Source organism: Rana temporaria, chromosome 3, assembly GCF_905171775.1.
Source record: "Rana temporaria chromosome 3, aRanTem1.1, whole genome shotgun sequence".
NCBI classification, from domain to species: domain Eukaryota; kingdom Metazoa; phylum Chordata; class Amphibia; order Anura; family Ranidae; genus Rana; species Rana temporaria.
In genome coordinates, this window is record NC_053491.1 from 223,623,714 (window position 1) to 223,745,609 (window position 121,896).

General features: G+C 44.0%; 2 protein-coding genes across 3 annotated transcripts; one reads left to right on the plus strand and one right to left on the minus strand.

The window, feature by feature from the left end:
* Positions 1 to 15,446: 15,446 nt before the first annotated feature.
* Positions 15,447 to 88,052, minus strand: SCYL2 (SCY1 like pseudokinase 2). Of its 2 annotated transcripts, XM_040344329.1 has the most exons (19): positions 87,892 to 88,052; positions 76,067 to 76,253; positions 75,487 to 75,644; positions 71,135 to 71,279; positions 69,696 to 69,845; positions 60,442 to 60,663; positions 56,744 to 56,860; positions 54,792 to 54,917; positions 54,517 to 54,693; positions 44,127 to 44,138; positions 43,913 to 44,035; positions 40,643 to 40,756; positions 38,232 to 38,364; positions 35,158 to 35,276; positions 32,251 to 32,351; positions 31,158 to 31,224; positions 26,558 to 26,647; positions 18,103 to 18,222; positions 15,447 to 17,756 (listed from the first exon to the last, which is right to left on the minus strand). In XM_040344329.1, the coding sequence occupies exons 2-19, from the start codon at positions 76,241 to 76,243 to the stop codon at positions 17,106 to 17,108; spliced, it is 2,802 nt and encodes a 933-aa protein (XP_040200263.1). In that variant the 5' UTR covers positions 76,244 to 76,253; positions 87,892 to 88,052; the 3' UTR covers positions 15,447 to 17,105. The 2 variants fall into 2 exon arrangements, with proteins under 2 accessions (XP_040200263.1, XP_040200264.1); XM_040344330.1 differs by lacking the exon at positions 44,127 to 44,138 and having other exon boundaries at positions 87,892 to 88,051.
* A 453-nt stretch (positions 88,053 to 88,505) lies between these two features.
* On the plus strand, positions 88,506 to 121,108 carry DEPDC4 (DEP domain containing 4). Its single transcript, XM_040344331.1, has 9 exons — positions 88,506 to 88,685; positions 93,746 to 94,136; positions 103,327 to 103,475; positions 106,907 to 107,084; positions 111,401 to 111,621; positions 113,787 to 113,929; positions 116,907 to 117,032; positions 118,530 to 118,608; positions 120,444 to 121,108. Exons 1-9 carry the CDS (start codon positions 88,610 to 88,612, stop codon positions 120,635 to 120,637), a joined length of 1,557 nt encoding a protein of 518 aa, XP_040200265.1. The 5' UTR covers positions 88,506 to 88,609; the 3' UTR covers positions 120,638 to 121,108.
* Positions 121,109 to 121,896: the final 788 nt, after the last annotated feature.

A 121,896-nucleotide genomic window follows, 5' to 3' on the forward strand; every position in this document is an offset into this window, starting at 1 on the left:
TCTGAAGTCAGACCAGTACAAGATGAGTTCAGATTAGTTGCTGTGTGTTATTGGTATCTTTATTGAAAAAGCCAAATAGTGTGCCAGACCCCTAATGACACCGTCATCTAGACCCAGAAGGGCACATGTACAGTATTTCAGCTGTGGAATTTTCTGATACACTCCATGTCCATGTGTACTGGGAACTATGCTCGATATGACCACCAAAAAAATGGCGGAATCAGTGAACAGTGGTAAGCTGACCACACAAGGCAGCAAATAGACAAGGCCGCTGCAACAGTACAGTTTAAAAGAGCAAGATCTGAGGAAGCAAAACACTTTTCTCTACAAGCTGGCATCCACAACCTAGGGGTAAGGTTCACCCATTTGACATGCACCAACATCTATAGTAGTTGAGGTTTGGATTAAAATAGCATTACCGGTATTTACAAAGTGATAACTCCTGCTGAAATGGTCAGAATCCCTAGTGTCTGAGTAACTTACATTGTATTTAAAGAAAGACTTTTGTGTACTAAAGGATAACAACAAGGCTTAACAAGTATAAAACCAAAAAAACAGAATGCCAGATTTAGGATCTAACCTTCTGAAGTTTGACCAATGCACCTAGTATGCTGCACTGCAAGTTTTTGCAAAACACTTCACTACAATTGTAACCTAAACCCAAACAGGAAACCAAAGCACCATGCGATCCTTCTCTGTGTAACTTGCAAGTCTGATAAGAAGATGGTAAGATATTGTGTGGGAATACCCAGTGCATATTTTGTTACCACTAATGAAAAAGATCATACAGCAGTCCCCATTTAAAGCTCCTGGCATCTATAATAAGAACAACCTATTCTATAAATTTTTTAAACAACTCATTACATGTAACATAAAACTGTCATACAGTAAGTACATGAATGTATTTATTTAATTACTTGTACTTATATAGCGCTGTCAATCAGGGCTGGTGCAAGGATTTTTGACACCCTAGGCGAAACCTAATTTTGCCCCCCCCCCCCCCCCCCACCATTAGACCTTCCCCTGAGGATTTTTGCGCCACCTCTCCACCTTTTCTTCCACTTGCCCGCACCTGCGCCTCTGGACCCGGCCTGAAGACAAATAGTGTCGGCACTGGTTAGCTTCCTCACGCCAGCTGTGGTCCGCAGGTATATGGACAGGCAAGGGTAATATAAAGACAGCCTAGGGTAGTATACGGACAGCCTAGGGTAGTATACAAAAAGCCTAGGGTAGTATACGGACAGGCTAGGGTAGTATATGGACAGCCTAGGGTAGTATACAAAAAGCCTAGGGTAGTATACAGACAGGCTAGTGTAGTATACGGACAGCCTAGGGTAGTATACAAACAGGCTAGGGTAGTATACAAAAAGCCTAGGGTAGTATACAGACAGGCTAGGGTAGTATACGGACAGCCTAGGGTAGTATACAGACAGGCTAGGGTAGTATACAAAAAGCCTAGGGTAGTATACAGACAGCCTAGGGTAGTATACAAAAAGCCTAGGGTAGTATACAGACAGCCTAGGGTAGTATACAAAAAGCCTAGGGTAGTATAAGGACAGGCTAACTGTGCAACTGCCTGTCCGTATGAGCAGGCAGATACATTGACAATGCCTAAAATAATAATAAATGCACATTTATTTACCTGCAAAAATATCTGCATTTATTTTATTTTTTTACTAAGGTGAACTTAAACCTCCACACCTTAAATCACCCCGATTCCTGTATTTTCAGGCCTCAATTCACCACAATTCTTCCACCTTTTCCCCTCTGTAAACCCCCCCCACCCACAAGCATATCAGTTCCTCTCTGTACCCCCCCCCCCCCACCACACACACATCTGTTCCCCTCTGTACCCCCCACATATCTGTTCCCCTGCGTACCCCCCCCCCACACACATATCTCTGTACCCCCCCTCCCCACATATCTGTTCCTCTCTGTACCCCCCCCCCCACACACATATCTGTTTGCCTCTGTACCCCCCCCCCCCTCCCAACATATCTGTTCCCCTCTGTACCTCCCCACATATCTGTTTCCCCTTGTAGCCCCCTCCCCACATATCTGTTCCCCTCTTTACCCCCCTCACATATCTGTTCCCCTCAATACACCCCACGCACATCACTTCCTCTCTGCAATCACCCCCCCCACCTCTGTTCCCCTTTGTACATAATGCAATATAAACTTGACGGTAGATGAGTGTGCTGCTTGTTCTTCCACTACCTGTGCAAATGGTGTGGTGGCCTCACCTCAAGGAGAGCGGCGCTGCTGCCTTTCATCCCACAAAACATCCCTGATGGTCCAGGAGGAGGAGTGTGGGAAAATCGCAGCCCGAACTTACATGCAGCCGGGTTTCCATCTCTTTCTCCCCGGCCGGTTCCATGTGTCCTGCAGGCACTTCAGGACGCTGCTCTTGATCCCTGGCTCTCTCCCCTCCTCTTCTTACTGTCGCTGCTAGAGCGACACTGCAGGCTGGGGATAAAGTGAAGTCCTGGCAGGGGAGTCCACGGCGCTCACAGTGAGAGACCCGTCCTGGAGAGCTCAGAAAAGAAGGCCGACGGAAAGAGGATGGAGAAGGTTATATGTTTGTGCAGGAAACACAGGCACATTTTACCGCAACCCTAGCCTGATGCCAATGCTGCTTTTTGGTGGTATTACTGGCCCTGCAGGTATTTAAAAAAAAATAATAATAATTTTGCCGCCCCCACTAACCTGGTGCCCTATGCAGCTGCCTAACTTGCCTATTGCTAGCGCAACCCCTGTCATCAATTTTACACAGCCTTTACACATATATTGTACATTCACATCAGTCTCTGCTCTCAAGAAGCTTACAATCTAAGGTCCTTAACTCATATTCATACATAGACATACTAGGGCCAATTTAGATAGGAGCCAATTAACATACCAGCAAGTCTTTGGAATGTGGGAGGAAACTGGAGCACCCGGAGGAAACCCACACAGGCACAAGGAGAACATACAAACTCTAGGCAGGTAGTGCCGTGGTTGGAATTCAAACCAACAAGCCTAGTGTTGCTAGGCAGAAGTGCTAACCACTTAGTCACTGTTTGTTGTGATGTATTCTGCTGCATTGCATGGTGTGTCTAATATTGATAGAAGGAGAAAGAAAAATGATGATCTCAGTGTGCAGTTTCTTTTTCTTGTCAAACCAGAAAAACCTGCCATAACCAGAAATGTCTATGCAGCTTTGTGGAGGGGTATTCGCAGAACTACACTGCAGGGTCCATTTATAACAAATTTCCTTTGTTAATGTCTGCTGATAATGCATAATATGTGTATAATAGTTTATTTGTTACCTTTTGCCAGGCAAATGTAACATTCCCTAACATTCTATTAGGACAGACAAAATAAACTAACATTCGACCAGCAGAGCAAATAATATGAAGGAAATGTCAGCACTATGTACACAGTCTATGAAGATCCCTTTGTATTGCGCAAAAAATAAACGTGGAGTCATCAAATACCACCAAAAAAAAGCTCTATTTGTAGGAAAAGGGACACATTTTATTTGGGTACAGTGTCACGCGAGTTGAAGTAATGCAGTGCCTTATCCCATAAAAATGGCCTGGTCATAAAGGGGGGTAAATCTTCCGAAGGTCAAGTGGTTAAATTGCAATTTAACAAAACTGCTTACATGCTCCCCAGCCACTGTATTAAATATGTGACTATTGTGTATGAAATAATACACTCGGATTCTGACTTCATTACAAAAACAGCCTCATCTTTCCCTCTTACATTGTAGCCTTGTCAAGCTGCTTACAAACCATCCATCCACTGTACTTCAGCGAATATAAAAAGTCTACGCACCCCTGTTAAAATGTCAGGTTTCTGTGATCACCTTTAATGTGACCTACAAACTGTACAATTCAGTTGAGCAACAAACTAAAATCTTTTAGATGGAGAGAAGTAAAAATAAAAATAATATAGTTGCATAAGTGTGCACACCCTTAAAGTGGTTGTAAACCCTCTGGTGGAAGTTACACCTACAGGTAAGCCTATATTAAGGCTTACCTGTAGGTGCTTGCAATATCTCCCAGAGCGACATTTGCAATTTCCCAGAGCGACGCCCTCTTCTGCACATGCGCCGTCTTGAAAGGGCACGCTGTGCCGTTTCAAGCCGGGGTCATAACGTTAAAGGCGGCTACCGCTCGCATGTGCGGGAGTGACATCACCCGACTCCGGCCAGTCACAGAGCCAGAGTTTGCGGCCCTGGAAGAAGAGGGATGAAGATGGACGCTCGCTGCAATGGAGGAAGACGGCGACATTACAGGCTTCTACTGCAGGTAAGTGTCACATAATGGGCTACTATGCGATGCATAGTAGCCCATTATGCTTTACCTTTGCAGGGAGACATAGAGGAAGTAAACCCCATCAGGGTTTACTTCCTCCTTAAAGTAATACTTTGTAGAAGCACCTTTTGATTTTATTAAAGCACTCAGTCTCTTTGGGTATGAGTCTATGAGCACGGCACATCTTGACTTGGCAATATTTGCCCACCCCTCTTTGTAAAAAAAAATCTCCTGTGCACGGCCCTCTTCAGACCACCCTTACAGATTTTCAATCAGATTCAGGTCTGGGCTCTGGCTGGGTCATTCCAAAACTCTAATCTTCTTCTGGTGAAGCCAATCCTTTGTTGATTTGGATGTATGTTTTAGGTCGTTGTCATGCTGAAAGATGAAGTTCCTCTTAATGTTCAGCTTTCTAGCAGAAGCCTGAAGGTTTTGTGCCAATATTGACTGGTATTTGGAACTGTTTATAATTCCCTCTACCTTGACGAAAGGCCCCGGTTCCAGCTGAAGAAAAACAGCCTCAAAGCATGAAGCTGTCACCACCATGCTTCACTGTGGGTATGGTGTTCTTTTGGTGACGTGCAGTGTTGTTTTTGAACTAAACTAAAAAAAGTTAAACTTTGGTTTCATCAGACCATAACACATTTTCCTACATACTTTTGGGAGACTTCAGGTGTATTTTTGCAAAACTTAGCTGGGCTTGGATGTTTTTCTTCATAAGAAAAGGCTTAAGTCTTGCCACTCTACCCCACACCCAGACATATGAAGATTACGGGAGATTGTACCACATAGCCAGTGCTTGCCAGACATTCCTGAAGCTCCTTAAGGCTGGGTTCACACATACGAGTCCAGTGCGTTCTTGTTCACAGTTTCAGGTCTGATTTCAGAGCAAATGTTGGGCTGAATTTATACCTGAAATGGACCAAAAGACGCACAGGGCTCCTATGCAAATTGAACCAGAGCCGCTGCGGAGATATGTTAACAGGCTCCACAGAGAGCAAGTCACAATCTCCTGCTGTGCGAATTGGATGCAGGGAAAACCCAAATCCAATTTGCACTAGTGTGAACCCAGCCTTAAAGGAGTTGTAATGGTTCACTAACCTTTTCCTTCGATTTTCCTTCTAAATGTTTTTTCTTTGTCTGAATTTCTTACTTCCTGTTCCTCCTCAGTAAGCTGTTCTGGCTGACTAACCCCAGCCAGATGATGGGGGCAAGCTTACTGAGGAGAAACAGGAAGTGAGAAATTCAGACAAAGAAAAAAAAACATTTAGAAGGGAAATTGAAGGAAGAGGTAAGTGAACCAACAATGCACTAGCTTAAAGGTACCTATTTAAAAAATAAAAAAACAAACCTTTACAACCCCTTTAATAGTGCTGTAGGCCTCTTGGCAGCCTCCCTGACCAGTTTTCTTCTCGTCTTTTCATTAATTTTGTTTTCAATTTCTTTTTAACTATCTTTTTCTCAGATACAAAAACTTTACATTTATACAAGATTCATTTGCAATATACAATAATCCCATTAGTTGACAATAAACCGAATCTTGATAAGTATCAGTTACTTTATTATTAAAACAATCAATTTATATCTACATATCCATTCATCCTACGCTACCATTCATACAAAAAAAACACTGATCCTCCCCCACCTTACCCTTTTCTGTCATGTTTTTTGCTTCATTTACTTTTCACCTTTGATTTTCTCCTAATTTTTCATTTATATATATCCGATCATTTCTTCCGAGAGCCGAAATTCATACCATTTTTGCCATATTTCTGGCATTTGACTATTTATGTATCCTTCTTCTCTTATCCGTCTTCCCATTAATTTTGGAGGGATGTCCAGTTCTTGTTAATGTCACTGTTGTGCCATATTCCATACACTTGATGATGGCTGCCTTCACTGTGTTCCATGATATATCTAATGCCTTGGAAATTCTTTTGTAACCTTCTCCTGACCGATACCTTTTAACAATGAGATCCCTTTGATGCTTTCAAAGCTCTCTGCAGTCTATGGCTTTTGCTGTAGGATGCAACAAATAAAATGTCAGTAAAGACCTACTAGAACAGCTGAACTTTATTTTTTTGGTTAATCAGGGGCACTTTAAATGATGGCATGTGTGTACTGACTCCTATATAACATGAGTTTGAATGCGATTGCTTAATTCTGAACACAGCTACTTCCCCAGTTATTAAAAAAAAAAAAAAATTATGCAACCACATTATTTTATTTTTAACCCCCCCCATCCCAAAAAAAAAAGATTTCAGTTTGTTTTTGAACTGTTACATATTTTTTTCAGTTAAAAAACAAGTTAAGTGCAGCGCAATGAAACTCCATATAAAAGTAACTGAAGATGACACCCAGTGATACAGCGAAAACTCTTCAAACGAAAGTGATGTAACCACCGCTGACAAAGTCCAATCAGGCGTAACGTGTACGGGGGAGGAGTTTTGTGATGTCACCCGCGTTCTTTCCATTGCCGTTCGAGGCTGTACACCACAGCTCCATGCCATGCTTTTTTATGGTTTTAATCTCATTCACTATACCAGACGGTAGTCCTTCAGTGGATTTCCCTGTGCCTATTGTCCAGTCCAGGATCTTTGCTGTTTAGTGAACTTTTTTTACCCTTGGAATAAAATACAAACAGTCTACACTGAGATCGTGTTTTCTGTTGTTTTTTTCATATCTGATCGGATTACTTATCACTCTGCTGGATACATCCGCATCTTCTCTCCTATGCTGAGACCAAGCTTTGACCAGTTGGTAATGCTAATGGCCCATCCCATCTGATTGGATTACTTACCACTCTGCTGGATCCATCTGTGTATTCTCTCCTATGGTGAGACCAAGCTGTTTTGACCAGTTGCAAAAATATAGGGAAAAACTTGGACAGCCGCACTCCAAAAAAACGTTCCTTTTAATAAAACTTGTCACAAAAAACTAGCTATGATTAAGCACTGTGTAACAGTGTGAAACGCATCAGCTTCTGTTTTAATTTTTGCTGTGGCATGTATTTTTTGTGACCAGTTTTATTAAAAGGAAAGTTTTTTGGAGTGCGGCTGTCCAAGTTTTCCTCTATATTTTTGCATCGTTATTGCATTGCCTGCACCCGTGGTTTGGATCCAGTGAGAAGGCTTTTTGGTCTCATCTGAGCGGTTACCCTTCCTTTTGTTTTGACCAGTGGTTAACGCAAATGGTCCATCCCATCTGGTAAGGAAGCATTTCTCTTGTTGGTGGAGGTTACATCACCTTTGTTTGAAGAGTTTTCGCTATATCACTGGGTGTCATCTTCAGTTACTTTTATATGGACTTTCATTGCGCTGCACTTACATATTTTTTTTCATTTGTTACATTTGCGGTCATGATTACCTTTTTTTGTGTTCAGCTTGCAATATTTTTAGTTTAACTGTATTATTTGTGCACCAATTGTTGCTTTTATTGTTTTTTAACGGAGTTGTACAGTTTATAGGTCACATTACAGATGGAAAAAGACCTGAATTTTTTTAGCTTTGTCTTATCTTTTTTACAGGGGGTGTGTAGACATTTTATATACACTGTATGTAGCCATTGTCTCTGAAATGATACACTCTAGTTTATATTGCAGCATTAAAACTACATTGATTGTGGGGTTGTGATTTTGCAGCAACTTCTTAGAGAGGGTCTGAAAAGTAGCCCAGGTCTCTCTTAAAAAATTAGGCTGTTTAAATGTGTGACCCCCGCAACCCTTTTCCTACACCAAAGCCAGCAAGTGGTTTCAATTCAAAATTCCCATTTGTTGCATAAAAATAAAAAATGTAATATTTTCATCGGGTTTTCTACAGCTATTTTGGCAACAGTATGCCAACAGTCTTGTCTAACAGTGTTTATTAATTAGAATAATTGCATGCTTTTAACAGTCTGTAATTACGCTTTTGCTGATATTCTCCATCGTGTTATTATTAAGTTACACTTACAATTTCTATTCATTGCATGCAGAAATCCTTTTTTAGCCAGCATGATTGTCAGTAAAAACAAGATGCATATCCTATCAGCGCAAATAAAATAAATGGTAAAAAAAATGTAAATGTATGTAGAGACACTAAATATCATTGAGTGATATTACAAAAATACACCCCCCACCTAGCTGCTTCTAGCACAGATGGCATGTACACTTCACATAAATAGTATATATGTATATATATATATATATATATATATATATATATATATATATATATATATATATATATATATATAAAACAAAACAGTGCTGCGCTGCCTAAATAACAAACTAAAAATGATGAATGTTAATATCAATAAATTGTATTTTCATGTCACTTTATTTATGTCATATTATGACTGTTTGCAATTGTTTGTTATTCCAACACAGGGAATAATTCCAGGGGGGAGATTTTATAGTCACAACCCCTGAATAATTGATTGTGCACCTTGTATCTTGCCTTTTTGAAGGTTTATCACTTAGACCCCTTTCACACTGGAGCAGTGTGCAGGCGCTATTGCGCTAAAATAGCACCTGCAAACCGACCCTAAACAGCTGCTGCTGTTTCTCCAGTGTGAAAGCTCGAGGGCTTTCACACTGGAGCGGTGCGCTAGCAGGACTGCTCCAAAAGTCCTGCTAGCCGCATCTTTGGAGCGGTGTGTTTACCGCTCCTCCCCATTGAAAGCAATGGGAAACCGCGGCTATACCACTGGCAATGCGCATTGCCGGCCGATAGCGGGGGTTAAAACCACACCACTAGCGGCCGAATACCGCCGCAATTCCGATGGTATAGCAGTGCTATACTGCCACCGCACCTCCCGCCCCAGTGTGAAAGGGACCTTATTCTTGTGAATATTAACATTCAGCATAGTTTGTTATTTAGGCAGCACAGCACTGTTTTGTTATAAACAACATCTCCTATTGCCAAGGTTTACAGAAACCACTTCCAAATACTCATTCTATGAAAAATTTACTGGTACATAACTAAAGCAAACGGTGCCAACGCTTTCAGTTATTGCTCTGTTGATTGCTACCATCCTACCTCTTACACAGTGTAGAAAAGGTAAAGCCAGGCTGTCAATCAAATACACCTCTGACCTTCCACTCCAATGACATGCACATGTCACTGTCTTCTGCCACTTCAGTGTCCAGGGGTTTCTGTTAGAGATATAAATTATTACTGCGTTTGGGGGGGAAAAAAAAGGAGTTAACATTTGCATATAAAAGTGCTTTGTCTACTTAGGCTGCATAATTTTGCTGTCCAAATAACCAAGCCTCTCAGATAGGAGCGTTGTCAACACATTGACAAATGGTTCCCGATACAGAGCTGGACTGGCTGTCAACAGATTACAATGGGACAGGACTACTGACAGATACACAGAGATAGACCAGGTGCCACACACACGGACAACCTAGCACTGCAGGCTACTCCAGGGCAAAAACTTTGGCAACCGTTTTTTCCAAAAGAATTTACTGGATGAACAGTGTTTTCTTGATGTCAGCCAAGAATGACTTCTCCTTCTCAAAGTTTAGAATGACTGACAGGTTCCATTCACATTTGTATGACTCCAAAGTTGCAACAGCTTTGGATTGGTGCAACTTGGTTGTGACTCTGGCCAGTTAATGGACAACTATTGCCCAAGAGTAGCATTGTATATCAATCAGGTACGACTTTCATGCAACTTCTGAGGGTTTACACTGAAGTCTATGGCCCTCAAGTTGCATGAAAATCAGACCAAAGTAGTGCATGGACTACTTTGAAGTTGCTGCAACTTTAACTGCTTGCCGACCAGCGCACGACTATATACATCAACAGCATGGCACGGACAGGCAGAAGGACATATATATACGTCCCCTTTAAGAAGCCGGCATTGTGGACGCGCGTGCTTGGAGCTCCGTGACTCCAACCGTGGGTCCCGCGGATTCGATGTCCGCGGGCATACCCGCGATCGTGTTACGGTGAGGAAGAAGGGGGAAATGCTTATGTAAACAAGCATTTCCCCAGTCTTCCTAGTGACAGGACAGTGTACACAGCTTCCTGTAATTGAAAGTGGTGATCACCGTCGTGTCACACATAGCCCATCCCCCTCACAGTTAGAACACATCCCTAGGCACAGTTAGAACACATCCCTAGGCACACCTAACCCCATTCAGCGCCACCTAGTGGTTAACCCCCTTCACTGCCAGTGTCATCTTCACAGTAATCAGTGCATTTTTATAGCACTGATCGCTATAAAAATTACAATGATCCCAAAAATGTGTCAAAAGTGTCTGATGTGTCTGCCATAAAGTCGCAGTCACGACAAAAATCGCAGAATCACTTTCAAGGCACTCTGTCTAACGCATAAGTGTATTCTGGGAAATGCCCCCCAATATCTATGCGAAAAAATAAAAGCTCACAACACCAATCGCATTCTGCGATCCACCAATCAAAATCTACTCCAGATATCCAAAACCAGATACAAGTCCAAAGGAGAACAGAAAATTTGCGGTCCAAGGACCCAGACTATGGAACACTCTACCAACCAGTATCCGTTTGGAGGTAAACCACCTGGCCTTCAGGAGAAAGATTAAGACCCATCTCTTCTGAGGGCCCGGGGAATGGATACAAAGCGCCCAGAGGCGATTCAGTTCGCATGTGTTGCGCTATATAAGTTTCTCACTCATTAATAGTAAAAAAAAATAATAATAAAAATGCCATAATTCTATCTCCTATTTTGTAGACGCTATAACTTTTGGGCGAACCAATCGATATACGCTTATTAACAAAAATATGTAGAATACGTATCGGCCTAAATAGAGGAAAAAAAAATGTTTTTTATATATTTTTGGTGGATATTTATTATAGCAAAAAGTAAAAAAATTGTCACTCTATTTTTTTTTGCAGCACATAAAATAAAGACCGCAGAGGTGATCAAATACCACCAAAATAAAGCTCTATTTGTGGGGGAAAAAAGGACGTCAATTTTGTTTGGGAGCCACGTTGCACGACCGCGCAATTGTCAGTTAACGCGATGCAGTGCCGAATCACAAAAAGTGGCCTGGTCTTTGACCAGCAAAATGGTCCGGGGCTTAAGTGGTTAAGTCGCGCACAAATGAATGGTTGTCATAGACAAACATGGGGAACAACTTGTCATGCAACTTTGATGTCTAAAGTTGCACAAGTCGCACAAGTGTGAATGGAGCCTAAATTGCCAGTTTTTCTTTTAATTATAAAGTGAAACTAAGTTGAACTCGAAAAGCTTAGACTAGAACATTCTTGTAATTAAGGTGTATTAATCAGCTTCTGTGATGTCACTGTCCTCTTTGGGTAATAAACATTAGTAACAGGGGCAGGTTTTACAGAAGCGCTCAAAAAATGATCATCCACACTTTTACCAATAGAAAATGCACAAACATTCTTTAAAGAGTTCTGTAACCAGGCTTCAATTTATTAATGGTCTCCTTATAAACATTTTGTTCAAAATGGAATTACCAACAACACAAAGAGATTGATAACGTCACGCACAAACTTCAAAGAGCGTGTTCAGAATTCAGACGATTTACAATGTTATATATAAATTAAAGTATATTGTTGACTCCTTAAATATTATGTAGCAAATCCATATACACCATAAGGCCCCGTGGTCTTCAACATTAACTAGATAAACATAGTCTAATTAAATAAAACAGGTGAAGAGTCACTATTAATCAAACCTATTTGATTATATACACAGTCCCAAAACACAGTAAAGGTAAACAGGAAATTAAATTGGAGAAGAAGAAAAAAAAAGCAAACACTTCCTATTTAGGACCTAAAAGCTGCAGGTAGCCATATTGCCTGGAATGTAGCATTAAAGAGAAAATCTGCAGTGTTCTGATCAAATGAATGACTGGGAAATAAAGGTAAGAATTGGAGTCATTAAAGAAGCTTTTGCCCTTAGCAACCAGATCTCATGTATCATTTTACTAGTGTAAGTAGGAAAATTAAAACAAATGCTTGTCATCCCTTTTAGCACTCCTGGAGTCACTATGAACAGCTGATATTTTTAACAATGATCATGTGAAATATATAATAGCATATTAAAATATGAACGGTTTTGACTAGAAGATCCACTTGCAACACAATTGCCTAAAAAAGAAAAAAAAAAAAATGCAGTGCAAATGTGATTTTCTTTGGAACGTTCACTTCCCCCTATTAAAAAAAAATCCATTATATTCTAAAAAGGTCATTTTTTTTTAGGCATTTTAGTTCTCAAACAATACACACTGACCAGTTCCAATAACCAGCAAGAAATATAGTTAGCGTAATTAGGACAGTGGTATATTGTACTGTTAGTTTAGTACCGTATTTATCGGCGTATATCGCGCACTATTTTCCCCTTAAAATAAGGGGAAAATCGTGGGTGCGCGATATACGCCGATAGCCGCTTCCCGCGCTCAGTTTGAAATCCTGCGCCGACATAAACCGAGTGCAGTACACTCGGCCAGACTCGGCTTCGCTCGTGCTCACGCATAAACGTCACAGAGCGTGAGCTAAGCCGAGCCTTGCCGAATGTACTGCACTCGGTATATGTCAGCGGAGGCGTTCGAACTGAGCGCGGGAAGCAGGGACTCGACGTGAGGCGCACGCTGGAGAAGCCGGGAGGACACCATCGAGGCTGCAGACGGACGCCGGACCGGACGATGGACGCTGGGAAGACACCAAAACTGTAAGTAATAAAATCATATAACTTTTTTTTTTACAGGAATTTCGGTGGCAACATTAGGGGTGTGCGGTATACGCGGGAGCGCGTTATACCGCGATAAATACGGTAATTCATGTAATTCTTTGTGTCATTTAATTATAGCATTTTAAATATTCATGAATTCTGTCATTACTGCAGCAAAATGGCGGTTTAAACAAAAACAAATATATAAAAATATGCTGCTATACCAGGAAAAAAAACTAAACAAAAATACAAACCTTCACAGTGGTCATTAAATTTAAACAATTCAGTTATTCTAGTAATATTGGCAATAAACCTAGGGGCTCATGCACACTGCAGCTCAGTTTACAGGCATACGCTCTTACAAGGCAGAAAAAACCCCACAAACTCGCGTTTTTGCAAGGAGCTTTTGCGCAGAAGACCAAGTGCCCAAAAACTTGCGAAAAAGCACGAAATAGCACGAAAAAGCTCAAAAACGCATAAAATAGGAAAAATTAGCTGAGAGAAGAGATGGTGGAACAAAAAAAAAAAAAAAAACAAACACTTATGCTCAAAAAAGCTCAGAGAAGCTCAATAAAAAATGTGCAAAAGAGCCCAAAAAAGTATAAGCTTCTTTAAGTAAAAGCAGTTTTTTTTTTTGGGCTGCAGTGTGCGTGAGCTCTTAAGATACAGGATTGTAAATGGATAAATATTTGAGGCAGAGACCTTTTATATGATAACCGCATAGTGCAACGGTGTTCAGTCTGTGGTTCTCATAACAGCGGAAGCCAATCATGTCAAGGTTAAAAGTACTATAAATATTTAAAGGAACCTGAAAGGATGCAGATGTGGGCAGTGCTGCTGCTGAGGTGGGTCAGAGGTAATCTGAAGTCTGACAGTTGCCTGTCAGCTGCCTACTTTACAAGTAACAGTTGTTTCTGGCAGCCCAGCTAATGTGCTAGGGTCAGATAAGCCAAGTGCAAATTATATGTAAAAGGTTCAGCTTAAATTGCATTATTATTATGTAAATAAATGATTTTGATGACAAGCAACATTTTTAAATACATTTTGACTTGATATACAAGCGATGTCTTGATATATAAGTAACGTCATGTCACAACTGAGTATAAAAGAGAAGAGAGGAGCCTCTAAGTGTAGCAATACAGTTACATTTAATGAAGGTACAACATTTAGAAACTCACATGGTTGACGATTAAAACAGGCACATCTAAGTATGCAAGAATCTGGGGTAAAGATGTCCACATAGACCATCGTCCTCACCGCCATTGACGTCGTCCCTTCCACACTGCGCTACATGAGCGCTTCAAGCCTCGCTTTCAGAACGCTCTACTGCAGAACAGTTTTCCCGGTCATGATTGCAGACAGCTGTACCCCGGATGCCTGCATACTTAGATGTGCCTCTTTTAATCATCAACCATGTGAGTTGCTAAATGTTGTACCTTCATTAAATGTAACCATATTGGATAGAGGCACCTCTCTTAGGCCTCGTACAAACACGACCGAACATGTCCGCTGAAACAGGTCCGCGGACATGTCCGACCGTGTGTAGGGCCTAGCGGACAGTTTTCCGGCCGAGCGGACAGGTTTCCAGCGGACAAAAGTTTCTTAGCATGCTAAGAAACTTGTCCGTCGGACATGTCCGATGGTTAGTATGACTCATCGGACATGTCCGCTGGTTATGACGTATAACCAGCGGCCCAAAATCCGACGCATGCGTGGAAGCATTGAACTTTCGTGTCAGAGAACGTTGGTGTCTTCTACGTCACCACGTTCTCTGTCCGCGGGGATTTTGGTCTGATGGTGTGTACACACATCAGACCAAAACCTCCCAGCAGACATGTCCGATGAAAACGGTCCGCGGACCGTTTTCATCGGACATGTTCGCCCGTGTGTACAAGGCCTTATACTCTGGAGCTCCTGCTGGATTTTGCATCTAATCCGCTTGTGGAGGCTTCCATTTGTGGATGAACATTTTATGGTTACACAACCTGGTCACATTGCTATAATCTTTTTATATGGACTATAAACTGAAGGACTTGTGAACAAATGGTTGTGGAACAAATCATTTGAGTTTCCATTATTTCTAATGGGGAAATTCGTTTCGATATACAAGTGCTTTGGATTACAAGCATATTTCTGGAACGAATTATGCTCACAATCCAAGGTTTTACTATATATATATATATATATATATATATATATATATATATATATACACACACATACATATACATATACATACATATACACACACATACACACACATCTCAGATCTAAATAACTTAGGGTGTCACTACACAGACATCTTTTGGTGAGTGCTATAATTGATTCAAGCACTGCCTAGGACTATTGGACTGTATAGAGGCCAACACATGAGCAATTGTAACTATTGTCAATGGCTGGAAAAAATCAACAAATTACAGAATGTGTGTCTGGGGCTGCTGGGTAAGAGCTTTTAACAATAGTCATATAGAACTCTGAATTATGTTTGTTTTTTTTTTAAATAGAACATCCACTCTTTTCCAACGTGTTTGAAAATTTCTCTCACTGAGTAAGATAATTTCCAATAATCCAATGAAAAACAGACAATAGCATCTATGTGCAAATGACACCCCAAAGTCAGCTGAATCTGTCAAGAAACATCAATAGATTACAGCCGGTGTGGTGGTATTGACAAGACAGGCAGATGCCCCACCTCAAGCTAACCTCTGTACAAGTTCTCCAAAATCAGCCAGTCAGAAGTACTTCATGAAAAGTACTTCATCAAGCAAAACCTCCGATAAGAAATGGGTTTGCAACTGCTGGTACTATGACTTTTCTAAGAACAACCAGGAACCTGAACCATAAAACACAAACAAAGATCTGCTGGCCAAAAGATTAGAAGTGTCTGTCAATTCCAGATAGTTACACGAGAGCATATTCACAGATTTCATCTTTTTTTTTTCCGCAGGATATGTGCAAAGAAGCTTGTGCATGTTAAACATAGGTCAAATGTTTTGTAGATTGGACTGGTTGCTAATAAATATAAAAAAAAATTACCATCTGTGGGTAATTTTGGAGAAATGATGGGTAAAAAAATAAAAATGATGCGCCCACGACATAGTTAGGACCCGTTACAGTGCTTGGGTAGGCTAGAATATGTGACAATAAGAGATGACAGCAATACAGTACAGCACATTTTACAATAAAGTAACAATCATTCTTTTCTGGCATAGGTCCTCTTGTCCTAAGCAAATTAAGAACCTGTTAGAAAAATGTGCGAAACACCAAAAAATTATTTATACATTGTTTTAAAATTATAAATAAAAATACCAGTTGTAACTGAAATGAGGAAAAATATATGTTGCTCGAATTAAAATGATAAAACATGCAGCATATCTGCAGAGGGCCTGCTGAGAACAGATTTCATTAACTTCATTAAAAGAACAAAAACATACATTTGCAGATCTGTTGACATGCTCTAAAAAAGGTAAGGAATGTTTTTTTCTAATCTTAAATTTGGTGCAAAACAAAGGAAAAAGGGTGATTTTGATATTTAAGGCTGAATAAAAGTGCTTCTCAATACCACTAAGGTATTATGTTTCCTTTACAGTAGTACAAGTCAAGGGGGAGAAAAAAAACAAAACATCTTTGCTTCTGGAAAATCGTATTTTAAAACGTATTACCCTGAGGAAGGTGTAATAAAATGTGAACAAAAAAAATCTGATTTTGGTTAAGTGGAATTATTTACAATAACTGTGAGCCCACTATTCCAAACTAAAATAAGGACATGATAAAAACATATCTTTGTAGTTGGAACCGCAATCTGCAACGTCTTGTCAGAAGAAGCCTGAGAATGCCGATAAGGTTCGTGGGTCTTAGAAGTATAGCCATGTAGAATTTTAAGATATGATTAGACAGTACACTTTTGGTGATATTCCGTTTTTTTTTTTTTTCTGTAGACGCTTTTACAAAAAGAAAATCAATTGCCTATAGAAATCAGCTAATATAACCACAGGGTCATCACATAATGTAGGGAAGAAAAGAACAATAAAACAAACATTTTAGAAACCTTGTAATGTCACAATGGTGGGGTAGAACCAAGAGATCTCAAGCAGGCCAAAGACAATTAATTATAAAACAATCCTTGAAAAAATGTATTTAGCCAAAAAGGTCTTTTAAATCATTGCTAGCCGAACTGCTATTTTTCATTGTGGTTGCTGGCTGCGTAAAGCCTTGAGGATTAAAAAATGGATTCGATTGGACGCCAAAGCCAGTTTGTCCAGTCATGCTTGTCTGTGTCACTGTGCCACTCATATTTTGAGAACTTTGTGGGGGTGCAAATTGATTGAGCCAGGGATTCGGTTGCGACATCTGGTTGAGACTCACTTTGGGTTTTTGTGGGCCAAACAAATTGTCCAATGGTAACATGACAGCAGAAGGCTTGCTCATTGAGTTCTGCTGCAGCACACCGGGAGGGCTGCTTATTGTACTGAAGTTCTGCATGCTATTTGGGGTTGACATCGGAGCCATTTTGTTCATTCCCATGGGAACTGTGCCAGTGAAGAAGTTCTGATTAGGAGTTACAGACCCCATGTTCCCAAATCCAGAAGGCTGGAACCCTGTGTTTGAGTTAGGACCATTTTGGACATTTCGGTTTAAGCTCATGTTATCAACAGGTGCTGGGTATGCAATACTTCCTGGCATGTTACTGAGAGAAGGAAAGCCACTCGTGGCTGGTTTAGCATTGACGCTTGACCGACTGTTGATAGAGGTCATGTTCTCCATCAGTGTCTTTGTAAGGTCCTTGGTCTAAAAAAAAAAATCAAGCGCAAATTCAGCTCTAAAGCTTTAGATAAAAACAATCTACACAAACATACATATGCTAGACCTATAAACAATCGGTGAATAATTTTATTCTCCTAAATATATTCATGAAATTTGTCCAATCTGCAGAAAATCATATTCATGAATTATAGTTGTCTGAAGACAAACTGTGAAGTGAGCACTCCGCAATGTGTCCTATAAACAAAGCAGGTTTCCTTTCTATGCCCTACTTGGATTTCAGACTAGTCAGTGCTCAGTAAGAATATCGCCCTGCTAAGCCCAGCTTTAGACTTTCCATTTCCATCCAGCAAGACTGCACATCCTTCCTTACCTGTTTTACTGGAGCAGCTGCTGTCATTGCAGTGGGTTTCAGAGGATGCTGGCTTTTCATCTTCTGGACTTGCTCCTGCTCTTTTGCAAGCTTTTGCTTCTCTTCAAGTGTAAGTGATACCTTATAAAAAAAAAAAAAAAAAAAAACATGTGTCACTCAAAGTAGCAATTAAACCTCTTCCTATGAAGTGAAAATCCAAATAGACAAACATAATATTCTGGTTATAAAGAAAACCCGGGCAAAGGGTGACAATGATCAACCAAGCTTTAATGTACATATATCACAATTTCGACAGCTGTCTATAGTATCCCTATTATACTATAAGGAGTTAAAATTGAGTGCAGATGATTTTCCACATGCAGAAGACATTTTATTTGTCATTATATATTTTGGTGTGTAGGCATGTTCCATCCAGATCAGCGGGGAAGTGAAGCAAGAAAACAGGTGGGAACAATAGGGAAAAACGCAGCAAAAACTATATGAAAAGGGCAAAGGAAAGTTAAAGGATAAGTTTGCCTTTAAAAAAAATAAAATAATAAATGCACATCTTTTTGCAGGTAAAAACAAATTTGCATTTATTCTTATTTTACCTTGGAGCCTGCAAAGCATTGCATCTGTGATCAGCAGTTTGCAGGTGCCATGTAGGACTCCAGCAGGGTTGTCAGTGTATCGGTTTGCTCATACCTGCTCTTTCTTTGCTAAAAATATATATAATGTTTGGGTGTTCCAAGTAATTTTCTAGCAAAAAAATACAGATTTTAACTTGTAAACCACAAGTGTCAAAAAAAGGGATTTTTAATAACAGCTTACCTGTAAAATCCTTTTCTTGTAGTACATCACGGGACACAGAGCAGCATAGCCATTACATATGGGTTATATAGTGCACCTTCAGGTGATGGACACTGGCACTCTCCGACAGGAAGTTCCCTCCCTATATAACCCCCACCCATAGTGGGAGTACCTCAGTTTTGTAGCAAGCAATATGCATCCCAAAATTCCCCAAAAGAGGGGTGGGAGCTCTGTGTCCCGTGATGTACTACAAGAAAAGGATTTTACAGGTAAGCTGTTATTAAAAATCCCTTTTTCTTTATCGTACATCACGGGACACAGAGCAGCATAGCCATTACATATGGGATGTCCCCAAGCAATGCAAATGAGGGGAGGGAAAACAACCATGCACAGAAAAAAACAGCGGGTGCCATAGGACAAGAGGATCTTATACTGCGGCCTGCAGAACCGCCTGCCCGAAGGCTGAATCAGCGTTCCTCCTAACGTCCATTTGATAAAATTTAGCGAACGTATGAACCGACGACCAGGTCGCTGCCTTGCAGACTTGGGCCATGGAGACCTGGTGATACGCTGCCCAAGAGGCGCTCACGGCTCTTGTGGAATGAGCCTTGATCGACAAGGGCGGGCTCTTACCTTTCAGGCCGTAGGCCTGTACAATCACTTGTCTAATCCACCTGGAAATGGTGGCTTTAGACGCTGCCTGACCTTTTTTAGGTCCCTCCGGCAGAATAAATAAAACTTCAGTCTTGCGAATCTGGGCTGTGGCCTTTAGATAAATCTTAACAGCCCTAACCACATCTAAGGAATGTAGGAGTCTCTCCTTAGAAGAAGGTTCAGGAAAAAAGGACGGAAGAATTAAGTCCTGATTCAAATGAAAGCTAGATACCACCTTTGGTAGGAAGGACGGATGTGGTCGAAGAACAACCCTGTCCTTATGTACAATCAAGTACGGTGTCTTGCATGACAAGGCTGCCAGTTCTGATACCCTTCTGGCGGAAGCCATAGCGACCAAAAAAACTAGTTTCCTAGTCAACAAGACCAGCGGGATTTCAGACAGCAGTTCAAAGGGCTGGCTTTGCAAAGCCGAGAGAACCAAGTTTAGATCCCAAGGATATAGGGGAGTTTTAATCGGAGGGTTAATCCGAATGACCCCCTGCAAAAAAGACTTCATTAAGGAGTGAGAGGCCAGAGGTCTCTGAAAGAAAATGGATAGGGCCGAGACCTGTCCTTTGACTGTGCTAATAGCCAGTCCCTTTTCTACTCCTAATTGTAGGAATTCCAGGATTCTCCCAATGACATACTTGCGGGGATGCCATCTCTTAGCCTCACACCATGTAATGTAAGCCTTCCACACCCTATAGTATATAAGCCTAGAGACTGGCTTTCTTGCATTAATCAGGGTGGGAATGACCCGGCCAGAGAGGCCCCTGTTTCTAAGAATTAGGGATTCAGCCGCCAGGCCGTCAAATTTAGGGCCTGTAAGGCAGGATGGAAGAACGGTCCTTGTGAGAGGAGGTCCGGCCTTAACGGGAGGACCCAAGGTTCTTCCACTGCCATCCTTATTATTAAGGAGTACCAAGGCCTCCGGGGCCACGCGGGGGCTACTAGAATCGTTGGTTTGTGCTCCACCTGAATTCTGAGAAGAAGACGGGGTAGCATCCGTAACGGAGGGAAGGCGTAGATCAGTGCAAACTGATGCCAAGGACATACTAGGGCGTCCGTCCCGTAGGCCAATGGATCCCTTGTCCGTGACACGAACCTGGTCAATTTCGTATTGAATCTGGAGGCCATTATGTCCACCTCCGGGACTCCCCATCTTTGGCAGATGGCCTGAAATACCTCGGGATGGAGGGACCATTCTCCCGGAGACATCTGATGGCGGCTGAGGAAATCCGCCTGCCAATTGTCCACCCCGGGGATAAACACTGCTGAGATGCAGGGAACATGGGACTCTGCCCAAGCAAAGATCCGGTCCACCTCCTTCTGGGCTGCTTGACTTCTGGTGCCGCCCTGGTGGTTTATGTAGGCCACAGCCGTGGCGTTGTCGGACTGTATCCTCACAGGGGAGTCCTGTAATACATCTGTCCATGCAACTAGAGCTAACCGGATTGCTCGTATCTCCAGAACATTTATCGACAGGATCGATTCTGCTCTTGACCACTTCCCTTGCTGGGTCAATCCGTCCAGGACTGCGCCCCACCCCAAAAGACTCGCGTCTGTAGTCACAATCCTCCATGAAACTGGACAGAACGACCTTCCCTTCAAAAGGTTCTGTGGGACCAGCCACCAGCACAGACTCTGACGGGCTGCCTGGGACAGGGATATGGGAAGATCAAAGGCCTGGATTCTCTTGTCCCAAGCTGCGAGAATTGCTTTCTGCAATTTTCGGGAGTGGATCTGGGCGTAGGGCACTGCCTCGAAGGTGGCCACTAGCTTGCCCAAGAGGCGCATACACAGGCGAACTGTTGGCCTTGCGCGGCTTAGAACCACCTGGATCAATTCCTTTATAGAATCCACCTTGGACTGGGGAAGAAAGACCTTCTGCTGCATAGTATCTAGAATTAACCCAAGATACTCCAACCTTCTTGTGGGCTGCAAGGCCGACTTGTCCTGATTTAGAACCCAACCCAGGGATTCTAGATAATTTACCACTAAGCAAACTGCCTGTTTTAGGCTGGCTACTGAAAGATCGACGACTAATAGATCGTCTAGATAAGCCATAACCAGGATCCCCTGGGATCTTAGGTTGGCCAACACCGGGGCCAAGATTTTGGTGAAGACCCGGGGAGCCGTGGCTAGCCCGAAGGGCAAGGCCGTGAACTGAAAATGCCGATGGCCTAAGGCAAACCGGAGGTACCTGAAATGGCCGGGGTAGATTGGCACGTGCAGGTATGCATCCTTGATGTCGATGGATGCGAGAAATTCTTTTCCCTGTAGGGCGGCCATCACTGAACGAATGGACTCCATACGGAAGGAGCAAACCCTTAAATAACGGTTCAGGGTTTTTAGATCCAATATTGGTCTTACATCGCCGTTGGGCTTTGGGACTATAAATAGATTTGAATAAAATCCTTGTCCGCGCTCCTGAGATGGTACTTCCATAATCACTTGTTGATCTAAGAGGCGATCTAGGGCTGCTAGAAGCGAGACCCTTTTCTTTGGATCGCTTGGGAGCCTGGACTCCTGGAAGTGAGGAGGGGGAAACCCCAAAAACTCCAGCTTGTATCCCTGAGCCACTGAGGACAGAACCCATTCGTCGGAGATTCTGGCCTCCCAAAGCTCCGAGAAAAAGCGGAGTCTTCCCCCCACCCGAGAGAGTGGGGGCGTCCCTTCACAGATTCGCTTTAGGGGCAGCTTTAACTGGTTTGCGAAACCACGGTTTCTTGATACCTGAAGCTTGCCCTTGCGGTCTGTTTGCGGGTGAACGGCCAGCAGGCCGTCGATACTGCCGGGAGGGTGAGGGACCTGGACCTGGAGAGTTTGGGCGCTTAAAGGTTGGCCCTCGAAACCTCTTTTTAACAGGCAGGAGAGTGCTCTTGCCACTGGAAATCTTCTGGATATACTTGTCCAGATCATCTCCAAACAACCTCTCCCCCTGGAACGAAAACCCAGTTAAGAGTTTCTTACAGGGAGTCTCTGCCGACCAATTTTTTAGCCATAAAAGTCTTCTCATGTGAACCAGGAATAAGGATAACCGAGAAGCTTGCTGGATGGAATCCTTAATGGCATCTACGGCAAAGCATAATGCCCTAGGCAGATCAGCCAAGTCCTGTGCCTGTTGCGCCGGAAGGTCTCTTAGAACCTGTTTGGCCTGGTCCTTCAATGCCTGGCATACTCCAATGGCGGCTACCGCTGGTTGCACTACAGCCCCTGCGGTGGCAAAGGAAGATTTTAGCAGAGTTTCAAGCCTTTTATCGACAGGATCCTTAAACATGTGAATGTTGTCTACCGGACACGTCAAGGACTTATTGACACATGAAATGGCTGCGTCCACAGTAGGGACAGTCCATTTTTTTGAAAACCCTTCTTCTAAAGGATATAAAACTGAAAACCTCTTAGGAGGAAGAAAGATCCTATCTGGTTTGGCCCAATCCTGAAAGATTAGGTCCCTCAGCAAGGGATGGACCGGAAAAACCGCACTGGTTTGGGGAGCTTTTAAGGAACCAAGGGAGGATACGGTAGCCTGAGGTTCAGGCAAGGGTAATTTAAATGCCGTCCGCACCATGTCCGCTAAGGACTGTATCCATAGTCTCTCTGCCTGAGAGGCTGAGAACGGTTCCTCTATTGTGGATTCTTCCGAACCCTGTTCCAGGGGGTCATCCCCCTGCTCCGCCAAGAAATCAATTTCTTCTTGGGAAAGGACCTCCTCATCTGGAGAGTCGACCCTAGGGGAAGGGGACCTAGTCCGTTTCTTCCCGGGAAATGATGCGGCTAATAAAGCAGTCATCCTTTGCTCAAATCCGCCTAAGGTGGCGGCTAACATCTCCTCCGTAACAAAGGAGGGAGTTGGTTGGGTAGGGCCAGCCGTAGCACCTAGCAACCCCAAAGGCTCAACTGGGCTAACGACCTCTGGTCTGTCCGGGGAGGAAGGCACTGCAGAGGTCTGGCCAAGATCCTCCGAACCTGATGGGGAACCCTTCTGCTTTTTTGTAGCCTTAGCATTTTTGGAGCTTCCCGCGCCCTTAGGAGCCATCTATACAAACCCAAGGTACTCCGCTAAACACCACTGACTGTTTTAATCAGCAGAGACACAAAAACACCTCTTTGAAAGTGTCAAAAAAATTAATAGGTTAGGGTGCTGTTAGATTATTAAACTTCCCATAACCTAATAAAGATGGACAATACAACGCCCCAAGGGCTTGCAACTCACACAAAATGAGCTAAGTAAAGCCACCTTTATGCTGATCTGGGATAGAGCCGTGGGTAGCAAGGCTCAGACTGCTGCAAGTACACCGGCCTTTTAAACAAGAAACGAGCCGCAGGCTCTTTAAGAAAAACGTGTACTTCACCAGATCCACCACCGGGTGTCACTCTCCCTTTGCAAGGTACTGCTCTCACGCAGTTAACCTGCCGCTGCTCCGTGTCCCACGGCGACCCAGATCGACTGCCAGCCTAATATAGGCTCTCAGAGCAGGAAGAGGGACCGCCCCGAAAAAACTCCGCCTCCTCACGCAGCGTCGCCGCGTCTATTTACACCGTGCGCACGCGCGCGCCCGTTCCGGACGCTGCTGGAGGAGCAGAGACACACGTGGGCTGCAGGGGAGTGAGACGCCCGAACAGGCTTACGGGGGAGCTATGTAGCTGCGCGGATGGTAAGACCTCCATGCTACACAAGTGACCCCCCCTAGCGCAATAGCAGCTCTTATTGTAAACCTTATGGTATGCAGCCGTCTACCAGAACCAGCCAGGGGAAACATTAATGGGTACATAGAAACCATCCTGTCATTCAGACTTTGTGGAATGAGGCGCCCATGCACAGAGGCATAAAGCGGGCTAAACCCAGAGTCCCCTGTGGGGGCCTGCTGACAAACCAAGTTCCGCAGGCCCCCTCTTACCTTCTCCACGCCGCAGGGTATTGCCAACTGCAAGAGGCCCAATCTTCCCCCTAAAACGTGGGTAACGTCATAGACCTTCAGGTACCGGGGTCCAGATTAGGAACACCACACTCCTGGACCTATATAGCACTGCTGGCAACAGGAATTACTTGGTTGCAGGAAACCAGTCCTGGAACCCAGAGTCCAGCTCTCGCAAAGGAGAAGCGTTATAGGCAAAACCCCCTCCAGGACCTGGGGGCCCGGGTACCGTCCACTTTGTCTATGAAGCACCTTGGACGGATCCGGTCAGCTTGCCCTGGTCCAGAGGACAACTATAGGCAGAGCTCTTCAATGCACCAACACCTAAGACACTGGCGAAAAAACTGAGGTACTCCCACTATGGGTGGGGGTTATATAGGGAGGGAACTACCTGTCGGAGAGTGCCAGTGTCCATCACCTGAAGGTGCACTATATAACCCATATGTAATGGCTATGCTGCTCTGTGTCCCGTGATGTACGATAAAGAAAATAGGCTTGGTGCTTAAAGAGGAAGTAAACCCTCTTTTTTTCTGCAAAAAAAAACCTGCAAGAGAAAGGCATAATGAGCTAGCATGCATAGCATTCAGAATGACTTATCCGAGACCGAAGCCCTCGAAGAGCTCCTCGTTCCCATCTGCCGCCATGTAGCCTAATGGTCTCTTCCGTGTATTGCAGCTCCGGTTCTGTGACTGGCCGGAGCTGCGATGAGGTCACTCCCGCGCAAGCGCGGGACCGGCATGATCCTAGTCATAAAACCGGGAGGCTCAGTGCGCATGCGCCGTAGACATCGGTGCAGAGTTTTCTGCAAATATCTCCTTAACCATGTAGGTTAAAGAGATATTTCTTGCACCTACCTTAATCTAGGTTTACCTGTAGGTGCAAGTTGTCAGAGTGGGTTTACAACCAGTGGTTGAACTGAACAGGAATTTCATTTTCTCATGATTGGATAATTGAAGCAGATATTTACACAGTTTAGTGCTCATGTTGAGGGGCGTTTTTTTCATATGCTGTGTTTTCTATTTGAATGTGAAAAAAAACGTGAAATAAAAAAAAAGGCTGCATTTGACTTGCTTTGCCTGAAGATCAAATGCACCAAAATAGAACATGCTGCGTCCAAAGAAACGCAGCACAAAGTAGAACATAGTCACTCCCATTCACATTCATTTTGCACATGGAAACAGACAAACAAAAAGCTAATTCTTCAGAACAAATAAATTAGGAATCTGCAACAAAGTTTGTTAAAACCCCTGCATGGATGATCTCCCAGAGGGGAATGTTTTTTTTCTAAACAAAAGTGGAGTTATTCTTTAAAAACTCATTTAGTAAGAGCCGGTTCACACTGGGGCGACTTGGGATCCGACTTGAAGTCGCCTCAAGTCGTCCCAAGTCGCACTGTCGAGAAAAACAATGCAAGTGAATGGGAGCGGTTTTAATACACACGACTCGAGTTGCTCCGTTTTCAAAAGAAGTTCTTGTACTACTTTAATCTGACTTGTAGGCGATTTGTACCCATTGATTTCAATGGAAGTCGCCTCCAAGTCTGATCCAAGTCTGATCACTGTCTTAACTGAAGCGACTTTCCAGGAAGATAACATACATTTCTCAGGAAAACCTCTCCCTCCCCCTCCCTCGAGCTGATTGTTGTTTGATTGGCCACTGGAAAGTCTACTGTCCTGGAGACGACTTCAAGTCGTGTTGTAAATTGCCCCAGATCGCCCGGTGGTTCATGCTCAGGTTGTGTCGGAGTCGCCTCTGAAAGTCGCGCTGGAAGTCGTGTCGCCCTAGTGTGAACCGACTCTAAATCAGCCCATATAAGTCAGGCTTCCAACATCCAAGCCCGATTGTGCAGATTTGAACCAAGGCCTCAATCTTCAGAAACATATCTGTTTACCGAGTTATAATATATAAAATATTTTTGTGCTTCTCATTTATGAAGAATCTACTGAAAATGGTGAATTGTGATAGCTTATCAAATTACCAGGCTATTTCTACATAGACAACACATGACTAGTTATCTTCAGCAAAAGAAAACAGTTGGTGTTCCCCTACCTTTTTATTGTTTTTATTTTGGTATATATTCATAGAGTACCTACCTTGTTGGGCTGCTTTGGGACATGGCCGTTTTCTTGTCTTTCATTTGCACCACTAAGGAAATCTTGCCCCATGTCAAATGTTTTATCAGCCTGTAGAAAAATAAATAGATCAGCACCTACGTAGGAACTTTTGAAATATGCCCAACTATATCATTATTTTGTTTCTATATCTTATATGATATGCTGGTAAAAGGAATTAAACAGAACTATCCCAGAGAAATGCTCTTTTAATATTCTAGCTTTAGAGAACTATTTACAAGTTATATTTTGTTGGTATAAAATTAATTCCTAAATAAGTCCCAAATTATTGACCACCTTGGTTCTGTGGCTGTGCCCCAAAGTTGGCAGACTCTGGATTAGGGTTTGTTTTCTTGTACATACAGCCGTAACTTATACAAAGACCTTATTGAGGCCCTTTAAACAAACCGATTAGTAGAGGGTGAGGTTAAGCGCCAGAGAGAGAGGGACCTTCCCCTCTTCTTTCCTCTTATCTTCCAAGTTTTCCCCTATACCCAAACACTTAGATCCAATGGGTCTTTCAATGGTTTTTCTATCGGCCCCTCTGTTCACTCCACTATTTTTTCCTTCCGCCCCCTACCCTATAGCTAATGCAGATACAAGTACACTACTATACTGAAGTTACCAAAGAAGTAATCAAAACATCTGGTCTATTTTAAATCTGATATCAAAATTAAGATCAATATATGCCAGAGCTTTCTATTATTTTAACATTACTGAATAATCTATTCAACACTGTTAATTTTGTACATTCAGTAAAAGAAAGTCAAGAGCTATCTAAGCACCTTGTATTAGATACAAGGACCTTTTATTGATACTGTACTTACCTATTATATATATGGAATATATATATATATATATATATATATATATATATATATATATATATATATATATATATATATATACATATATATATATATATACATACACACACACACACATACACATACACACACACATTACTATGCATTTGCAAAACTTTAATAAAAAAAACACTTTGAACAAAAAATATACAGATTTATCATTTCAAAAAGTTCTATACAATTTTTGTTCTGAAAAACGAGGACGGAGCATATTTTTTTTAAATGCTTAGATGCATCTTACACAATTCCTGCCACATAACTTACTTTTAATGCATGTGTGAAGATTTGTATAGCAATCTTAATAGGCAGGTTGTCTTAAAGTAAAAGTCCAGTCAAAAGCTAACTAAGCTTAAACCTACTCCCACCCCTATTCTAAAGCCCTATGATAACTACCCTGTAAAGGAAAGATGTGTATACTTAAAGGGTAAGTTCACCTTTTCAGAAAATTTGTAAGGTGAACTTACACTGGACTCCCTTTTCATCCCCCCCGGTCCCCAAGTTCCGCGATCACCCGCTGTGAGACATCAGGTAGCCACTTCACCGGTCCAGGGATTTGAAATCCCTGCGGCTTAATCTGCTAAACATACCTCATAAATAAGGCATTCTAATTGGTCAAATCAGGACCCGCCTAGCGCATAGTGTGAGCGCTGGAGAAGAGGAGAGAAAGCTGTAAGGATTTCCAATCTCTGGACCTGTAAAGTGGTGACCTGATGTGTCACAGCGGGCGATTGCGGGACTCCAGGTCAGTGGGACTGAGGGGGATGGAGAGGGGGTCCAGTGTACGTTCAGGGAGGGACAGAGGACATTGGATGCCTCAAAGTAAGTCTATGGGTGACATCACTACTCAGGCTCTGCAGCTGCTCTCTCCTCTCCAGCCAGCTGCTGGGGGGGGGGGGGGGGTTACTGGACCGGACAGCACTTGAATTAGGCAAGTATACACATTTTTTTCTTTACAGAGTAGTAAGCATAGGGCTTAGAATGAGGGCGAGAGTAGGTTTAAGCTTAGTTGGCTTTTGATCGGACTTCTACATTAACAAATGGCTTGGCGAAGAACCATAATTCATAAGGAGCACATCTTGCCAACTAAATGAATGCCATTGAGTTGCATACATACCCTGACTGCTCTCTGCCTCTGCCTCTGCCACTTCTGTTTTCACCTGCACAATGTTAATCAGGCATTCAAGCTCTATATCAGTGGTCTCCAAACTGTGGCCCTTTGGTTGCTTTTATCTGGCCCTTGGGACATTATTTCCTTCACTGACACAAATAATGGGGCACAATTCCTCCCAATGACACAAACGATAAGGTCCAACGACACCAATGATGGAACACAATTCCTCTCAATGGTACCAATGATGGGGCACAATTCCTCTCAATGACACCAATAATGGGGCACAATTCCCTCTCAATGACACCAATGATGGGGCACGATTCCTCTCAATAAAACCAATGATGGGGCACAATTCCTCTCAATGACGGGGCACGATTCCTCTCAATGACGGGGCACGATTCCTACCAACGACACAAACAATGGGGTACAATTCCTACCAATGACACTAACAATGGGGCACAATTCCTACCAATGACACCAACAATGGGCATAATTCCTACCAATGACACCAACAATGGGCATAATTCCTACCAATGACACCACCAATGGGGCACAATTCTTACCAATGATGGGACACAATTCCTACCAATGACACCAAAGATAGGGCATTGTTTATTCAAACTAATGCTGCCCCCACTAAAGTTTGAAAGCAAGTAAAAAATCCCTTTGTTTAGAAAGTTTGGAGACCCCTGCCCTATATTATTTATCACTGTGGAATGGACCAATCACATTTAACCGTTTTCTACTTTCACAGAGTAACTATAAAAACAAGGGGCCAGATCCACAAATATCCTGTGTAACTTAAATCTTCCGATTTAAGTTACACCGCCGCAAAATTTCTACCCAAGTGCCCGATCCACAAAGCACTTACCTTCAAATTTGCGGCGGTGTAACGTAAATGTGTCCGGCACAAGGCGTGCCGAATCTAATGGGGCGAGTCCCATTTAAATTAGGCGCGCTCCCGCGCCGGACGTACTGCGCATGCTCCGTCGGGTAACTTACCCGACGTGCATTGCGCTAACAGACGTCGCTCCGACGTCATTTGCTTAGACGTTAACGTAAATGGCGTCCAGCGCCATTCACGGACGTCTTCCGCAAACGACGTAGAGTTTAAAATTTCGACGCGGGAACGATGGCCATACTTAATAGGGCTTAGTCAAATAGGACTTAGCCCTATTTTTACACGGCGTAACTCAACGTAAACGACGTAGATTTAGCGCGACGGGCCCGTCAGAACGTTCGAGGATCGCCGTAAGTGTTCATTTGCATATTCTAGGCCGGCCGCAATGGCCTCGCCACCTAGCGGCCGGCCTAGAATTGCATCCTTAACCACTTAAGCCCCGGACCATATTGCTGCCTAAAGACCCAAGGGGTTTTTACAGTTCGGGACTGCGTCGCTTTAACAGACAATTGCGCGGTCGTGCGACGTGGCTCCCAAACAAAATTGGCGTCCTTTTTTTCCCACAAATAGAGCTTTCTTTTGGTGGTATTTGATCACCTCTGCGGTTTTTATTTTTTGCGCTATAAACAAAAATAGAGCGACAATTTTGAAAAAAATGCAATATTTTTTACTTTTTGCTGTAATAAATATCCCCCAAAAACATATATAAAAATCCTCAGTTTAGGCCGATACGTATTCTTCTACCTATTTTTGGTAAAAAAAAATCGCAATAATCGTTTATCGGTTGGTTTGCGCAAAATTTATAGCGTTTACAAAATAGGGGATAGTTTTTTTGCATTTTTATTTATTTTATTTTTTTTACTACTAATGGCGGCGATCAGCGATTTTTTTCGTGACTGCGACATTATGGCGGACACTTCGGACAATTTTGACACATTTTTGGGACAATTGTCATTTTCACAGCAAAAAATGCATTTAAATTGCATTCTTTATTGTGAAAATGACAGTTGCAGTTTGGGAGTTAACCACAGGGGGCGCTGTAGGAGTTAGGGTTTACTTTGTGTGTGTTTACTAGTGTAGGGGGGTGTGGCTGTAGGAATGACGTCATCGATCGTGTCTTCCCTATAAAAGGAATGACGCGATCGATGCGCCGACACAGTGAAGCACGCGGAAGCCGCGTGTACACGCGGCTCTCCCCGTTCTTCAGCTCCGGGGAGCGATCGCGACGGCGCAGCTAAAAACAAATAGCCGCGCCGTCGTCCCGGATCGCTCCCCGAGCGGACCCGACCTCCGCATGTACCGGGGGGGGGGTCCCGATCGGACCCCCCACCCACGTCTAGCAGAGGACGTACAGGTACGTACATGTGCCTGTCCGTGCCATTCTGCTGACGTATATGTACATGAGGAGGTCGGGAAGTGGTTAAGATCCGACAGTGTAATTCAATTACACATGTCGGATCTTCTGCCTATCTATGGTAAACTGATTCTGTGGATCAATTCCATAGATAGAAACAGGGATACGCCGGCGTATCCCTTTTGTGGATAACCCCCAAGATGAATAAAAATGATCTCACAAAAATATTCCAACTGTATTTTTTTTAACTAACATGGTAGCAACTACCAAAATGAACATCTAGGGAGAAGGGAGCTTTATGGCAAACACAAGTAAAATGCAATTTTCTAAAAACAAAATTTGGTTATTACCTGATTGTTGGTCTTATTAGTTTGTTGCTCTGATGTCATATTTAACTGACTTGAGATATCCATAGATCTAGAACAGAAAGAATACATTGTTTACAAGCTTCTCTAACACTGGGCAAAGCACAGATTCACTTTAAGTTTAGATTGAATTGTAAACCACGGATCATGGGAATACATTGACATGCGATACTGTACTTACTAATATTCATTTTGTATTTTTCCGTTTCTATAATCAAAATTATTGAAAAGGAAATAGTTTTTGCTTGGTATACTTAACTGCACAATTTTTGTGAGTAGAATGCAAACGCACAAAACGACACTAATGCCCATAAATAGTCTGATCACTTTTAAGGCCTTTCATTAATGACAAAATTTAAAAATAAATACAGCACTTTAGCACCAGGGCCTCACAGTGTAAATCTAGCTCCCCACTCCACCATTTATTTTATTGGACAGTTAGTCACAATGAGCCCCAATAGTGCTTTGGAAATCTCAATGATCAAAGATGACAAATTTGCTGTACAGCCCAATCATCGGGTGCATTAAGGTGACATCTGTAGGTGAACTAATGGAAAGTGTTTAAAGGAACACTAAAGGTTGGTTTTTTATTATATTAATTGATTGCTGTAAGCTAGAGCATTTAAATATCACTTACCTCGTTTTTCCTTTTGACCTCCAAAATACAGTAATCCAGGTATGAAAATGCCATTTCCTGTCTCTCCTCTTCTTGCTTTCCACCAGCATCTGAGCCGTTTTGCATGGTGGAAAGCAGAATGTGCTCACCCCCTCCCTATGACTACAGCCCTGCCTGAAGATGCTCTCTTATCCCTCACAGGCATGGAGGCTAAGCCTAATGGGAACTGTAGTTCCCATTAGGCCGTGATGTAGCAAGAATGAATGCGCACCGCAAACCAGGAAGTCAGTGAGAATAACGATTCAGGAATGATGGAGGTGAATAAAACAGCTCGATTTCAACAGGTATCAAACTAGTTATAATGCAAAACATTACCTTTTACTTTATCAGCTACTGTCAGACTTTAATTTAAGAGGAACATATTTTTGTCTTTACAACCCCTTTAAGGTAACATCTACTTACTTCTGTTGTTCTTGCATAACATGAAGCTGCTCCAGCTTGGTTTTATGCTCTGCCTCTAGCTTGCCCAACATCTCTTTAACCACAGCCATAAATGAATTGAACTGCAACGGAAGGTAAAGGCTGTAAATTATTAAAAGCATAAACAATCACTCTCATCGTGGTCTCTGTACCTTTCTACCAAGGGCTGTTTACATTGCAGAATCACCCAGTCTAACTGGGAAATACAAGACAGTAGTTTTGCCTAAAGACTCTGCTGACATGTGTCCCATAATGCACAGGACTAGCAGACCACATGTCCTATACTAGTGATGGCGAACCTTGTCACCCCAGATGTTCTGGAACTACATTTCCCATGATGGTCAACTACACTGCAGAGTGCATGAGCATCATGGGAAATGTAGTTCCAAAACATCTGGGGTGCCAAGGTTTCGCCATCACTGTCCTACACTAAGTAATAGGTTATGTGATTGGAACCAGGGCTCTTTAGTATTCTTTTATTACAAGAAAATAGTAACATTTTAGGTACATTAAACCAAGTCTGCAACGACTGACTGTTTTTCTAAAGCCAAATGCTGCCATAAAATGACAATTGGCGAACAAGTATGTTGTGCTTAAATGAAATAAACAGTAAATAAATAATATAAAACGAGTCCAAAAGTCACAAACGTGACACAATAGTGAAAGTTCGAATGTTGTGTCACCAACTTCCTTCACCTTGTGCGAACACCACCAAAAAAATTAGGATGTGTCCTTACAAAAGAGCATTGACCACCTATTACGGGGGGTGAACATAGGCTTGTATATTTGGAATCACTCCACGTCAGTAAAGAGATCCACTCAACAGAAACTTCAAGCTACCATCGGGAAAAACATCAGGTTTCTTTTACTCCAACCGTGACATCAGGTCATATACCCCAAATGAGAGACAAACGCCAAAATAGTGTAAAACCTTTTTTACCAGGATTTAATAAAGGTAATGCACTTACATGAAGAGACAATTAAAACAGCATGTACTGGACACAGTGGTTTCAGAGGTAGATTCCGCAAATGCGATGAAAAGAAAAGACGCTATCGCTCGACCGGTTTCGTTGCTAATCTGACTTCTTCCAGAGCATGCAAGTGCAGAAGCCTATGTTGACGCCCGGTAATAGGTGGTCAAAGTTCTTTTTGGTAAGGACACGTCTTTTTTTTTTTTGGTGGTGGTCGCACAAGGTGGAGGAAGGTGGCGACACAACATTCAAACTTTCACTATTGTGTCTCTTGGACTCTCTTGTTTATATTATTTACTGTTTATTTCATTTAAGAGCAACATACTTGTTCACCAATTGTCATTTTTGTGATAATATCTCGCTTGATTGTTGCAGCTGCGATTTTTGTTTATCATAAGTGCAGTTTATTTAAAAAAAACTATAAAATGACAATTCAATCTTTAACTGCCTCCCGCCCAGCTTATGGTCAAATGACAGGCAAGTGGGAGCTTTCCCATCCTGGGTGGACATCATATGACATACTCCCAAATACGTCTCCTGTGGGTTCTAACGAACACATTGCGGCTCGATCTTTCACCCACTGTAGCCACCGGATGACAGATCCTTGTGTCGGGCCGGCCCCATGTGACCAGTCGCAAGTCAGCTGTACTCAAAAAATTGGCTTTCAGTCATAGCCATTCATTGTGTACTATTGTGATGATCTCCATCATTGGCCACAGTGCTCACATGGTACAGACAGGGCCAATCGCAGCACATCTGTAACTTGTGATAGCTGTGTCTATGGCATGGCATTCAAGTTGTTACAGAGCTGAAAGTTTAAAATTGCTTGGCAACAGCTAATTTTTACCGCAAGCAACAGGTAGAACTTGTACCAAGTTTTTTTTGCTTTGTGGGGATTTCCTTGTATTTCCTGTGTGATGACCAGATTAGTAAGTGAGGGCACTCTGTCCAAAAGGGACAAAGATAGCAATAAAAGCACTTTGTTTTTCCCGCCATTAAAACAGTTTTGTCTAGATTTCCATATAAAGTACTAATGTCAATTTTCAGCTACTGTAAAACAACCTTAGAAAGGACTACAGCCTCTCCCAATATTACTTGCGTACAGGAAGCATCATTTGGTACCAAAATCAAAGCGTTGGTTACAAATAGTGTCCCCCTCCACTAAAGGTCCTATTTAAATAATGACTTTCTAATGGTCAGGTGATGGTACAAGTTTAGGTGCTTCCCACAAGTGCTGGTACTTCACTTGTGGAATGTGCCTAATCTCATTTAGCAGAAGGTGGGTTATTTTGAGGCTCCTGCAGTTTGCTGAGCATGTTTACTGCGACTCTGCAGGTGAGCCAAACAAACCATTTAAAGCCGAACTAAACTCTAACGTTTCCAACCAAGGAAGCTGCCATCTTGACCTCTGATCTTCAGCTGCCATGATGCTGCACATTTGATTTGATCATTTATCACAGCAGCCTTTTGATGGTTTGACGGTTTGGTTAAGAGCACAATCAATGTGACAGTTCCATTTCCAGGACCTGACAATATAATAACTGTTTTCTGAAACTGTTAAATCGATGGGTTTAGTTCTGCTTTAAACTTCCCTAAATGCTGGAGATCAGTTTTAAATTCTTCACCATACTATTTGATTAGGTGAGCCTGCAACTTCCTGTGCATTGATAGTTCCTTCTCAGGCCATCACTTCAGAGGCTGTGTGAAATCTTTGCAAATATGTAAAATTACGTAAATTTGACAAAATATTCACAGCGCCAATATACTGTGTATGATGATGTAGTAAACATATTGGTTATGATTTTTCTAGCTGGAAAGTTAGAGTCCTGGTCATGCAAAACATAAAAATATTACTGTTGTAGCACATAATAGTTATGATGTATTCTTTTTGATTTTCACTCTACAAAGTCAAACTCACCTGGCTGAGATTGAGGTTATTATCTATACTCAGGGGAATCAAGTGTGGCAGCACTCTTCCTGCCAATTGCTCTTTAGTAATGCCAAGCTTCTTATGAGTAAAGGTACACTTATAAATACCTGCCAGGATAAAACACATTTATATTATTTTATGTCATAAACTGCCTGTAATAAACACAAAACGGAACAAATAAAAACATCATGGGGCTAAATGCATAGCAATTAATGCTAGCCTGGTCAAATTGCATCCCCAGGGCCACACCTGGCACCTTGGCTGTCCCTATTCACCCCTCCATGCCTTCACTGTCAGCATGCCTCCATGAGCCTGTAAGGTTTTTGCTGAAGAAGTTGCACAGAGAGGCTCACTGACAGATGTTCATGTGGAGAGCTGCAAGAACTGGAAGGGGAGAGCCTTAGAAGCTGATCGGTACAGTGGGGAGGGCTTGGTTCTGGCAGAATAGCATTGTCTAGGACAGGGGTGTCCAATCTTTTGAAGAGCGAAGGCCACTTAAGCAACTTGGTAACCAGTCGCGGGCCACAATGAGCGGAGCGGGCGCATGACAGGTCATGGCTACTCTATAGGCCCTCCGATCTGCCCAGATGGAAGGGAACAAATTCCTTTCTGTTTTTCAGATTGGAGATAGATGGGCGCAAACAGATATCTGTTGCTCTATAGAGGGGAATTGAGGGTCCCATTTGGTCAGGCTGATTGTGTGAAAAGGGCCCAAGACTGCTTTCACATTCACACTGCGGGTACAGCGTAGTACACCTGTGTCTATCCTACGGGTTAGCTGAACTTTGCCATAGACTCCCCCTGTGGTAAAGGCCGGCGCTGTAGAGGACGCATCAGCTTATGGGGCTCTGCAGCCGCTTTCTTCCTCTACTACCAGCTTCATTCACAACACTGATGCTGCAGTTATTGCGGGCCGGCAACCTACGATCTGGGCTTGCCAAGCCGCCATTCCAGAGGAGGAGGTCGCGGGCCACATCACAGGGCTCCGTGGGCCACATCTGGCCACACCGGGTCTAGGAGATGTCCTGACACTCTTCCACCAATCTGCTACCTGGCCAAGTTCTTCCTGTGTTAGCACCTGCCGCTGCAAACCCCAGGATCCATGCACCTGTTCATCACACCAGCATCTTAGCCACCCGTTTTTACCACCCCTGACCGCCCATCTGAAAGAAACCTATTTACCGACCTATTTTATACCTATTATTCCTGGCACTGTGTATTTGTTTTCTATATGATTACATTCTTAAGGTCCTTACCAGGTCCAGGATTAATATTGAGCAGAATTACCACCATCCACAATAGTCCAAGTTTCTCATAAGGCCCCCTGGGAAAACTAACCACCCACCCCTCAAGTAAAGAAACAAATAAAGATACAAACATATCACAGAAAGTCCACTATACAAAATTATCTTAGTTATATTATCTCAGGTAATAATGCCAGTGGATGCACGGGTGTTCAGATATCCATGGCTGCAAATGTTACGTTGCAAAAAAAGTATCATATCTACTTTACCATTATTTCATCATCATTATAATGTAAAGCTGATATCTTTCAAATGAAGTTTAAATAGATTGTGACATTATCTGTCTGCCTATCCGCCCCAGCCAAGCCGAAGGAATATTTATATTAATTCATAATATACAAAGCTATCTGTGAAAAGTTGAGCATAGCTCAGCATGACTCGATTTTGTTCCGTGTGTGGGATGAAAAGTTCCCAATCCACTGCACTGTATACTGTATGCAATGGAGGATACATGCAGTGCTGAGAGCCGCTGCATCACTTAGTGAAGGGAATAGTTTGTTTAGACCAGCTTGGTCCAAACAAACCATTTAAACTTCACTAAAAGCTGGAGATTAGCTTTACATTAGAATTTTCTTTTGCACTGAATATTTTAATCATTAAATGCCAAGAACATATTAGGTTTTCTACATGGCTCGCAGATTTTAAGTTTAGCCTTTCATTAAAAGAAATAAGATGAGGTTATGAAAATAAATGACATTTCTCCAAAAAGGACAAAAACAGCAATGAAACCCAACAGAAAAAAATATATAGGCTAGCGTTTGGCTTTAAGGGCTGATTTACAAGAAGTGGAAAACCGATTAATTGTAACCTTTCGAAAATAATTTTATTTCCTGCGATATAGAATTTCTTACGTTTTTATTCCATAAAGAACTACCCATTGGTAGCTTACCAGTGTTAGAGTATCAAAACAGTTCCAACACCGACACATTTGCTCTGAGGAAAAACATATGCCGCTACACTAAAAATCATATATTCTGCACAAAAACAAAACATAATTATGTTTCTAAACTATGGGCCAGATTCAGAAAGAGTTAAGCCAGCGTATCAGTAGATACGCCAGAGTAACTCTGAATCTAAGCGGTCGTATGTTTAAGTGTATTCTCAAAATGAGATACACTTAAATCTAACTGCACCGTCGTATCTTAGCTTTCTACTTAGGACGGCCGCTAGGGGCGTATACGCCGATTTACGCCTAGAATGCGTAAATCAGCAAGATACGCCTATTCACGAACGTACGCTTGCCCGTCGCACTAAAGATACGCCATTTACGTAAGGCGTTTTCAGGCGTAAAGTTAGTCCAACAAAAAGCTGGCCTAGCCAATGTTAAGTATGGACGTCGGTCCCACGTCAAATTTTGAAATTTTTACGTTGTTTGCGCAAGTCGTCCGTGAATGGGGCTGGGCGTAATTTACGTTCACGTCGAAACCAATAAGTCTTTGCGGCGCAATTTGGAGCATGCGCACTGGAATATGTCCACGCCAATCACGTCGGGTCACTAATCATTTGCATAAAACACGCCCACCCACAATTTGAATTAGCCGCGCTTAGGCCGGCACATTTACGCTACGCCGCCGTAACTTAAGACGCAAGTGCTTTGTGAATACAGCACTTGCCTCTATAACTTACGGCGGCGTAGCGTAAATACGATACGCTACGCCGGCTAAAAAATAGGCCGCCCTACCTGAATCCGGCTATATGTGTGTACAATACAATCTAATTACAACAAAACATAAAAATAAAAAAAAAGATGATAATTACCCAAAACTCCCATAAGAACTGCAGGCTCTCTTGATGGAATTTGTTGTAAAAAGGGCAGAATTTCATCTAGTACATACCACTTATCCAGATATTCTAAAATCTTCCCTAAGCACACCAGTGAATTTACCCGAACCTGAGGAAACAGAAAAATATTTAATCATAAAAATTAGGCTTTAAAGTGGTTTTAACCACTAGAATACCGGCCGCATGTAAAATGACGGCTTCACAGTGGCTCTGGAAACTCAACAGGACGTCAATTGACGTCCTGGATTCCTCTGGCCACTGGGGGGCGCGCGAGCGCGCCCGGCGTGTCCCAGAGATGCCGATGCGCGTGTCTGGCGGTCGCGATGTCCGCCAGGCACCCACGATCAACAGTGACAGAGCAGGGACGTGGAGCTCTGTGTGTAAACACAGAGCTCCACGTCCTGTCAGGGGACAGAGGAGACCGATCTGTGTCTCTTGTACATAGGGACACAGATCGGTTACCTCCCCCAGTCACCCCCCTCCCCCAACAGTTAGAACACACCCAGGCTACACATTTAACCCCTTCCTCACCCCCTAGTGTTAACCCCTTCAATGCCAGTCACATTTATACAGTAATTAGTGCATATTTATAGCACTGATCGCAGTATAAATGTGAATGGCGCCAAAAATGTGTCAAACGTGTCCGATGTGTCCACCATAATGTCGCAGTCCCAATAAAAAAAAATCGCAGATCGCCGCCATTACTAGTAAAAAAAATAAAAATAATAATTCTGTCCCATATTTTGTAAGCGCTTATTGCGATTTTTTTTTTATTATTTTTTTTTTTTTTTTTACCAAAAATATGTAGAAGAATACGTATCGACCTAAACTGAGAAAAACAATTTTGTAAAAAAAAATGTGGCTATTTATTATAGCAACAAGTAAAAAATATTGAATTTTTTTTCAAAATTGTTGCTTTTTTTGTTTTATAGCGCAAAAAATAAAAACCGCAGAGGTGCACAAACACCACCAAAAGAAAGCTCTATTTGTGGGGAAAAAAGGACGCCAATTTTGTTTGGGAGCCACGTCGCACGACCGCGCAATTGTCAGTTAAAGCGACGCAGTGCCGGAAGCTGAAATTTCACCTGGTCAGGAGGGGGGTATATGTGCCCGGTATGGAAGTGGTTAAAGGTTTAATTTTTTTTTTTTTTACCTTAATTCATTCTCTGCACTAAGGTAAAAAAAAAAAAAAAAAAAAAACAACATTCCATGGTCAGCTCCCTCCCAATACTTACCTGAGCCCGATCTCAATCCAGTGCTGCTCTTTCCTTACAGGACTCAGTGAGAGCAGTGGGAGCCATTGGCTCCTGCTGCTGTCAATCAAATCATGTGACGAAGGATCGAAGGGTGGACAGAGTGTGTTAGTATAATGTGGCTTCCTATGGTGGCACATAAAGAAGATGAAAGCACCGGCAGGGGACCCCAGAAGAGGAGGATCGGGGTTGCCCTGTGCAAAAATCACTGCTCATAACAGGAAAGTGTAACATATTACTGTATTTATTGTGTATAACACTCACTTTTTTACCCTGAAAATAGAGGGTAAACTGTTCCCGTGTGTTATACGCAGGGGGCTATGGAAAGTTTTTTTCCTGAACCTCCCCTCTTAAAGTTAGGGTGCGTGTTATACGACGATAAATACGGTATTTAAAATGTAATAAAAAATAAAAAAACAGGACCTTTACTACCATTTAAACCTTACTATCAGAATTTGACCTACCAAAGTATCATCCTAAAAAATTATGCTATTATTTTTTTTTTATAAGTGGAATTCAATGCTAGATCTAACTTAGTTTAAAACTGCTCCCACCCACCTTCTAACTACCCTGTAGAAGGAAGGTGCTTACACTTAACTATCCTCAGAGTACTCCTCTCTCCCCTTGCTTAGGAGGGTGTGGACAACATATAGAATGCCTGGGCGGTAATGTGACCCATAAGCTTACTAAAGGGTATTCGTCGTCATACCTGCTTCCTCTCCCCTGCAGCCATCGCTGGGAGCTGATCACGTGACTGGACCGGAGAGTCGAGAATAGGAAATAAGCATCTTTCATCTACAGGTTAGTTAGAATAGGAGTTAAGAGGGGGGGGGGGGGGGGGAGTTTTAAGCTTGGTACGATTTGGCCTGGAGTTCCAATTGTGAATTCCATCTTGCCTGTCCCAGTGTGGTGAGCGAAGATGGGTATTCTATTTGATTATGAAGGCATGCATGTGAACCTCAGAACATCAAACCTTTTAGAAACGTACATGTTAGCATTAAAATACCGACAGAATATTTTGCACCCTCCCTCTAATATTAAAGCTACAGAAATACTATCTCAAGTAAAAAAAAAAAAAAAAAAGGACTTGTGTAAACATTTCAAAGACTGCATGGATTTCTTTTTAGTACTTACAGCGAGAGAAGAGGTTTGTAGGCAAGCAGTCTTAATACGTGGTATCAAAGAATTTTTCATGGACGGATAATCTATGAGGTTTGCAAACGTAGGAATAATGTTTAGGCACAACTCCTAAAAATGAATAAGTGAATCATTTTAGTTTGACATTGAAACGACCAAATTTCAAATCCACCCAAAATTAACCATCTAGCACTGGAGAGCCGAAAAGTAATAACATAATACTGCAGCACCACTTTTGAGATTTGAATTATTTAAAGCGGGGGTTCACCCTTAGAGGGCACTTTTCCCCCTTAGATTCCTGCTCGTTATTACTAGGGGAATCGGCTATTTATTTAAAAATATGTGCAGTACTTACCCGTTTACGAGACGCATCCTCTCCGTCGCTTCCGGGTATGGGCTTCGGGAATGGGCGTTCCTTCTTGATTGACAGGTTTCCGAGAGGCTTCCGACGGTCGCATCCATCGCGTCACGATTTTCCGAAAGAAGCCGAACGTCGGTGCGCAGGCGCAGTATAGAGCCGCACCGACGTTCGGCTTCTTTCGGCTACGAGTGACGCGATGGATGCGACCGTCGGAAGCCTCTCGGAAGAATGTCAATCAAGAAGGAACGCCCGCTCCCGAAGACCATACCCGGAAGCGACGGAAGAAGATGCAGCTCGAAAACGGGTAAGTACTGCACCTATTTTAATACAAATAGCCGATTCCCCTAGACCGAACGAGCAGGAATCTAGGGGAAGAAAAAATTTTTTTTTAGAAATGGGTGAACTCCCGCTTTAATCAATTATATCAAAGTCTGCTTTGCTTTATTTCTGTATCAATAGTAACAAATGTTTCCTTTTTTTGTAAGCACAGTTGTTAACAGTGTTATTTTGATGTGAAATTTAGATTTAGTTTTAGTCATAGTCTTTCGACTAAAATGTCATTTTAGTTTTAGTCTTAATTTTAGTGGACTAAAATCTCCAGTACATTTTAATCGACTAAAATCTATTGGGTTTAGTTAAATTGTAATGCATTATTTAAGCATTTCTCTATAATTGACAAACCCATATACTCCTGGAGTAAATATATAATAACGTTATTATTTATGGTAAAGTGATTGTAAAGTCTCATTTAAAAAAAAAAAAATGTTATACTTACCTCCTTTGTGCAGTGGATTTGCACAGATCCTCCTCGGGTCCCTCTTTGCTGATCCTGGCCCCTCCCTCTTATCGAGTACCCCCACAGCAAGCAGCTTGCTATGGGGGCACCCGAGCCGAGTCACAGCTCCTTGAGTCCACTCAGACAAGGAGCCCTGACCCAGCCTGTCCCCTCTCTCCCTTAAAGGCCAACTGACTTTAATTGACAGCCACGCGAACCAATGGCACCGCTACTGTGTCTCAGCCAATCAGGATGAGAGTCGCAGACGGTTAAGACACTCGTGGACATCACTGGGGAGAGATGGGGCTCAGGTAAGTAATTAGGAGGTGCTGGGGTGGCTGCTGCACATAGACTGCCTTTACATCTTCTTTACCAATTGCTGACCGCCTTCTGAATATATACTGCAGCAAGGCAGCTCAGCTGCGCAAACTGTGCATGTGGCACTGCGGGCGCGCCTGACACAATGTCCGCCTACCACCCACGATCGCAGTGAAGAGAGGCAAAATGGGGATCTGCCTAAGCAGATAGGCGGTTCCCATTTCTGACAGGGGAGGAGAGAGAAATCATCTGTTCCTAGTGATCAGGAACAGTGATCTCTCTGTAGTCCCTGTCAGTCCATCCCCCCTGATAGAAACAGTTCTACACATAACCCATTAATCGCCCCTGGTGTTAACCCCTTTCCTGCCAGTGCCATTTATACAGCGATTAGTGTATTTTTATAGCACTGATCACTGTATTGGTGTCACTGGTCACCAAAAAGTGTCACTTGGGGTCCGATTTGTCCGCCGCAATGTTGCAGTCTTGCTAAAAAAAAAAAAATCGCTGATACACGCCATTACTAGTAAAAATATATATATATATTTTTTTTTTTTAAAGTCCCTAAATCTTTCCCATATTTTGTAGACGCTATAACATTTGCGTAAACCTATCAATATACGCTTATTGCGATTTTTATACCAAATATATGTAGCAGAATACACATTGGCCTAAACGCATGAATAACTGCTTTTTTATATATTTTTTGGGGATATGTATTATAGCAGAAAGTAAAAAATAGTTTTTTTTGTTTATAGCGCAAAAACTAAATAACGGCAGAGGTGATCAAATACCACCAAAAGAAAGCTCTATTTGAGGGAAAAAAAGGACATCAATTTTGTTTGGATACAATGTCGCACAACCGCACAATTGTCAGTTAAAGTGACGTAGTGCCATATTGCAAAAAAATGGCTTGGTCATTAAGGGGGTAAATACTTCCAGGGGGTGAAGTGGTTAAGGTTTGAACATGCACTACAGACACAGATTTAGCCATTGTGATATATAACGTCTTTAGAAATAAAACCACGTTTCATATACAAATACATTGTTTTTTGACAACAGAAGTGCAACTTTAAAATAAAAAACAAAAAACTGTAAACTCTATTGGCTGTAATGCCAATGTACATATTACCTAAATATATTACCATCATTAAATATGAAGAAGAAGAAGAAAGAAGAAAGGAAGGAAGGAAGGAAGGAAGGAAGGAAGGAAGGAAGGAAGGAAGGAAGGGAGAAGAAAGAAGAAAGAAGAAAGAAGAAAGAAGAAAGAAGAAGAAAGAAGAAGAAAGAAGAAGAAAGAAGAAGAAAGAAGAAGAAAGAAGAAGAAAGAAAGAAGAAAGAAGAAAGAAAGAAGAAAAAAAGGCTTTTTTCCTAATTTTTTTTTCTTTCAGCAGCTTGGTAGATGCCCCTTACTTTTTCTTATATGGTACTGCAGTGTTAATTTTGACATCAAATTTCCATTTAGTTTGAGACTTTTGATTAAAATGACATTTTAGTTTTATTTTAGTCATCCGAATTGTTTTAGTCATATTTTAGTCGACTAAAACTGTTATTTTCATCGACGAAATTAACACTGGCTGTTAACAGATACCAAAGGTTTTATAGAAAAATGGGGCAGCTTTTTTGCATTTTTTCTAAATATTGTCTTGCAAAGACAACTTGAGATAATTTACACATTAAAAGGTAAAAGAAAATATGAAGTGTATCTGATTGACTTATCTACGCAGAACCACACTTTTCCATCAATAAACCTTCATGCAGGAGGACTGGAATTACTGTCACGGAGCCAGCAAATGTACAGATACGGCTCACATACCTGAATCTGAATTGATGGCGCCTCCAGCGCCCGGTACACCATGGGTAACACACTGTTCTTTATTTCATCTGATGGAGTTTTGGTGAGAAGGAGATCCATTTTTTGCAGAAATATTAGAAGTATCTAAACAAATACAAAACACTTCATTAATACTGTCACTCTAGAAAGACAAAGCGAGTAAAACAAATAGCAGAACTCAATAGTATTCACTTACCATGTTGCTAGCCTGACAGCATGAAAAATGAGACAACACATTTTTGAAATGATATCAAATTTAAAAATCACAAAACAAGCTACGGTATATAGCATTTTAAAAAAAGACTGGTTAAAAAAATAAAAGGCATATTTAATGTACTTAACCCAGGATGATGGCTCTAATTTCACACTTTAATATTAAATACTAGATGCTGTATTGTATAGACAGTAACCAAGAGAGAATGACACAAACAAAATGGATCAAAATTAGAGAGAGAAAGAATTTTGATCACATTTTAATAGACTACTAGATCGAAAAGAGAGATATATTTTGTGTAAAGTAGGAAGAATGGTTGCCGATAAGGGAAATATTACATGAGCATTTCCTTTTAAAACACAGTAAGACCCATCTCTATTTAATTGTGATTGTAATTATCAGTGTGGAACAAACGCTTGACCCGGATCTAAAGTGTGGCATACACAGATTTATTTTGCGTTCAATCGAGCAGGCTGAACCAAAAAAAATAATAAACTGTCTTCTCTGGTGAGACCCGTTGTACTAGCTATGCAACGTTAGTACAGCGATCTACTTTGCTGTTGTGTTCTGACAGTTGGACTGCATACTGGTCAATGTTATATCTAACTAAGAAAACAAAATAAAAAATAAATAAAATAAAAATCACACTCAAGAGAGCGATACGTTATTAGATTGTAGATTCTCACGAGCAGGGCCCTCCCAACCCCCTTGTTATGATTTATAATGTAGCTATACTGTTTGTCTTTATACTGAAAAGCACTGTGCAAACTGTTGTAAAATCCTGTATAATAATATGGACCAAAGACCACATCAGCCAATAAAAAAAGATCTGCTCAATAGTACCATCTTTAACAGAAGACTTCCCCTGTTCCGGTAACTATTTTTGTATTTTCCCTTATTTTCAGTTCGAAGGACAATGCAATGTAAAGCCAACAATTGTGTATGCTTTCTCTTCTAAATAAAGTGTTTGTAAAAAAAAAAAACAAACACTAGGTCAAGGTTTGATCTATCGCAGTGTCAAGAATAGTTAGAGTCAATGTCAGGGTCAAAGATCAATGTCAGTGTATGATACTGCCCTGGGGGCTCTAGGTTATTGGTTTTTTCTTTCCCTTTATTTTTCACAATGTCTAGAGGTTTCCCATCTATGTACCCTTGTCTTATTCTGTTTGCAGTGCCATCACATCCTAGATGGAAGCGCCGTTATGTTTAGGCTGCGTGTGGTACACCTCCCCGTTATGCTAACTTGACCACGATTTCCTCCTCTCCCTGTCCTCGATCCCCACGCTCTACTTGGCTCGTAGGCCTTGGATGTAGTTACTATTAGCTAGATTCAGGTACGATGGTGCAAACTTGCGTCGGCGTAGCTTAGCGTGTTTAGGCTACGCCGCCGTAAGTCAGCTAGGCAAGTACATGATTCACAATGTACTTGCCTGCTATCTTACGGCGGCGTAGCCTAAAGCGCGCGGGCGTAAGGGCGCCTAATTCAAATGTGTTTGAGGGGGGCGTGTTTTATGTTAATGAGGCTTGACCTCACGTTTTTTACGTTTTTTCTTACTGCGCATGCGCCGGGAGTCTACATTTCCCAGTGTGCATTGTGGCCAAGTACGCCGCACGGGCCTATTGATTTTGACGTGGACGTAAACGACGTAAATCCCGATTCACGGACGACTTACGCAAACGACGTAAAAAATTCGAATTTCGGCGTGGGAATGGCGGCCATACTTGACATTACTATTCCAATAGGGCCTAGCTCTAACTGTACGCGGCCTATCTCTTACGCAAACGGCGTAAAAGTACTGCGTCGGCCGGGCGTACGTTCGTGAATCGGCGTATCTCCTCATTTACATATTCTACGCCGACCGCAATGGAAGCGCCACTTAGCGGCCATCCAAAATATTGCAATCTAAGATAGGACGGCGCAAGCGTATCTCTGTTTGAGCACACGCTTAAACATAAGTCAGCGTAGATTCTGAGTTAGGTCGGCTTATCTACTGATAAGTCGGCCTAACTCTTACTGAATCTACCTATATGTAATTATATCACTACTGTACTTACCCTGAAGAGTTCTGATTGTTAAGTCTGCATTGTGGTTTAATACTCTGGACACCACTTATGTACTTCCTGTTGTGTACTATGGCATGCTACTGTACCTTGGTTCTTTTTTTAATAAAAAAAAAAAAAGTTTAATAAAAAAAAAAAAAGCAAGGTCCGTACATGAAGTAGGATTTTTTTTTTTTTAAAGCTCAATGTATTTTAGGTATGAAAAAAAAACAAAAAAAAAGCAAAATGTGCACTATTGTTATGTGGTATTACTGTGATCATCAGGAGCAGAGTTCATTTAGGGTTGTTCTATGGTGATAAGTTGTGGTAGTAGCAAAAAAAAAAAAAAATAGAGCTAAATTAAAAAACAAAAACATTTTTTTGTTTTGTTTGTTACTATTTCGGGCTAGTTTTCAAATGAGAATAACAAAAAATAAAAAATGTAGGAGATATCCAATAGGGTTGTCCAGATACCGATACTAGTAACTTGTACTCGGGGAAAATGCTCCGATGCTTCACCCGATACCAGGGCAGTCAGGGTGATCAGTGCGGTGGGAGAGTTACAAGTACTGATCACCCTGTATAGATTTCAAAGTCCGGCTTTCAGATGCCTTGGTGAAATTAGCGGTGATCGGTGCTTGTAACTCTCCCACACACAATCACTGCTGACTGTCCCTGCATCCTCCTCCAGCCCCCCTGTGTTCTGCTGCTGTCCCCCTCCATGCTGCTCCGTGTCCCCCTCCGTGCTGCTCCGTGTCCCCTCTCTTCTCCCCCTGCGTGCTGCTGTCCCCCTCTCTTCCCCTCCGTGCTGCTGTTCCCCTTTCTTCTCGCCCTCTGTGCTGCGGTCTCCCTCGATCTGTCAGGATGGAGAGCAGAGATAGAAGCCGGTAAATTCGGCTCATACCTTTTCCGAATGTACAGAGTCAGTGATCACTGACTCTGTTCATTCACATAACTGAAACATCGTAAACTGTGTTTACAATGTTTCAGTTTATGAATGGAGAGGAGCTGCTGTCTTCTCTCCATTCATTTTTAGCGCAGCTGAGGCTGCTGAGAAAGGTACTGGGGAATATGTGTCCCTATTACCTTTCCCTGTCTCAAAGGGGAGATGTCAGGGGTCTGTTAAGACCCCTGATATCTCACCAAAGCCCCCCAACAGAGCCGATAATAAAAAAAAAAAAAAAAAAAAAAAAGAATTGCAATGAATAATAAAAAAAAAACACGATTGTAAAAATTAAGAAAAAATAAAATAAAAAACACACCGACACTGTCCATCCCCCTCCCCCTTAAAACATTGTAAAAAAAAAAAACTGGCACGTGTGCCACTGTCAAATGAGATTAAAAAAAAGTAACGGTATCGGCAAGTACTTGAAAAAAAGTATTGGTACTTGTACTCGGTCTTAAAAAAGTGGTATCGAAGGCGCATGCGCGCAGCTTTCAAGATGGCCACCGGCGTCTGAAGCTCCGCTCCACCACGGCCTAACGCTGCTCACCGGAGCTGACTGAACGCCCCCACAGCTCTCACACCGGGACCATCGGGTAGGGGAAGCACCCCCGAACCCGCGGATGTCTTTACCGCCAGTCCGGAGGGACTTAACAGGCCAGATGGCGGCGTCTCCCGGCCCCCTCAGCTATGCCAAGATGGCGGCTCCACGAGGCCTGCTGGAAACGGAGCAGAAGGAGGACTCCATAGCCGACCAGGACCATTCCCCCCCGCAATCCCCAGGTACTGGATTCCCCCCCTTAGCTGCAGCAGCTTCTCCTTCATCCACGGAATCACTGCTGGGCAGGATGGGATCTGCATTCCCCACTACCCCCATGCTTGACCCACATACAGGCCTGCTGCTTACTGTCAGTGAGGTGCAGGAGGAGGCCCCCATCCCCACTGACTTTCCCTCTATGCTGGCTGCTTTCTCCCAAATGCTGTCCAGGAGCCTGGCACTGAACGCAGCACAAATTACATCATCAATCCATGCAGACTTGCTGCAGTTGGGGATGAGGATGGACACTATAGAGCAAAAGGCGGACCAGGCAGTAGCACGTATCAATCAGAATTCCACTAGGTTACAAGAGGTACAGGATCAACTGGAGACGGCATTCGCTAAGATCGACGACCTCGAGAACCGATCGAGACGCTATAATTTTAGGGTGCGGGGGCTCCCGGAATCGGACAAGGAGGTACAAGCTGCAGTGAAAACCCTGATTAAAAGCCTCATCCCGGACATAGCTGAGCACCGTCTTGAGCTTGACAGAGCCTTACAATCCCCCCGATCGGATGGCCTGCCCAGGGATATCATTGTGAAACCGCACTACTATGCTGTCAAAGAGGAGGTGATGAGGAGAGCTAGGAGATCGGACAATCTCACTTTAAACGGCCACAATATCCAAATTTTTGCGGATCTGTCACCTTACACAGTGCAGAAGAGGCGCTCACTCAAACCGCTGCTGCAGGTCCTTATGGGAAAAGAAATCACTTATAGATGGTCCTTCCCGCTACGAGTGAATTTTTCCTACAGAAACAAAAATTTCGGCTTCTCATCATTCCCAGAGGGGGAACGCCTACTAACCCAACTAGGACCGATTGTCCTGGAACCGCCATCTTCACAGTCCGGCAGGGGGACACCTGGATCCACGAAGAGACCGCCGCCTGCAAGCCCGCTGCAGAAGAATTGGCTGACACAGAACCACAAGCGTTCCAAGGAGAACTCTTTCACATGAGAATCATCATCTGAAGTAATACCAGTCCTGACTGGTCTGGACCACTGAAGAACTATCCATCCCACATTGGTATGGAGGGTCCCTGTTTCCCCCCCGGTCCCAACGTTGGCCCTTATGGGAACTGTCTTCCTATGCCATGAACTGGTTGCCTTGTTGAGGCCTATCGGAACTCTGATAAGCAGTTATTTTTTTTATTTTTTTTTATTCTTAGCTTGTGTTGCTCTTTTGTCATGGCTTAGGGACTGGGACTTTGGTCTGGGACTCTGGGGGGGGATACGATTTCGGGAGCTCTGGGGCTCCCGGGGGGACTAGGTTCTTCAGTATGATCGCTAGGAATTGTTTATCTTCGCACAACTAAACCTTGCATAGGAGGCTAGGGGAAAATCAAGGTCACAGTTTGGTCGAGCGGGGGGGGGGGGGGGGATGGATCTCAGTTCTTTTAAGGCTAACGTACTAGGATAGGGGGGTGGGTTTTACATGGCCCACGGGCTCCACAGGCTGGCATCTTTTAATACTGGGCAAGTCACTGGATACTGGCCCTTTTCCTTTTCTCCCGCCTCAGGTTAGTTTTGTTTTGTTGGGGGCTCGGTTACAGTTTGTGGGCCTTGGCCTACACGGAAGGGGCGTTTAGTTTTTGGGTATCATAGGCTCCCGGTTAGCCCTAAGTGATAGAATAGGGGTGACGAGGCCGTGGTGGATTCAGTGCACCTCCATTGGATCAGGATCACCTTTGGTGAAGCCAGATCCGTTACCGGTAGCCCGGTTTTAGGGTCATACCGGTGCCCTAAACTTTTTGGGGTGAGGGCAGTTTTGCCCACTTCACCCCGGGGAGGGGGGGGTCAGGGGACCCCCGGTATACGGTCAAGAAATGTTCACTAAATTTGAGATTATATTTGCTCTGCGGCAGCTATGTATTAATGTTGTCTTCTCTTCTCCCTTCTTTCACCTCTTTTACTGCTGACTTCTCCACAATTCCCTAGGGGTGCTCCACGGTTCCGGGATGGATTCCAGTCCCTCAGCCCAGACCCAGGGCCCCGCGACGCTACGAGTGCCCGAACTACGGAGGGTATACTCTCGACAGGACACAGGTAGGCTGCTTTGGTATAGTGGGGCTCCCAAACCTCTGATCCATGGCTGACACAGGTCCCCCCCCACCAACACTCAAGATCATCTCCCATAACACTCAGGGCCTAAATTCCCCCGTTAAACGCAGGAAGCTCCTCCAGTCATACCACTCTATGCACGCAGACGTCCTTCTGCTGCAGGAGACGCATTTCCCGTCCACCTACAGACCCACGTTCCTCCACCACCGTTATCCCCAATTTTACCTGGCCTCGGCTGACACTAAAACGAAGGGGGTGGCCATATGTTTTGCCAGACACATCAACCTTTCCTTGATGGAATCAATAGTGGACCCGCTGGGCCGTTATATCCTGGTCTCAGGCCATATCGACGGGGAACTATACACCTTTGTCTCCTATTACACCCCGAATAAGGGCCAAAGACCCTTTTTTGACTCACTATTACGCAAACTACAACCACACTTGAGGGGCACTGTCTTCTTGGGGGGAGACTCGAATACGGCGTTTGACTTCTCACTGGATAAGACGGCTAACGGCACATCTAAACCTAAACGCCCCTCCAAACAGAGCTCCAACATAGCCAAGCTCCTCCACTCGGTAGGGTTAATTGATGTTTGGAGAGAAGTAAACCCACGCACAAAAGATTACACCCACTTTTCTGCCCCACACAACTCCTATGCCAGGATTGACCACATTTTCACCCACGCCACGACACTTCCGTTACTATGTAACGCCAGGATTGTAGACACCCCCCTGTCAGATCACTCAATGGTCACTCTGCTCACTAGGAGGCCAACGGGCTCTAGAAACCCGCCTCGCTGGCGCCTAAATGAGTCGCTTCTAAGCGATCTGGTCCAATGCTCCTTACTAGAGGAGGACATTAAGGAATATTTCCTTATCAATACAACGTCTGAAGTCTCCCCTGCCACGGTCTGGGCTGCGCACAAAACGGTCATCAGGGGAAAACTGATACAGGTAGCTGCTAAACTTAAAAGGGAACATAGGGCTGACAATATCAGGCTTACAGAGACCTTTCATAAGCTGAAAAAAGCACACAAACGCCAACCTACGGCTGATTCGCTTGCCCGACTGGACGAAGCGAGAGCTCTTCTTAACTTATCACTGACGACTGCGGCCGAGAAGCACCTCAGGTGGTCCGGGGCTAGGTTTTACTCCCAAACTGATAGGATAGGCTCACGCCTGGCCACCAAACTGAGCCCCAAACAGCGGGCGCTTGCTTTCCCTAAAATACGAGTCCCCACAGGGGAGCTGACACAGAACCCAACTAAAATAATGGACTCATTCCTTCAATTTTATTTGGGGCTATACAAGCCTGCTCAAACGCCCCCTTCCCCGGCAGGGAAGGACTTTTTGGACGATCTCCCATTGCCATCCCTGACGGGGGAACATAGGGACATCATGGAATCCCCTTTCACTCAAGAGGAAGTACTGTCCACAACTAAGGCCCTCAAGCTGGGTTCATCGCCGGGTCCGGACGGCTTCTCCACCGGTTACTATAGGAAATTTGGTCCATGCCTGGCCCCTCACTTGACGCGACTGTTCAACTCTCTCAGGGATGGAGCCCAACTGGGGACAGACCTAAACTCTGCCTACATCTCGGTCATTCCGAAACCAGATAAGGACCCTAGCGAGGTGTGTAATTACCGCCCCATTTCACTGATTAACAACGATATTAAAATCATGACGAAAATACTAGCGAACAGACTGTCCGGCTTCATAGCCTCATATGTACACAAAGACCAGGTGGGCTTCATCCCTGGGAGACAGGGAACAGACCAGATCAGACGGGCTATAGACATCGTCTCCCTTCTGCAATCACAGTGGGACGGAGGACCGCGGCAGGAGGGTTTCTTATTATCTATAGACCTACATAAGGCTTTTGACACTATAGACTGGGCGTACCTGAGGGAGGTTCTGAAAAGGTGGGGGTTTGGACCCAACTTCCTGAGCCTCATTGGGTCACTTTACTCCAGCCCCTCTGCCCAGGTGCGACTTATGGGCAGATACTCTGAATCCTTCCCAATTGGCAGAGGGACCAGGCAGGGGTGCCCCCTTTCCCCGCTCCTGTTTGCAGTGGCTATCGAAACGCTGGCGGTAGCACTGAGGTCGAATCCTGACATTAAGGGGGTAATCTGTGGACCAAAGGAACACAAATGTGCCCTGTATGCGGACGACCTCCTACTCTTTGTCACATCACCCCTTAATTCCACGACAAAAATACTCCAGACCCTACGGGTTTTCAGCGAGGTGTCTGGCCTGCGGGTAAATGTGGGCAAATCTCTGGCTATAAATATCTCAGTTCCCCCGGACCTACTTAAACAGCTCACTGATACCTTCGACTTTCAATGGGCTCCCTCACATATTACATACCTAGGCATCAAGCTCACACCCCATATCGAAGGTCTCTTTAAAGCGAACTACCCCCCGATGATCAGCAAGTGTAGAGGGGATATTGGGAGGTGGGCTAAATGTGGGCTGTCCTGGCTGGGCCGGGTGAACGCGGTAAAAATGACCCTTCTGCCACGTATGCTATACCTATTCCGGTCGCTCCCGATCGCGGTACCGAAACATTTCCTTAATAAATTCCAAGCAGAGATTACCCGGTTTGTGTGGGGGAAAAAGGGGTATAGGTGTCCGTCAGGCGTTCTCTATCGTTTAAAAACACAAAGGAGGTATGGGGCTTCCTAGTTTATGGGGATATTTTCAAGCGGCCCAACTAACACAAATTTCGACGGCCTTCTTCCAGGGATCGAAACCGGACTGGCTTGCAATGGAGAGGCAGGCCATCCCATCGCATACCATTGATTATGTCTTGGGGTGTGACTCCAAACGCAGACCAGCCATTTTAACGCCCACGCTATCTCACTCCGTAGCCCTATGTTCTAAACTATTCGCACGCCCCGGTCTGATTTCCCCTCTGAAACCCCTCTCGCACATATTCCATAACCCAGACTTTCCCCCAGGGATGGACATCAAGGCGTTCCGGTGGTGGACGGATAAAGGAATGTACAGGATAGGTCACTTCCTAGCTAGAGAGGGCCCACTGACACTAAAACATTGCAAAAAACAACTGGATATGCCCACCGAGGAATTTTTTAGGTTCTCCCAAATCTCCCACTATCTCCACACTATCTGGAAGGACAAGTCATCTCCCCCCAGGATAACGCCTTATGAAAACTGGTGCGCAAACTCTAGGGATCAGAGGGGTGGGATCTCGTTAATCTATATGACCCTGATGTCTAAGACTGATAAGCCCTCGTACGCCTGGGTCTGGGAGGAGGAACTGAACACGTCTTGGAGCACTGCAGTCTGGCACCGAGCAACGGAGCGAGCATATAAAGGTATTCTCAATACATGTCTCATAGAAGCTAGTCTTAAGGTGATGTTTAGGTGGTATTACGTCCCCTCTAGACTGGCTAGAATGTTCCCGGGGTCCTCTCCATTATGTTTTAGGGGATGCGAATTGGAAGGTAAGAGTCTTCCGCACCATGGGCTCCTTGCTAGAGAAAAGGATACCTCCACAGCCTAACACGGCGCTCCTGAATCAGTGCATCCCAGGCCTACCTAAACACTCCAGGATTTTATCAGTTTTCATTTTATTGGGGGCCAGGATGACCATAGCTAAAGCTTGGAAGAAACCCGCAGTTTCTTTCCAGATGTTTAGGAGGAAAGTCTCCTGGATAATGTCACAAGAACAAATAGTAGCAAAGCGGGCGGACCAGACTGACAAATTCAGATCTATATGGGAACCCTGGGCTACCTTCTGCAACGTTTCTCTCCTGCCTGGAGTACCACCTGGAGGCGGGATCACCCCATCCTGATCCTCACTAAGCTTCTCTGTCATTTTCCTCTTTACCACATTTCTCTATCTCTTTCCCTCTCTCCCCCTGTAAGCACCTCCCTTGGTGCTTGATGCTGCTGTCGGGTAGGATGTTAAATTTCAGGATAGGCCCCACTTTGTGGGGTCGCATCGAGAGCGGGCAGACCTCATCCCCCGAGGGGACAGAGTGCGGCTGATTTATGCCGGCCCGGGCACCTGACCCTGGTACTCGGGACGCAGCGTGATCCCTTATAGGGGCGTCCGGTGTGCCATGGGTTATGGGACCGGAGCGGTACTAAAGTATTAGTAGGAATCTTGAAATGGCGCTCACACTACTGGTTTTGACATTTTGATCTGCTCGCTCGAGGAGTTCATTGACTATGTTTTGTAGGATTAGGGGAGTTTCTCTCCCGACATGAATATGTTAGATGGCACTGACGCATCTTATACATGTACCAATGTTAAATGACATATTGTTCTTTTGAAAAACTTTCAATAAAAACTTTTAAACAAAAAAAAAAAAAAGTGGTATCGGGACAACCCTAATATCCAAAATTAATTTACCAGCAAATGAAAGCCCAATTCATCCTGAAAAAAACAAGGTATAATTCACCAAAATTGTGTTCAGGCGTTAGCTTCTGTCATGTAGGGGTTAAACTGCTACTGTAAATTAGATGCATAACAAACACACCTGTATAGGTTCCTGCTGCTTGAAGACAGGGCCCAGATCCGGTAGGATAAGTTTGGTAAACTCCTCCTTGGTGCACTCCTCTGCTATAAGCAGAACATTGGGCAGCACAAATGGAACCATATCTGGGTTCACAAATTCCGAAGTCAGTGCTGGCAATATACGTTGTACAACAACTCGCTGAAAATATAAGAAGAAAATGAAACCAATTCTTATTTTAGACTTGCCGTTATATGCATTGCTATAACAATGCATTTTTTTGTTCCATACATACATACCTTTGGCAGTTTTGGAAGAACTTTGGGTAACCCTTTAAAAAACTGGGACTTCTGGAGATTATCCCGTTGAAAAAGGGAATCAAAATACTGCAGTGTCACGGCACCAACATCATCAAAAAATGGAATCTGCAAAATAACAAACAAGGGTTTTACACTGAGATTACACTCATGAGGACATTGAATCAGTGTTAATTTCATTGACCAAAACATTTTAGTCGACTAACTTAATACCATTTTAGTAGACTTAAATACGACAAAAACAACTGAGATGACTAAAAATACTACTAAAACTAAAATGGCATTTTAGTCAAAAGACTAAAACTAAAATTGAAATTTGACGTCAAAAGTAACAGTAGTCTGTAGTACATGTTAATACCTCAATTCCATAAATAATAACATATTAGATTTTTCACTCCAGCAGTATATAGTGAGTTTGGAAATTGTAGAGAAATCCTTAAATGCTGCATTACAATTTAACTACACCCATTAGATTTGATGACTAAAGTGAGTTTTAGTCGACTAAAACATCCTTGAGATTTAGTCGACTAAATATGACTAAAACAATTGCAGAAGATTAAAATGGGACTACAATTAAAATGCCATTTTAGCTCTAAGACTAAAACTAAATTGAAATTTGCTGCCAACATTAACACTGAATTTAATGTATATGTATAGTCCTAAACAAAAGAACCTAACTTCAAGTCACACAAATAGCACACAGCAGATAAAGGCAAGCATAACCTTACAGCTCATTTACAGCCAAGGTGAGAATGACTGCAGAAATTCAGTTTTTTAGGTAATGTAGCCGACAACTTCCAGAACAGATAATCAGGTTCATCAAAAAAGACATTAGCTTGTAGTAGGGCTGGGGGGAAAAAACGATTTGAATCTAGAATCGAGTTGCGATGTCAAATCGATTCAGATTTTCAGCAAATTCCATTTTTTTCTATTTTTTTTTCACCAGGACCGGCGCTGACACAGGCGCAGGAGTTTTTAGGCGAGGCCACGGCTTTGGCCTAGTCCGCGAGTCCGGACGCCGCAGAGTAGGCCGAAGCCTCGGCCTTGCCTAAAAACTCCTGAGAGCAGCTCCTCAGGACCGGCGCGGTGTCCATAAAAAAACACCTTGATTTTTTTTTTTTTTTTTTTTAAGTCCCAGCTTTTTTTTTTGGAGAAAAATCGCCCCTGCTCTAGATTGCAGTTTAACAAAAAAAAAAAAAAAATAGAAATTTAAATTGAATGTGGGTACAGATATGACTGGAATGTCTTATGTATTATTTGATGCCCATCACATTTTGGCAAATAGTTCACCCTTTAAGCCTGGTACACACGATCGGATTTCCGCCGGAGAAAGCGTAAGACTTTTGTCCGAAGGGCGTTGGCCGTGAACGTGTTCTGCATACAGACGGCAAAACTTTGTCAGCCAACAAATACGAAACTATGTTTTTTTCAGCTCTTTAGCGCCACCCTTTGGGCAACTTCTGCTAATGTTGTGCTATTGTTAGCATTGCTTCCGAGCATGTGTGTTTGTACTTTAGATTTTTTTCCCCGACTGACTTGTGTACACACACACACACACACACACGATAGGATAATCCAGAAAATTAATGTCGGAACATTTTAAAGCATGCTATCCCACATTTGTTGTTGGAAAATCCGACAACAATTGTCCGATGGAGCATACAAACTGTCAGATTTTCCGACAAAAAACCTGCCATCACACAATTCCCGTCGGAAAATCCGATCGTGTGTACAGGCCTTTAGATAATGCTAGCACCAGTGTCTGCACAGTGAATAAATTTGCACGCTCAGCTAACAGATCCCTCAGATGGTCAGATCTACTGAAATAATGTCTCTACGAGGTGATATTCACAAGCATCTTCGGTACACCTGATCCTAAACAATGAGAACGTTGCCATAGACAATATTATATTAACTTAGTAAACTGGATTCACCTTTGTCATTTGATCAGCATCGGGTCTAACTGCTGGCGTTACATTTAGAACAAGTTTCAAGTGTTGCCGGGCATCTTCTGGGATATTCACCAGGACATTTGGACTTAAATTAGTCAGCTAAAAAAAAAACACACAACACAAATGAAAAGACAAAATAATGAAAAGACATCGTTTTGTTACCATGAGCTTTAGTATGTTCACTAAATCAATGTCAGAGGTACCCCTGTCAGAGTCAAAGATTTTCGAGCATTCTGAAATAATTTTCCTTTAAAGCGGTAGTTCACCCTCCTTCACCCCATTATTCCATTACTTTCGGCATCGTAGCGCGAGCTACGGTATGCCGGTCTTAAATTTTTAATCCCCGTACTCACTGTGCTATTGTTGATTGAAGAATCCGACTCCCGCGGGGAATGGGCGTGCCTATGGAGAGGGAGGATGATTGACGGCCGGCTCTGGCATGTCACGCTCCCCGAAGACAGCCGGAGTAGGTCTCGGCTATTCACAGCGCCTGCGCACAGGCTATGCGCAGGCGCCGTGAATAGCCAAGCCTATTTCGGCTATTTCCGGAGAAGCGTGACGTGCCAGGGCCGGCCGTCAATCACCTTCTCTCACCATAGGAACGCCCATTCCCCGGATTCTTCAATCAACGATAGCACAGTGAGTACGGGGATTAAAAATTTAGGACCGGCATACCGTAGCTCGCGCTACGATGCCGAAAGTAATGGAATAATAAAAAAAAACATTTTTTTTTTTTTTTTAACAGGGTGAACCCCCGCTTTAACCCTTTTGCACACATTTAAAAAAAACATTCTAGACCTGAAGACTACATAAAACCGCAAAACATTATATATTTTCTGAAAGCAGACACCCTAGAGAATAAAATAGCGGTAGTTTCCATTTTTTATTTCACACAATAAAAAATAAATAAAAAAAAGACATTACATTAATGTTAGGGCATACAAACGCAATAGATTACCCAATCTTTTGTTAAATTTTAAAAAGACGAGGTTGCACCAAGTTAATACATTATCTCACAAAAGTATCTCACCCCTTACATTTTTGTAAACATTTTATTATATCTGTTCATGTGACAACACTGAAGAAATTACACTTTGCTACAATTTGTAGTGAGTGTACAGCTTGTATAACAGGGTAAATTTGCTGTCCCCTCAAAATAACTGAACACAGCCCTTAATGTCTAAACCGCTGGCAAAAGTGAGTACACCCCTAAGTGAAAATGTCCAAATTGGGCCCAATTAGCCATTTTCCCTCCCTGGTGTCATGTGACTCTTAGTGTTACAAGGTCTCAGGTGTGAAGGGGGAGCAGGTGTGTTCAATTTGGTGTCATTGCTCTAACTCTCTTATATTGGTCACTGGAAGTTTCTGGGGTTGCTGCCGGCACTGGGGAGTTACAGTACATTAAGGGAACCATGAATGCCAACATATACTGTGACATACTGAGGCAGAGCATGATCCCCTCCCTTTGGAGACTGGGCTGCAGGACAGTATTCCAACATAACAACCCCAAACACACCTCCAAGACGATCACTGCCTTGCTAAACCTCAGGGTAAAGGTAATGGACTGGCCAAGCAGGTCTCTAGACCTAAACCCTATTGAGCATCTGTGGGGCGTCCTCAAATGGAAGGTGGAGGAGCACAAGGTCTCTAACATCCACCTTAGGGGTGTACTCACTTTTGTTGCCAGCGGTTTAGACATTAATGGCTGTGTGTTGAGTCATTTCGAGGGGACAGAAAATTTACACCGTTATACAAGCTGTACACTCACTACTTTACATTGTAGCAAAGTGTCATTTATTCAGTGTCATATGAAAAGATAATAAAATATTTTCAAAAATGTGAGGGGTGTTCTCACTTTTGTGAGATACTGTAGATACCCAAACCTTAAAATGTGTGTGTGGCCGTCAAATGGTGTCAAACTTCAGTACCCTAAATTTTCCATAGGTGACACTTTAGAACAGGGATATGCAATTAGCAGACCTCCAGCTGTTGCAAAACTACAAGTCCCATCATGCTTCTGACTCTGAGTGTTATGCTTGTGGCTGTCAGTCTTGCTATGCCTCATGGGAATTGTAGTCCTGCAACAGCTGGAGGTCCGCTAATTGCATATCCCTGCTTTAGAAGCTCCCTATAGGTCATCAGTTTAGCATTATGGAGGAGGTTTGGTGCTAGAAATCTTGCTAAACTCGTGTAAAAAGCAGTCAGGCGGCAGCGCACTTTCATCGGACAGGCAAGAGTGTGCGTTGTATGGTCCTGGCAGTGAAAGGGTTATTACTGAACCTACAACTTTAAAGCTTAACTCTGGATACAAGAATTTTCATTTCAATATAATCAATAGCTGCAAAGGGTATAAATTCACTTTATGTGCTCAAATGCCATTGCGTGGTAAAGTAGCGGTGACACCATTAGATAGCCTGTGCAGAAAGCAGAGCTGTGGGAGGGGCTGAGCAGGTTCCATCCACTGCAGGCGGCCGGCAGAAAAAAAACAGGAGACGGTACAAGACCAGTCACCCTACACCAAGAGAAAAAGCAGCTGTGACTGGACTTTATTACTGTAAGCTCCTGGACAGAGGCCATATTTTATGCTCAATTACTGCACAGATCTGGAAGAAATACACAAAGCACACAAAGATTCAAGTAAGAATACACATGCCTCTCATATTAAGACAATATCTGCTTACCCTGGAGTTCAGCTTTAACAAAAATAGTATAGGGCCCCATTCACACCTGAGCGATTTTCTGCTGGGAGCTTGTAGCTCAATAAGCCAAATCCATTCATTTTAATGGCCCCCTGTTCACATATGAACGTTCTGTCCCCTAAGACCCCTTTCACACTGAGGAGTTTTTCAGGCGGTTTAGCGCTAAAAATAGCGCCTAAATACCACCTGAAAAACTCCTGCCCTGCAGTCTCAGTGTGAAAGCCTGAGTGCTTTCACACTGAGGCGATGCGCTGGCGGGACCGCTCCAAAAGTCCTGCTAGCAGCATTTTTGGAGCGGTGAGAGGAGGTGTGTGCTTACCGCTCCTCCACCACTCCTTCCCATTGAAAACAATGGGACATCGTGGCTATACTGACAGCAATGCGCCTCTGCAGAGGCACATTGCGGGCTGTATTAACCGTTTTCCGTCCGCTAGTGGATACTGCCACAATTCCGACGGTATTTGGGGGCCTAAAGCAAAACTCCTGTCGATCAAAAAAGATCATGACTAAGCACTAATATTTGCGCGAAACGCGTCTACCTCTTTGTCCCTTGCTCCATCTGCCAACCACTTGTCATATGAAGCTTCAATAAAAAAGATTTTTGGAAGTAAAGCCACCCGGAATTCTATCTTCCTGCTCAAAAAAGTACATGAGCTTCTTTTTGGAAGATTACAAGCATTTTTAGTCCCATATATTTCAATAGAAATGCCTGACTTGAGCGTTTTCTGCTCAAATAGCAGCTCTCCATCACTAATTTCCTCCCCTAGTACTTTCTATTGGCTAAACAAAAATACTGAAGCTGTAAAACACTTATAATACACTTCTAAAACGGTTCAAAAATGCTTGCAAAAATGCTTTAAAAAAAATGCAAGTAAATTGCTACACAGGTGTGAATGGAGCCTAACTTGTTCCATTATTTCAAAATGAAAACAACAAATGAGTAAAAAGAATGTATCCAAGTGTGAGGAATGCAGGACGTACCTGGTCCAGTTGTCTACTAAAGCTTTTGTAAATGTCTTTTTTGTTGATTTCAAAGATGGCTTTGCCTTTGTTATATACCGCATGTACAATAACGCCAAGTGAGTACATGTCACTGGCAGGGTCACAGCTTACTGACAATATGTATTCTGGTGCCAAATATTCCGGATTCGGTAAACACAATGGCGGTAAGTTAGGATCCCATTCTTTACACAAGAACTTGTTCTAGTAAAAATAAAAGTAGTATAAAAACAATGCATGCTCACAGACACAGGTTTTAGACATCTTATAGTCTTATATGAAAACGTGTTTATTGATTCACAATAAAATCTATCTAGAGTCCACTTTAAAAAAGACATTTGATTTAGGTGGAATATGTAGCATTAAATCAGACACACATGATTTGTCTTAATCTTTTGAGAACTGTGTAGCCGTTAAAGCACAACTGCAGCCAAAACGTTCTTTTTTGTTTCCGATACAGTGGAGGGGGGTTAGAACACCTGTCAGGTTTGTATTGCTTTCTGTGTCCCAATTAGGGAGATAAAAAGCACAATAGGTTTGGTTGGAATACATAGCATTGTATCAGACACAGATAACTTTTATATATCTTTTGAGAACTTTGGAGCTTATTCTCCCATTAGAACCACTAAAGTGCAACTGCAGCAAAATCTTTCTATTTCGTTTTATATAGAGTGGGGGGTGATTAGAGCACCTGTCAGGTTTTTATTGTTGTCTGTTTCCCCATTAGGCAGATTCACCCTGTGTATTTGTCCTGGTGACTGTTATCATTGAAACTGAGCGTGAACTTCTGGTCACCCACCCCCCCTTTAGGTCCGACCTACTAGAAGTTCCCTTGGTACCCCATTGTACTTTGTTGTTACTGGTTACTGTAGTTCTCTATGTCCCCCCGGCCTGGACCCTCTCCCTTTTGGGGGGCCCTGGTCGGGAGGACTTATTGGAACCCTTTGGGCCCCGAGTGGCGCGGTGCACTCGGGCCTCGTTTTACTCAATGTCATTTTGATTGCATTGCATTTAATGTTGTCTTTTTCCTTTTTTTCTCCTTTTGTTCTTTTTCTTTCTTCTTCCCCTCCCTTGCTCCCGTGGCTCGGCTCGTGCTCCTGGCGGCTGTCCGGACTGTGTCTGCGGAATGGCGTCTCCCCCAGGCGGGCCCCGGCATATCCTCGCGGCGGGATCAGATAAGTACCCTCTTGCTTGCACATACCCATGACCATAGCTAAGATTATGTCCCTCAATGTCCACGGCCTAAATTCAAATAGGAAGAGACATCTTACACTGCGGGAGATCAGGCATTCTGGGGCGGACGTTGTCTTTCTCCAGGAAACGCACTTCGACAAAAGGGGACTCATTTGGGTTTGCGTCCAGACAGTACCCCCAGATTTTCCAGGCGTTCAATCCTAGAAAGCGAGCGGGAGTGGCCATACTTTTTAGGAAACGTTCCCCCTTTAAGTGCTCAGAGTCATTTATTGACCCTAGGGGGCACTACATCATCCTGAGGGGCCTCTGGCAGCAGCAACCAGTTACGCTATGCACTTTATATGCACCAAACACCCACCAGATTCACTTTCTCTCTAGAGTACTTGCGCGGTTGTTCCGGTCACCCAACGAATACTTGCTATTTGGAGACTTCAACTTGTGCCAGTCGATGGCCCTTGACCGCCTGGTCCTGAACCCGTCGGACCCACAGACCCGGGCCCACAGAGACTCTAAACTTTTTCGCCAGCTTACTAGACGTTATGCCCTGTTTGACTCCTGGCGCGCCCTTCACCCGGGGGATAAACAGTTTACATATTACTCTGCTCCGCACCGCATGCACTCCCGTATAGACTACCTCTTTGTTAACAACGCCACCTTCCGTGTTACTAGGGAGGCCCGGATATTACCGATCTCCTGGTCTGATCACGCCCCAGTGGTCCTGACTCTGGACCTGGGTGCCCCTAACCACAGGCCCTGTCACTGGCAGCTGAACAACTTTTTACTCCAGTATAGCCCCTCCAGGTTGGAACTGGAGAAGACATTGCAAAACTATTTTGTCGAAAACGATACTCCGGATGTCTCCCTGGCCACTCTTTGGGAGGCCCATAAGGCAGTCCTTCGGAGTCGTTGCTTGGTGCTCTCCTCGGCCATGAAAAGGGATGCGAAAGCAGCTAAAGTGCAGGCAGAGAGGGACTTGAGGACACTAGAGAGCCAACTGCAAACTTCTCCATCCATACCCCTTCTTAAAAAGATAGTATGCCTACGCACAACACTTCGGGACTTGGCCTTAGGCCAGGTGGAGAAGGCCCTACTCCGGCTAAAACAAAGGTACTATGACAAGGGAAATAAGGCTCACTCTCTACTGGCGCGTAAGCTATCGGAACGCTCCCACATGACCACCCCTCACCAGATAAAGGATGGCACAGGCCGCCTCCTGACCCACCCTCGGGACATAGCTCGGGCTTTTGAGGAATTTTACACAGCCTTATATAGCGACCCTGACATACCGCATGACCCCCCACCCCCTGACCTGGCTGATCGTCTGCGTGACTACTTGGAACACAGTGGAATCCCCAAGATCCAGCCTGCAGACCTCCTCTCCCTTAACGCCTCTGTGACAGAGGAGGAACTCACGGCTGCCATTAAGTCCCTGCCCGCACATAAATCCCCTGGCCCAGACGGTCTCCCCTATGAGTATTATAAGACGTTTCTCCCCATCCTCCTCCCGCGCATGTGCAAGCTTGTTTAATGCCTTCCTTCAAACGACCCCCATTCCTTCGGACATGCAACGGTCATTTCTAACTCTGATCCCCAAACCCGACAAGGACCCCTCGCTGTGCGCTAGCTACAGGCCAATCGCGTTACTTAACTCAGATCTAAAAATTTTCACCAAGCTCCTCTCACTGCATCTAAATGTGCTGCTCCCTTCATTGGTTCATAAGGACCAGGTGGGCTTTGTCCCTCTCCGCCAAGCGGGGGACAACACCAGACGGGTTATCGACCTGATAGATGTGGTGAACAGGGAGGGCCAGGAGTCGCTAGCCCTTAGTCTGGATGCAGAAAAGGCATTTGATCGCCTCAGTTGGCCTTTCCTGTTTGCCACGTTAAAACACATAGGGCTTCGCGGCCCCTTCCTGCAGGCCATACAGCACCTCTATACGAATCCTACATCTCAGGTTAAGACCCCCTTTGCCCACTCTCCCTCTTTCCCGATAGCAAATGGAACGCGCCAGGGATGCCCACTTTCGCCGCTTCTGTTCGCGCTTTGCGTGGAGCCCCTGGCGGCATCGATTTGCAGGAACCCGGACATCCGGGGTGTCTTGGTGCGGGGTAGGGAATTCAAGCTGGCGCTTTTTGCAGACAACGTTATTCTGACCCTGACCCAACTTAGAATCTCCCTGCCTAACCTCCACGCTGAACTCGATCTATATAGGTCCCTGTCGGGTTATAAGATAAATGCGGCCAAGTCGGTAGCTCTCCCCATTAACATCCCCGACGAGGAGGTTCGACATCTGAAGCAGTGCTTTCCCTACCACTGGGCTACAGCGGGGCTGAAATATCTGGGGGTGCAGATCACCCCGTCCTTTGACTCTTTATATAAGGCCAACTCCCCCCCCCCCCCTATCGCTCCATAAGAGAACTTTTGCAGAAGTGGAGGGCCCATCACATTTCCCTTTTGGGTAGGGTGGCATCTGTTAAGATGGTCATCCTTCCCAAACTCCTCTATTTATTCCAGACGTTGCCCATACCAGTCCCATACGCGGACCTACGTAAGCTCCAAGCGGATCTGGTCCGCTTCGTCTGGAATTACGGGCGACACAGAGTCCCACGAACGGTCTTAAAAGCATCCCGCACTGACGGGGGATTGGGGTTCCCTGACCTGCTTAAATATTATCAGGCAGCTCAGCTGCGCGCCGTTGCCTCTTGGTTCCCTCAGCGCTCTTATAATATATGGACACAAATCGAGAAAATCTGGATGGCTCCCGCACACCCGAATAGCTTGCTGTGGAATGCAGGCGCGGAGGTGGATCCGGGCCGACTTTTGGGGCCCATGCTTCACCTCGGGACGCTTTGGCGCAGACTGTCCCAAACGCATAGCCTGAGCTCGGAGCGGTCTCTTTTGACCTCCTTCCTGTTCAACCCCAGGATGCCTGATAGTTTGACCCATCAGATGTCGTCGCCTTGGGCGTCGCGTGATCTTTTTCATTTTGGCCATTTAGTGGACCCCATAACACGGAAACTCCTATCGTTTTCCGATTTGCAAAAGAAATTTGACCTACCCCGCCAGGTGTTCTATGGGTATCTGTAGATAAGACACTATGCACAATCATTTGCCCCTGGGCTCCAATTCTCAGCGCCAACGCCTTTCGAAAAACTGGTACTGGAGGGATCGGCTCGACGCGGGTTGATATCTGATATGTATCGGTTGTTGAACTCTCGCTCTTTCCCCACCCAGGGTAAGCATGCATACATGCTGCGATGGGAGAGGGAGCTTGGGGAGGAGATCTCGGAGACAGAGTGGCAGACGATCTGGTCCCAGGCGGCTAAAAGCTCTCTTTGTACGTTGTATAAGGAGAATGCCTATAAAATATTGTATTTTTGGTACATGACGCCGGCTATCCTCCACGCTATCTATCCATCCAGTTCAGACAGGTGTTGGCGTTGTCAGGGAGCCAGGGGAACCTTGTACCACATTTACTGGACCTACCCCAAGATAGTACCGTTTTGGACGGAGACCCAGCAGTTGTTGTCTCGCCTCCTGGGAGTGCCGGTTCCCGAAACAGTTTTTACTAGGAGTCTCAGCCCTGCGGATCTCCAAGTCCTCCAAGAAATTGTTGAGGCATGTATCGACGGCTGCGAGATGCCTAGTTGCCCTCCATTGGAAGCGCCTGTCCCCCCCTTCTCAATCTGACCTCTACGCCAGGATCAAAGATATTGAACTAATGGAAAAAATGACTGCCAGGTTGCGTGATAGCTTGGACACTCATGATGCAGTTTGGGCGGAATGGCATCGTCGGGAGGATCCGCCTTGAGCTATGAGTCGAGCCACCCCTTAACCCCCCCCCCTCTTTTTCTCTCCCTGTCTATCTGCTAGGGTTGTCCCGATACCACTTTTTTAGGACCGAGTACAAGTACCGATACTTTTTTTCAAGTACTCGCCGATACCGAAACTTTTTTTTTTTTAATGTGATGTGACAGCGGCGTTTTTTTCTTTTGTTTGTTTTTTTTTTACTTGTTTTTATTTTATTTTTATTTTTTACAGTGGCGTTTTATTTTTTATTTTTTTAGAGGGGGGGGTAGTAGATTGTCAGTGTGTTTTTGAATTTTTTATTACCATTTACATTTTTTTTTATTTATTTTTTTATTTATTGCAATTTTTATTTTATTTTTTAATCAACCCTGTTGGGGGGGCTTTGGTGAGATATCAGGGGTCTTAACAGACCTCTGACATCTCCCCTTTGAGACAGAGAAAGGAACTAGGGATACAGATTCCCCTGTCCCTTTCTCAGCAGCATCAGCTGCGCTGAAAATTAATGCAGAGAAGACAGCGTCTTCTCTTCATTCATAAACTGAAACATTGTAATCAACAGGTTACGATGATTCAGTTCTGTGAATGGACAGAGTCATCGCTGACTCTGTCCATTCGGAACAGTAAGGAGCCGGGTTTACCGGCTCCTACCGCCGCTCTCCATCCTGACAGTTCCGGGGGGGGGGGGGGCACAGGGGAGAGACGGAAACAGCGGGGGACGCACGGGGGGGAGAGAAGGAAACAACAGGACGCACGGGGGAGAGAAGGAAACCGCGGGGGGGCACGGGGGAGAGAAGGAAACATCGGGACGCACGGAGGGAGAGGTGGAAACATCGGGACGCACGGAGGAGAGAAGGAAACAGCAGGGGGGGCACGGAGGAGAGAAGGAAACAGCAGGGGGGGCACGGGGGAGAGGAGGAAACAGCGGCGGGGGACAGGAGGGAGAAGGAAACAGCGGCGGGGGCACGGAGGGAGAAGGAAACAGCGGCGGGGGCACGGAGGGAGAAGGAAACAGCGGCGGGGGCACGGAGGGAGAAGGAAACAGCGGCGGGGGGCACAGAGGGAGAAGGAAACAGCGGCGGGGGGCACAGAGGTGAGAGACTGCATAAAAAGGGAGGGGGGGCTGGAGGAGGACACAGGACAAGTATCGGGTAAAGCATCGGGAGCATTTGCCCGAGTACAAGTACTCGGGCAAATGCTTGGTATCGGTCCCGATACCGATACTAGTATCGGTATCGGGACAACCCTACTATCTGCGCTTGCAGTCTGCTTCCTCTGCTCTTTCTTCATCTCTCTTATTTTTTTCTTTCCCTTTTCTTTTTTTCTTGGCTCCCTCTTTTTTGTTTCCTCCTATGCCTCTGCTACTCAGGGGTTTGTTCTACACGTGCCTACTTTTGTCTTTTGGCAGCTTGTGTTTTTAGGTTGGCTGCTTATGAGTGGAGTTACTGAGCTCCCCGATACCCGCCTTGTATTGTACTGTTATATGCTATGCACTGTTTTCTTTTCTGTTGATGCTCTGATGACATCCTTGTACCGTTTCTTTTCTGGCACGGGGGTTACCTCGTGTCTAATAAAAAGTTGTTAATTGAAAAAAAAAAAAAGAAACTGAGCGTGAAAGTAAAAGAAAGACCTAAAGTATGGCTTTTTTTATTTTATTTAAGAATCATACTTACCTAGATGGATGCAGCATCTGTCCCACTGCGCTTCTACACCGACAGCTAAGTATTCAAACACTGGCAATCGCTCAGTTCTCACAGCTCCCACAGCAGTGTCAGTCAGCCCCTCCCCTGCGCTCACTGGAGCGCTGGACTTTGGAGATGGTGGCAACTGGCTTAGACTCTCATCGGCTTGCTGAGAGGCTGAGCCGGGTGCTGGACCAGGCATGTGGGCTGATCCTGACTCCATTGTCGCAATCTTGCCCTGGACTGGCTCTGTGACATCAACCCGCTGTCTGCTGAAAACGGGTCACAGGACTACAGAACCAACTGCACTCCTGTGATCCACAAACAAGCTTTGGTTGTACTTCTCCTTTAACAGGAATAAAGAGATCTTCCATCAGGACACTAATTCGGGTGATAACCTGGGATTTCCTCTCACGTCCTGTTTTGGTAGGAGTGAAGGAAAATTTTCCTGATGGGACAAAGATGGCAAAAAAAACAAAAAAAAAAAAAAAACTGTATTTACTACTTTAAGATCAGCGGTAAAATAGCTCTAAGCGTTTTTTTTTTTTTTTGTTTTGCAATTTAAAAAAAAAAAAAAAGCTACTTAAATACTACATGCGCTTTTTCTTTAGTCCATTGCGGTATATTAACGTTGGCACCCACTGGAGTCCTTAACAACCAGGGAATATCTTTTTTTTAACCACTTGCCTACTGGGCACTGCACCAATCCCCCCCCGCCCTTCCTGCCCGGGTCAATTTTCAGCTTTCAGCACTGTCACACTTTGAATGACAATTGCTCGGTTATGTTACATTGCATTTATTTGACATTTTTACTATTTTTTTCACACACAAAGCATTCTTTTGGTTGTATTTAATCACACCACTGGGTTCTTTTATTTTTTTCGCTAAACAAACAAAAAAATTCATAGTTTGTTAGAAAATTTTGCAAACAGGTAATTTTCCTCTAATGTCCTCTGGTGGGCACGGATAGGCTGCACTGGTCAATACTGATAGGCGGCACTGATGGACACTAATTGGCAGCACTGTTGGGACTGCACTGATAGACAGTGCCCCGATTATAAGTGTAGATGTCCCTTTAACACAAGCCAGTTATCGGCTCACTTCTCCATGGGGAAAAGAAAAACGAAAACTGGCTGGTGTTTACATCCATGATCAGCTGTCATTGAAAACTGCTTGTCATGTAGTAAAGGTCCATTGTGATTGGCCCTTTACCCCAATCTGTAAACAGTTGAGTTCGAAGGACTCAGCAATCACAGAGCGCACTGCCCACACGCCACAGGGGCCACGCGATCACAAGAGGACATCATTTGACAGCCTCCCAGCAAAGTAATCTCGCGATGTAGCTGTCTTTTGGCTGCAGCGCAGGCAGAAAGTGGTTAAGGACCCGGCACCCACTGCATCCTTAACAACTATGACTCGCCTAACCCCGCTAACAGCAGGCGAGTCATAGTTGTTAAGGGCACGGTGGGTACCAGCTCCTTGACAACCAGCTTAAATTAAACACAATCTTAAACTATAACATGGCTGGACCACTACTTATTTAACATATTCATTTATTTAATTAAGTGAATTGACTTTAACGCTGTTTTATAGGGTATTTACAAAGCATTTTTGCTTTTTGAGGTAAAAACCACATAAAGGGATAGTGAATTGACAGTTTCAGTATTGCATGTGATATTTAGGTAAAATGTGTCAAATACCACATGCAATATCCTTTAGTTATTTTGAGCACATAAACTAAGCTCATAATTGTGGCTTGGCAATAACCATTAAATTCTAAAGGAAGACCCCTGCCTTTAAAGGGGTTGTAAACCCTCATGGTTTTTCACCTTAATGCAATGCCCCCGTTTTACTTACCTGACCCTGATCTTTCTCTGACCGGGAACGATCAGACCAGCTCAAGTTGGAGTCTTGTGTCCCGATTGGATAGATTGATAGCAGCGCAGCCATTGGCTCCAGCTGCTGCCAAACAAATCCAATGACGCGGGTGCCAGGGGGCAGTGCAGAGTCCTGCATTCTGTGTGAATGTACACAGAAGCAGGACTCGGGAGCGCGCACACACTGGTGTCCACCTTAGGAGAGCGCTTCTGCAACATGGGCACTCGATGCGGGGAGGAGCCACCAAGGGACCCCAGAAGAGGCGGATCGGGGCCACGCTGTGCAAAACAAACTGCACAGTGGAGGTAAGTATGAAATTTTTGTTATTTAAAAAAATAAAACAACGAGTTTACAACCCCTTTAAGCCAGTCTGTCGTCTTAAACCAAATGCTCCCGCATAACGACAGAGAAGAAATGGCAGCAATCAGATTTTCTGAAAGCACTGTGAGAAGTACAATGCATAACATTTTATTTAAATCACTGACTGGGCTATGGAATGCCTTAAACAGAAAGCTGCCAAGACATTGATAGACATGTTTAACAAAAAAAATTAAAATAAGTCATATACCTATTGACAATAGCTTAGGTAAGTTCTCATTTGAGAAAATGGGGTCCTATTAATTGTCTTAAGAAATTTACATGTCATATACATCTTACTTGTCTGGGAAAATTACCTCTTGTTCTGTTGGATTTACAGATGGATTGCAGAAGTCAAAACCCATTATTTTCCAGGCTCCACTTTTGTTTAAAATAATATTTTCTGTACTTAGATTGCCATGGATCATCTTTACACTGCTATGTAAAAATGATAAGCCTTCAGATACCTAAAAAAAAAAAAGAAAAAAGAAGATTAATGAACATGTTTGGAGCACCACACATAGCTCTCAGTATAATGCACTTTGCAGCAGCACAGTCTTGCGCGTGTATATATATATATATATATTTTTTTTTTTTGCCATTTGTATCACATTCGGGAAGCTAATCATACACTTTTGGTCTTAAAATTAGGAGGACATTTTTCTCTAAAATAAAGGAAATCATTTCTAAGACAACTGTCAATAGAACAAGGGCATCCACTGGAAGACTTCCTCTTACCTCCTGACTTGGTGACAACTGTAAAATTTTACATTCAGTCCTGGTGCCCCCCCAGACACGCACACACCTATTCCCAGGGACACAGACAGCAATAACCACATAGGTTCTAATCCCTCACCATGCCTTTGAAAACAAAACAAGCGAGACCGAGACAGTTCTGGCTATAGTACAGTGAGAGATCATGCATCATCTCCTCTCCTCCCCATTCACTCAATCAAATTCACAAAAAAAGCCTTGAATCCTTTCCCCAGAAATTTAGGCTTTTTGTGAATGAACATGGGAAGATTCTGTTTACCTCCTCTGCCTTTATCCATTCACAGAATGTCTTGTATTCTGTTAAAGGAATATAAAGCTTATTATGAATAGACAAAACGAAGAGGAAGTGGGGAGTGGATTACAGAATCCCACTATCAATATAAATGTACATAACCTGCTTTAAAATCTTTGATGTATGCTTTCTTTAATTAAAACTAACAATATTCTTCAAATTCTTGAAATTAGGGGTCTCAAACTGGCGGCCCTCCAGCTGTGATAAAACTACAAGTCCCATGAGACATTGCAAGGCTGACAGTTACAAGCATGACTACTACAGGCAGAGGCATGATGGGACTTGTAGTTTCGCAAACAGCTGGAGGGCCGACAGTTTGAGAGCCCTGCTTTATATAAAGATAATCCGTGGATTTTACCCCATTTACCTGCAAACTGTTGTCATTCATGTGCGCTAGCCCAGAGAACACTCTCTATTAAACACTAACCAAGCTGCTTCAGATGATTGACAGTATCTGTACATGTATGTTGTAACATGTCATAACTAAGAAGCACTGCATTTCACACCAATTTCTGGTGGGAAAGCTGATATTCCTGTTTTTGCTTTGTTTCTGAAAGCAATGCAAATGCTAGAGATTACTAAGATTTTTTTTAAAAAAAATGCTTTTTTTTATTGGAGAATATGGTCAACTTTTATAAAAAAAAAAAAAAAAAAAAAAGAACTGTCATTAGAAGCATAAAATAGTCTTACCTGGAGTAACCCGTATTTTGTTTCCACATCATAGAGCTTATGATCTTTTATGTCCGCAGGGAGAGGGGATGGAAGGTTGTCCCAACTACCAAGAACATTGGCTAAGCTTGCAAAAACAGGTTCTGTGCAAAATGCTAGGCAATCCCTGGATGGAAGAATCAATAATCATAGTCAGTGCACTGCATGTGTTGTGACAGCTTTCCAAACAGAACCCCATGAATTTCTAAATGAAAGGCATATCATTCACAACAATAATAACAGACAACATAATTGGCTGTTCAGAATCTCAATATATTACATGAGATCATTGTAGCACAGAAATCATTGTTTATCACTCCTTGCATAGCAGACACTGCATTAACAAGCCTACCTTCTTCTCTTTTCTTGTTTGTATTGTAAAGCCAAATGTAAACAAAGCAATGTTTACATTCATCTGGGGCTGCGATGACAAATTTTAACCCACTTGCTGCCCACCCACAGTAGCTGTACTATGAGTGGGCGTCAGCTCCAGGTTGTACCTGTACTTTGTGGCCTTTGGTTTAGGTGCGGGGAGCGCATGCACGTGCCCCCTACCAACCCGTGCTGTATCCAATCACAGCATGGGTCGGCAGGGGGCACGTACATGCGCGTGAGTTTGGCAGCTCATTTCTGCCAATGATTTTTGCCTGAAGTCATCCGATTGGCTGTGGTCAATCGCACACACAGTCATGTTTTTTTTTACAAAGACACAGAACTCTGTGTATTGTGAAAAGCAATCTGGCTGTTGGGGAAAAAACTGATTGTTAAGAAAAAGCAGCACACACTGCTAGGCACACAGTTAACCCTTTAATCACCCCTAAAGATTAACCCCTTCCCAGTCAGTGTCATTGTATAGTATTAGCAATGATCACTGTATTAGTGTCACTATTGGGTGTTAGTGTACCTCCCGGCCAGTGCCAGATTCAGTCTCACTTTAAGTCACTAATCACTGGTATAGTGTCATAGTTTGTAGACGTTTATTTTGTTTTGTTTTTTACTAGAGACATAGCAGAATACATTTTGGCCTAAATTAATGAAATTTGATGTTATTGGATATGTTTTAAAACAGAAAATAAAAAATACTGGGGGTTATTTTTTCAAAAGTTTCGGTCTTTTTTCATTTAACCACTTCCCGACCTCCTCATGTACATATACGTCAGCAGAATGGCACGGACAGGCACATGTACGTACCTGTACGTCCTCGGCTAGACGTGGGGGGGGGCTCCGATCGGGACCCCCACGGTACATGCGGAGGTCGGGTCCGCTCGGGGAGCGATCCGGGACGACGGCGCGGCTATTTGTTTATAGCCGCTCCGTCGCGATCGCTCCCCGGAGCTGAAGAACGGGGAGAGCCGTGTGAAAACACGGCTTCCCCGTGCTTCACTGTGTCGGCGCATCGATCGCGTCATTCCCTTTATAGGGAAGACACGATCGATAACGTCATTCCTACAGCCACACCCCCCTACACTAGTAAACACACACAAAGTAAACCCTAACTCATACAGCGCCCCCCTGTGGTTAACTCCCAAACTGCAACTGTCATTTTCACAATAAACAATGCAATTTAAATGCATTTTTTGCTGTGAAAATGACAATTGTCCCAAAAATGTGTCAAAATTGTCCGAAGTGTCCGCCATAATGTCGCAGTCACGAAAAAAAAAATCGCTGATCGCCGCCATTAGTAGTAAAAAAAATAAAAATGCAAAAAAACTATCCCCTATTTTGTAAACGCTATAAATTTTGCGCAAACCAACCGATAAACGATTATTGCGATTTTTTTTACCAAAAATAGGTAGAAGAATACGTATCGGCCTAAACTGAGGAAAATTTTTTTTTTTATATATATGTTTTTGGGGGATATTTATTACAGCAAAAAGTAAAAAATATTGAATTTTTTTCAAAATTGTCGCTCTATTTTTGTTTATAGCGCAAAAAATAAAAACCGCAGAGGTGATCAAATACCACCAAAAGAAAGCTCTATTTGTGGGGAAAAAAGGACGCCAATTTTGTTTGGGAGCCACGTCGCACGACCGCGCAATTGTCTGTTAAAGCGACGCAGTCCCGAACTGTAAAAACCCCTTGGGTCTTTAGGCAGCAATATGGTCCGGGGCTTAAGTGGTTAATAAACCCAGTGGTGATCCAATATTACCAAAAGAAATATCTATTTGTGTGAAAAAAATGATATAAATGTAATTTGCGTACAGTGTTGCATGCCTGCACAACAGCACAGTGCCGAATAGCAAAAAACTGCCCTGGTCATGAAGGGGGTAAAACATTCCGGAGCTCAAGTGGTTAAAGCATAGGCATAGACAAGGCTGCAGGAAAAAATTTATATAGGCAAAGTTGATTGGAAACTATGGAAAACCAAGTTTTTTTTAATAGAAAGCCTTTTAAAACGACACTAAACAATATCCCTATTCTCCAAAAAAAAATCCATACACATCCATTACTTAATGACTCTAACATTTTTCAAATCCTTTCTTACTGCATTTTCCTACCTGCTTGTAACATGTTGAACTGCTTTCCCCCTTCCTTACCTTCCTTTGTTTGGAACGAGCAGTGCATGTTAGTTGTGGCCATCTGCACTGCATTGTGTACACTACAAATCCCATTGTCCCAAGTCCACCTGGGGACTAGGCAAAGGAGGCTTCATACAATGGGACAGTGAGAATCAATACAGCCACCCTCCTTGGAGATTTGGGGGGTAGCCGCTCCAGGTGGGAACCCAGATGAATATCCTCCATTGCAGATAACTCAGGTGCAGGCAATGCACTTAGCAAAGAAGGAACAAAAATTGTCTCTGGACAGCCGCACTCTGAAAAAGATGTAGCCTTTATTAAAAGAAGGACAGCACTACAAATCACAGCAACATAAAATAAAGCCCAGTCGGGTTTTATTTTATGTTGCTGTGATTTGTAGTGCTGTCCTTCTTTTAATAAAGGCTACAATTTTTTCAGAGTGCGGCTGTCCAGAAACAATTTTTGTTCCTGCTCTCCTTGGAGATTTGTCGGAGGCTGAAAGCAATATTGTACTTTTTGAGTTAAGAATACACACTTAAGTAGAATTTTGTTTAATGTCCCTTTAATGTTTCACAGAAAACTGAATGAAGCCGTTGGAAGCCAGTCAGCCACAAAATTAAAACAAACAGCTCTGGCCTAAAACCCTCTCATTGACAGCATCTACTTACCTGTCCATCACGCCCCCCACTGCTGGCAAGAAAAAGAAGCTCTGTGCATATTCTACGTTGTTCTAGTCAGATATTACACATAGCCGAGGACTCACTCCTTGCCCTCAAGTGACAGAACTTGGTCAACAGCCAAGCCCCAGCTCTGTCATACGGGAAGAAGGGGAGTGAGACACATTTGCCTCTCAGTGGCTGAACAGACCAGCACTGGAGTAAAGGAAATGTGGGTGAGTGTGTGCGACTGGGGGCGAACGGGGGCATTAAAACTAACGCGTTTCTTTGCCCAGCATGAAGAAAGCACAGGTTTGCTTTAGAACAAACAAAAATCAAGCCTTTTTGCTTTAATTGGAGAAAGCTGGCATTGGAAATTGGCAAACTACCTCCTCCTAACTTCACATGAACTAAATCCCCAGCTCTAGTGCTCAACAAAAAATTCAAGAATATTTGGCTGCAAATGATCTTACTCTTTACTCTTTCACACGGAGCGGATCCGTATTGATCCGCTCCGTTAGCCCGTTTGGGTCAGCGGGGATTCCTCCGTTAATCCCCGCTGAGCTGTCGGCGGACAGGGCGGTCCCCGCACACTGTGCAGAGAACGCCCTGTTTCTCCTCCGCTCTCCCCTATGGGGAATCGGATGAATACGGACCGTGTGTCCGTATTCATCCAATCCGATAGACGGAAGAAAAATAGGGTGGCTGTGCCCACCCGGTTCATTTATTCACAAAAATCTGTGAATGGGAGAACTACAAGTACATCAATGAACTACAAAGTAGTTCTCAATGAACTACCAGGTTGCTTTTGAGCGATCTAGGTAGTACATTGATACTTCCTGTCAGTGTGTAACTGCGTGCCTGTATGAGGTATGAGCAGATAGTTTACTCAGACAGTCTGCAGGAGCCCTGCATTGCACCAGCGATCTGCTGATCACGTAAAAAAAGTAAAAAGTAAAAAATAAACGCACATTTTTTTATCTGCAAAAAAACTGTGCATTCATATTATTATTTTTAATAGGCAAACGTATCTTTTTTTTGGGGGGGGGGGGGAAACTTTATTGAAAATAAATGCACATATTACATCAAGTTCAAAGACAAATGTATCCTTTAAATTAGTGAATTGAATGTAGTTCAAGTGCAGCAGAAGCGACATTACCGTGACTCTTCAAGAGCGTGCTGTACGGTGAGTAACCGCGGGTGCCGGAGACGTGTTAATTGCTGAACGCCTCTCTTTAGAGAATCTATGATCTGATCCTTTTCGTACTTCTGATACTTGTCAATCAACTTCTTGTCAAACACAAAAACAGCAACCTCCTGTTAAAGAAAAAGGAGCGACTCCATGAACACAATTATTGGGTGCACTTTCATACCCCTTCCATTCAGTCAGCAATGAATGACAAAATGGGCTTATTCATCAAAATACATGTATATTATTATTCAGCTAAATATACAGAGCCTGTAGTGTGTATTGTAACTCAGACATGCTTTATGTGACCCTATAATCACACTTATTAAAAATGAAAACCGTTGCCGCAATAAAAATGTAAAATGCCAGACAGTGAAAAAGATATAGATTTTATTTTGTTTTTCAATAACAGTAAACATATACATCTTCCCCCAAAATAAAAAAAATAAATGTGCGCATAATCGTTTCTGCATGCCTTCTACAAAGCAAACCAGACTATATTAAGCCGATATACAACCTGAACCTGAAATACTGCTTTTTAAACACATACCTGCTTGGTGGATTTCTTTGTGCCGTGGTAAATTTTCCAAGCCAGCCCATTGCCACCGCTGGCTATATGTTTCCCTACATCAAACTCTCGTGTGATAGGGTTCCCCATCACGGCACTCGTGACATCTGCTGTCACTTTCGTGACAGTACTTTTCAGCTTGTTCAGCATGGACTCCATTTTCGTTTACCTTTCATTAAAAAAAAAAAAAAGGAAAGAAAAACAGCATTTTAGTCCCCAAGCTGCATAATAAATACTTTCATCAGATATCTGCATGACTGGTGTCAAGTCTAACACGTTTTTATTTTACAATGAATAGATTATCCAGCTTAAAAAAAAAAAAAAAAAAAAGTTGAAATTTACACAGCACAGAACTTGTTATCTATTATTATTATTATAATACAGGATTTACATAGTGTTTATGCCCAACGTTTGCACAACGCTTTACAGGATAAAAGGGAGACTGTATAGTTACAACACAATTCATCACAAGAGGGATCAGAGGACCCTTCTTATTTCATTAGAGCTTACAATCCAATAGGATGGGTCACGTGAAACAAAAAAATTACTAGGACAGGATCTGATGGAGAAAGTAAAAGTTTATTAGTTAGAGGTGGGCCTCTCTGGAGAGATGGGTATTAAGGCACCACCTGAAAGGTGGACAGGGTAGGAGATAGTCAGACAGACTGGGGTAAAGAGTTCCATAGGATGGGACGGGTTCTTGTTAGTATTTTGAATTGTATTCAAATAAAGTATTACTGAAGGCTCAATTTTTTGTTTATAATAAAACATGCTATGAATATTTTTTCAACAAACATGTTATACTTACCTGTTCTGTGCGCAGCGGAGGGCTGGCAGCCTTAGGCCTGGGGGGCAAGTTCAGTCAATTGGCCTATTGAACCGCCGAATCAGCTCACCCTCCATGGCCCATCTGGTTTTTCAATGCAGCCTCACCAGTGCAGCCAACAATGCAGCCTGATCACTGGGGAAGGTTACATGGGGTGTATGGGGGGGGGCAGCTATGGGTGTCAGGGTCTCTCACTACAGTGATCTCAGCAGGTCCTTGCACACCACGGCCTCCTGGGGGGGTAATGCTCCTGGTCCTGGGGTCAAGTTGCAGCCAGCACCCAGCCCTGCGTCCCAACTCCCTGGCACACCCTGCTTCCAAGAATCCGGTCTCCGGGAGTTGGTTTCCTCTGCACTGCTCTGTTTTCCACCCACCGGGAGCTTGAGCGTGGACTACAACTTCCAGAATGGAACAGCTAGTGGTCATCCGCCATGGCCATGCCCCCGGCCCAACTTCCTAGACCAGAATAAAAAAGAAAATGGTATCGGGCAGCGGCTGCCGGCCAAAGGTCAGGGTGGCCTGGGAGGCAATTGCCACCCTGCCCCCCGGCCCAGCCCTCCACTATCTGTGCGGTTATTTTGCACAGAGCAAACCCAGTTCTTTTCTTATTGGATCCCTCGCCGATGCTTCTGGCTCTTAGCTCCTGCCGAGACCCCCCCCCATAGCAAGCATTTGTCTATAAGGCCCCTTTCACATGTGCAGACCGTATGTCCGCATTTTCATCCATCCGTTTGCGGATGAAAACGGGACATACATTGGTCCCTATGTGATTGCGGGTGTCAGCGCATGAACATCCGCTGACACCCGTAATCACCCGCCTCCGCAAAGCTCCAATTTTGCGGACGGAAGAAAATCCTATTTTTTTCTTCCTTCTGCGGATCGGATGAACACGGACACACGGTCCGTGTTCATCCGATCCCCCCATAGGGGAGAGCGGAGAAAAGACAGGGCGGTCCCTGCACAGTGTGCGGGGACCACTCTGTCAGCCGACGGCTCAGCAGGGATTTTACGGAGGATCCCTGCTGAGCTGACGGACACACGGAGGCGGATCATTACTGATCCGCCCCGTGTGAAAGGGCCCTAAGACACACAGAGCGGAACTCGGCTCCGCCCCCCTCACTGGCTGCCATTGACAGCACCATGAGCCAATAGCTCCTGCTGCTGTTTCTAAGCCAACGAGGAGGCAAAGAGTTGGGAGAGCAGATGCTGCCGGGCAAATTGCTAAATCAAGAACAGGCTCAGATAAGTATTAGGGGAGCGGGGTATGGGATGAGCTGCATACTGAGGGTTGCCTTTAGAATCACTTTAAGTGAGCAGAAGCCATTAGAAATAATGGTGAGGGGGGCGAGTCTGGCAGCAGCATTCATGATGGACTGAAGGAAAGATAGCTTATGTAAAGGTAGGCCAATGAGGCAGTTGCAATAATCGAGGCAAGAGATAACCAGGGAGTGCGTTAGCAGCTTTGTGGTGTTGTTATGGAGGTCGAGGCGGCAAGATTTGGACAGTGATTGGATGTGGGGGCCAAAAGAGTTCAGAGTCCAAAATGACACCTAGCATTACATGCAGGGCGAGGCTTACAGGTGTGACATTAGTATGACGTTGACATACGTTAATCCAGCAAGGCTGGACAAATTCCAGGATCCAGACAGACAACGTGCCTAAATTATTACAGAGCTGCATATACAGGTATATGGTCATAGGAAGTACAGAGGAGCTGCTGTATTTTACATTAATCTGTCCTCCTAGTATTTTAATTGTCATGTAAATATATTCAAAAGCACATCAGGTAATATCTCTGAAATTGCAATCCTTTTTACATGGTACCACATACAATGAAAGATGGCTGTATACATTATACTGTCAGATATTTGTGGATACCTGACAATTACACCAAATGTATGTGCAAATCTAGATTATTAAATGGTAGGGTTGTCCCGATACCACTTTTTTAGGACCGAGTACAAGTACCAATACTTCCCCCCCAAGTACTCGCTGATACCGATTACGGATCCTTTTTTTTTTATGACATGTGTCAGTATTTTTATTTTATTTTACAATTTACATTTTTTTACTATTTTTTGTTGTTTTTTTACAATGCTTTCTTAGGGGGGGAGTGGATGGTGTGAGTGTGTTTATTTGAATTTGTATTATTTTTTTAAATTAATTATTTTTATTATTTATTGCAATATTTTTTTTTCTTAGCCCTGTTGGGGGGCTTTGGTGAGATATCAGGGGTCTTAACAGACCTTTGACATCTCCCCTTTAAGACAGAGAAAGGGACTGAGGACACAGATTCCCCAGTCCCTTTCTCAGCTGCACTGAAAATGAATGGACAGAAGACAGAGGCCATTCATAAACTGAAGCATCGTAAACACAGGTTACGATGTTTCAGTTATATGAATGAACAGTCAATTTATTCGGAAAAGGTAGGAGCCGGGTTTTAGCTCCTACCGCCGCTCTCCATCCTGACAGAGGGGGCGGAGGAGGATGTGGAGGGTGACACGGAGCACAGAGGGGGACATGGAGAGTGACACCAAGCACGGAGGGGTAAAGCAGCAGCACATCCGAGTCTCTTATCCAGAACAAGCATACACATCAGAGTCCTAACATCACATGTACACTTGTTACAGGTTAGTGACTCAAAGTACCAAAGCCCCAGTCAACCCAGTATCCAACATTTCCAGCAAAGGCATCTTCTCATTTGCCCCAGGTTTACGAAATGGTATTTGCTGCTGAGGAGAGAACCTGTTACATTGCCCTGCTTTGATTTATTTTCATTCATCATGGGAAAGAAGCCACCAAAAGTGTCCGCCAATCCTACTGGTCTATTGCTGTTTTTCAGTATATGGATTTCATTGTCAAAAATAAGTTAAAAATCTGAAGCTCATCTAGCAGTAAAAAAAAAAAAAAAAAAAAAAAAAAAAACACCATCTCCCCCACACTAAACAACCTACCTAACACCTAAGTAAATAAGCTTTTAATATTTAAAGTGGAACTACGGACAAAACTTGTTTTCCCCCATTTTTTTTGCCATCCGTGTCCCATTGCAGCTATTTAACTTTGCTTCCTGTCCCATATCCAAACAGGAAGTGCGAGGAAATCCCTGCAAATTAAAGCAGTGGTTCACCCTCAATAACATCATTCTACCATTAAATCAAGCATAGTAGCGCGAGCTACAGTATGCCTTTATTTATTTTTTTGGCCCCATACTCACTGTTTAATCCCGGAGATAAGTTTCAGGCTCCCTGCGGGGAATGGGCGTTCCTAGTCAGAGGGGACAATGATTGACGGCCAGCTATTGTGCGTCACGCCTCCCGAGTAGGACTCGGCTCTTCACGGCGCCTGCGAACAGACATCGGAGCTGACTGCGCAGGCGCAGTGAAGAGCCACGTCCTATTTCGGCTATTTCCATGAGGCGTGACGCGCCATAGCCGGCCGTCAATCATGTTCCTCCCTGACTAGGAACGCCTACTAGACTAAAACTTATCTCCGGGATTAAACAGTGAGTACGGCGCAAAAAAATAAAATAAAGGCATACTGTAGCTCATGCTACTATGCTAGATGGCAAATTTTTTTTAGGGTAAACCCCCGCTTTAAGGCCCCCGTACTCACGACCAAACATGTCTGCTGAAACTGGTCCGCGGACCAGTTTCAGCAGACATGTTTGGCCGTGTGTAGGCCCGAGCGGACCATTTTCGGGTGGATCGGACAGCTGTACAGACCTACCGTACATGTCCGGCCGCCCGCCATCCCTCGCATGCGTCGAATGACTTCGACGCATGCGTGGAAGCATTTTAAAGGCAGGCCGCCATTGTCGCGGCGACACCGCGTCATCGACGCGGACACGCCCCGCGTATTGTTTACGCGCGGACCTCTGTTCGATGGTGTGTACAGCCATCGAACAGAAGTCCCCGGGCAGACATGTCTGATGAAAACGGTCCGCGGACCGGTTTCATCGGACATGTCTGCTCGTGAGTACAAGGCCTAAGGGAATTCCTCACCAAAACTAGTGTCCCCATTGGAAGATTTCCCCTGAGTGGAGCTTCTGAACGCTTTTTTTTGGGTTCCAGAAAAAGCTTTGAAACTCAACTACCTAGAAACGACCCTGTGTACATGTACTGATAAGATAACCGAGGAGAGTTCAGGAGCAGTTGAAAAAAATGCCCAACTTCTCCTAAACGTCCGTTTACAAACAGCAGTGTACATGAGGCCTAATGCTAGGAATGCATTAAGGTAAAAAAAAATATATATATATGCTTTATAACCACTTTCACTGTGATATAGAAAACAACATAGCCGATAAGAGATACCTGATAAGTGACATTCCTGCTCATTGCCTTCTTGTATTGATTGTGTGCTCATGTGCTGATCTTACCTGAGAAAGAAAGCCTGCAGGAACTGCAGCCTTTCACAACAGTAAATAGTGTGTCTTGTGATCACTTCTCTAGCTTATCTACAAATAAATCTATACAGATAAGTATAAGGAAACTCTTAGGGGATGTCTCCTTATCAAATAAAGTGAAATTGAAAGAATTTTTTATGTCATCCCATCATACACTAGATTGGGACGCCTGCCTTTACATGCACATGAGCTTTAATGGCACCCCAGTCTTAGTCCGTAGGGTTCGCTATTGTGTTGGCCCACTCTTTTCAGCTATAACAGATTCAACTCCTCTGGGAAGGCTGTCCACAAAGTTTAGGAGCGTGTCTATGGGAATGTTTGACTTTTCTTCCACAATTCATCTCAAAGGTATTCTATCGTGTTGAGGTCAGGACTCTGTGCAGGCCCCATACAGCATGGGTCCCCAAGCTGTGGCCTGTTGATGACCGGGCTGCGATCCGAGGGGTGACTGCGATCCGAGGGGATGCATGCGCCGTAGACATCGGTGCATGTATTTTTTGAAAATATCTCCTAAACTGTGTAGGTTTAGAAGATATTTCTTGCACCTACAGGTAAGCCTTAATCTAGGCTTACCAAAAAGTGGTCTGTAAGGGTTTACAACCCCTTTAAGCTGGATATATTACATTTTTTTTCCGTTCAAAAAGTGGGTAAAAAAATAAAATTAAAAAAAACTGACAGATTCCTGCATCAACACACCAATGTGTGACGCAGGGATCTCTCCCACTGCAGCCTCTAGCTGCAAGCACTGATAGAATGCTAATTTTCCAGCATGACGGTTTGAAAGAAGCCAATCGTTAGACTGGCTTATGTTGAACAGACAGTGGTACACACATACATAAAGTCGGCTGGTTCCTGCTGAATTGGACAACATTCGGCATGTGTGTACCCAACTTTACTTTGTGAAGATCCCCGCATACACTTCCTTGAATTCTGTGACACGTAATCACTATACCCTGTGAGTAGGCACTGCTGTGTCACATTTCACAGAGTCCACCTTCTAAACTACAGAGGTGCTGAGGTGGAGTTTCAGGACGCAGAGTCAATGCAGGAAATGCAAATTACAATCAGCAAGGTACCATGGGATATGTAGTCCTTAAAAATTTAGGGTAAAATGCAGAGAAGGTGCAAAGCATGCAGGGGATCCAAGAAGTTGTGGAAAAAGATGAACTGCAGACAAGCAGGACTCACAACATGAAAGGAGATTTTCCAAGTACGCTTATACTGGATTGCCAAAAAGAACCACTGCTTGTATTATTACAATGCTGGTGTTATGAAAGTATATACGACCGTAGAATTCCTTTAATGCCACCTCAATGCAGCCCTCTAAATGGGCTTCAATGCCCAGAAGGCAATGTGGCTTCTGCATCATGTCAGCTCTCACAGTGGTCACATGTTGAGCCTGGCCCAATGGCTCCTGATCAGAAGAGATGGCCGAGAGCAGTCAGCAAGTGCACTCTAAGCGCACAGCCTCAGGCCGCTGTGGCCAGATACATACTGTGCGGCTGAGTGTTAAAGCCCACCTTCTTTTACACTGCATGTATGTTTTATCAGTCAGCAAGAAATTACAGAGAACACACAACTGCATAGACATGTATGAAAGTTCAGTTAGCTGGATTCGTTTCAGAAGAGGAGGGCAGTTCATTATGTCACTTACAGACAGGAAAGTAAGACTATCTCAGTCTGCGAACAACGTGTTTCAAGGGTGACACTGCATTACAGGCAGGCAGTAATTGGCAGGGGACGTGGCAGCTAATCTGACCATGGAGGATGCAGGCAGGCCTGTCGGAACAGGACAGGCAAAACAAGCAACTGCTTCGGGCCCCGAGCTGGCCTGGGGCCCCAGCAGAGCGCCGCCGCCGCTTCCTATAAATGCTGCAGGCTGTAGCGTGGCCAAGCTCCTTTCCTAATTCCTCCTGCAGTCCGGCCGGGGACCGTAACTGCATGGTACAGGAGATTCAGTTTCCTGTTCACGGCCGGACTGACAGGAAGTGCACACACTCAGTGCTCACTTCCTTTCAGTCCGGCCCGGAACAGCAAACTTCTGCAGCGCGGCATGCGGTAAGGGGGGGTAAAAAGAACATGGGGGGGAGCCGGGGAGGCAGTCAGGAGAAGTACTAGCTGATGTTCGGCAGCAGCAGCTGTATGCGGTAGGGAGGGGGGCAGCAGCTGTATGTGGTAGGGAGGGGGGGTTAAAAGAACATGGGGGGGGAGGCAGTCAGAAGAAATACTACACTTGTCAACGTACCCCCGCCCCCCCGCTTCTCAACTTGAAATGAAACTCAGCAACACCCCCTCCTCCGCTTCTTGCTTGGGGCCCCCAAATTCCTTCAAACGGCCCTGGATGCAGGCACGTGGTGTACCGTACCTCTGAAATACAAGCCCTGAAATGTAAAACTGACCACGCAAGCATATATCTGCTTCTGTGCTTTGCACGGTCTGTATATAACAAGGGAAAAGGGGACTGGCAGGATCAACAACGTATCGCTCTTCTACAGCAATTTGCAGCGAAGTCTTAAAGGTGAATGTAGAGCGACTGTCACACTATACAAACTGAGCGAATGAGCAATCAATTGCTGTAAGATTAGCGAGGTAGTGATTCCATAGAAAATGATTATGTTTTCCTTAGCGGGAAGTCACGGTAAAATAAAGAGGATTGCTGCTAATAAATTGTCTGTCTGACAACGCCCTAAATCTATCAAAAGTTGATTATATTGAAGCACTTTCCTAAAGCGCCAAAGACTAATTATAACCTGTGTATTAAAGCCCAACTCTGAGCAAGATTACATCCACAGGTTCCAAGAAGGCAAACATTGTAGTTCAATGGGAGGACCTCACTGTCATGCAGGCATAGTTCTATGTCCTACAAGATATTAATATTATATGGCAGAGAAAGTCTAGCCCCCACCGTGCTTTCTGACCACTCCGGCTGCAGATCTCAGAGTCTCCAACTCTATGGTCGTATCTCCACCGGCAAGAATGGCAGGTTCCCATGTGATTGAAGGCTTGTGCTGGCCATACATGTTGAGCTTTTTTCATTCAGCGAATACAAAAATAACAGATTCCTCCATCCACACAAATGAGGTGGATGGAGGAATCCCCCCCCACTTGGACATTGTATTCTGACAGGGGCACCTGTCACCGTCAGAATATACTGATCACTGGATGCAACTGATTGACTGCAGATATTAATCGAACAAAAAATGTTCCAACGTGTCCCTTTGACACAAGTCGTTTACACAATTAACTTCTGTTGAGTAGGGGAGCCCACACAATTATCCAAATTCAGCCAGTCCCTGCTGGATCACCCAAATTTTGAACAATGTATGGCAAGTTTAACTTTCTTCATGAGGTGTAATAACCACTGCTATCCTTATAGCAGTTCACTCATAGCAGGCTGAAGGGACCCCAGCACCCAGCATTGGATGCTAGCTCACACCTGGAAGCAGAGATTGGCTCAGGCATGTTCTCATCCTAGTCCCAACTAAGGATGAGCTCCGGTGTGTTCGCACAGTCCACGTGCAGAGCCCGCCAGGAATTCTGCACTGTGCTGCGCTAACCACAGGCAGAGAGACATTGTCCCGATGCTCAGCTGCAGAGATCGGGAAAAGTCTCCCTGCCTGTGATTTGCGCAGCACCGTGCCGACTTCCTGGCGGGCTCTGCACGTGGACTGTGCAAACACGCCGAAGCTCATCCCTAGTCCCAACCCACCTGAGAAATCCCACCAGGAAGCCGCCACTGCACACCGCCATTCATGAGCAGCCTAGTCAGTGCGTGTGTATGTGCAGCTGCAGGCCAGGAAATGCCTCACTGCCTGTAATTGGCGTTGTGCAGTGATGACTTCCTGGTTGGATTGCCAAGGTGGGTTGGGACTAGGATCTGAACACACCGAGCCCATCTTTACATGGAAGTGTCAGCATGCCGTGGCACACAAAGACACAAATATTTAACTTGATACCTGCAAGACAGGTAGGTAGGCATTCAGCTTCCTTTATTGCAGTGGGGTAACTGACTGGATTTTTTTTTTTTTTTTGTGTTTGTGATGTTGTGCTAAACACAACCATTGGTCCCTCCACACATGCCAGGGTGCTGGGTGTAATCCTTGACTCTGACCTCTCCTTCAGCCCCCACATCCAATCACTGGCTAAATCTTTCCGCCTTAACCTCTGCAACATCTCTAGAATTCAACCCTTCCTGACTAATGATACCACAAAGCAAAATTATTCACTCCTTGATTATTTCCGGCTTTGACTACTGCAACTCTCTCCTTGGTAGCAGGCTCCTGATGATGCGCCATGGCATACACATTCCATCGGGGGGGCTGGCTGTCTTTCTGATTCTTGTTGCTGGCCCCTAATGTTACTCCATGGCAGATGCAGGTCAGCAGAGGGATGATGGTCTCTTCCTGTTCCTGATGAAGCACCATGGCATATGCATGTCATCAGGGGGATGGCTGTCTCTAGCTGGTTCTTGCAGTTGGCCCCGATGATATGCCATGGCGTATGCACGTCATTAGGGGGGGTGGCTGTCTCTGTGTGGGTCTCGCAGCTTGTTCATGATGATGCACTGTGCTATATGTATGTCAGAACCAGAAAGAGACATTCAGCCCCCTCATGACCTGCATACAGCACAGTATGCCATCAGAGAAGGCTGCATGAACCATAGACACAGTAACCTCCATGATGCCATGGCATATCATCAGGGGCCAACTGCAAGAACCAGATAGAGACAACCACCACCCTCACCCTGATGATGCACTTGGTGCACCATGGTGTACCATGGTGTATCAGCAGGGGCCAACTACAAGAGCCAGATAGACAGCCAGACCCTTGATGATATGCATACACCATAGCGCATCATCAGAGCCCAACTGAAAGAACCAGGATGAGACAGTCAGCCCTCTGATCATATGCATGTACCATGGTGCACGATTAGTAGATCAGCTGCAAGAACCACATCGAGACAGCCATGCCCCTGATGACAAGCATACACCATGGTGCATCACCAGGGCCCAACTGAAAGATCCAAAAAGACAGCCAGCCCCCTTGTGATATGCATATGCCAATGGCGCATCACCAGGGGCCAACTGAAAGAACCAGAGACAGCCAAGCCCCTGATGACATGCATAGACCATGGTGTATCATCAGGGCCCAACTCCAAGAACCAGAGAGAGACAGCCAGGCCCCTGATGACATGCATAAACCATGGTGTATCATCAGGGCCCAACTGCAAGAACCAGAGAGAGACAAGCCAGGCCCCTGATGACATGCATAGACCATGGTGTATCATCAGGGCCCAACTGCAAGAACCAGAGAGAGACAGCCAGGCCCCTGATGAGATGCATAGACCATGGTGTATCATCAGGGCCCAACTGCAAGAACCAGAGAGAGACAGCCAGGCCCCTGATGACATGCATAGACCATGGTGTATCATCAGGGCCCAACTGCAAGAACCAGAGAGAGAAAGACAGGCCCCTGATGACATGCATAGACCATGGTGTATCATCAGGGCCCAACTGCAAGAACCAGAGAGACAGCCAGGCCCCTGATGACATGCATAGACCATGGTGTATCATCAGGGCCCAACTGCAATAACCAGAGAGAGACAGCCAGGCCCCTGATGACATGCATAGACCATGGTGTATCATCAGGGCCCAACTGCAAGAACCAGAGAGAGACAGCCAGGCCCCCGATGACATGCATAGACCATGGTGTATCATCAGGGCCCAACTGCAAGAACCAGAGAGAGACAGCCAGGCCCCCGATGACATGCATAGACCATGGTGTATCATCAGGGCCCAACTGCAAGAACCGGAGAGACAGCCAGGCCCCTGATGACATGCATAGACCATGGTGTATCATCAGGGCCCAACTGCAAGAACCAGAGGGAGACAGCCAGGCCCCTGATGACATGCATAGACCATGGTGTATCATCAGGGCCCAACTCCAAGAACCAGAGAGAGACAGCCAGGCCCCTGATGACATGCATAGACCATGGTGTATCATCAGGGCCCAACTGCAAAAACCAGAGAGAGACACCCAGGCCTGTGATGATATGCCACGGCGCATCATCGGGGGCCCAAGAAACAGGAAGAGCCAGCCCCCCATGAGATAAGAGAGGAAGATAACAATGAGGTGAAACAGCAGGCACTACAGAGCAATGCTGGCCATGTGACTATGATAATATTGGACAATCCAGCAAAAAGGGAAGTGGAGTTTGGAAATAAAATTACGAAAGGGTGGAGGGTGAATTCCTCTTTTATTACTTGTAACATGTTCCAGCTCATATAATGTGATACTGATTGGATTTCCAGCAGGAATGAGACATAATAAAGCCTGCTCGTCCATGAATGTTACTTTTGGGAGCCCCTCCATGCCATTCATATGAGATGAGCTCCATGTAGTGTGACACCAGTGCTCAGGACCATTTCCGGGGACAGGCAGCCTCGGACAGGAAAAGGAGACCCCCACTCTGCCCCTCTATTGGCTGACAAGATGCTGAGACTGAGCAGCAGGTGCTTTGAGCCCACCCTGTGTATAAACCAATGCCCAGACACAGGGCCGATTCCCTGCGGTCCCTACCTTTCCCCAGCGGTGACTGTAGAGGAGACCTAGGCCTGTGATCAGGACATACGGGGATCCGCTTCACCTGTCAGGCCGGAGCACTTCTTCCCTCTTCCAGGCAGCTCCACATCTCCCAGCAGCTGAGCACACCTTCCCACCACTAGAAGCACACCTTATATAAACGCTATTGTGAAAAGTGTCCCCGACACCTTCCTTCAACAGCATCAGCACGGCGCCATGTTTCTGAAGACCAGCGTTCAATAGATGCAGACTGGGCGATAACAAAATGGCTCCACGAGTGGAGACACCCAGGTATAGACAGGCCGCTATCTAGTTATTGTCTGTCATTTAAGCGGACAAACAATTGCATCACGTCCGTTCTGACGTCTACAATGGAAAAAAAAATCCTGAGATAAACTGGCGTGATAGAACTGCAATTCCCAGAATGCCTCTCCCCAACACCTGTAGAACCATAAGTGATTAAAAAACACGATAAAAAAAACAAGGTGTACAGTGACTGACAATTTAATGCAAGTTTCTAAGGTGTTATAAAAAAAAAATACTTTTGACAGTCAGTCATTTCATAAATGACACTTTGCCAGGTTTCAAAATGGCCGCCGGAGGCAGTTGACGTTCATACGCCGTATTCGGCTCCGCGGGATACCGTGTGAATTGTCTGATTGGATAATGCTTTATCACATGACAGCTCTGGGGTGCAGGTGAACAAGCAGGTGGGATGGCGGCAGATTTGACTCCTAATCCCAGGTTCCGAAGGATCCGCAGTATGGGAGAGCTCCGAGCCCGCCGGAGAGGTACAAACATGCCGTGTACTTCCTATACGTGCCATGGCACATTCCTAGCGCTTCTTCTATTGTGCTGCTTTCTTCTCACCCTGGAGAGAAAGGTCAATGTACAGGCAGCCAAAGGACAGACCCATCTCCAATGCAATCATTTCTCTTTATACCTAAAGCAGTGCTTATTGCCCTCATGCACACTAGGCATAAAGATAAAAAAAAAAAATTCTGCCTCTAATCGCCCCCTATGGTAACCTAGGTGTCCATGATTGTATACGTTCCTGGACATATAGGCGTTTATAGTAAGGGAGCGTTTAGGGGTAGAAAAAAAGGCAATCGCTTGTGGGTTCAGGAGAAAAAAAAAAACATTCGACACTCCTAAAAGTTTATTTGTATAAATTGTTAAAATAAATAATCTGGCCAATGAAATTAATAAACATCTGCGTCTACAAAATGCAGAATTAGACACTTTTTTTTTTAAGATGCTTTTATTATGCAGGGAAAGGGGCACTTGGCATAGGTGCCCAGTGTTCAAGAAGTCTAAATCTGTGCCACCTTTATGGCCCGTACACACGATCCGATTTTTGCGTAATAGTCGCAAGTAGAAATTGAATAGGTTATTAAAGTCACGAAAATTCTTGTACGATCGGAAGTGATGTCATGTGTTGTAATGTATTTGTATTGTATTTCCGGACGACAACTCTACTGACTAAACGAAAATTGTACAATCTGGCATTGTACGAGGAAAATTTTCGTGGTTGTCCGATCGAATAATATCGGGTGAACTGTCGTGATCGGCTCTCGAAAGTAGTGTACACACGATCCGAAAATTGTACGATTCTTCCTCAGACGATAGTTTTCGTCCGATATTCGGATCGTGTGTACGGGCCATTCGGCTCCATTCACACCTAAGCCTACTGGAATCTGGGCAAAACAAGGGATGCGTTTGTGATGCCATTATTTCTTAATGGAACCCCAAACGCAGTGCGATTATTTTTTTTGGGGGGATCTGTACACGCTAGGCAGCAGAAAAAATTGCAGAACTGCTGGCAGAAAAATGCAGCATAAAAAAAAGCACATTCCTATGGCGCATATTGTATACATGTTTAGACGCTGAATGCAAGAGATGGTTGCCACCTCCATGACTAAGCTCTGTAGGCAGAGCAAAACGCTGCATGGAGATAGGCTGAGGCTGCTTTCACTACGCTGACTGTCAAAAGGACAAAAAAAACAAATATATACACACACCATCTCACAAAAGTGAGTACACCCCTCACATTTTTGTAAATATTTTATTATTTCTTTTCATGTGATGACACTTTGTTACAATGTAAAGAAGTGAGTGTACAACTTGTACAACAGTGTACATTTTCTGTCCTCTCAAAATAACTAAACACACTGGCAACAAAAGTGAGTACACCCCTAAGTGAAAATGTCCAAACTGGGCCCAAAGTGCCAATATTTCGTGTTTATTTTCCAGCTAGAGGTGCACGATTCTGGCCAAAATGACCATCACAATTTTTTATTTATTTATTTTGCTTAGAATTCTCGTGGCGTAAAATCTTTCACATTATACAAAAAAATTTGAGCTAATTTTACTAGATAGTGTTTTTTTTTTTTTATTTTTTTTTTTATTCATTAAAAGTATATTTTTTTACCAAAAAAATACAGTGTGACATATAACATTGCAACAACCACCATTTTATTCTCTAGGGCAGGGGTCTCCAAAGTACGGCCCGCGGGCCACATCCGGCCCGCCAGGCCATTTCCTCCAGGCCGCAGCTGGAGTCCTTAGTCCACCTGTTAGTTGTGGAACCTGCGCTGCATAGTCGTCCCCAGCAATATGCAGCGCAGGTCCGGCAATCCCTCCCGGCATCTCACTGTGTTGGCTGCTAGGTCAACGGGCATCCTAGCAGCCAATGAGGTGTTTGACCTGCTCCTGCCTCGCTGCTAACCAGTAACGAGTGTGTAATACCAGCGGAGCAGGAGTCCGGAAGTGCAGCAGGTCTGCACAGCCAGTGTGTGTAACGTCTGACGCGCTGGTAAAGTACACATGCAAGGAGGGGGGCTGATGCGAGATGGTTACACTTGTGTGGAGGGTGGGTTGAATGGCTCTGATGTGGCACAAACATCTGGCTGATGACATTGATGGGGACACCAGTGGGTGGGGGTGGTCTAATGGGGACACCAGTGGGGGGTGCTCGAATAGGGACACAGATGTGTGGGGACACCAATGTGGGGACACGGATGTATGGGGAGACTGATGGGGACACGGATGTATGGGGAGACTGATGAGGACACGGCTGTATGGGGAGACTGATGGGGACACGGCTGTATGGGGAGACTGGTGGGGACACGGCTGTATGGGGAGACTGGTGGGGACACGGCTGTATGGGGAGACTGGTGGGGACACGGCTGTATGGGGAGACTGGTGGGGACACGGCTGTATGGGGAGACTGGTGGGGACACGGCTGTATGGGGAGACTGGTGGGGACACGGCTGTATGGGGAGACTGGTGGGGACGCGGCTGTATGGGTAGACTGGTGGGGACGCGGCTGTATGGGTAGACTGGTGGGGACGCGGCTGTATGGGTAGACTGGTGGGGACACGGCTGTATGGGGAGACTGGTGGGGACACGGCTGTATGGGGAGACTGGTGGGGACACGGCTGTATGGGGAGACTGGTGGGGACACGGCTGTATGGGGAGACTGGTGGGGACACGGCTGTATGGGGAGACTGGTGGGGACACGGCTGTATGGGGAGACTGGTGGGGACACGGCTGTATGGGGAGACTGGTGGGGACACGGCTGTATGGGGAGACTGGTGGGGACACGGCTGTATGGGGAGACTGGTGGGGACACGGCTGTATGGGGAGACTGGTGGGGACGCGGCTGTATGGGGAGACTGGTGGGGACACGGCTGTATGGGGAGACTGGTGGGGACACGGCTGTATGGGGAGACTGGTGGGGACACGGATGTATGGGGAGACTGGTGGGGACACGGCTGTATGGGGAGACTGGTGGGGACACGGCTGTATGGGGAGACTGGTGGGGACACGGCTGTATGGGGAGACTGGTGGGGACACGGATGTATGGGGAGACTGGTGGGGACAGCTGCTCAATAGGGTTTAGATCTGAAGACATGCTTGGCGAGTCAATCACCTTTACCTTTGGCTTCTTTAGCAAGTCAGTGGTCTTTTTGGAGGTGCGTTTGGGATCATTATCCTGTTGGAATGTTGCCCTGCCACCCAGTCTCTAAAGGCAGGGGATCATGCTCTGTTTCAGTATGTCACAGTACCTGTTGGCATTCATGGTTCCCTCAATGAACTGTAGCTCCCAGTGCTGGTGTTCTGCCGAAAATGTTCCACCGGCGGATTAGGACCCCCCTGTACTGCGCAGGCGTGGCGCTTGTGCAGTACGAACCTCAACCGAGCCTCCGAAAATAGCCGGAACAGGTAGAGCTGAGAGTCTGCTCTACATGGCGCATGCGCAATGACTATCGCAAATGCCGCACGCTCCCCGATGCTAGTGCTTCTCTGCAAGGGGGAGGTGATTTTACCAATAAAGTACACGTCTTAGTGGGGGGTGTTAAGCGGATTTGCACATTTGACTCTCAGCTCTACCTGTTCGGCTATTTTCTGGGACTGGGTGCCACGCCTAAGCAGTACAAGGGGGTCCTTATCCGCTGGGCGGAACTTATTCGGCAGCACTTATACAGCCCCATACCATGGCATTCCCACCACCATGCTTGACAGTAGGCAAGACGCACTTGCCTTTGTACTCCTCACCTGGTTGCCACCACACACGCATGACACCATCTGAACCAAATAAGTTTATCTTGGTCTCATCAGACCACAGCACATGGTTCCAGTAATCCACATCCTTAGTCTGCTTATTTTCAGCAAACTGTTTGTAGGCTTTCTTGTGCATCATCTATAGAAGAGGCTTCCTTCTGGGATGACAGCCATGCAGACCAATTTGATGCAGTGTGCGGCGTATGGTCTGAGCACTGACAGGCTGACCCCACACCCCTTTAACCTCTGCAGCAATGCTGGCAGCACTCATATGTCTATTTCCCAAAGACAACCTCTGGATATGATGCTGAGCACGTGTATTCAACTTCTTTGGTCGACCATGGCGAGGCCTGTTCTGAGTGAAACCTGTCCTGTTAAACTGCTGTATGGTCTTGGCCACCGTGCTGCAGCTCAGTTTCAGGGTCTTGGCAATCTTCTTATAGGCAAAGTCCAGATGAGCAATGAGGAAAAAATTGCCGCTCACCAAGCCTCTGAGTCTTTATGATGCTCCTGCCCTGATTTGAACATGGGTGCTGGCTCTGCACAAGCTTGCAAGAAAGGAAATCATCCTGGACTGCCGCACTCCATATAAGACGTTCTTTATTGAAGGTAAAATCCCAATCGCAGCATACAGTCAAACTTGCAATGAAGACAGGGACAAGGCTAACGCGTTTCATAGCTATGACCTAGTCGCCTTCTATGAACTCAATTGGAAAGCAGCAAGTCAAACTTCGATGACAGCTGACATCCAACTTTGTTAAACCCAGACAAGCACAGTGCAGCCAAAACGAGGACCACGCTAACGTTTTCATGAACTTGATCAGAGATCAACACTGCATTGGATGAAACGTTAGAGAGGTGGTCTTGGTGGGGCTACAGTCTGTTATGTTGGGGTTTGGTAAAATTGGACGTCATTGTTGTGTGATTTTTCTAGTTGTTGGGCATGAAGAGATGCCCAAACTATCCGTCTCCTACCCTGGCCACAGTCAGAGATAGTACTCCACAGCACACATTAGTGAAGGAACCAGACACCACTGTCCGTTGTCTCCTTGCACCAGTGGTGTCTATTTTATTCCTTCACTCTTGACCCTCCCTAGACTTGGCTACAGGCTCCTCTGTAGTGTTAGTTTATTTATATGCGTGAACTACATCTGTCCTATGTATTTGATTTTACCTATCAATTTTATATTTTACATTTTTTATTTTTTATTATTATTTTCATTTATTCGCTGTTTGTCTGGAGTTGAGCTTTAAGTGGATATTTAGCATTCTGTTGTCTGTGCAGGCTACAAAGGACCCTTCGAGGCAACCCATTTGTGGAACAGTATCATCCATGGCCTGAAAACTCAAGTGGAAGTAAGGAGCAGACGCCAGCATCTCCGAACATACCCAAACTGTTTCCTTGGCTCTGACGCTGTAGATGTTGTTCTGTGTCATCTTATGCAAAATATGTATTTAAGCAGCTATGATATATCTCGGACTAAAGGCATACAGTTGTGCCAAGCACTCATGGATCACAAAATATTTGAGCCCGTTGGTTCAAAGCTTTTTAAGGCTGAAGCTGAACTTGTCTTTGAGGACAGCAATAGTCATTTATACCGATTTGTGGAGTCCAAAGGCGGTCCAGTCTACTCGGTAGACGATAAGAGCTTTGGGAAGGAGAGGAGACGGTCCAGGTGAGGCAATAATATAACACTATAATGCTGGGGTTGACAAATTTGCTTGGAATCTAGGAGCCAGGTAAAAAAGTTAGGAGCCAGAAAACGCGCCCCGTCCCGACGAGCTTGCGCGCAGAAGCGAACACATACGTGAGCAGCGCCCGCATATGTAAACGTGTTCAAACCACACGTGAGGTATCGCCGCGATTGGTAGAGCGAGAGCAATAATTCTAGCCCTAGACCTCCTCTGTAACTCAAAACATGCAACCTGTAGATTTTTTTTAAACGTCGCCTATGAAGATTTTAAAGGGTAAAAGTTTGTCGGCATTCCACGAGCGGACGCAATTTTGAAGCGTGACATGTTGGGTATGAATTTACTCGGCGTAACATTATCTTTCATAATATAAAAAAAAAATGGGGATAACTTTACTGTTGTCTTATTTTTTTAATTTAAAGTGTCATTTTTTCACAAAAAAAGTGCGCTTGTAAGACCGCTGCGCAAATACGGCGCGACAGAAAGTATTGCAACGATCGCCATTTAATTCTCCATTTAATTCTCTAGGGTGTTAGGGTGTTAGGATTAAAAATATATATAATGTTTGGGGGTTCTAATTAGAGGGAAGAAGATGGCAGTGAAAAACACATTAGAATTGCTGTTTAACTTGTAATGCTTAACTTGTAATACCAACGGCCACCACCAGATGGCGCCAGCTCACATCTGGTGGTAATAACTTGTAATACCAACGGCTCACCACCAGATGGCCCCAGCTCACAAAAAAAAAACAACTTTTTTTTTGCCCCCCTTCCAATTCAAGTCGCCAGGACCCTATTTCTAGTCGCCATGGCGACCTGGCGCCCGGGATTTGTCGAGCCCTGCTATAATGTGTTCTATCCAGGGTGGATATAAATCAATATTATTATTAATAATAATATTACATTTTCAAATGTTTTTGGAGTAAAAATCTATCTAAAGATAGTTTTTTTTTTTTTCTATTTAAGCTACATTAATAATTGTGTTTTTTCAGCATGAAATGGAGCTTAGTTATGTAGCATGAGGCTGTATTCTGCAATATTTAAATTTTTGGTAAACTCATTTAATGAATCCAAGCTCATAACCTGCACTGCATTGATGCATATACACAATTTCACAGTAACAATGAGATAAAACAAAGTTCAGGAATATTCCAAATCCTATTGTTTTGCAACTATATGTACACTTCAAACTGTATGATTGAATCAGTTCTGATATCACTGTTTTACTAACCTGACAGCTTATTATTCTAAATAGGAAACATGCATTTTGTTTGCAAATATTTAAAGATTCTGCCAGCAAGGCTGAGTCCTTACATTTAAAGAGCACCTGTCATTTCAGATCCATTATGGCAGCGCCTGTTAGCCGGCATCCACTCACCTGCTGCCACCACTTCCCTCACTTTGTTGTGTCACTGCCGCATCACCAGCCGTCCCATTAAATTGAATGAGACTGTCGGTGAGTCAACAGCGGTTAAGAGGAGGAGCCGCTGTGGAACAGAAATGACAGTTGCTCTTTTAAAAATTATGATTTAAAGCGGGGTTCCAACCACAATTAGCATTTTTTAAATGTATGTCCTTTCATCATGCGTTTTTAGAATATAAATCTGGTCACTTACTATTTTACAATCCGCATAGATATTCAAAAAAGATAGTTTATAAACTATGTCCACACCGTTGTCATTTTGCTTGTGGGCATTGTGAAGCCTACAAGCACTTCCTGGAAGTCTTGGATGGGGAGTGATAATTGGGTAGCGCACTGCATCCTGGGAAATTATGACACACATTTCCCAGGAGCATTAGAGGGAGATGTCAGAATCCTAGGTGATTCCAAAGGCAGATTTCGTGGGACCGCATAGCAACAGGCATTTCCAGATGAGTAAAACATTTTTTTTTTTTTTTTAGGTCTAATGAGCACAATAATGAAAAAAAAAAATTTGGGATGGAAACTCCACTTTAAATCAAGCTATTTTACTAGTGGTTTAAATCAAATCATTCCTGGTTCTATCTGACAAAATAGCACTACTATTATGCCGCGTACATACGATCGGATTTCTGATGGAATAAAATCCGATGGATTTTTTCGTCTAATTCCGATGAAGCTAAATTTCATCAGTCTTGCATACACACCATCAGACTAAATTCCGACCGTGCCAAAACGCGGTGACGTAAAACACTACAAGGAGCCGGAAAAAAAAAAAAGTTAAATGCTTCTGAACATGCGTTGACTTGATTCTGAGCATGCGTGAATTTTTCTCAGATGAAGTTCCACACAGACGATCGGAATTTACTATCTTTTTTTTTTTTTTTTGTCATCGAAAAAATTTAAACATTTTCTATTTTTTTTACACCGATGGGGCCCACACACGATCGCGTGTACACGGCATTAGAGTAGTGTTTTTAGTACTCGCCTTTGTTTAATCTTGACTCCTGTTCTCCTTCACTCAACATCCGTTAAAGTGGTGTCTTTATATTTTAGCAGCGTTCTTGATTTCTCCAGCAGCCCCATATGCTGGGGTTCTCTATTATGCAACTTTCCTTCTGAAAGGGCAAGTCTACTTGAAATGAATAATTCTTTTATACTAGATTCAGTCTGGTTTTAATCTCCAACCAGTTGTAAAAGTTGAAGACCCCTGTGAGGAGATTCTCCTGTTGGTCCAGACATGGCTTTGACTAAAGATAGATGTTATATTTTAGCAGCGACTTCTAAAATTGGCCTGAATAGCACTAAATTAAGAGAATATTACTTTTTTTTTTTTTTTTTTATGTTTTTGCTGTTCCATTTTTACAATTTCTTGCTTTTGTTATATTATGCATGCCTTTTATAATGTGATTTAATAATGGGGAAGATTCAATAGTAATAATTGTATTTTTTTATTAAGTACTCTTAAAGCTTCAAGCTGGATATAGTAAAATCATGTTAAGTACATACAGTATATCATGTGGGGTTTTTTCTCGAGTCGTCTTCCAGGACGGCACCTTGAGAGTAGACTGGCTTCACCTGACAGGAAACACAATCAAAAAGAGGTTTAAAAACCCAGCCCCTCCCCGTGCACCTCAGTTCATGATTGTGTTTCCCCCAGCGAAACGTTTTTTTTGTTTTCTAAAAAGACCTAAGGCCTGGGGCTGGTGGTCCCCCTACTGGAATATGAGCCATGGGTCCTGGGAGGCCTTGAGCTCAGTGAGGCTATTGCCGGTCCAGAGGGTCTCCCTGTATTGAGGGGGGGGGGGGGGGCGGAAGGAAAACTTTGTGTTGGAAATCCCCCCCTGCTAGGTGTATCTGGGATAGTGGCTACCTCAGAACACCTAGGTGGCTGGAATCCCTCTCTCCCGAGCGTCCTCCTACCTGCTGGGCCGGGTAATGACGCATCTCCGCGCTGTGGATCCGGCTGCTGTTCTCCCAGGCTCGTTTCTCGGTGGAGCCAGCATTTCGACGCTGCGTCGATGGCGGCGCATGGTGATGACGCACTTCCGGTTCCGGTCTTCACCAAAATGGCGGCTGCCATCGGCGTTAGCCCACACGCACGGAGCGCAGCAGGGGAGAGAGTGGCGCCCGATTCGACGCTGCCATGGAGCGTGAGGACCGCCCGGCACTAACCGCTGCTGCAGAGGAAGCCACCAGGGGTGAGTCTACCTCTAAAAAGGCTTCATTGGGGCACTTGGACTGGGTCCTTATTCCCCACACACCCCCCTTCCCTTCCCCTACTCCTTTTGTATTAAAGCCTTGTCTTTTACTTTCAGGGGAAGAGGTTACTGCCCAGGGGGAGGCTTCTAGTGTTTCTGCTAAACATACATCTAAAGCTAAAAGATGTGGGAATTGTAGCATTAAGCTAGCCACAGACTATTCCAAGCTTTTGTGTGCTAAGTGCATTCAAAAACTCACAGGGAAGGAAACTTCGCTAATAATGAAAGAATTCCTGACAGTTCAGTCAGAGATGCTTTCCACATTAAAAGAGTTTAAGGAAGTCTTAAAAACCAAAGAACCTGATCCCCTAGCACCTGGACCCTCCTCACAGGAAAGCTTATCCACCTCGGCTCCAAAATTATTGAGGGCTAGGGACGTTCTTCTGTCAGACTCTGAGGATTCGGAGGCTCAGGAAGAAGGTCTCATTGATAGCCAGACAGATGAGGAGGATGAAGATGCTAGATCAGGCAAATTCATTTTTTCAGCAGATGACATGGGTGGTTTACTGGCGGCTATCTATACCTCTGAGGGGATTCAGCAGCCGGCCGAACTAGTGTCAGCACAGGATAAGATGTACCAGGGTTTGGCTAAGCCCCAGCCGAAGGTTATCCCAGTTCACCAATCTCTTCAGGACTTAGTTCTAAGAGAGTGGGCTGAACCTGAAAAGAAGTTACTAAGGTACAAAACCTGGAAAAGACGCTGTCCCTTTAAGGAGGAACTATAAAACAAATTTTTCAAAGTCCCTAAACTAGACGCTTCCCTAGCTCAACTGTCCAGACAGTCTGACCTTTCCTTTGAGGATGCTGGGAATTTAAAAGATTCACTAGACAGACGGGCAGAGACCTCCCTTCGCAGGGCCTGGGAGGCTAATGCGGCAGCCCTTGGGCCCGCCCTGGCCTCATCCTGCATTGCCAGGAATACGGATACCTGGCTATCCAGGATGTTGGAACATATCCCGCAGACTTCAAAGTTTAAGGATATCCGAGATTCCCTTAGTCATAGGTAGCGCTGTCGCCTATCTAGCAGACGCATCAATTGAGTCCGCTCGAGCCTCTGCTAAAACGGGCGCTCTTATTAACGCATCAAGAAGGGCACTATGGCTCAAAACATGGGAAGGAGATCTGGCCTCCAAATCCCGTCTCTGTGCCCTGCCCTTTGAGGGATCCCTCCTCTTTGGGACAGGTTTAGACCAGGCTCTAACTAGGGCCTCAGAAAAGGGTAAACGGTTCCCTCCCAAACCTAAACAAAATAGGAGATTTTTTCGAGGCCCCCAGAATAAAAACCGACCTTCAGACCGAAGAGCGGCCTTTAATAGGAGGTGGATCACAGGAAAGGATAAACCAAAAGGGGGAATCCTTTTCCCTGATCCTAAACCCGCTGGGAAAGACTCCAAGTGACTCGAGAGTCGGGGGAAGGCTCTCCCGATTTCTTCCAGCTTGGGAAAGCATAACGCGGAGTCCTTTATATTTTGCAGATAGTGAAGGAAGGCTACAGATTGGAATTCCGCCATCTTCCCCCACCAATTTTCCTCCTCACTCATTTACCCCAAAATCCTCTCAAAGCGGCAAGCCTTCTAGGGAATGTGTCAGACCTAGCACAACAGGGGGTCATAGTCCCAGTTCCGGTAGACCAACAGGGTCAGGGGGTGTACTCTCACATCTTCGTAGTACCAAAGCCCTCGGGAAAATTCCGTCTAATCATAAACTTAAAACCCCTGAATACTTATCTCCTCTACAAGAGGTTCCGCATGGAGAACATTTACAGTCTCAAAGGACTTCTTTTAGAAGGGGTATTTATGATAACCATAGACCTGAAGAACGCCTACCTCCATGTCCCCATTTACCAGGACCATCAAAGATTCCTGAGATTCGCCATTGTTTCCCCTCAGGGGATCCAACACTGGCAATTCACTAGGGGTGCAACGGATCAAAAAACTCACGGATCGGATCGATCCTCGGATCAGGAGTCACGGATCGGATCATTTTCGGATCAGCAAAAAAAAAAAAAAAGGGTCCGTTTTTTCATTGGTCCAAAAAAAAAATATATATATATATATATATATATATATATATATATATATATATATATATATATATATATATATATATATATATATATATATATATATATATATATATATATATATATATATAATAAAATAATATTTTTTTTTTTTGGACCAATTAAAAAAAGGAACCTTTTTTTTTTTTTTTTTTTGCTGATCCGAAAAAAGAGCACAATAGCAATTCACAGGGGTGGATTAAAGAGGAAGCAGGTGAGGCTGTTTGGGACTTAAAGTACAATCTTGATGTTTTTACAGCAATTATATATATATATATATATATATATATATATATATATAATATATATTTTTTTTTTTTGCTGTAAAAACATCAAGATTGTACTTTAAGTCCCAAACAGCCTCACCTGCTTCCTCTTTAATCCACCCCTGTGAATTGCTATTGTGCTCTTTTTTCCCCCTTTCCCCCCCCTCCTCTCACACTAGTGCTTCACTGCTAACATTCCCATTCAGCTTGCTAGAGCCCAGTGCACAGCGTGACACGCCTCCCCGGGGAGGCGTGTCACGCTGGGCTCTGGCAAGCAGACTGGCCGCCGCTCCGGAGCTAGGCCGAAGCCGGGGACTTTCCTAGGCCTAGGCTCCGGAGCGCTCCGCGGATCGCGGGGTGTGCCGATCCGAACGGGGTGGCCCGTTCGGATCACGGATCGGTGACGATCCGTTACACCCCTACAATTCACCGCTCTCCCCTTTGGGCTTGCCTCCAGCCCAAGAGTTTTCACAAAGGTGCTAGCAGAGGTGGTCGCCTTTCTACATCTGAAGGGCATCTCCCTTGTTCCCTACCTCGACGATCTGCTGCTGTTCAATCCCAGTCGAGCACTTCTTCTCACGGACCTGACCACCGTCCTGACTACACTGGAATCCTTAGGATGGATTATAAACAGAGAAAAATCTTCTCTCCTCCCAGAACAGAGAAAGATCTATCTGGGATTCTTAATAGATTCCTTAGAGAAAAAGCTTCTCCTACCAGTAGACAAGGTCCAGAGACTCATCTCAGTGGTCAGGTCTGTCAGGGGAACAGCAGATATTTCACTCAGGGAGATCATGAGGTTGTTGGGACTTATGACCTCATGCATCCCAGCAGTTCCGTGGGCCCAGCTCCACTACAGGCCACTACAGGCCTTCCTCCTCTCCTCCTGGGACGGGAAGGAAACATCCCTAGACTCCAGGGTCTCCATTCCAGAGTCGGTAAAGAACACTCGAGTGGTGGCTCATTCCTCGGAACTTGGAAAGAGGCCTTCAGTGGAACCAGTCAAACCCCCTCAGGATAACCACGGATGCCAGCTCCTGGGGATGGGGAGCCCACATGGCGGGCATACAGGCCCAGGGTTCCTGGGATCGACACCAAAGGGAGTCGTCTTCCAACTTCCGAGAATTATCAGCGGTCGGAAGAGCCTTGGAAGCGTTCGAGGAGAGAATCCTGAACCAGGAAATACAAATTCTCTCCGACAACGCGACCACGGTGGCGTTCCTGAACCATCAGGGAGGCACCAGGTCCCGTTCGCTCCTAAGGTTGTCCCTAGAAATTCTAGGCTGGGCAGAACAGAGGGTCCGCTCCCTGTCAGCAGTTCACATCAGGGGAGTCCTAAACCTAGAAGCGGACTTTCTAAGCCGCCAACCCATTCTCCAGGGAGAGTGGGAACTAAGTCAGGAGGTCTTCGATTGGGTATGTCATCATTTCGGCATCCCAGAAATAGACCTCTTTGCTCACAGGAGGAACAAGAAGATAGAAAGGTTCTTCTCCCTCTCCCGGGATCAGGGATCGGAAGGTGTGGACGCGTTGGCCCAGGCCTGGACATTTTACCTAGCCTATGCCTTCCCTCCCCTGAATCTGATCCCGAGGGTATTGCAAAAACTGAGTCGTTCACAAGGGAAAGCTGATCCTGATCGCTCCCTGGTGGCCCAAAAGATCTTGGTTTCCAATGTTGGAACAGTGGTCAGTCCTTCCTCCCCTCCCTCTCCCGGTCCGGGTGGACCTTCTGCGGCAGGGGCTGATCTTTCATCCAGAGCCAGGCTTTTTCAGTCTGACGGCCTGGTACTTGAGAGGTGGAACCTGCAAGGAAGGGTTGCTCAGAGAAGGTAATAGATACCCTCTTAGCGAGTCGTAAGGAAGTTACCAGGAAGATCTATGCCAAGACCTGGGGAGTGTTTTCACGCTGGTGCGCGGCAAGACAAGCTCCACTACCCGAAATATCAGTTATCTTGGAGTTCCTTCAGGAAGGGGTAGATCTAGGTCTAGCTACGAGAACCCTAAGAGTACAGGTTGCCGCCTTGTCCTACTTTTTAGACAAGAGGCTGGCTCTGGATCGTCTTATTAAGAGGTTCCTGACGGCCAGGGATAGGTTGTCACCTATACAGATATCCAGAGTTCCCCCTTGGGACCTCTCCCTGGTGTTAGATCAGCTATCCAAACCTCCGTTTGAACCGATAGACAGCATTCCGGTTAGGCTGTTAGTATTTAAATTCTCCTTTCTTTTGGCCATCACCACTGCCAAAAGAATAGGAGACATGCAAGCGCTCTCAATCAAAGAGCCTTATTTTCGTTTATTTGAGGACAGGGTAGTCCTAAGTCAGGATCCCCTGTACCTACCTAAGGTGGCAACGAAGTTCCATAGGTCACAAGAAATTATACTTCCTTCTTTTTGCGCAAACCCACAGAATGAAAGAGAACGAACCTTTCATTGTTTGGATGTAAGACGCTGTTTGTTAATTTATTTAGAAAGGGTGAGCGAGTTCAGACGCTCATCACACTTGCTAATCAACTTTTCAGGACAGAAAAAGGGTTGCCAAGCATCTAGAGCCTCCATATCTAGATGGATAAGACAGGCAATTTCAGTAGCATACAGTAAGGCTGGCAAAACAGTACCTAAAGTCAAGGCACATTCCACGAGATCTATAGCAACCTCCTGGGCAGAGAGAGCAGGAGTTTCAGTGGAACAAATCTGTAGATCAGCAACGTGGTCAAGCCAGAACACCTTTCTAAAACACTACCGAGTGGAACTCCTGTCACCCCAAGACTTGACGTTTGGCAGAAGAGTCCTGCAGGCAGTGGTCCCGCCCTAAGGTAGGCCTGAGGGTTACTTGCTTATCTCTCAAGGTGCCGTCCTGGAAGACGACTCGAGAAAATACCAGTTACTCACCGGTAGCTGTTTTTCTATGAGTCTTACAGGACGGCAGGCCTATTTCCCACCCTGATGACTTTGTATGGTTTGTATTTTCATATACTGGTTCCCGTGCTCTTATGGTGGTTACTTTATCACGAACTGAGGTGCACGGGGAGGGGCGGGGTTTTTAAACCTCTTTTTGATTGTGTTTCCTGTCAGGTGAAGCCAGTCTACTCTCAAGGTGCCGTCCTGTAAGACTCATAGAAAAACAGCTACCGGTGAGTAACTGGTTTTTTTTTTTCTTTTTGTTAGGACGGACCGTATTGTAACAATATGTAACCCTTTAGCCTTAGACTCTGCAAACGAGAAGCTAAATATACTGCTTCACTGCATTTGTGAGCATCCTAATGCACATATGACCTCTGAAATCGGTAAACAAACCAGTGCCCTGTCACAAAAAGGTAAGCCACGTGGCAGTATTTGTTAGCTACTGTGTTCTAAAACTGAAGTTCACAGCAGTTCTTTACTCAATTAACAGCGCTATAGGAGTGGAGGTACTTTTGGCAGCCTGCCCCAATGACTGTTTACGTAGGAACTACTGTATAAGAAGAAATATGATGTGCAGGTAATCTGTATGCTGAAAGCAATGAAGTTGGATAAAAAATATCTTGCTGTGGTTGACAATGTCTGGGATACACCTAGGGGAATATGTTGTTATAACCTGTTAGTCTGTAGATAACGTATGTATGAAAACTCAGTGATGCAATGTTTTAGCTCCACCTGCTGGCTCCATAGAAGACTACATATTCTTTAATTTACTGTATTTGCTGGCGTATAAGACTACCTTTTACACTTTAAAAAACTGGCCAAAAAGCAGGGGTCGTCTTATACGCCGGGTCAGCTGCTCGGATGCCTGCTGGATGAGCAGTAATACTGTATGTAGCTTCGGCTACGTACAGTATATACCGCTTAGCCAATACCGGTGAGCGATTTATTCAAATGAATACAGAGCCTGCTCGGATTGGAGTAACAACCTCTGCCAATCCAAGCAGACTCAATACAGTAGCCTGCTCGGATTGGCTTAGAGCAGTGTTTCTCAATTCCAGTCCTCAGGCCCCCCCAACAGGTCAGGTTTTCCCTCAGATGAAAAGGCTGTGGTGATTACTAAGGCAGTGAAACTGATCAAATCACCTGTGCAAAATAATGGAAATCCTGAAAACCTGACCTGTTGGGGGGGCCTGAGGACTGAAATTGAGAAACACTGGCTTAGAGTGAGAGAGGCGTGGGCTGATGATGTTACAGCCTCTGCCAATCCAAGCAGGCTTTGTATTCATTAATAGAATACATTGCTCGCCATGATTGGCTCCAACTCCAGCAAGAATGAAGAAGAATATGGCTCCAGAAGAAATATGAAGCGTCGGAAACCTCGGAAGTGGGTCGTTTTATACAGTGAGTACAGGCAAAAAATCTTTAAAAAAGTGTAAAATTAGGGGGTCGTCTTATACGCCTGGTCGCCTTATACACCGGCAAATACGGTATATTAAAGAGAAACAATAAAAAAATATATATTACAGTATCTCACAAAAGTGAGTACACCCCTCACATTTGTGTAAATATTTGATATCTTTTCATGTGACAACACTGAATAAATGACACTACAATGTAAAGTCGTGAGTGTAACCGTGTAAATTTGTGTGTGGGTTTTTTTTTTTTTTTTCCTAAATTCCAGCTCCCCTATGCATACTTTTTTTGCAAAATTATTAAATCTACAGTCACTTACTTTTTCTTGTCCTAATCCACGTTTCAATTAGTAATGTGTTCTTCCTGATCAGACTTTAGGTCATGACACAGGAAGGAGTTGACCAGCTGATCTCATTAGCATCCACCCTCCCATTCCCGGGTGCACATTTTTTAAATGAAATGCAATCAATCGGATTGTATAGTGTATGGCCATGTTTATGCACCTAAAATTACTAGTTGCGCTTTCAGTGCCATTAATTGTTAATGGCACACCAAACACAGAAGAAAACACATTTTGCCATGTGAAAAAAATGAGGGGCAAATGCTGTAAAACGCACAGAAAAAAAACACAACGCACAACCCAAAAAACGACAATGTCTCATTAACCACATGTAGTGCAGCCAATTGAAATCAATAGGCTGCCCTATGGGTGTCACAGGAAAAACGAGACGCAATGTGCGCTCCCACTATGCTAGATGTGACTGGGGCCTGAAAGTGAAATTGGTGCGATAACACAAGAATAAGGCTCCATTTCACATATGTGCGTTTTTCTTGCATTTCAGAAATACGCTGCACCAAGCTCCACTCTAAAAAAAAGTTCTGAAGCTTCTTTGGGGGGATTGTATTGCATAGAGTAGCCCATTCAGGTGAATGGGCTGCCCTATGTGTGATGAGTGAAAATGCTCAAACACCCCCCTTGCTTAAAAAACATACAAAAAAAACACATGTGTGAATGGGGCTTGACAGCTGAGTGTTTCTGTCCACTCCCTTCTATGTACTTGTATAAAGATGGCCATACACTATGCAATCTGATTGTGTATTGAGTAAGGGCTCTTTCACATGGGCGGCCCGTTCAGGTCCGCCTGCAAGTTTTTTAGGCGGACCTGAACGGGCGCTCCGTGCTCCTCTATGGAGCCGCGGATGTCAGCAGTGACATGCCCGCTGACATCCGACCCGCTCCAAACCGCCAAAGTGACGGAGGAAAAACCTACTTTTCCATCCGTCTATCAGATGAACACGGACAGACGGTCTGTGTTCATCTGACCCCCCCCCCCCCATAGGGGAGAGCGGAGAAAAGACAGAGCCGTCCCTGCACAGTGTGCGGGGACCGCCCTGTCATCCGCCGGCTCAGCGGGGATCAACGGAGCGATCCCCGCTGAGCAAGCGGAGGTTCAAAAGTGAAATTACCCTATAACATCTCTGGCCAATCCCCTTCATTCATTGGATTATAGTTCTTTCAGTCACGGAGGTTTAGCATCACACATGTGGGCATTATCTAGGGCAGTCTGCCTAAGAACACTCCCTCAGAATGACATTGCCCATAGAGAGGTTATGCAATTATCAAAATGCCTTTAACTGCTTGCATAAGGGTGAGAGCTCTGGAAAAGAATACTACGGTGGGATGCTGTGATGTTTTCAGAAAGCTACGTATAGCACCCTGCCAGCCTTTTATCTGCCTAGATCTCATAGAGGTAGAGATAAGTCTAAAGCCCCGTACACACAATGAGATTATCGGATAAATGATCATCGTCGTTTTTTTTTTTTTTTTTTGCATGCTAATCGCACGTCAAATCCGATTTTCCTACGACCAAATAAAAATTTGGAAGTGATGTCATGTGTTGTAATGCATTAGTATTGCATTTTCGAACAACGGCTGTACTGATTAAACGAAAATCGTACGATCTGGCAAATTTTGTGCATGTCCGATAGAATAATATCGGATGAACTGTCATGATCGGCTCTCAAAAGTTCTGTACTAATGATCTGATTTATCATACAATCGGTTTGAAAGCGTAATTTTCCTATGCTTTTCGGATCATGTGTATAGGGCATAAGGCTGGATTCACATCTATGCATTTTTAGTGCTTTTTGCTACAGAACGTGTTCCATAGGAAACCATGTTAAATGGACTGTAGTGCTAATCTGCAAAAAGCACAAAAAATGCCTAGATGTGAATCCAACCTAAAATAAGGTCTGCAAATGGAATGGCTTTATTTAAAAATGTCATTAGCCTGTTAATGGTTGGGACTAGGAAATGCAAAATTTAGCTTTAACTAAACTTCACTTTTATTCTATTTTAAAAAAAAAATTATTTTTTTTCCATGTCGTTCCTTGCTTATTGCTAACAGTCTGTTTTTTGTTTTATACCAAGATACTGAAAATGTGTGGAAACAGCAGGTTATGGTACGACTTTTACAGCTTGTAGACATACCCATTTTGGAAGACATCTTGGATTCCCCAGCAAAAGCGGACAAGAAGCATTTCACAGATTATATTGTTTCAAATACTTTCTTAGACCGAGAAATCATGCAGACACTACAACTTCCAAAGTAAGTACTGTTTTTATATACTGTACATTTTGTAACTGGGGAGAAGTCAGTGATGTGGTTTACCAGTGTCCCTGTATAGTGAGTGTCACTGCTTCTGTGAGTACAAAGCTTTCTCTAATTGGCTAAGGTGGAGTTTGTGACATCGGCCCACCTCTTCATCTCAACCTATCGGAGGATTCTAGAATACAAACCTTCCTCTGAATGGCTGAACAGCCCTAAGCTCAACTCCGTTATTTTTTAGGTGGGTCTGTTTGTTATGGAAAGTTCTTGTCCCACTGTCAGAACACAGCACTGCATGCGCTGAGGCTATATATACAGTTTCTATAGCACTCCCAGATGCTGCAACTGTTAGTGCAGGGCTTGACAAATTTTGCTTGGAATCTAGGAGCCAGCTAAAAAAGTTAGGAACATGCCCCATCCCGCCGAGCTCGTGTGCAGAAGCGAACGCATACGTGAGTAGCGCCCACATATGAAAGCGGTGTTCAAACCACACAAGTGAGGTATCGCTGCGATTGGTAGAGCAATAATTCTAGTTCTAGACCTCCTCTGTAACTCAAAACGTGCAACCTGTAGAATTTTTTTTAAACATCGCCTATGGAGATTTTAAAGGGTAAAAGTTTTGTCGCCATTCCATGAGCGGACGCAATTTTGAAGCGTTACTTTTTTTTTTCACAATATAAAATGGGGCTAACTTTACGTTTTTTTATTAAAAAAAAAAAGTGTATTTTTTCCAAAAAAAGTGTACTTGTAAGACCGCTGCGCAAATACGGTGTGACAAAGTATTGCAACGACTGCCATTTTATTCTCTAGGGTGTTAGAACCCCCAAACATATATATTTTTTATTCTAACTTCTAAGTAAAGGGAAGGAGATGGAAACAGGCTGGTAAGCTCCATTCGCATTGCTGGTTGTCTTGTCAGACCAACGGCCACCACAAGAGGGCACCAGATTCCAGAAGGCTGCAAAGCCACGACCTCAATTGCCGGCGCGGCCCGACGCGATCGCGAGGGGGTGCGCATGGAGACTGGGTACCCCAGCTGTGCCGCCCCAGGCGGCTAATTCTAGTCGCAATTGCGACCTGGCGCCCGGGGTTTGTGGAGCCCTGTGTTAGTGAGGTAAATAGTTATTTTAGGCCAACTTGGTCCAAACAAACTGTTTAACGTTAAATGAAACCTGGAGATCAGTTTTAAATAAGCCTGTTTTTGCTATGATGCTTAATTATTGTGAAATAGATACACAAATCGACCCAAAGGAGGACTAGAGATATAAATTAAAATAAATGATAAAGCGTGGATAAATAATAAACAGGAATATATAACCCATAAAAATTTGTTTCATCTTCTAAAGAACTGTAGTAACAACTTGTCTTGATTTTTAGATGTAGGAAACGGGTCCAGCAAGTTCCCCTAGTTATGCCTACATTATTTAGCAAACTAACTAGAAATCCTTATGACAATGAACCAGACATGGCCCCGGTAGTCAATTGCTGAACATTACTGTGAAATATATCACCTCCGGCATTTTAGTTCTCTCATTCACTTCCTGGTTTGCATCGCTCGTTCATGTAAGAACTACATTTCCCCATATGCATTGCGGCACGCCCAGTAATTCACACCTCCTTGAAGTCTCTAACACGTAGAGAGCGTCCTGCCGCACAGATGTAGTTCACAGGAGGGGGTGAACACGTTACTCACCACCGCAGTAAAGCCTCCCTTCACGGTGGTCAGTAAAATCAGACAAGCAGGAAGTGAACAGAACAGAGAAGAAATAGAGCAACTTCTGAGCAAAAACGAACAATGAGGAAGTGAAAAGAGGAATGTCTGCAGGTAAAGGATGCTTATTATGAAGAAAAAAAATTCCTTTACAATCACGTTAAAGGAGAATTCCAGCTTAAACCAAACTATTCTTAAAAATTCCCCTTTCCCCCTTCCCAATGCCTGTGCTGACTAACCAGTGTAAAAAAAGATATATACTTGCCTATTTTCAGCCTGTTCCGGCTGGTCACGTGATCCTGTGTTCCGGTCGTAGAGCAAAGAGCGCTCGACAATGGATGGAAAAGCCTGGGGCAGTGATGGGCTCCCTTGGCTCATCCTTTGTTGGCACTTCCTCCTCACCTGTAGCCATGGCTGGCTGACACAGGGGAGCTGGATCACATCACCAGACCAAAGTGGGCTTTCCCATCACATGTTTTCTTTAAATATATACAGGTTGGTCAGCATAGGTGGTAGGAGAAGGCAGGCAGAATTTTTAATGCTAGTTAGGTTGAAGATGAAATTCTACTTCTAAAGAGGAGCTCCAGGCTCCCGCCAAACAAAAATTTAAAGTCGTCAGTTACAAATACTGCAGCTGCTGACTTTATTATAAGGACACTTACCTGTCCAGGGATTCAGCGATGTCCTCATCCGAGCCGATTCTTCAATCTGCTTCAGGTGCAGACGCTGACATCCTAAATAAGGGAAACTGGCAGTGAAGCATTGACAGCTTAACAGTCTGGTTCCTACTATGAGTGCACAAGTCGGGCTTCGCTATGTAAATGGTCTGTAGTCTTCCATCTCAGATCGCTGCGTCGCAATCTAACTGAGGGTACTACCTGTCTCCCCACCCACCAAAAAAAAAAGTGCCAAATGTGACTGGTGGGATGCAAACAAGCAGAACTTCCCCTTTTGGGCATAGTTCTGCCTTAAAGTGGAGGTTCACCCACAAATGTTAATTGTTTAACCTTAGATGGATACTCATTTTGTCTAGGGGAATCGTTTTTTTTTTTTTTTAAATCGAAGCTGTACTTACCGTTGTAGAGAGCGATCTTCTCCGCCGCTTCCGGGTATGGGCTGCGGGACTGGGCGTTCCTATTTTGATTGACGGGCTTCCGACGGTCGCATCCATCGCGTTACGATTTTCCGAAAGTAGCCAAACGTCATTGCGCAGGTGCCGTATAGAGCCGCACCGACGTTCGGCTTCTTTCGGCTACTCGTGACGCGATGGATGCGACCGTCGGAAGACTGTCAATCAAAATAGGAACGCCCAGTCATGAAGACCATACCCGGAAGCGGCGGAGAAGATCGCTCTCTAAAACGGTAAGTACAGCTTCGATTAAAAAAAAACTAGCCGATTCCCCTAGACAAAATGAGCATCCATCTAAGGTTAAAAAAAATGTTTAGGGTGAACTCCCGCTTTAAGGTCTCCCCCCTCCTTTTTTTTCTTTTTTTTTTTTTAAGAACAATATGATTAAAGGGTTAGTTCACTTTTACCAAGCTACTGCCTATGCAGATTAGGGGCGTCTGTAGAAAAAAAATAAACTGTGCAGCTATGACTAAAGTTAAATAAAGTCACATCGTAGTCTCCCTCAGCTCCGTCGGGTGAGATCAAATACACATGCAAATATAGTGTCTTTCGCGCTACTAGTGAGTAAATGTGAATAAGAAGAAGCTAGAGCAAAAAAGCTGCTAAATCTAATGGTGTTCACTGTACACAAAAATGGATAACTGTATGAAGGTGGTCTAGCGCTAAAGAAAATACAAAAACGTGCAAACTGTAAAAAAAAAAAGTAACAGTGCTGTGCATTAAATTGCAATGGAATCATAAATTGTGCAAATGTGCAAACACTTGATGATCCACAAATAAATACAGCATCAATAAGTGATCAATAAATAGTACCAATGTGCAAAATCGCAAAAAGTGCAAAGTGACAAAAATGCACTTAAATGATTGTTCAATACAACAATGAAATGAATAAATGGGAAAAAGTTCTAGATCAGTGTTTCTCAACTCCAGTCCTCAAGGCGCACCAACAGGTCATGTTTTCAGGATTTCCCTCAGATGAAATGGCTGTGGTAATTACTAAGGCAGTGAAACTGATTAAATCCCCTGTGCAAAATAATGGAAAGCCTGAAAACATGACCTGTTGGGGCGCCTTGAGGACTGGAGTTGAGAAACACTGTTCTAGATCATCCCATATAGTGAGTAATGGGAGCAAACAGGATCAATCTTCCAATGTATCAACAATCTTGATGAGGATGTTTCCTTAATTGCAGTATTGAACCATAGTGTGTGTCCTCCACCAGTCTCCCAGAACTCTCACCTCGCTACCATAACAGGCACATGAATGGACTGCAAGGTTGCTGATGAGCGGCCTCGTCATTTTATTTACAAGCTCTGCAGCTTGGTAACAGGCCTTGTGTTATTGAATATGAATTTTAAAATGTATTTATTCACTGGTCTACAACATCTAGTCTGTCAGAGGTTTAAACAATACTGGATGATCTGTATCCGTTGGAGAATGTGTGTTTGTTGTTTTATTGTACTTGGTGTGTTTTTCAGGTTGGATAAATGGCTTGCTGCAGCAGTGGACTGCTTGGAGTATTTTCCAGATGAGCAAATTGTGATGCTAAGTCAACAACTACCACAGCGTTCTGAGGACAATTTGGATCTTTATAAGAAGATGCTGTTTGATGTTGTTGCAAAATATTACTCACAAGAGAGAGACCCGTTTATCGAAGGGCAAATGGTTACGATTCTGCCTGGAGTTGTTGAACTCATGGGTGAGAACTATTGGCTTAGACTTTGATTTTAGTGAAGAAAACCTTCCAGATGGGTAGGATAAGTTCACCTTTCTGAACATGGTATACCCACATTTAGGCTGCATTCACACCTTGGCGTACAAAATCGCGGCGTTTTGTCCCGCGAATTGCGGCGACAAATTGCAGCCTGGATCCTGGACCTCTATGGAGATGGTTTACATCTCCTATGCCGAACGCCGCCTGAAAAAAAGGTCCGGGACTTGTTTTCAGGCGGCAGGCGTTCGGCGTGGAGATGTGAACCATCTCCATAGAGGTGCATGTTAAATCATCCCTCCAGCGTCTCGGGGCTGCAGCGGCGTCGCACTACAGGCGTATATATGCCTAGGTGTGAACGGGGGCTTAGGGTGTAACCTGTAAAATATTCAGCACCAGACTCCCATCCCCTTATGGTAGCGAGCCAGGGATCTTCTCCCCTTTACTCTGCCACAATTCAGAGGCCGTGGCCATGCGGGGCTCCGCCCACATGGCCCCATCATTGATTTACAGATCCCTGTGAATCAATGAACTACAAATACAACGGCCTTTGCGGCTTGTAGTTCTCAATGAACCACCAGGGCGCTGTGATAGTTAATTGATTCTGTGTAAAACTGCCTACCTTGATGACGCCTTACACTGACAGTCTATAGGAGACCTGCATGGCATCAGTAATCTGATCGCTAGTACAATGCTTTTCAGGCTCCTAACGCAAAAAAAACAAACAGTAAATGCGTTTTTTGCAAAAAAAAAAAGCATTATTAAGATTTTTTTTTTTTTTTTTTTTTTTAAAAGGTAAATTTATCCTTTTGAACTTTATTTCATAAAAGGCCCCATCTACCCAAAACTGGAATTTCAGTGCATTAGTGGGTTTAGTTTCCCTTTTAATTTTGCATCTGTGTGGAACTCCAGCATTAAGATTTTTTTCTTTCTTTTTTTTTCTTTTAAGTTCTTGTCCATGATCCATATAGATTTCTGCTGTTCAGCCTCGAAGCAGCACAACATCTCAAAAGGAAATGTTCCAGCTGGGCACTTGTTTTTTGTGCAAAAGAATCTGTTCATTCCCATGGAAAGGCTGTTGCTCATTGGCCTCAATAGTGAAGAGAGCCTTTGAATTGCAATTAAAGACTGGCTCAAGAGGGTAGAATATGTCTGTCATGTGGAAGAACTTTATCATGCATGTGAAGCTAGGATGGAAACATTTTAAGAAATGTGGGATGGCTGGTTTAAATTTAAGGGATCCAGAAACCTATGCAGAGTTGATAGAGGTTTGAGAGAAACCGATTATCTATATCAAACGCAAACAAAACCTTTTTTTATGTATGGGGTTGTTATTTGGATATGTGAAGTGATGATATATGATTTCTTATTAGTATGATATAAATATAAAATAAAGTACAGTATTTATCGGGGTATTGCGCGCTCCGGCGTATAGCGCGCACCCCTAAAGTGAACCCGCATTCCTGTAAAAAAAGATTTTAGTACTTACAGTTTTGGTGTCTTGCGCGGCGTCCATCGGTCCGCCTCGTCGGGTCCGTCTGCGGCTTCGGTGGTGTCCTCGTCGGGTCCGGCGTCCTTCTGCGGTGTCCTCCCCACTCGATCCCCGCGCTGAGTTTGAACTACTGCGCCGGCATATACCGAGCGCAGTACACTTGTGTATAGTCAGGCAGGCTCGGCTCCTCTTGCGGTCACGTCCTGTACGTCCAGGACGTGACTGCGAGAGGAGCCGAGCCTGCCCGACTATACACGAGTGTACTGCGCTCGGTATATGCCGGCGCAGTAGTTCAAACTCAGCGCGGGTATCGGCGTATATCGCGCACCCACGATTTTGCCCTAAACGCCGATACGCCGATAAATACGGTATATTAACCCTGGGATGGGATTATTGTTGAGCAAAGTTTCAGGTGCTTTCCAGGGATTTTTATGGTATAATAGAATCACTAGGGTTTAAGGTAGGAGTGTGTAAGTGGAGCTTCTAAACCCTTAATTTTATTTACACAGTACCTGTTTGATAGATTCCCACAGGAAGTTATATCTTTCAGTAAAATGCCCCAGGATTGATGTAGATTATTAAAGACCATCTCAGGACAAAGCTGTACCCTAACCGACTATCCCAATAGATCAGGTAATAAGACTTGATATGTTTTTTCTAGAACAAGGAAAAAGAAACCAAGCTTTGGAAGCCATCCAACTTTATCTAAGGCTGCTAATGCCACAAGCCAGAGAAGAGCTCCGCAGATTAATAACATTCATGACAACTGCCTCTGAATCTGATGCTTATAGGTTGCAGAAGCAGGTATGTAAAACAAATTTGGGTTGCTGATGACTTGAAATTCGTGGCTGCGGTTGAAAACATGCTTGCTGATCTAATCGGGACATTTTGTATTCATAAACATGTCATTTTATTGATGGCTTAGAACAGGAGTTCTAAGCCACCTTACGATCGCCCTCAAAAGGCCGGTTTTATCTGTAAGACTAGATGTCCAGAGAACCACTCCCACTTACATTAGATGCCAAGAGCCTCCCCCTGCCATCAGAAGTCATGGGGGGGGGGGGGGGCTAAAGCTGCACAGAGGAGCAGGATCTGAAGGAGTCCCGTCCTCCTCTCTGCTGAGACAAGGGGTGGTGGTGATGTGGGGAGTGCTGTAGCTGCAGGAGAGGTGTGAGGGCCACATGAAATGACCTGGATGGCCAGATTCGGCCCACGGGCCTTGTTTGACACGTTGCTTAGAACATTCAATACTGCTAAAGTGCACCTGTGCCAACACATTGAAGTGTTTACATCAGGGTTTGACAAATTTTGCTTGGAATCTAGGAGCCAGCTAAAAAAGTTAAAAGCCAGAAAACTCGCCCCCGTCCCACCAAGCTCGCGCGCAGAAGCAAACGCATACGTGAGTAGCGCCCGCATATGTAAACGGTATTCAAAACACACATGTGAGGCATTGCCGCCATTGGTAGAGTGAGAGCAATAATTCTAGCCCTAGACCTCCTCTGTAACTCAAAACATTCAATCTGTAGAATTTATTAAACGTCGCCTATGAAGATTTTAAAGGGTAAAGGTTTGTCGCTAATCCACGAGCGGACGCAATTTTTAAGCGTGACATGTTGGGTAACAATTTACTCATCGTAACATTATCTTTCACAATATAAAAAAAAATTGGGCTAACTTTTTACTGTTGTCTTATTTTTTTTATTAAAAAAGGTGTAATTTTTAAGTGTATTTTGTAAGACTGCTGCGCAAATACGGAGTAACAGAGTATTGCAACAACCGCCATTTTATTCTGTAGGGTGTTAGAATAAAAAATAATAATAATAAAATGTTTGGGGGTTCTAATTGGAGGGAAGGAGATGGCACATTGGAACTGCTGTTTTACTTGTCATGCCAACGGCCACCACAAGATGGTGCCAGATCACGGAAGGAAGCTTAGGACTGCAGAAGGCCGCAAAGCCACAATTTCTTAGCGCAATTGCGACCGGGCACCCGGATTTTGTCGAGTCCTGGTTTACATATTTTTAAAGCAAAAAAACATGTTCTTACCTTTTTTGATTGACTATATCTAACTGTCCCCTCCCGCCACTCTCCGATGTTTCTTGGACTTACCGCTTCCACCGGTTTGCCCGAGAAACAATCCTACGGTGCGGCTGGCTGCTCCCATGGGTGTTTTTAAAGAGTTAAAGTGATTTTTAAAGTCTCCAAGTTTTTTTTTTTTTGTAATCTTAATTCATTCACTGTGCAGCAGTCCCCCTAATACTTGCCTGAGACCATCTCGATTCAGCGATGTTGCACGAGAGTCTCCGCTGCCTGGGACTCTCCCTTCTCATTTGCTGAGACAGCAGCGGGGCGCCATTGGCTCCCGCTGCTGTCAATCAGTCAGTGAGCCAATGACGAGAGAGGGGCCAAACCGTTGCTCTGTGTCTTAATGGACACACAAAGCAGCGGCTCAGGTGCCCCCATAGTAAGCCGCTTGCTGTGGGGGCACTCGGCAGAGGGGCAAGGGACCCGAGAAGAGGAGGGTCTGGGCTACTCTATGCAAAACCACTGCACAGAGCAGGTAAGTATTACATATTTGTTTATTATTTTTAAATGGTGGGGGATGAGATTCTTTAATAGACTCTCTATGGCCTTGGAGGTCTGGGGCGACTTAATGACATCACTTCTGGTCCAGGCTGGATGAAAATAATTGCAATTTTTTTATTTTTTTCTATCTTTTGCTTTCAAAATAAATACATTTAAAGCGCCCCATCTATCTGTGCTCGCGCGCAGAATGTAACGCATGTGTAAGTAGCGCACGCATATGTAAACGGTATTCAAACTACACATGTGAGGTATCGCCACGGACATTAGAGGGAGAACAATAATTCTAGCACTCTAACTCTAAACAGGTAACCGTTTAAAGTATCACCTGTCGCCATTCCACGAGTGTGCGCAATTTTAAAATGTGACCTGTTGGGTATCCATTTACTCAGTGTAACATCTTAACATCCCACATCAGACAAATAACTTGATAACTATTATTCTGTTTTTTTTTTTTGTTTTTGTTTTTGTTTTTGTTTTGTTTTATAATTATTTAAAGTGTAAAAAAAAAAAATTTTTTTTTTTTTAACTGTGTCTGCAAAACGCTGCACAAATACCGTGTGACATAAAAATTGTTACGATCGCTGTTTTATTCCCTAGGGTCTCTGCTAAAAAGTATGTTTGGGGGTTAGAAGTAATTTTCTAGCAAAAAATACCAATTTAAACTTGTAAACAAAAAGTGCCAGAAAAAGCCTGGTTGGCAAGTGGTTAATAGAGTTCCAATGAGTGCAGACATTTGCTTTCGGAAACTAATAATTTTCTACAAAACTTTTGAGCTTGTAATTGAAACAAACAACATTCTGCTTTTGTGGGTTGTAGTAAATGCATAAAAATGCAATTTGATCAGATCTAAACCATCCGCTTTCTTTGGACTGGATAAAGCGGCTCTCAGTTGCTATGAAGAGTTTTGTAACATTAATTACAGGTACTGCTGCAGCTCATAATCTGGAAAAACATTTACAGCCCTATATTTATAAGTCATTTGAGTTATAGTTGATAAAGAAAAACTCTTTTTTAAAAAGAGCATACAACAGATAGAGAGTGTGTGTGTGTGTGTATGTGTGTGTGTGTGTGTGTATATATATATATATATATATATATATATATATATATATATATATATATATATATATATATATACTCTATGTAAAAAAAAAACAGCAATTTGAGTAATTCTTACTTTCTTCTCCCCTTTCAGTTTGATAACAAGGTTATAGTGATGAAAACCTTTACTAAAGTGATTGCACAGAACACTGTGGTATCAAAAGCACAAAGTGAAGAATTTTCTGTGTTTTTAATCGAAAAATTCAGCGAACTCTTTAAGGTAAGTGCCTATGTTCTGTGGAATCGATTTGGAATGCGATATTCTTTACTACTGTTGTCAGCGGAAATTTGCATTAAATAAAACAAAATGTAGTAAATAAAACCTCAGCCATAGGCTGTATCTGTTTAAACCAGCCGTCTTAAATGCACAGCTTGTCCAGGTGAAACAAATACATTTGCATGGCTCTGCAAAGTATCTTGAAATGAGAAGTCCTTATTTTTGGAATTTGTGATGAAAGTAAGACCTGTTTTAACAACATTCTACTATTCTGATATTTATGAAAGATGATTTGCTTGTAGTTAAAGCAAAATTAAAGGCAGTTTGTTTTAAAAACAAACAAACCTGTTATACTTCCCTGCTCTGTACAGTGGTTTTGCACAGAGCAGCCCTGATCCACAGCTTCTCGGGGGCCCCCGGCTGGCACTCCTGGCCCCTCCCTTTTTCTGAGTGCCCCCAGAGAAAGCGGCTTGCTATGTGGGCACCCAAGCAGGCTTGCTCCTTGAGTGGCTGCTCTGAAGGTAAAAAAACATTGAGAACCACTTTAGGTACTTTTTAATTGTAGTTACTAATGTATGCATGTATCCAGTATCTAATTGCCTTTTCTTAATTGTATAGGACACAGGCTTCTGTTGTTTAAGACCGTGGCTTATATGCTGCCACCTTCAGATGAGGACACTGGCAAACAAAGCTGTTGGATAGCCCATGTAATCTCTTGCTCACAGAAATCCTTTGTTTTTTTGCTAGTGCCCTTTTGTGACGGATGACCAAGATTGGGATATTACTGACTTGGTGGCTGACCATACCTTTGATTTAGAATTAGGAAAGTCCTTTTTACAGTAAACCTGGACTGTCCTCACAATGGATGTTAGCTTGTTGCGGTGGGGAGGGAGTCCTAGGGACAGAAATGGTCCAAGAGATGAAGCCATTGAGTTAGTCCAGACTTTTATCAACTTTCTCGAGGTAAGGGTTGTTTGCCTTTATCCGATATGATGGACTGGGCAGCTTCAGGGAGGATTGACGAAAGCTCAGTCAGACAATGCCACAGCTGTGGCTTACAAAAACTTTCAGGGCAGCGCCAAAGGGTACATTTCCAACCTTGTCTGCAGTCCATAGTCCCAGAGTTAATGATTGTGTGATGGACTATTCGCCACCTGAATGCAGGAGACATCTGTCACCGTTTGGGGATGCCAGATGCGGATCTGTTGGCATCTTGCTTTAGCAAGGTGGACAGGTTTGTGGCCATGATCTGGGATTCAAGGACCTTTGCAGTGGCGACCTGGTGGGAGCAGTCCTGGCTAATATATGCCTTTTCTCCTGCGAGGGGTGTACTCATTTTTTTGAGATACTGTATACTCCAGGTAAAGAATTTTGCAGGAAATTCAAAAATACATTACCTTTGCGCCATATGCTTCTTATGAAACTTTAATTTGCGTCAAAGTAGTGATAATTTTAAATGTACTTTAAATCGGTATAAAAGTTAAATGCTTCATTTTGTAGACTCCCATGGAGTTGTTGGATCTTGTAAGCACAAAATTAAGAAGTCTACAGAATGGATTGGATCCAGATGACCATGCAGGTATGTCAACTTTGTCAGTATATTCAGTCTATGAACACTTTAAAGGGGTTGTAAAGGTTTTTTTTTTTTTTTTCTAAACAGGTTCCTTTAAGCTAGTGCGTTGTTGGTTCACTTACCTTTTTCCTTCCATTTCCCTTCTGAATGTTTTTTTCTTTGTCTGAATTTCTCACTTCCTGTTTCTCCTCAGTAAGCTTGCCCCCATCATCTGGCTGGGGGTTAGTCAGCCAGAACAGCTTACTGAGGAGGAACAGGAAGTGAGAATTCAGACAAAGAAAAAAACATTTTAGAAGGGAAATTGAAGGAAAAGGTAAGTGGACCAACAATGCACTAGCTTAACCACTTAACGCCCGCCGCACGACTATTTACGTCCGCAAAATGGCACGGACAGGCAGATGGACGTATATATACGTCCTTGCCTTTGCGCGGGTCGGGGGTCCGATCGGGACCCCCACTGCGTGCCGCGGGCGGATTCCCTCGGGGAGCGATCCGGGACGACGACGCAGCTATTCATTTATAGCCGCTCCGTCGCAATCGCTCCCCGGAGCTGAAGAACGGGGAGAGCCATATGTAAACACGGCTTCCCCGTGCTTCACTGTGGCGGCGCATCGATCGTGTCATCCCCTTTATAGGGGAGACGCAATCGGTGATGTCAGTCCTACAGCCACACCCCCCTACTGTTGTAAACACACACTAGGTGCACCCTAACTCCTACAGTGCCACCTGTGGTTAACTCCCAAACTGCAACTGTCATTTTCACAATAAAGAATGCAATTTAAATGCATTTTTTGCTGTGAAAATGTCAATGGTCCCAAAAATGTGTCAAAATTGTCCGAAGTGTCCGCCATAATGTCGCAGTCACGAAAAAAATCGCTGATCGCCGCCATTAGTAGTAAAAAAAAATAATAATTTATAAAAATGCAATAAAAGTATCCCCTATTTTGTAAACGCTATAAATTTTGCGCAAACCAATCGATAAACGCTTATTGCGATTTTTTTTTTTTTTTTACCAAAAATAGGTAGAAGAATACATATCGGCCTAAACTGAGGAAAAAAATGTTTTATATATGTTTTTGGGGGATATTTATTACAGCAAAAAGTAAAAAATATTGAATTTTTTTCAAAATTGTTGCTCTATTTTTGTTTATAGCGCAAAAAATAAAAAACGCAGAGGTGATCAAATACTACAAAAAAGAAAGCTCTATTTGTGGGGAAAAAAGGACGCCAATTTTGTTTGGGAGCCACGTCGCACGACCATGCAATTGTCTGTTAAAGCGACGCAGTGCCGAATCGCAAAATCTGGCCTGGGCATTTAGCTGCCTAAAGGTCCGGGGCTTAAGTGGTTAAAGGAACCTATTTAGAAAATAAAAAACAAACCTTTACAACCCTTTTAATGCAGAGAAACTTTTTATTATTATTATTAACCACTTACGGGTGTGTGTGTGTGTGTGTGTGTGTGTGTGTGTGTGTGTGTGTGTGTGTGTGTGTGTGTGTGTGTGTGCCCTTTCAGCAAGTGGTTATTACAAAATAGCTGCAACTGGGCGGTTGTGAAAAGTCACCCCACCTCCCACCACCACAGTGGTTCCCAGGCTCTGCTGTTCCTCCACATGTCAAACTATTGTAGAAAACTACAAATATTTTGGCAGATAAAGCCATTAACGTGTTTTTGTATCTTAACTGCATTTGCCTGTTCCACTTAAACATCTTGAAATACAGGGGTTTTGCATGTTAAGAATAAAGGGGGGGGTGTGTGTGTGTGTGTACACAGTGGGTTTTTCTTTTTCTTGCAAAAATGACAGAATTTTGTCACTTCATGTGTTTATATTGCCCTGTGACAGGCTTCACGTTTTGTCAGCGTTTAACGCCTGAAGAATATGAAAGGGAGAGGTTTTCATACACCATAAGGGAAATCCAGCAGTTAAAGGCAGCGGTGGACAGGAATTGTTCTATTCCAGATAAGAAGAAAAAGAAAATGATGAAAGAATTCCAGAAGTATCATCCTTCTGCTTTCAGTGGCCCAGTCCCAACATGATCCAATTACAGTGGTGAATTTTTATGCACTTTTTGTTAATTGTAAGATGTTATGTTCGCCTTTTAAGGAAAGATGCAGAAATTCCTTCTGCTACTTTCCATGATCTGCTTTTTGCACAAATTTAATATAGGGGATATATAATTTATTGCAGTGTTTTTGGGATGGTTTTCCCTGGTTCTAATTTGGCAAATACTAATCTGTGAGGGCTTATTGAGTTTCTTAGGGGATTGATTTTTACAATGCTGGTGTTGTCTAAGTATGCATGAATGCTAGATACTAACACATGGCTTGTGATCTCTGCATGCTTATTGGCATCCGGTGCAGCAGTATAGTAATTGTTGAAAATAAACTTGTACAAATGCGTTCTATAGAAAGTTATGCTGCACTGAATATATTGTGCTCTATTTACTACAAGCAAATAAGTTCACTTTGCAAGGGAACTATGCCTTCAATTTAAAGTGATACTAAAGCCTTGGTTGTTTTTAAAGATAAAAAATTATATATATATATATATATATATATATATATATATATTTATATATATATTTATATATATATATATTTATATATATATATATTATTTTTTTTTTTTTTATACACTTTCCTGCTCTGTGCAGTGGTTTTGCACGAGGCAGGCAAGTGTAAAAATAAATAAGTAAATAAATTAGGGCTGTTACTGATCAAAATGTTTCTGTTCGATTGTTTTATTAATCGACTAATTTTGATTAATTATAACGCACATACAGATCCAACTACTTTTAGCTGATCTCCTTGCAGGCTGATTCCCAGTGCAGCTACCAACCACTGGAAAAATGGATAGCAGGATACAAAAAACACACGCTCGATGGGAATAGCTTTAAAACTTTTCTAGTCTTCAAGTAGGTAACCAAATAAATATTGCACTGGAGATAAAATGGATGTAGCTACATAAACTGTAAAAATGGTGTGAGTAATACCAAACGGTAGCAAACGCAGTCATAAAAACATGTAGCTAAGTATGATACTGGTATAATAATGTGTACAACGATACCACTGTTGAATCCAGATGAGGAGAGGTTAACATCAGTCCGTCAGCATGTAGATGTCCCATGAAGGGAACTATCACAACTCCCAGTGGATGGTTGTAGAATCCCAGGTTGATACAGGGATAGTAAGGTCCCGTCGGCATGCAGACATGAAGGCACAGCAAAGGAGCCCTTCAGATAGACACGGCAAGGCCCAGAAGCCGGCGGAGAGGTGAGTACTAATCAAAAGAATTT

What these genes read in the sequence shown, in the direction of transcription:
- SCYL2 (XM_040344329.1), bottom strand. Translation starts at nt 76,243, where the DNA reads ATGGAGTCCATGCTGAACAAGCTGAAAAGTACTGTCACGAAAGTGACA. An exon ending in TTAGTAGACAACTGGACCAG is followed by an intron (nt 56,861 to 60,441) that starts GTACGTCCTGCA and finishes TTTTTTTTTTAG; the next exon opens with CTGACTAATTTAAGTCCAAA. An exon ending in ATGCTGATCAAATGACAAAG is followed by an intron (nt 54,918 to 56,743) that starts GTGAATCCAGTT and finishes GTTATTTTGCAG; the next exon opens with ATTCCATTTTTTGATGATGT.
- DEPDC4 (XM_040344331.1), top strand. Translation starts at nt 88,610, where the DNA reads ATGGCGGCAGATTTGACTCCTAATCCCAGGTTCCGAAGGATCCGCAGT. An exon ending in CAGTGCCCTGTCACAAAAAG is followed by an intron (nt 103,476 to 106,906) that starts GTAAGCCACGTG and finishes TTTTATACCAAG; the next exon opens with ATACTGAAAATGTGTGGAAA. An exon ending in CTTATAGGTTGCAGAAGCAG is followed by an intron (nt 113,930 to 116,906) that starts GTATGTAAAACA and finishes CTCCCCTTTCAG; the next exon opens with TTTGATAACAAGGTTATAGT.